This window comes from Eubalaena glacialis, chromosome 5 (assembly GCF_028564815.1).
Source record: "Eubalaena glacialis isolate mEubGla1 chromosome 5, mEubGla1.1.hap2.+ XY, whole genome shotgun sequence".
Classification (NCBI taxonomy): Eukaryota; Metazoa; Chordata; class Mammalia; order Artiodactyla; family Balaenidae; genus Eubalaena; species Eubalaena glacialis.
In genome coordinates, this window is record NC_083720.1 from 5060463 (window position 1) to 5204641 (window position 144179).

At 39.7% G+C, this 144179-nt stretch overlaps 2 protein-coding genes and 1 pseudogene across 12 annotated transcripts in view; 2 read left to right on the plus strand and 1 right to left on the minus strand.

Moving 5' to 3' along the window:
• Positions 1 to 19702: 19702 nt before the first annotated feature.
• ELF2 (E74 like ETS transcription factor 2) lies at positions 19703 to 115990 on the plus strand. Of its 10 annotated transcripts, none has more exons than XM_061191963.1 (10): positions 19703 to 19883; positions 44032 to 44119; positions 45572 to 45810; positions 65299 to 65464; positions 104812 to 104925; positions 106301 to 106474; positions 109077 to 109163; positions 112093 to 112285; positions 113458 to 113808; positions 114249 to 115990. In XM_061191963.1, exons 3-10 carry the CDS (start codon positions 45739 to 45741, stop codon positions 114874 to 114876), a joined length of 1785 nt encoding a protein of 594 aa, XP_061047946.1. In that variant the 5' UTR covers positions 19703 to 19883; positions 44032 to 44119; positions 45572 to 45738; the 3' UTR covers positions 114877 to 115990. The 10 variants fall into 10 exon arrangements, with proteins under 10 accessions (XP_061047946.1, XP_061047947.1, XP_061047955.1 ...); XM_061191964.1 differs by having other exon boundaries at positions 106337 to 106474; XM_061191972.1 differs by lacking the exons at positions 19703 to 19883; positions 44032 to 44119; positions 45572 to 45810 and adding an exon at positions 72248 to 72350 and having other exon boundaries at positions 65382 to 65464; positions 114249 to 115989.
• LOC133092460 (large ribosomal subunit protein uL4-like) lies at positions 48731 to 52330 on the plus strand (annotated as a pseudogene).
• Positions 115991 to 125886: 9896 nt separating the features above from the next.
• NOCT (nocturnin) overlaps positions 125887 to 144179 on the minus strand; it is a 24857-nt gene continuing 6564 nt past the window's right edge. The window contains exons 1-3 of one of the 2 annotated variants that reach the window (XM_061191081.1): positions 141127 to 141321; positions 128991 to 129263; positions 125887 to 127870 (exon numbers count right to left, since the gene is read on the minus strand). In XM_061191081.1, coding sequence (XP_061047064.1) covers positions 127047 to 127870; positions 128991 to 129255 — 1089 coding nt within the window. In that variant the 5' untranslated portion in view covers positions 129256 to 129263; positions 141127 to 141321 and the 3' untranslated portion in view covers positions 125887 to 127046. Of the gene's footprint in view, positions 127871 to 128990; positions 129264 to 141126; positions 141322 to 144179 lie in introns of those variants that run through there. The other variant, XM_061191080.1, reaches the window with a different exon arrangement.

The window sequence follows — 144179 nt, forward strand, 5'->3', positions numbered from 1 at the left end:
CAGAGAATATCGAGCAGAGTTCCCTGTGCTCTACAGTAGGTCCTTGTTGGCTGTCTATCTTATATATAGTAGCGTGTGTATGTTCCTCCCAAGCTCCTGGTTTATCCCTCCCCCACTGCCCGCCCCGATGTTTCCCCTTTGGTAACCATAAGTTTGTTTGCGATACCTGTAAGCCTGTTTCTGTTTTATAAATAAGTTCGTTTGTGTCATTTTTTCCCCAATTAGATTCCACAGATGAGTGATATCATATGATATTTGCCTTTCTTTGTCTGACTTACTTCACTTAGTATAATCTCCAGGTCCACCCAAATGCTTCTGAACTGGCATTTTTCCCCTTCCTACCCAGTTATAATCAGATTAGAATGGAGAAAGTTATCCTCTGTCCCTCTCTGCCCCTTCAGCAGCTAAAGAAGAAAGCAATGGAACTGTCAAGGACAGGGTATAAATTTAAACAAACATTCCCTTCTGTTAAAACAACTTAAAAAATGTCAACATTAGCGTAGCGAGATAGATATACCCTGTCTAATGAGAAAGCAAGCGAACTTGGTTTTGTTGACTTTTAAAAGAGTGTTGGTGTTCTCTAAATCAGAAGTATTGGGAATTTAAAAGGTATTAGACATAGTTTGGGAAAAGGAAAGTGAGACCAATCTAATTTTCACAAAGTCCTTTCGAATTTGTCTGTTGACCCCGCATTTCTCAGAAGCTTCAGTTTACAAAATTTTCGACCTGCACACAAACCTACTAGATTTGCTCCCAGTAATTTCAAGCTCTTCCAGAGCTGGTTTTCTTTGAGAACGAGGTAAATTGTTTGGATGCGCACTGAAAGTTTTAAACAGAAGAGGGCACTAAGTCAGAGAGCATCCAACACCACGCTCACCAGAAATGTGAGAGAGCCAGAGGGAGGAGGAGAGGGAAGGAGGGGCGCACGTGGAGGAGGGAGAGGGAGAAAACCGAAGCGGAAGGATGGAGGGACATCTGATTGATGGGGATTCATAATCAAAGCCAATTGCAACTGCAAGTCAGGAAGGAAGTGAATATTCATGTGATTTCTCTTTCATGCTAGAAAGCAACAGGGATTTGGTGCAAGGCTTGGGGCTTGAGATTTTGTGCGTGGTACTCTGAAGAGAAGAGGGTGGCTTGAGAGGACTGAAAGAGGTAGATAGCGTGCTGAATCTAAATGCTACCTGTGAACAAAGGAAACAAGTTAGTGAAAAGATCCTGTCTGTGTATTCACTGTGTATATACGGACAAAGGCCAGACTCTGATGAAACACATAGTTTTGGTCTTACTGTCACTTAGCTCTATTTTAAAAAAATTTTTAACAGAAGTGTTTCTGTAAATTTTGTAAAATTCTATCCTAGAAGGAAAAATACTATACTGTTTTTGTCCACACTGGAACATTCCTTTTCAAACATTTTGGGTAAATTATTGGGAGAAGTGTCAGAGGATTTAGCTTTTCTGGTTAAACCTAAAAAGTAAAACTTCATAAAATGATGGCTTTGGAACAGATTTTGGAGTCATACAGTTCAAGACAAATATCCCAGTATCCCATCATAAGAATAATTTCTTGATTTTTAGGTTGGAGGTTTTCCTTTCCTGGGAAAATTGCCCACATTGTCCTTTACGCCCCCTCTCCCCAGGATGTGCAGAAAAGGGTTAACTAAACTCTTCCTGCTGTAAGAAAGTCTGTCCAGAGCAGCACTGATCATCGAAAATATAGTGCCAGTTATGAGTGTAATTTTCAATGTTTTAGTAGCCACATTAAAAAAAAGTAAAAAGAAACAGGTGAAATTAATTGTCCTAGTATATTTTATTTAATTCATTATATCCAAAATATTATCAATATTATCAATTTATATTAGTTTTGTAAATATTGAAATTGTATTTTAGTTATATTGATGATGCTATTATGGATCTTACATTTCTCCATGTCATCAGTAAAAAAACCTATTACTGAGCTATTTTACTTTTTTGGTATAAGTCTTTGAAATCCAGAGTATTTTACACTTACGGCGTATGTCAGTTTGGACGAGCCATAGTGAAAGTGCTCAAAAGCTGCATGTGGCTAGTGGCTACTGTATTGAATAGTGCAGATCTGGAACATATTATTTTTTGGTCATGAAAAAATAAGCAACCAATCAGTGAAGTGGCAAATTTAATAATGTGTCTAAAAGATGCACCGCCAGGACTTCCCTGGGGGCGCAGTGGTTAAGAATCCGGGACACAGGTTTGATCCCTGGTCCGGGAAGATCCCACATGCCGCGGAGCAGCTAAGCCTGTGCGGCACAACTACTGAGCCTGCGCTCTAGAGCCCTCGAGCCACAACTACTGAGCCTGCGTGCCGCAACTACTGAAGCCCGCGCACCTAGAGCCCGTGCTCCACAGCAAGAGAAGCCACCTCAATGAGAAACCCACGCACCGCAACAAAGAGTAGCCCCTGCTCGCTGCAACTAGAGAAAGCCTGCGCGCAGCAACGAAGACCCAACGCAGCCTAAATAAATAAATAAATAATTTTATATTAAAAAAAAAACACGCACTGCCTATCTATCAGTCTAATTCTACCTTAATTTTTTTCAATTGTTTTTATTGTGGTACAATAAACATAGTGTAAAATTTAACTATTTTTAAATGTACAGTCTGCCTCAACTTTTAAAATAATTTGTTGTACAGTTACTAGAATACCAAATATCCTTTTCACTCAGAACATTTACATAGGGAGCTTCCCTGGTGGTCCAGGTGTTAAGACTCCGAGCTTCCCATGCGGGGTGTGGGGTTCGATCCCTGGGGTGCCGCAACCAAAAAAAAAAAAAGATCCCGCATTCCGCAACTAAGACCCCGTGCAGGCAAATAAATAGATATTAAAAAAAAAAAAGAATGTTTACATAATTTCCCCCCTCCTGTGCATATAAGAAAGGAAAGTTTCAATGTGAAAGTAATTTTTTCATTTTCAACAAAATTATTAAACTACTTTTGAAATACAAATTTGGGGAGTCATTTCCCTACTATCTAAGAATCTCATAGACACAAAACTCAAAACCACTAAGGGAAAAGTCTAAGAGACTGGTATCTGAGGAACAATAGCTGCTTTCTGGACTAAAAACAGACGTTAAGGGAAAAATTTATATTAGTTTTGTAAATATTGAAATTGTATTTTAGTTATATTGATGATGCTATTATGGATCTTACATTTCTCCATAAAGGTCAACATTTCTTTCACTGATATGGTTTCCTCTATTCTTCTTAAGTAATTAAATACAAATGGAACTAGAATATTCAGAATAGTATAACTCAAACGATCCAGTAAACACATTTTTTAAATTCTATTTTTCATTTCATCTACAATTTTACGTTCAGAACGGAGTGAATTGTGTATGAATAATGTGGTATTAACCCTTATTGGAAAAACTTAACTTTTATATTTTCTGAGTTGTATGAACTTAACTTTCCTAAAACTTTTGTATTTTTGAACCCTCTCTCTGTAATTTTTGCTACCTCATGTTGCTCTGTACAGATGACTACGGTTTTTATGGATTCTTTGAACTCAGAATGGTGAAGCAGAACAAGAAATTATTGAACATGCTTGTCTGCTGAGGACACTTTGGTGGTTGCTCCCCCGCTCCCACCCCAGTCCTTTACTCTGGGCACACCTAGAAGTCAGGTCGCATCAGATTCTTCTCCCCTAGTTACTCCGCAGCCGGGATCGCTGGGTTAAATATGTTCTCCCGTTATCTCAGCTGGCTTGAAATAACCTACTGAACTTACACCTAAATACCAGAAAAGTCAGTCTAGAACCAAATAATTTCCTGTACGTTTGTGCATCTGCTTGTCTTTGCTGCCAAGTTACCATGTCTCCTTTTTTTCTAAGATGATCTTTAGATACTGGCCATTTCATGGATTTGCTCTCTTTGTCAACATTTATACTTACCAGTGAGTTTTTATATTTGTTACTTCATAAAAATAAAGATTTTTAAAATTTTGACTAAAGATTTACCTCAGTAAAGAGAGGGGTATCCTACTCTCCCTTTAGGAGTTTCTTTACCCTCTACTCAGATCTGCCTAAAAGCCTGCATTCAGTAAAACAATAAGGTGTAAATGCCTATTGTAAAAGATAGCAAGTGCTTCTTTCCTCTTGCAGGTCCTTCTTCCCTTCCTCCCTCCCTCCCTTCCTCTCCTTTCTCTTCTTTTTTAAAATTTATTTTTAATTTTATTTTTTCCAGCTTTATTGAAATATAATTGACATATAACATTGTATAATCTTAAGGTGTACTACATAATGATTTGATATATGTATATATTGCATCTTTCTTTTTCTACTCTCCATTCAATTTAAATGCCACTGAGTTCAATAATGTCCAAGCAGCCCTGGCAAAATTTTGGGCTCAGAAAGTTACCACGTGGAAACAGCAGCAGTTGTACCCTATCTATAAACTTACGATTCTGCCCATTCGACTAGGATATTTGTAGACACATAGAGCCTTAGTAGTATCCTCTACAAAGCACCCTCCAAGGTTCAATGCTTTAAGTCTACAGACTGGCTATCCCTGCCCAGGAAGAAGTGGTCTGTGCTCTGAGTGTTGTTTTCTCAGTTTTCCCTCTTTTGAACATTCCTTTTGAAAAAACGTTTATCTTATTTTTTCCCCTACCATTGTATATTTAGGTGCATTGAGGATATTTAGGTTTATTGTTTATTTATAAGTTATAAGGAAACGAGGCCCCCTCATCCATCCTGATGGTGAATTGACATAACATAAAGATCCTGGAGCTGGGGCAAGGATATGCGTGGCTACATAGTGGCTAGAAAAGGACATTTTGGAATTGTATGTATGGGAAGAAAAGTATGTGTATTAGTGTATGTGGTAGGGAAGGCAGCAAAGGATATACTGAAAAATGTTTTTCTTCCAATATTTTTCCATTCTTCTGGAAATAGCACTGGTGTTATTGGTAAGAATTGGTCCACTCTCTATCTATGAGGCCCATGCACACGGTGAAGATGTGAGCCTGAAGGCCACAGTATCTCTCATGCAGCAGCTGGCTTGAGAGAATAAACTGAAGCTGGCAAGAGAAGCAGAGAAGAAAGATGGAGAGGGAGCATCCTGAAAGTAAGAGGTTTTGATACAGTTGTCCTTCCCTGTCCTACAGTTCGACATGTGAGCCAATAAACTTATTGCCATATTTGGCTAAGCTGGCTCAAGTCAGCTTCTGTCGTGTGCCACCAGGAGTCCAGCTAATTCAATGTGTAAAGTGAAAAGTTCTTTCTTCTTTTATCTTTTTTCCCGAAGCTACAATGACAGTTCTATAACCATCACCTCTAACTCACCCTCAGCATACGCTATTCCTACCATACTGAGAATGATCTTTGCATTTCATGGAGGCTGGAGATCAATTTACTTTATAATTTTAAAAAGGCGTGGACTTCCCTGGTGGTGCAGTGGTTAAGAATCCGCCTGCCAATGCAGGGGACACGGGTTCGAGCCCTGGCCTAGGAAGATCCCACATGCCACGGAGCAACTAAGCCCGTGTGCCACAGCTACTGAAGCCCGTGCACCTAGAGCCCGTGCTCCGCAACAAGAGAAGCGCACCGCAACGAAGAGCAGCCCCTGCTCGCCGCGAATGGAGAAAGCCCACGCGCAGCAACGAAGACCCAACACAGCCAAAAACAAACAAACAAATAACTAAATAATAAACAAATAAATAAAAACTCTTCCCTGAAAACCATGAGGGACTTCGGGGTTTTTTTGTGTTTTTTAAAATAAAATTTATTTATTTATGGCTGCGTTGGGTCTTCATCGTTGGGTCTTTGTTGATGTGCGCGGGCTTTCTCTAGTTGTGGCCCGCAGGGGCTACTCTTCGTTGTGGTGCGCGGGCTTCTCATTGAGGTGGCTTGTCTTCGTTGTGGAGCACGGGCTCTAGGCGCACGGGCTTCAGTAGTTGTGGCACGTGGGCTCAGTAGTTGTGGCTCGAGGGCTCTAGAGCGCAGGCTCAGTAGTTGTGGCGCATGGGCTTAGTTGCTCCGCGGCATGTGGGATCTTCCCCGACCAGGGATCAAACCCGTGTCCCCTGCGTTGGCAGGTGGATTCTTAACCACTGCGCCACCAGGGAAGTCCCAGGAGTTCGGGTTTTAAAAAAAATAATAACAGGGCTTCCCTGGTGGCGCGGTGGTTGGGAGTCCGCCTGCCAATGCAGGGGACATGGGTTCGTGCCGCGGTCCGGGAAGATCCCACATGCCGCGGAGCGGCTAGGCCCGTGAGCCACAACTACTGAGCCTGCGTGTCTGGAGCCTGTGCTCCGCGGCGGGAGAGGCCGCGGCAGTGAGAGGCCCGCGCACCGCGATGAAGAGTGGCCCCCGCTCACCGCAACTAGAGAAAGCCCTTGCACAGAGACGAAGCCAAAAATAAATAAATAAATAAATTAAAAAAAAATAATAACAATAATTTTAAAAGGTGTGGATTCATCCTCCTGTGTTTTAAAACTTTAAAAATAGCCATGTGTTATTTTTGTAATAAGAAAAAAGCTAACTTTATTCTAAAAAACTAAATCTTCAGATAAGAAAGGATAAAATTCAAATATCTGTTTGAGGACCCTTGATTTCTGGATAGGTGTTACAATAAAGTAAGACAATCTCTGTTTTAAAGTATTTTCCCACACTTTGCTCAAAATTGTTAACACAGCAAGGAAGTTCCCTTCTTATCATTTATGTCTGCTCTCATAGTAAAAGTGGTCTGCCTGGCTTTGTAGGCAAAATGCTCTACTGTTTGACTTAAAAGTACTTAAAAATGTTTTTTTCTTATTTTCCCTCCATTTTGTTTAAAGATGCATAGTTTTGTAAATAAGCTACCTTTATCTTACTATTACTACTAATGTAAACCAGATGGGATTGGGGCCTTCCCACCCTTCAGAGACTTAGGAAAACTGGGTGCTGGGACTGTGTGAGTCCAGATCCTGCTTTGAGATCTCTGTGAATCCCTGGAAGCTTGCTTCCTCAGGGCCCCCTGTGCTGCTGCCTTAGGCAAAGATGGACGTTAGAAGCACTCACTCCACTGTTTCCACTGAGTTCCTTATCTGCCAAGTACTGTGTGAGGTTAATCACTTTGCCAAGGGTTTGTGAGGTCGCTGGACGGATGCATCTCACAGGGCACAGCCAGCTTTCTGTCATCTCAACAGCTCCACCTCCCCAAAGCCCTCTCCAGGGCAATCAACAAATCCCTCTCCTTGTTCTAGGCTGGACAGTGCTTCCTCACACTTAGGTCTCAGCTTCCAAGCAGGCTCACCATGGAATTTTCCCAACAGAGGTGGGTCTCATTCCTAAGAGAAAAGATCACACCAGTTGCTAGGAGAATAATGTTTTCCCATTTGTTAAACTAAGACAGAGGAGTATTTGACACCTACCTGGGTCAACAGAGCTCTATCTGGCTGACACCTCTGTCATCTCATTCACTGGAAAGGTTATTTCAGAGATGCTGCTGTCTGAGAGTCTCCCTTTCTCTCTCTCCATGTGGTCCCTTTGAAAGATGTGAGCTGTGAAAAGGGAAAAATCTTCCTAAGTACACATATGGAAAGAATTATCTCTGATAATGGAGTCTTTTATTTTTATTTTTAAATTAATTTTTACTGGAATATAGTTGATTTACAATGTTGTGTTAGTTTCTGCTGTAGAGCAAAGTGAATCAGCTACACATAAACACATATTGACAATGGAGTCTTTTAACTAATAGACTCTAGTCCTCTCGTCACGTTAACTTCCTAAGCGTCATGTTTATTATTCGTCACCAAGGTTTTGAGGTCAGTTGGTATTATTATCTTTATTTAAAAGACAGGAGACCTAAGATAGAAAAAAAAAATTGTAATCAGTTACGAATCTAGGATTATATATTTCTTGGTGTCCTGGAATCATTTCCAAGGTGGTTTCAAACCACAGATCATGAATTACTAGTTTTAAAGATCAGTTTTTATGGTACAAATGTCCTCAGTAAAACTCAGAGAAGCCAAAGTCAACATTTACCCCCAAGTAATTCACATTCCAACTCTGGTACGTGAATAAGTCCTTATTCAGGAAGTTCTTCAGCGCCCCCTGGGGGAGTTCTTGCGATGAAGCGTTGTGCCCAAGATGGTAAAGACGGTTTCAGAGGGTAGGAGAGCCATTCAGGTATTCATGAATACACACTTCGTTTATTTCTTTATGAACTTGTAAAAATTAAATCAATGTAACAGTAATTTGGAGGGGGGAAACATTATCTGATTTTCGACTATCTTTTGAGTGACATATACACCAGACACTGTTTTGAGTCACTGCAAGGACACAAAGTTGTGAAAGATAATGTCCCTGCCCCCAAGAAACTTGCAATAGGGAGGACACAGTAGTGAAATGATAATAATGATAATAATAATACCTAACCCTTACAGAGTACTTGCTCTGCGATGGTAAGTGCTTCTCATCTAATCTTTTACAAGCAGCAGAAGAAAGTAAGACAGAGAGATAAGTAATAATAACAGGTAATATTTATAGAGAACAGACTTGTGGTTGCCAAAGGGGAGGAGATTGGGGGACGGAAGGACCGGGAGATTGGGATTAGCAAATACAAACTAGTATATAGAGGATGGATGAACAACAAGGTCCCACTGTATAGCACAGGGAACTATAGTCAATATCCTGTGATAAACCATAATGGAAAAGAATATGAAAAAGAATACATATATACGTATAACTGAGTCACTTTGTTGTACATCAGAAATTAAACACAACATTGTAAGTCAACTGTACTTCAATAAGATTATTAAAAAAATTTTTAAAATAGGTAATATTTATTGAGCCCTAACATATGCCAAGACACTTTTCTAAGTGCTTTATATATGTAAGCTCATCTAATTTTCATTGAAAACCTAGAAGGTAAATAGTATTATTTTACAGATTAACTATCAATAATTTAACCCTTACAACAAGCTTATTAATTGGGCCGTATTACTGTTCCTTTTTGCAGATGTAAACGGAGGGGTAGAGAAAATAAGTGATTAAATAACTTGGCCATGGTTACCTATCTAGTAAGTGGTGGAACCAGAAATCAAAATCCTATCACCGGTGCATTTAATTTACAGGAAGTCAACCATATGCACTGAGACTCAGAGAAGAATTTAAATGGGGAGTCACACGCTTCTCAGCTGTCACACGCTTTGGAGGGATTGTGTTATGGGAGACGAAGAGCTGCCCTGGGAATCCCCTGGCGCTCCAGTGGTTAAGACTCAGCGCTTTCACTGCTGTGGGCCTGGCTTGGGGAACTAAGATCCCACAAGCCTCGTGGCACGGCCAAAAAAAAAAAAAAAAAACTGTCCTGCTCAGTTCCTTTCACAGCTTGGACATTTCGCCAAGCCACGGGTGACTTTAGCTTTGTAGTGCTGAAGGAGAGTGCCGTTGACCTAGGGAGAGCAGTAACTGCTCTCTAAATTGGCACCTTTTTAGGAAATTTCGAGAGATTTTTTGCACTACAACATTTTTTGTCCTTGCTCGCTGACTTTGGAGCCTAATTCCTGTGTAAGATGTAAGGCTGCTGTATACAATGATGATAAACTGAGGACAAATATAGCATCACTGAGGACGTAAGAACCAAAAGCTATGGTGAGTCAAAGCGGGGCAAAAATCGCACTTTGTTTGGGGGATGGAGGTTTGTTGGGAACTCAGGAAAAACTTCATGGAGGAGAGGATATTTGAGCCAGACCCTGAAGGATCTGTAGCTTTGACAGCCAGAGCAAGAGAGCAGTTTCGTGTAGGAGGAGCATCCTGAACGAAGGCAGAGGGGTGGGAAAGTTCAGGGCGTGATCCTGAGCAGCCCGCTGTGGCTGGTGTGAGGCCTCCCTCAAGGAAGGCGGTGGGAAGTAAGCCTGAGAGCCGCTGTGGGTCCTTGCACAGAGGCTTCTGTAGGGGAGGGAAAAGTTTTCCTCTGCCCTCTTAGGCTCCCTGGCTGGGTCTGAAAAGGAAACTGACAAGGACAGATTAACAGGGGAAAGGTATACGCATTTATTTAATATAACTTTTACAGTACACGAGAGCTTTCATACAGAAATGAAGACCCAAAGAAACAGACCCGAGTGCTTTTAGGCTGTGTGGGATGAGGAGTGGACAGTTGTGGAGCCGGATGACTGGGTAAGGAATGGAAGGTAATTGTAAGAAACTAGGGGAAACTTAGCAAGGCCTCTGGTTATTATTCCTCTTGGTGTCCCTTTGTCATTGGAGATAAGGATGCTCCTTTCCGAGGGACACAGAGAGGGTACCTCTCACAGGAGGGTTTTACGGCCTGTTTCAGGAAAGAAGGGGTGGGAGAGAGTCAGAGTGACCATCTTGCTTCTGCTATTTAATCAGACTCCTTCGGCTTACAATATTCAATACCATATTGAATATTTTGGTGCCGTATTTTGGGGCAGTGTGTCCTGAACCCCACCACCTTCAATGCCAAGTTGATGAGTCTATCCTCAGAGGTTCTGAGCAATGACATCAGGGCTCTGCTACAGGGAGATTAATCTGGCAGGGATGTGTGAAACCAACTGGAATTGGGAATAGCATTTAGCAGACTAGTTACAGGTCTAGTGTGGTAATAGGGGAAAAACGGAATAGAGACTTGTAGGAGATAACTTTGGTTTGCAAAAAATGGGAACCAACTTGATGTAGCCTAAGCTGAAGAGGAGACTATGTTATAAAGGAACTGAGTGATTCAGAGAACCTTGGGGCAGGTGGGCAGCTGGGCCTCAGGTTAACAGCATAAGCTCAGGGCCTCTCACTTAAACTGACTGCTATGGGCCCCGGGAACATACTCACATGGTCAAGTGTTTTGTAAAATCTGTTGAAGTAAGACATTTCAACCACAGTTGGTTAAGATCACTGTCTTCTCTACTCACTCACTCCTGGATTCTGCACCAGCCCCTGCTGGCTGTTTTTTCTCTTGGGAGAGGGTTGGAGGCAGGGAAAGCTGCCTCACCTTACCTGAAGCTGTGGACTACTTCAGTGTTTTGCAACAGTACATGTTTCCTTTTTGGGCTCCTGTGTCAGATGAACCATCTCTAATCCTTAGATGGAGCATTTAAACACACCTGCCAACTTGGATTTCTCTTTAGGCTCTCCGTATAACAAGACAGTCTGTCCACTGTAAAACTGTTCAAGCCTTGCAGCCTGGGTACAATGACAAGATATAAAACATATTTTTTGAAGATTCGGAAGAGAAACTCATATACAAACAAGCTGTAAAATATTTATTCAAAAGGTTCATAAAGTTTGAGTGTGCATTTTAACTGTAATTTGAAAAGACATTTTGGAACATTTCAAGAGAACAAATAAGAACTAGATTCCTGAATTGAACAGATATGAAGGGTACCTTTTTATCATTTTAAAATTTATGTATTGAATTTGTCTATTTGTTTTTGAATATATATTTTTTACTTAGAGAAAAATTAAAGGACTATGAGACAAAAGTGATAAAGATGATGGCTACATCAAAAATAGAAATTCAAGATCATAATTTCAGATCATACCAAAGCAAACATTCAAAGGAAAAGATAAATTTGAAAATAAGTAATGAGGAAGCTTTGGATTATACCAGAGTTGACAGAGAAGGATGAATTATAGGAATACATTGGCAAAGTATGTAAATACATGGCTGGTATTACCTTAAACAGTGACATCCATAGAGAAAACATAAGACTCATCATCACTACTCACTGAACATCAAACAGCAACTAATTTTTTTTTTTTGAGGTCCAAGAGGCTTTTAAAAAATTTTTATTGAAGTATATTTCATTTACAATGTTGTGTTAATGTCTGCTGTACAGCAAAGTGACTAAGTTATACATATATATTCTTTTCCATTATGGTTTATCAAAGGATATGAAATATAGTTCCCTGTGCTATACAGTAGGACCTTGTTGTTTATCCATCCTATATATACTAGTTTTCAAATAGCAACTAATTAATGAGTGTTTTCAAGTCAAAGACAATCTAAGATTAGTCACTGCATAAGAAAACTGGAATAAGCTGCAATCTTACATCTATATGAAAGAAATGTGATAGAAGTTCCTGCAAATTGAAAACTATCCTAAAACTTATATGACATTATCAACAACAAGATATGAGGCTAATAGAAACTTTTCTAAAGTATCAGTAATAAAAACCAAATTTTAATATTCTAAGCTAGAGGAGAAAATTAATTCTTTCTATTCTCTCCGTAAAATAATACTGCAAAATCATCACAGGAAGAAACGAGAGCGTATGTGGCCAACGAATGTAAGAAAATTATTTTAGAGGCATGTCAGGCAGTTGATTAATTAAAAATAGTACAGTATGTTTTAATTTTCTTTCTCCACTCAGGCAACCATATAAAAATGCAGACTTTGTAAGTGGGCTCTGGAATTCTCTAGCAGAATATAAGCCACTTTGGGGCTTGTTGAATTGCGAACTGTGCTCCCTCGCCGACCTCGAATCACAGGAGAGCACAGAATAGGGAGAAGCCAGTCCGACCTCGCCTTCGGCCTTGGAGATGCTGTGGAGGAGAAGGTACTATTTGTGAAAGCCAGCCTTCCTCCTTGAAAGGCGGACAGCAGTCCCTACTGCAAGGCCCAGACTGGGGGTTTCACGTGAGGGAGAGTTCATCCGGGCAGGCTGGGGAAGCCAAGCAGAGTGTCGAGAGCAGGGAGCCTGGAGCCAGCCTGCTTAGGTTTCCTGCCTGGCTCCACTACTCACCTGCTGGTGGTCTTGGAAAAGTTGTTCTACCCCTTCAGTTGCCTCAGTTTCATAATCTGCAAAATGATGATAATCCCTTCCTGATTGGGTTGTTAGGAGGATTAAAAAGAAAAGATTAAGAGAAAATACACGTTTGATCAACCCTACCTATTAAAATGGTGCCAGATTTCCAAAGCATTTTGTTGGTATTTAGGACTCTGATCACGTGTAAGTACAGATATTATCAATTACTGTACTTATTCATAGACTCTTGAATATTAATTTGAACCACAGAACTATTTTTATTTCCCTCTCTCCTTTACGTTATGGGAGTTTCCAGTCTTTCCTATAGGTTCGCAGTATTTTAAAACTCTCAATTCCTCTTCCCATTTATTCCATTCTTTTCTGTCTGGGATTCACATTTTAATCACGGTTCTCCTGTGACCTTTTATCCTCCATATTGATTGGCTTCTTATCCTGGCCTTAAATTTCCCTCTTTCTTTTTGCTTAGCAGTCAGTGTCATCAGCAGATATGGAAAGCCTACTCAGACACAATGCGGCAGACAGGAAGAACAGGATACAGGAGCCACAGGGCGGAGTAGAGGGAACATGTTGGCCACCAGCGGAAAAGGGAGTGTCTGGAGAGGGAGAGGGAGATAGGGAATGCGGCCAGAAACACTCAGCCATCTGCGCAGTGCCTGCTGTTAGGCAGAACAGGGATGCCAAACAGAGGTGAACAGGGCTGCAAGGTGGCAGCAGTACCCGATGAATCTGGGGGGGAATGGGACACGAAGCTGGTGTCAAGGCTGAATCAGAGGGCAATACTTTTCATCCGTGATGTTTGGACATGAACAGTTGAAACAAGGCTGCATTTTAGATGTACGTGGTCAAGAGCACAGGCTCTGGAGAATTCAATCTCCAACTCCACTGTCTACTGTGTAACTTTGAACAAGTGGCTTAATCTCTCATAACTTCAGCATGAACTGTAGGATGGGATACTTATACAGAATTCAGAAGATTTTTTTTTTAACATTTATTTATTTGGTTGTGCCGGGTCTTAGTTGCAGCTTGCAGGCTCCTTAGTTGTGGCAGGTGGGCTCCTTCGTTGTGGCACGTGAACTCTTAGGTGCGGCGTGCATGTGGGATCTAGTTCCCTGACCAGGGATCGAACCCGGGCCCCCTACATTGGGAGCTCGGGGTCTTAACCACTGCACCACCAGGGAAGTCCCAGAATTCATAAGATAAATGAACACAAAGTATCCAGTGGTATACTAATAGGGGCCAATATTATAGTTATTATTGCTGTTATTGTTTACTACTACTAAAATAATGCTACCCACTCTGATTAGCTGACCAGTAGGAAAAATCCCCAGAGAGGAAAGCAAATAAATAATGGGAAAAGCAAGGCTTTTGGTGTGCTTTTCTAATCTTTAGGGTGATCCAGGAAATGAATGGAAAGAAAAATTTCTATTAACTCATTTTGACTTAGCAGCATGGAAGAAACAGCTTCAATGTCCTTGAAAACTAGTCAGCCTGCAGATACGGAAATTTATTTCAGATTTTTCTCCATGGAAGATATTTATCTTTGTGTTTTAATTAACTACTATAGCATTTATCCTGAATTTTATTAAGAAACCAATTTCATTCAGAAATTTTAAAGATTAATGTAATCCTAAATCACTAATAAAATGTCATCATGTACATTTCATTTGGACTTTTAATTTTATAACAAAGATAATGAGGCAAAATCGGCTTACAAAAACTGGTTTTAACATGGAAAATATTAGAAATCCTAACTAGAATAAAGTGTAATCCATCTTAAACACTTCAAATATTTTTAAAAAGCAATAAAATGTTCTTTTTTTAAAAAAATATTTTTGGCTGCGCCGTGTGGCATGTGGGATTCTAGTTCCCCAACCAGGGATGGAAACTGCGCCCCCAGCATTCGAAGTACGGTGTCCTAACCACTGGACCGCCAGGGCAGTCCCAAAATGTTCTTTAAAAGTAATTTATTTGTGGATGGAATTAATACAATGCTTCCAACTAAAGCACTATTCTAAAGAGACGACTGCTTTCTAAATATATCAAGAACTTAAATTATGAAATGACATTAAGTACTTATTTTACTAGAAAACATTACATGGTAAAATTACACCTGCAACTCATGATGATTTGGCTTCCCTTCTATATTAAAAACTTTATACTTTCTGCTTGTTTTACCTGATTGCATTTGACGGTACAAATGTCATTCTCAAGAATTGTTTCATTGGATTCTGGAAACTGAACATGTTCCTCCCAAATTATTTTGGTTTTCATCATTCTCTCAGGCGGGCCTCTTATAACTTGTTTAATATACAGTGTTTAAGAGATTCTGACTCATAAAAGGCAAGATGGTACCTAAAACAGAACGTGAGTTTGGAGACTGGGTTCTTTTGCAGACCCAGAATATGGGAGAGTTATGAGTGATTATCTTTGGAGACACCCAGAAAGGGGCGGTGAGAGGTGTGGATACAGTGGCTCACAAATAAGGTAGGTTAACACCATAATATAACTGGATAGTTGCCCAGAACCGCTTATTCTTTAAAGAGAGACAAAAGAAGAGATTTTTTTCTGGCTGTCCTTATAAAGTCTACATGGTTGTTGGTAATCTGGGATTTGCCCACCTGCAGTGAGGGAATCCAACAAGTTTAAAGACTGTGTCAGTCACTCAAAATTCACAGCTGTGGCAGGGCCTTGTGACACACGGCTTCCAACACGGCCCTACTGATACTCATCTTCTGGTGTTAATGTCTTTGTGTAGTGCCCTCCCACGCTGAGTTAGGACTGGTTTGTATGACCAGTAGAACAGGGCATAAGTCGTGGTGTATGACTCCCGAGGCTGGTCAGAAAAGACAGCATGGCATTTCTTTGTTCTCTTGGGTTACTCACTTTGAAATGTTATAAGGGAATAGAGCCTTATTTAATCAGCTATAACTCAAAGTGCTCAAGGATTTGCCCAGAAAGAGAATTTCCAGTTTGGGAGGGACAAATGATTTATTGGCTACCACTCAGAGAATTTAGTCTTCTCCTTCATTCCTCGTGTTGAGTATCACTCCCACCCTTAAGGCAGGTGCTAAGGGGTCCTTCTCCCACTTAACGTTCTGATACAAAAGTGGGGACAACCTCTTCCCTTGGTTAGCCTATCATACTGAAGACAGGCTGAGTAGTCCTAGAAAGATCTTAAAAAGAGACTTTCTTAGATAATTAGAGAAAACAAAAGGGAAATAAACAGAGAAAAGTACAAAATTACTCTACTTAGTACATATATTATATAATCTTACTAATATTTGGTCTCTCTCTCTATATATGCACGTATATGTACATAAATGCATAGAAAAAAGTCTGGAAGCTTAAATGCTGAACTATCATTTATGGTTACCCGTGGAACAGTGGAGGTATGGGATGGCTGGGTATGTGTGGAGGGTAAGGCATGGAAAGAAAAGCAGAGAAGGAAAGGAGACTTGGCTTTTTTAAAAGTCTATTTTGTATTATCTGAAAATTGATGATGGGAATGTATCAATGAATCACTTGTATAATTAAAAAATGAACTGTGTAATATAAAAAAACAGAAGCAAAAGCAATCTAGTTACCACATAGAGCTCTCCTATTCTGTGATTATTCTAGGACTACTGGCCACATCAGCCCTTTCCTCCTGAATTCTTTAGAATGCTTTGCTACAAACTTTCTGGGTTTCTTTCTTCACTGGCTTCCACAAGGGATGTGTCTTCCAAGACCCACTGTCAAAGAGCTACCTCAGAGACATCATGTTTGGCACCTTCAAGGTCAAGAGAGCGGATTGTGGGACTTCCCTGGAGGCGTAGTGGTTAAGAATCCGCCTGCTAATGCAGGGGACATGGGTTCGAGCCCTGGTCCGGGAAGATCCCACATGCCGCAGAGCGACTAAGCCTGTGCGCCACAACTACTGAGCCTGTGCTCTAGAGTCCGCGAGCCACAAGTACTGAGCCCGCACCTGGAGCCCATGCTCCGCAACAAGAGAAGCCACCGCAATGAGAAGCCGGCGCACTGCAACAGAGTAGCCCCAGCTCGCCGCAACTAGAGAAAGCCTGTGCGCAGCAACTAAGACCCAACGCAGCCAAAAATAAATTAAAAAAAAAAAAAAAAAAAAAAAGCAGATTGCTCCATTTCCTATTGCACCAGTCAATGAGAGTAACACTAATTCCGGGTAGCAAACCACCCCAAAACACAGTGCTTAAAACAACAATCTTTTTTTTTTTTTTTTTTTTTTTTGGCAGGTCACTGGCTTCAAGCTGGGGATGGTTCTAGACCAGCCCCATGTCTCTCATTCTTCTTGTACTAGCAGACTTCCCAGGCATGTTCTTCATATTGTGAAAGGCAGGTGTGAGAGAGGCAAGCAGCAACATGCAATACCTCCTAAGGCCACGCTCAGAACTGTCACACTACCACCCATATTCCTTTGGACAAAAGCAAGTGGAACGATCTAAGCCCAACGTCTGTGGAGTGGAGAAACAGTCTGTCTCTAATGCGAGGAACTACAAAACCACATTTCAAAGGGCGCGCATGGAGCAGTGAAAAATCGGAACACTAATGTTATTTACCACTGTTTCTTCCTGGGACTTTCCAGCTTACTTCCAATTGACGGTAGAGGAGATACATTTCTTCTCATGTTAGCTGCAAACAGGAATGATTTGACCCAGCAGGTGAGATCTGTTCCTAACTATAGAAATCAGGCGTTGTTGTTGCATGCTCCTTAATATACCGTGCTAGGGTCATGGAGATGCAGTAGTACTGATTATTAAGTCCTTACAAATATCAAAGTGGACAATGGTTCCCCTAAGTGATAGGTTTTTTGTTTGTTTTGTTTAACAGGAAATAGGGGATTAGGAATACTGCCTTAGAAAGGGTGCTGTTTGTAGTATCCTGTTTAATGTGCATAAAAGGTTTCAACGTTATAAGGCTTTATAAATTCTTTAGTTCAAAAGAGTGGCAAGAGTCGCTATGTTTTACAACTCAGGAATCCATAAAACTTTATCAGAGTTCAGGGGATCTCTCTGACTAACCCTATTTGCTATCCAGATTTCCCCTACGTTTAAAAGTAAAAATCTCTTACGAAAAGAAGTACCCAGAGTTGCTTTTTAGGATAGGAAAGAAAGAATCCCCCTCCCCCCCCACCCCGCCTCCGCTCCCCGGTAAATAAACAGGCATTATTAGCTTTAAAAAAGAAAGAGAAGATCATTAAATTCTTCGGCTCTTCAGAGACTTCAATCAGTAGGGCCTTTGACGTCTGAGCCCTACTCTAGGGTTATCTCCATGGTTCCCACGTCACTTTCAAGAACAGATACTACTTGTATTCCTCAGGGTTTCTTCTTCGCTCAGGACAGGCTGTGGAGCCGCAAAAAGAGTGAGTCTGGAGCCGGGAAACGAACCTGGCGAATACTGCGCCAGGTCCACCGGAGGGCGGCTGCAGGAGCCCGAGAGGGGACCAGAGTCGGTCCCCACGCGCACCGGGACAGTCACTGCTCTTTGTTAAACAAATACAAGCCAGTGCGGCGGCGGCCAAGTGTAGTGGTGGGGGAAGAGATTGAGGCGTTTGTGTGCAGAACTGGGCGTAAGAAAGATCATTAATGAGGCGCTCCAAATGCAGGACAACCCCGGGCACCGTGTCATTGGCTTTTGTGCACTTGAAGGCGCGTGACTGCCCTGCTCAGAGGTTCCCCTTTGTGTGAAAGTGGGGAAACGAGAAGCGTGCGGCTACAGCTGGGTTTTCATTTTCGAATTCGCAGGCACCAAAATCCTCCCGCGCTCACCCACTCCCTCATTCTCGCACCGACGGTCCTCGGACTTGAGGTACTTCTCCGTCCGTCGCCGACCGAGCGAGCAGCGACAATGGCCCGGGGCGGGCGCCCGCAGCTCTCGGGGCAGAGCCAAGGGACCGCCCGCCGCGCTCCGCAGCTGCGCGCTGAGCCCCGCCGCCCGCCCGTCAGCAAACGCGGGCACCAACCGCCGCGCGGCCCGGCCGTTGGGCGGGTGGTAATTTCTGGGAACGGGGCGGGGTCCGCGGGGGTACAAGGCCGGGCGTTTGCAAGGGAGCAGGAGGAGGAGGAGGAGGAGGAAAGGGCGGCGCGGAGGGGCGCGAGGCGGCCGGGGCGGGGCTCCACGAGCGTCACGAGCCGGGGGCGGGGCCGGGGGCGCGCTCCGGCCCGCCCGCGGCCCCACCTTCTACTTAGCCCAGGCTTTGGAGTCGAGACAGGAGGGACCCGGGCTAGGAGTTTCAACGACCTCCGGCCCCCAGTGACTGTCAGGCTGCCCAAGTGCAGAGCCGTCCCTTGAGGAGAAGGGCGGGAGTCCGGAGCTGGGGATGGGGTGACAGCCGCGGCGCCCGCGGGGGACCTCAGAGAGTGGCGAGGGTGTGTGCGTGCGCTTCGGGCCGGCGGCCGCTGCAGGTGCACGCGCGCCCCTACACGCCTGCCCGCGCTCGGGAGCCCCCGCGCCAGTCCCGGGCCGGGGCCGGAGTCGGGAGCGGGATGGGGGAGCCCCGAGCAGGGAGCGGGACAAGTGGCGAGAGTCTTTACCTGAGAAGGCGGGCTTGGGAGAAGTTGGGGGCTACAGGGCGGGCGAGATTCGAGAGAGCCATCGAGGCCTGGTGGGCGGGCTGGTGGGGGCCGAGGGCGGCGGGGCCCCGCGGGGTATAAATAGCCGGCCCGGGTTTGACAGGCGCGGCGGTGACTGGCGGTGCCGCCCCCCCTCGCCGCGTGGGGAGGGGAGGAGCGCTCGGAGCGGGCGGGGTTGGGGAGGCGGACTCGACTGTCCTGTTGGCGGCGGCGGCTGGAGGCCGAGGGGGAGGAGCCGAGGCGGGGGGTGGAGGGAGGGGGCCGGGAGCGGGGCGAGGGCGGGGGCCATCATTGCTCCCCGCGCCGGGCTCAGTGTCGCCGCCGTCGCCTCGGCGGTTGGTGGGGTGGGGGATCGGTGGGGCGGCGCGGGCGGGGGGCTCTGCGCGGGGCGGCGCGCCGCTGTTTTGTCTCCTCCTCTCCCAGTGGAGCGGCTCGGGCAGCCGGGGAGGCCCCGGCTCCCTCCGGACGCCCGGCCAACGGCGGCGGCGGCGGCGGCTAGTCCGCGGCCCTGCCGGGAGGGAAGGCGACGCGGCGGTCTTCCCGGGCGACGCGGAGAACAGGTAAGAGCGCGCGGGCCGCCGAGGCTGGTGCGAGGGAGCGCGGAGGGTGCGGCGAGAAACCCTCGCCGTCCCGAGTGCCACCGCCTCCTTCCGCGCCCCCGCCCCGCGCCTGTGTTGTTGGCTCCGGGGTTTGCGGAGGGTTTTCCGGAGGCTGTGGCGGTGACACCGGCCGGGAGCTGGGGAAGGAGGCTGAGTGCCCCCGGGCAGCGGTCGGGGAGCGGGACTTGGAGAAAGGGGAAGGCGGGCGGTGCGCCCGCCCGCGGAGAGCGCGGGGCGCCGGGCAGGGCTGCGCGAAGAGGTTACGGACCCCGGCGGGGGGGATGGGCCGCGCGCAGCTGGTCTCGCAGTGTTTACACCGCCGCGCGAGTCACCTCTGCCGAGAAGCGGACTGAACTGACCCGCCTTATCCCGCGAGGAGGCCAGGGCGGGGGTCCGGCTCCGGAGGAAGCGCGTCCTGGGAGGGTCGGGGAGGGCGGGAGGCTGCGGCCGGCGCCGGGGCAGGGCGGCGAGCCCGGGGCGGGACCTGGGAGGCTCCGGCCGCGTGGGGTGGCGTGGAGGGCTGGAGACCAGTTTCCTTCCCGTCGGGCCTCATCGCCGCCTCTTACCTTTCCTGCCCTCCGCTGTTAGCTGGCACGGCAGGTTGTACGCGGTCGTTCTTTTATTCTCGCTCTGCACGCCGTCCCCCTGCTGCCACTTCCCCCTATCCCTCCGGGAGTGGGGAGGCTGGGCTCTGATAGGAATCTGCTTTTTAAACAAAACAAAAACGGGCTCTGTAACACGCGCGTTCAGTGACCGCCTTCTGGATCCTCTCTTCGCGAAGCTGGCCCTCAGGGACCTTGCTCCTGGATGTTGGCGGGGCGGCGGGGTGGGGGGGGGGACGCGGGAGGAGGACGGTGAGGGCTCGGCCAGGGCTGGTACTGACCGCCCGAGCAGCTTTGCGAGCTTTGCGAGCAGGGCAGCCGAGTCCCCTCTTGCTCTACTTGGGCATTTTTATTCCATGTCAATAAAGGAAAATATTCCACTACCCCAGGAGTAATCCAGATTGCATAGTTTCTAGTGTTTCCCATGTGCCAGCATCCCGGGCTCTCTTTTTTCTAGGAGCTGGCTACGGTGCAGAATAGCCTTTCTTTACGTTCTTAGTACTTCATTAAAGGAGTAAGAAGGGAACACTTTATCGTAAAACTGAATTTCACCCCCTTTTTTGTCTTCATGAACATTTATTTCAGCCGTGTGGTTTAAATTTTAATCCGGTGACGATAGAACAGTAATCTGGTGTTTGGTAATCAGATTTGCCTTTTCTTTTTATCTGTGGGTCTGTATCGAGAGATAAATGATGTACTTTGTCTAGTGCCATAATCACAGGATAGTGACAGAATGCACAGAAGAATGTATGCTTTACTAAGATAGGTTTGGATATTTGAGCTTCAGAGTTTCTTCCTTTCTTCCAAAGGTAGAATGACTTTATATAAGACTGGAAACTATTGAATTACATTTAAAGGGGTTTAGGAGTAAAGTTTAAATATGATGTAATACAGTTTGCACAGTGAGCTCATATGAATATTATTGAGGTATCTCCTAGTAAACACACGAAGTAGAAAACTGATATATCTGGGGCATTTGAAATTTGAAAATTTAATATCAATCTGTTTTTTAAGCTTAGTGACTGAACTAATTGCTTTGATAAATCATTGCTTTTCATTTCAGACACATAAACTCATTTACGAAATAATCACAGTAGGTTGGAAAGAATTTGTAACTTTGAGATTTTTCTGTCCTAAGTAGATAGGTGGGTAACTGCAGCTGTGGTAGGGCCTTACCAGCGCTGATGGCTTCACCTGCAAACAGATCGTACATCGAGGTTTATTGCTGTTGTTGTTGGTAACAGCTTTATTGAGATATAATTCACCTACCATTCGATTCACCAATTTAAAGTGTACAGTTCAGTGGTTTTTAATATATTCACAGAATTGTGAAACTATCACCATCATCAGTTTTAAAACATTTTCATCACCCCCCGAAAAGGAACCTCATACCCATTAGCTGTCACTCTCAATTTCCCCCCAGAACCCCCAGCCCTAGGCAGCCGCTAACTACTTTCTCTCTATAGATTTGCCTACTCTGGACATTTTCTATAAATGGAATCATACAACGCGTGATCTTCCATAATTGCATTCCTTGATTTAGCATAATGTTTTCAGAGTTCATCCACATTGTAACGTGTCATTATTTCATTTCTTTTTACTGCTGAGTAATATTCCATTGTATGGATATACTACATATTATGTGTCCATTAATTAGTTGATGGACATTTGAGTTTCTACTTTTTAGCTATTACAAGTAATGCTGCTATGCACACTTGTGTACAAGTTTTTGTGTGGATATGTTTTCATTTCCCTTGGATATATACACTTTTTTAAAAAATTAGCTTTTTGAGTTATTATTTAATACCAAAAATTAATCCTGAGTGAAAATTCAGTGATTTTTTAAATAAATATATTGAGTTCTTAAATTATCACCACAAGCCAATTTTAGAACGTGTTATCACTTCTGAAAATTCTCTCTAGCCTGTTTGCCGTTAACCCTTATTCTCACTCCTGGCCCCAGGCAACCACTGATTTGTGTTTCGTTTCTGTAGATTTTCCTTTATCTTTCATATAAATGGAAACGTACAATATGTAGTCTTTTGCATTTGGCTTCTTTCACTTAGCATAGTGTTTTGGAGAGTCATCCATATTGTAGCATGTGTCAGTATTTTGTTCCTTTTTATTACTGAATATTTTAATGTGTGGTTATACCATATTTTGTTTATCTGTTGACCAGTTGATGGGCATTTGGATTGTTTCCAGTTTTTGATTGTTGCAAATAATGAAGCTTGAAAGTTTGAGTGCGAGTCTTTATGTGGACATATGGTTTCATTCTCTTGGGTAGATGCCTAGGAATAGAATTGCTGGGTCATCTGTTTAACTTTTTAAGAAGCTGCCAAACTGTTTTTGAAAGTGGCCTTACATTTTATATTCCTAACAGCGATGTGTGAGAGTTACAGTTTTTTCACACCTTTGTCAACACTTGTTATTGTCTGTCTGTTTTATTTTAGCCATTGTACTGGGTGTGAAGTGTTTAAGTCATTGTGATTTTAATTTGCACTTTTCCTAAAGATGTAAGGTGTTAAGCATTTTTTCATATGCTATTCATTCATATATCCTTTTGGGTGAAATAGCTATTCAAATCTTTTGCCGGTTGTCTTATTATAATTGAGTTATAAGAGTTTTTTATACATTCTGGATGTAAGTCCTTCCTTAAATACATGATTTACAAATATTTTCTCCCAGTCTGTGGCTTTTTTCTTTTCTTCATTTTTACTGGAGTCTTTTGAAGCACAAAAGTTTTAATTTTGATGGAGCTTAATTTCCCAGTTTTTCTTTTATGGATCATGCTTTTGTTGTTTTAAGAACTCTCCCTCGTCCAAGATCTTGAGGATTTTCTCCTTTGTTTTCTTCTAGATGTTTATAGATTTTGCTATTATATGTAGGTTTGTGATCTATTTTGAGTTAATTTTTGTGTATGGTGTGAAATAAGGGTCTAAATTCACCTGGTATATATGGGTTGTCTTAGCACCATTTGTTGAAAAGACTGTCATTTCTCCATTGATTGTAATTGTAAGTATTTAATTCTGGACTTTCAATTCTGTTTCATTATCTGTATGTCTGTCCTTTGGCTAGTACCACCCTGTCTTGATTACTGTGCATTATGGTAATTTATGAAACCAGGTAGTGTAAGCTCTTAAATTTTGTTCTTACTTTTGAAAATTGCGGCTATTGTGGGTTATATATAGAAATTTTAAAATCGACTTGTCAGTGTCTGTGAAAAAAGTTTTGGAATTTTGATGGGGAATGCATTGAATCTGTAGATCAGTTTGGGATGAATTACCATCCTACAATATTGAGTTTTCTAATACATGAACATGAAATTTTTTTTTTAGTTTATTGATCTTTAATTTTTCTGAGTGATGTTTTAAAATTTTCAGTGTACAAATCTTTTACTTAAAAATTTAAAAAAATGTTATTGTGGTAAGAAAACTTAACATGAGATCTACCCTCTTAACTTTTTAAGAATACAGTGCAGTGTTGCTAACTATAAACAGAGTGTTGTATAGCAGATTTCTATACGTGGTAGAAGTTTCCTTTTTAATTCTATTTTGTTCAGAGTTTTTATCATGAATGGGTATTGGATTTTATCAGATGCTTTTTCTGCATCTCTTAGCAAGACCAGCTGTCGCGGTTTGCTCACGACTATCCTGGTTTTAGTGCTGGAAGACCTGCATCTTGGGAAACCCTTCAGTCCCAGACAAACCAGAATGGTTGGTCACCTTAATGTCTGAGATGATCATGTGGTTTCTGTCCTTTATTCCACTAATATAGTGTATAATATTAATTGATTTTTTAGCAACTAAACCAGCCTTATATTCCTGGGATAAATCCCACTTGGTCATGGTATATAATTCTTATTATATGTTGCTGGATTTAGTTTGCTAATGTTTAATTGAACATTTTTGTGTCTATATTTATGGAAGATACTGGTCTGTAGTTTTCTTGTGATGTCTTTGGATTTTGTAACATAGTAATACATATTAATCCCAGAAAAAATTCGGAAGTGTTCCCTCTTCTGTTTTCTATAAGAGTTTGTGAAGGATTGGTATTGCTACCTCCTTGAATATATTTGATAGAAGTTGCCAGTAAGGCATCTGGGCCTAGATTTTTCTTTTTGGGAAATTTTTAAACTACTAATTCAGTTTCTTTACTTGTTATAGATCTATTCAGATTTTTTGCTAAGTTTTGAATTATTAGTTTTGGTAATTGTGTTTCTAGGGATTTGTCTATTTCATCTAAGCTATTTAATATGTTTGGCACACACTTTATAGTATTCCTATATATGCTTTTAATTTTGCAAGCATAGGTAGTGTTGTTGCTCTTTCATTCCTAATTTTGGCAGCATGTGTCTTCTCTCTTTTTTACTTGGTCATTTTAGCTAAAGGTTTGTCAGTTTTGTTGCTCTTTTCAAAGTAAGAAGTTTTGGTGTAATTGTTTTTTTCCCAGTTGTTTTTCTGTTTTCTACTTCACTGATTTCCATTTTAATCTTTATAATTTCCTCCCTTCTGCTTGCTTTAGATTTTGTTTGCTTTTCTCTTTCTGGTTTCTTAAGGTAGAAGCTTAGGTTATTGATTTGAGATCTTTCTTCTTTTCTGATATAGGCCTACATTTCCTTCTAAACATTGTTAGCTGCCATATGTTTTTATATGTTCTGCTTTTTAAAATTTTCGTTCATATTTCCTAATTTCCTCTGTGATTTCTTCTTTGACCCATGGGTTATTTAGAAACGTATTGTTTAATTTCCAATTATTTGGGGATTCCCTAAATTTCATTGTTGCTAATTTCTAGTTTAATTCCCCTGTAGTAAGAAAATATACTTTGTATTTTTCTCATTTTAAATTTATTGAGACATTCATACAGCCTAGTATGTAATCTATTATGAAGAATGTTCGGGACTTCTCTGGTAGTCCAGTGGTAAAGAATCCACCTTCCAATGCAGGGGATACGGGTTCAATCCCTGGTCGTGGAACTAAGATCCCACGTGCCGTGGGGCAACTAAGCCCCCGCGCCTCAACAAGAGAGCCTGTGTGCCGCAAACTACGGAGCCCATGCGCCCTGGAGCCCACGCACCACAACTAGAGAGAGAAAAAAACCCACATGCCACAGCTACAGAGAAACCCACGCACCACAGCTAAAGAAGCCTGTGCGCGGCAACGAAAGATCCCTCATGCTGCAGCTAAGACCCGACACAGCCAAAAAAATAAATAAATAAATAAAATGAGAAGAAAAAAAAAAGAATGTTCTATGTGTGCTAGAAAGGTTTTGTTGGGTGGAATGTTTTATAGGTGTCAGGTCAAGTTGGTTCTTTGTGCTTATTTTCTGTCTAGCTATTCTATTAATTATTGAGAGTGAGATTCTAAAATTTCTATTATTATTGAAGTGTCTATTTTTCCTTTCAGTTCTGTCAAATTTTTTTTTTTTATAAAGTTATTTATTTTATTTATTTATTTTTGGCTGCATTGGGTCTTCGTTGCTGCGTGCGGGGTTTCTCTAGTTGTGGTGAGCGGGGACTACTCTTCCTTGTAGTGCGTGGGCTTCTCATTGCAGTGGCTTCTCTTATTGTGGAGCATGGGCTCTAGGCGTGCGGGCTTCAGTAGTTGCAGCACGCAGGCTCAGTAGTTGTGGCTCACGGGCTCTAGAGCGCAGGCTCAGTAGTTGTAGTGCATGGGGCTTAGTTGCTCCGTGGCATGTGGGATCTTCCTGGACCAGGGCTCGAACCCGTGTCCCCTGCATTGGCAGGCGGATTCTCAACCACTGCACCACCAGGGAAGGCCAGTTCTGTCAATTTTTGCTTCATATTTTTGGGGCACTGGTGTTAGGTATGATATACATATACAATAATACACATACATACATCTTATAGTAGTAGTTTGTCTGGTGTTAGTGTAGCTACTCCAGCTCTCTTGTGCTTGCTGTTTGCATTCTATATCTTTTTCTGTCTTTTTGCTTTCAACTTATTTGTTTTTGAATCTAAAGTGCATCTTACAGTATATAGTTAAAATGCGTATTTAAAAAAAAATAGTTTGACCACTTCTGCCTTTTGATTGGAAGGTTTAATCTGTTCACGTTTAATGTAATAGTTGATATTCAGATTTATGCAATTTTGCTAGTTACTTTCCATACGTCTCATTTCTTTTTTATTTCTTTGATTGCCTTCTACTCCCTGTTCTGGAGTTAGTAGATATTTTCCAGGGTATCATTTTAATTCCTTTGTTAGTTTCTTAACTGGATTTTTTAGTTATTTTCTTAGGTTGCTTAAGGGATTACAGTGTGTGTCTTAATTTATTACAGTTTACTTCAGAATTGACTAATTTAATTGTAGTAAAATATAGAAAATTTGCTCCATTTTCTCCCTCATCCTGTGTGTTAGTATTGTCACGCATATTAAATTTTTATGTTCTAGAAGCCCAACAATACAGTTTTATAATATTTTAATGCAACTGTATGTCTTTAAAGATAGTTAAGGGAAGAACAAGTATTTTTAAAGTTTTTTTTTTTTTAATATTTACCATGTATTTACTGTTTATGTGATCTTTATTTCTTTTTATGTATTTGAGTTATGGGCTGGTCATTCCTTTCAGTCTGGTGGACTTCCTTTTGGATTTCTTGTAAGGAAAGTCTGTTATTAATGAATTATCTCAGTTTTTGTTTCTTGGGATTGTTTTTATTTTGCCTTTATTTTTGAAGAATAGTTTTGCTGGATATAGAATTCTTTGTTACATTTGTTTCCTTTTAGCATTTTGAATATGTCATCTCCTGCTTTCTGGCCTTCATTGTTTCTGATGAGTTATTTTTCTTTTTGTGCGTTCAAGATTTCCTGTCTTTAGTCAACAATTTTACTGTGGTATGTCTAGGTGTGGATCTCTATGTGTTAATCCTACTTTGGATTCTGTAAACTTAAATGTAGAGATTACCATATTTTAAACATTTGGTAAGTTTTAACTATAGTTTCTTCAAGTATTTTTTCTATCCTTTTCTCTCTTTCCTTTTCTTCTGGGACTCTCATTACATGTATGTTGGCATGCTTGATGGTATTCCTAAGTCTCTGAGGCTCTGTTCATTAAAAGATTTTTTTAAAAAATTCTTTTCTGTTCTTCAGAATTGGTAATTTCTATTGATATATCTTCAAGTGCATTGGCTCTTTCTTCTGTCATCTCCAATCTGCTTTTTGAACTCTGCTAGTGAATTTAAAATTTTGGTTCTTAATACTTTTCAACTCTAGAATTGTTATACTTTTTGACTCCAGGATTTCCATTTTATTCTTTTTTAAAATAATATCTGTATCTTTATTGATATGAGTTATATGAGTTACAGTTGTCATACTTTCCTTTAATTCTTTAAATGTGGTTTGTTTATTTGGAGATAAAATTAAATTTTAGATAGAAGATGATATCTAAACTATGTGTTAAATCCTAAAATGGAGTTTGCTTTATTTCTAAATTATATTCAATATTTTCATCTGTATTTCATGATATGCATGAAAGTATATTGCTCATAAATGCTAAATTTTATCTGATAGTTTCTTTTCAAACGTAATTAACAGTTTACTTATAATTACTAGTGTTTATTGATAAGTAGGATCAGTGTACAATTTGAAAGACATGCCATTAATTCTGAAACCTTAGTTCATTCCCTGAACTGATCATACAGTATAAAGTCTACTTGTTTGTCCATATTTCTTTCTGTTTAATTCTCTCATGGTAGGTGCTAATGGGTAGGAAAAAATGGAAGAAGCCTAAGAGAGCCATATAATGAGTTAGAATGGTTATAAGATATCAAAATCTTCATATGAGCCTGTACATTCAGTAGTATAGTATTATTCATTTTAGGTCCTTGAGAGATTGTAGTAAATAAGATAAATGCAGTACTTGTTCTCATGGAACCTTATATTCTGTTAGAGGAGACATGCATTAAACATATAAACAAGATAATTTTAGAGAATGTTAAATATAGTGAACAAATAGGGTAATGCGATCTCAAATAGAGAATGATGGGGCAGCTACCTGGAAATGTGATATTATTTGGGGGAGGGGAGCCATGAAGGAAATGTCTCTCTGAAGAGGTGGTATTTGAAGTGAGATCTGCATGATGTGTGAGGAGGATTCAGTCTGTGGATGATCTGGAAGACCCTTGTAGCCTAGAGAACAGGAGGTGCAGAATAAGCTTGGTGTGTTGTAGGAATAGGGCCAGTGTGGCTGGAGCTCAGCAAGCCAGTGAAAGAGAAATGAGGGATGAATGAGATCAGAGAGGAGGGGTGGGCTACCCCTGGGTTGATCTTTATAAAGACCATGTTAAAGAGTTTAGATTTTTTTCTAAGTGTGGTGGGAAAACAGTGGAAAAATATTTCAGTGACCTTCATTCTTGACGAAAGAGTTAATTTATAGCCCAGTATATAATTTTATTCTTAGTTTTGGCTGCGTTGGGTCTTCGTTGCTGCGTGTAGGCTTTCTCTAGTTGCGGCGAGCGGGGGCTACTCTTTGTTGTGGTGCGCAGGCTTCTCATTGTGGTGGCTTCTCATGTTGCGGAGCATGGGCTCTAGGCACGCAGGCTTTAGTAGTTGCAGCACGCAGGCTCAGTAGTTGCAGCATGCGGGCTCTAGTGTGCAGGCTCAGTAGTCGTGGTGCACGGGCTTAGTTGCTCTGTGACATGTGGGATCTTCTCGGACCAGGGATCGAACCCGTGTCCCCTGCATTGGCAGACGGATTCTTAAGCACTGCGCCACCAGGGAAGTCCTATAATTTTATTGTTTAACAGCTTCTGAGTGTGAAGAAATATTTCTAGGATTTTCTGTGAATGATTTTAGCTTTATAAAGAATAGAAGGGAAAGTAACTTTTTCCTGATGTTTCTACCTTGAAATTTAACTATCTAAAAATAAAATAAAAACCCAATATCTGTAAAACTTTTAATTTGTAGTGCAGTTATAGCAATGGCAGAGATTCTTTTTTTTTTTTTTTTTTTTAATTAAAAAAAATTTTTTTTTATACTGTTCATAACAAGTGAACCAATAAGATTATCATACATTTAAGGGGAGGGGATTACACAAGAGCATGAATACAAAAATGTGGGGGGTCATTGGGAACCATCTTGGAGCATATCTGCCATAAAGAGGGTCAACAATACATTTCACTTTCAAGGAACAATTTGCATTATGAAATGATTTGTAATAGTTCATATCAAATTATAGAGTAAAATTTAGGAAGATTCTCAAGACCAAGCATTTCCTCTCACTCCAATTTCCATCTGTGACTGGCAGATGAGTTCATCACATAGATGTATCTTAGAAAGAAGGAAAGGAGTGAAAGCTAAGACAGAGGAAATCTGGTTTTGAGCAATAATGGCAGAGATTCTTGCCCAGTGATTAGAGTCGCAGGTACAATGGAGAAGATGATATTTAGTCCTTCAAATAAGAATAAGCATGCATTTGTTCATTGATCTATTCATTATACATTCTACAGGCCCTGTAAGGACCCATGATCCAGGGCCTGTGGGGGAGGTATAAACCTTGGCTTAATTAGGTAAAGGGAGATAATCTTGTAAATAGTTAGGGTTTAGGCTTCAGAGTGAGAGACTGGGTGCACATTTTCTCCTAGTTGCTTCTGCAGGGGCCTTTTTATTTAACATTATGAGAAAGTTTATATTTTGGTTCCAGGTAAACATGGGTAAATCTTAATTAGCATATAAAGTCTATACCTGAGAATCTTTGTTTCTTGCTAATACAGAATTGCAGGCCAACATTTCTTTCTAAAAAACAAATAAAAAATAAGCTCTGAAGTAAGTCAAAAACAAATAAAAAATAAGCTCTGAAGTAAGTCAGAAAGAGAAAAACAAATGCCATATGCTAACACATATATATGGAATCTAAAAAAAAAAAATGGTTCTGAAGAACCTAGGGGCAGGACAGGAATAAAGACACAGGCGTAGAGAATGAACTTGAGGACACGGGGAGGGGGAAGAGTAAGCTGGGATGAAGTGAGAGAGTGGCATGGACATATATACACTGCCAAACGTAAAATAGATAGTGGGAAGCAGCCGCATAGCACAGGGAGATCAGCTCGGTGCTTTGTGACCACCTAGAGGGGTGGGATAGGGAGGGTGGGAGGGAGGGAGACACAAGAGGGAGGAGATATAGGGATATATGTATATGTATAGCTGATTCACTTTGTTATAAAGCAGAAACTAACACACCATTGTAAAGCAATTATACTCCAATAAAGATGTTAAAAAAAAAAAAGCTCAACCCTAAAGCCAAAGGAGAAAGAATTTCTGATACTGTCACTTTCTCCCTAAGGCCTACAGAACTTATATGAGAGAATTTGTGAGTTAAATAATTAATTCCCTCCTCCCGCCACCCCCTTTTTTGGAAAGGGAAAAAAAATGTGTATGCTTATGTAGATAAGGTAGATGTAATTCCCATTTAGCATATTTTAAGCCTTCTAATCAGCTCATGTTATGAGTCAATAAAGGAAGTAGGTAGAAAAATCTCCCAGGGGTGGGGTGGGAGAGGTTCTATATGATTCGTTCACAGTTTCAATGTTAAAAACACCTGTATAATCATGAGGCAGAAAAACTTTAAGAGCACAGAGTCTGGAGCCAGACAGCTTAGGTTGAAATTCTTACTTAAAAATCGCCCGGTGCCTCAGTTTCCCCAAATGTAAAATGGGGAATTATACCTGTTTTGTAGGATTGTGTAGATTAAATAGATTAATACATGTAGTGAGTTTAGAATAATGCTGGCATAGAGTAAATGCTCTGTAAATGTTAACTACTGTTATCCCTTCATTGTTTGGAAGAAGAAGAAAATATACTCTAAGCTAAGCTAGTTATCGAGTTACCTCTAGGATAAATTCACATTAATGAATTCATATCCTGTCAAACCAGAATATTAAAAAAGGTTGTTGTGAAGAGCAGTTCTTTGCTTCCTTTTAAGTCACGGTAGTGAAGAAGTTGGCGAAGGTTTTAATTTTTTTTTTTTTTTTTTAATGCTATTCTTGTTTGCTTACATTCTTTTTATGTATGTATGTATGTATGTATGTATGGCTGTGTTGGGTCTTCGTTTCCGCGCGAGGGCTTTCTCTAGTTGCGGCAAGCGGGGGCCACTCTTCATCGCGGTGCGCGGGCTTCTCACTATCGCAGCCTCTCTTGTTGCGGAGCACAGGCTCCAGACGCGCAGGCTCAGCAGTTGTGGCTCACGGGCCGAGTTGCTCCGCGGCATGTGGGATCCTCCCAGACCAGGGCTCGAACCCGCGTCCCCTGCATTGGCAGGCAGACTCTCAACCACTGCGCCACCAGGGAAGCCCTTGGCGAAGGTTTTAGAATTATCTGCACTAGGGTCTTTTTTTTTTTTTTTAAATAAATAAATAAATTTATTTATTTATGGCTGCGTTGGGTCTTCGTTGCTGCGCGCAGGCTTTCTCTGGTTGCAGCGAGCGGGGGCTGCTCTTTGTTGCGGTGCGCAGGCTTCTCATTGCAGTGGCTTCTCTTGTTGCGGAGCACGGGCTCTGGGCGCACGGGCTCAGTAGTTGTGGCACGTGCGCTCAGTAGTTGTAGCTCGCGGGCTCTAGAGCGCAGGCTCAGTAGTTGTGGCACATGGGCTTAGTTGCTCCACAGCATGCGGCACCTTCCCGGACCAGGGCTCGAACCCATGTCCCCTGCATTGGCCAGCGGATTCTTAACCACTGCGCCACCAGGGAAGTCCTGCACTAGGGTCTTGAGGATGGCAGTTGCTGGATTGGCAATTTATCTCTCCTTCAAAAAGAAAACTTTTCCCAGTTTGCTTTGTTGAATAGAACCTAAGTAGATTTTAGGCTTCTTGATGACTGGGAATCTGCCACATACCCTGATCACCTCTAGCTTCAGCTTCCTGTAAAGCAGTTGCTTGACTACCTTAAGCCATTTGAAACAAGTCTTTTAAGTCTTTTATGTGTCTCTCTTTGGATGTACAAGAGGCTATTGTGACCATATTTGAGACTTCTTAAACGTCTGTGCAATGGTCAGGGGATAAGCTGGTGACTTTGATTGCTACTTTTTCCCTAACCAAACCTCCTAGTACATATTCTCCTGTCTGGTTCTTACTTGATTTGGAAGTGTGCTTATTCACAGAATATACATGGCTAAACATTTATTTCCACCATTTAGTATTTCTTACAGATAGTTCATAGAATAAGTCTAGAAATGAATATTCATATAAGTTTAGGGTTACTGATTAATAATGAGACCTTTGGGGACTTCCCCGGTGGTCCAGTAGTTAAGGCTCTGCTTCCGCTACAGGGGGCACGGGTTTGATGCATGCTGTGCAGTGTGGCCAAAAAAAAAAAAAAAAAAAAAAAATCAGACCTTTGTTGCTTATCTTCATCCTCAAGATAGGTTGGATTCTAAGATGTGCTTAATATGATCTCTTCCTCCATATACTTATTATGGCCTTTATTATTACTGCCCTACAATTTGAGCATATGTGAAACGGTAACAGAGATTAGGAGGATAAAAATATTTAAGGAGTATAGCTAGGCAGCAGTATCATTTTTAGCTCCAGTGGTAATTGTGGGTAGCGCAGTCAGGTTGATTTTGTCTTGCCATCTCTTTGCTCATCAGTTCTTTAAATAACTCTAATGTTTGATTATTCAGAGTATTTTAGGATGATAATTCCCTCTTAGATTTTCACCATCACAAAATAAATTGAACAAACCAGCATTTGTTAGGTTATGCCCAGGAACCTGGCCATTGTAGTTCTTTGGATGATGAAGAAAACAACCAAAACATGCCTGGCAAGAAAAGCATCAAAATGCCGTAAACAGAACTTAGATGAAATCACAGATTATCTAAGTTCATTTCTTATCTATGTGTTATTCTATGACTTTGTGTGTCAAAACTCAGGGCCGTGAGTAAATAAGGATTTTAAGATATTATTATCTATGGTATGGGACTCTTGAAATGCAGAATTGTTTTATGGTTGGCAAGTTATCGATATTTTACTTAATTTTCCAATTAGCCTCTTCAATCTATTTCTTCTATAAAATGAGCTCTAAGATCTCTTCCAGTAATTTCATGTAATTTCTCTTATACTGTAAATTTCTAGCATGCAGTTTAAAATATCTAGATCAATCACCTTGCCCTAAAGTAAGTCCCATGACATGACCACTTTCTGCCCAAATAATTTCCAGCCCTGACTTGTGGGCCCAAATATTTGTCAACTGTATACTGCTTAGACTTAGTTCCATTTTCAGAGGGGGATTCTTCTTTCTTTAAAAGATTCATTAGTTTACTTTTTATCCCTTTAAAATGTACTAATTTTTGTTTTAACAAGTTAGAAGAATGAACATCTCAGTTTTGCATGAGGAGCAGTTAGGTTTTAGGTATAATCATCTGTTACTGCTTTATTCTTAATACGAAGCTTTGGCAATATGATACAGCTCTGATTGATGCTATCAAAGACATAATAGTAATAAAGTTACATTCATTCAATACTCATAGTGTGCCAGGCACTTTATGTAAAGGATTAAAAGAACTAAACACACCGACTTCCCAGAGTTGTTTTACTATCTTATTTTGAATGAGGATATTGAAGTTTAAAGAGATAAATAACTGCCCAGGATTATGTAGTCACAGGTAAAGCCAACATTCAACAAATATTTATTGAGTACCTACTGTATTCTGGGGATACAGTGGTCAGTAGGCTCTTAACTGTTAGTCGTACTAGCTCTTAAATATAAAGCATACTGTTAAAATAGTCCTCATGTAATAGGGGGAATAATTATACCTATTTCACAGTGTTATTGCAAGGATGAAAGGACAATGCATAAAAATGCTTGATTCAGTAACATAGAAATAGAAGAATACATAGTTGAGACTATTGAGGCTATTATTATATTAGCATTATAAACTACATATATAATTCCTGTCAGACTTGGTAGATAATTAAAAAAATAGAACAATGAAAATATGAACCGGAAGTATTTCAGGAATTGAGTTCCAAATTTAAAAGGTTTAATTTTACCAATAAAGTGGCTAAGAATAATAAGGTTTTTTAGGGGGAGAATTTTCTGATTCCATAGGCAGGTACTAGTTGTGAGTCAAACTGTACATAAGTTTAGATTACAAACTACAGTTCTTCTTAGTATGATGATAATGTTAATATTGAATAAGAATCTCTTTAATAGGTTAAATTCTCATTTGTAGCATTGTCCTCTCCTTTTAAAGTCAAGTTTATTGAAGTTTAGTTTACATGTAGTGAAATTCATCCTTACATTTCCATGATTTTGACAAATTCATATCATTATGCAGTCACCACCACGGTCAAGATATAGAACATTGCTGTCACCCACCCCCCAAAAGTTCCTTGTGCCCTTTGAGATAACGTCTTCCCACTGATCTGTTTTCTGTTCCTATAGTTTTACTTTTTCTTGAAATGTCCTGTAAATGGAATTGCCGTTCCTCTTTCTGATCCATTAGGTTGTTTAGATATATTTGCTGCAATAGCAGATAAGGTAACTGTGACCCCCTATGCTGACACAGCTTTCTTACAAATTAAGAATTGCATTAAGAAGCAATTAAGTCAGAAAAAATGAACACAACCTGTTGGAAAATTGTAAATTAGAGAGTTTGTCAAAAGATTAGTAAATATTATTCAATTTACACAACACATTTAAAAAGAACCAATTCATGTGAATGGATTTCACACTTTAGATGGGAAGCTAATAAAATCAGTTTTCAACCTCTCCTTGGACCCCAGTTGTACAAAATTAGATGAATCATAATCCTTGATTCATGACACAAATAATTTGCCCAGTAATGGCTGTTGTTTGTTTATTTTTAATAATATGATAAACACACATGAGTGCATCATTCAGCATGAGAACTAGAGCATTTTTTTTTTTTTTTTGGCTGCGCCTCTCGGCTTGCAGGAGGGATCTTAGTTCCCTAACCAGGGATTGAACTCTGGCCCAGGCAGTGAAAGCGCTGAGTCCTAACTACTGGACCACCAGGGAACTCCCGAGAACTAGAACCTTGACAAGAATTTATATCACTTTTAGCCATGCATGCCTTAATATAATTTATTTTAAAATCTTCAATAGATTTTGGTTGTGTATATTTCTTATTAATTAGTAGGAGTTCTTTTTTTCCCCTTTTTTTGGAGGGAGGGGAATTACTTTTCCTAGTGTCTTGTCTTTTGGTTTTGTTTTTAGTTTCCATTGTTATGAATTTTTTTAAAAAATTGGTGTAGTCACATTTAGTAATTCTTTGTTTTTTGCTTTCCATGTATTTAGTAATTTTTCCTTAACTATGAGTTCATGAAGATATTCTATATTTCCTTCTAATTTTGAAAAAAGTTTGTATATTTAGGTCTTTAGTACACCTGTAATTTATTTTGTGAATGGTGAGAGGTGGTGATTTAATTTTTGTCTTGTATGGATAATCACTTGTCTCAGCATCATTTAATAGTCTTTTTTCCCCATTGATTTTAACACTTCCTCTTCCTATATTAAGTTTCCAATATGCGTGGGTCTTTTTCTGGCCTCTATGTTCTGTTCCATTGGTATATTTGGTTATGTCTACACCACTACTTATTGTCTAATTACCATAGACTAGACTAGGTAGGGCAGTTCTTCTCCAGAGGGTTTTGGCTCACTTTTGCCCTTTGTTCTTGTACATCCCCCCCCCTTTTTTTTTCTTAACTATCTTTGTCAAGGTTTTTGTAAAACCGTCTTGGGATTTTTGACTGGAAATATATTGAATTTGTTAGATGAATTTGTTGATCATTGACATCTTTAAGATATTGAGCTTTCCTATCCAAGACTCCCAGGGAATTCCCAAGATTTCTTTAATTTCTTTCAATACATTTATTTATTTTCTCTGTAGAGGTCTTTGTTAGATTGAGTCTTAGGTATCTTCATGTGGCTTGCGGGATTTTTGTTCCCTGACCAGGGATTGAACCCAGGCCACGGCAGTGAAAGCGCTGAGTCCTCACCACTGCAGTTCCCTAACTGCTGGGGAGTTCCCAAGTCTTAGGAGTCTTATATTTTTGTGGTTATTGTAAACGATATCCTTTTTAAAAATTACATTTTCTGTTTGTTGCGGGTACATAGAGAAACAGTTGATTTTTGTATATGGTAAGTCCCCTACATACGAATGAGTTCCGTTCCGAGTGCGCGTTCGTAAGTCCAGTTTGTTCGTTAGTCCAGCAAAGTTAGCCTAGGAACTCAACTAACACAATTGGCTATACAGTACTGTACTGTAATAGGTTTATAATACTTTTCACACAAATAATACATTAAAAAACAAGCACAAAAGATAAAACATTTTTAATCTTACAGTACAGTACCTTGAAAAGTACAGTAGTACAGTACAGTAGCTGGCATCCAGGGGCTGGCATCGACTGAACAGGCCAGGAGAGTTCCTAACTGGAGGAGGGAGAGGAGGTGGGAGATGGTAGAGCTGAATCAGGATTGTCCGCAATAGGAGATGGAGGGCAAGCTGCAATTTCACTCACGCCTGATGTTGATGGCCCAGGTTCTGGTTCATTGCTAGATTCAATTCTATCTACCCTCTTGAAAAAATGATCCAGTGATGTCTGGGTGGTAGCTCTTTTTTTCTCGTCATAGATGACACGGTAGCACTGGATTGCATTCTGAACGGCTGCTGCAACCTTTGTGTACCATTCTACATTTGGGTCCTGGGCTTGAAATAAAGATACCGTACTACTGTACTCTGTACAATACTGTACAGTAAAGTACACAAAAGCACAACCACTTGTAGAGGATGCACGCACGTGACAATGTACGCCAGACGTGTGAACTAACTTACGTGATTGGACATGTGAATGCACGTTCTCATCTTTGAAAGTTCACAGCTTGAAGTTTCGTATGTAGGGGACTTACTGCATTGATCTGTATCCATACATCTTGCAAACCCTCTTCTTCTAATATCTGAAGGTTCTTTTGGGTTTTCTATGTAGAGAGTCTTACCGTCTACAAACAATGGTAGCTTCATTTCTTCCTTTCCATTTCTTTTTTCTTTTTAAATGTTATTTATTTTTTGGCTGCGTTGGGTCTTCGTTGCTGTGCGTGGGCTTTCTCTAGTTGCGGCGAGCAGGGGCTGCTCTTCGTCGCGGTGCGCGGGCTTCTCACTGCGGTGGCTTCTCTTGTTGCGGAGCACGGGCTCTAGGTGCGTGGGCTTCAGTAGTTGCAGCACGTGGGCTCAGTAGTTGTGGCGTGTGAGCCCTAGAGAGCGTGGGCTTCAGTAGTTGCAGAGCATGGGTTCAGTAGTTGTGGCTCGCGGGCTCTAGAGCACAGGCTCAGTAGTTGTGGTGCACGGGCTTAGCTGCTCCGTGGCATGTGGGAATCTTCCCGGACCAGAGATCGAACCCCTGTCCCCTGCATTGGCAGGCGGATTCTTAAGCACTGCGCTGCCAGAGAAGTCCCTCTTCCTTTCCATTTCTTATGCCTTTTAATTTTTCCTTATCAAACTCTGCTGGTCAGGATTGCCAGTGTGGTTTTGAATTAAAGTGGCAATTGTAGGTATATTTGTTCTGTTCCCAGTATTGGGGAAAAGTTTTAAATATTTTGCCATTGAGTCTTGGCTGCTTTTTTCTTTTAATTATAAAATTTATCAAGTGATTTTTATTGCATCTACCAAGATGATGTGTTAATAATTATCTATTGCTGCATTACAGATTACCTACAACATGGGTTGATGGGGATGTCGAGAAATTAGAACCTTCACACACTGCTGATGACAATGTACAATGATGTAGTTTGGCATTTTCTCAAAATATTAAGCACAGAGTTACTGTGTGTTCTAGCAGTTCCATTCCTAGGTATATACTAAGAGAAAAGAAAACATATGTCTACACAAAAACTTGTACATGAATTTTTATAGCAGCATCATTTTATAATAGGCAAAAAGTGGAAACAACTTTGCACCAACTGATGAATGGATAAATAAAATGTGATATATCTATGCAATGGACTATTATTCAGCAACAAAAGAATTGAAATACTAATACACGTTACACATAGATGAATACTGAAAACGTACTAAGTGAAAGATACCAGTCACAAAAGTCCACATATTTAAAATTCTATTTATATGAAATGGCCAGAACAAGCAAATCTCTAGAGATAGGAAGTAGATTAGTACTGCCAAGGACGTGAGGTTGGGGGAGGATGGGGAGTGACTGCTGATGGATATGAGGGTTTTTTTTGGGGGGGGCGTGCTGAGAATGTTCTAAAATTAGATTGTGGTGATGATGGCACTTCATTCATATACTAAAAACCTTTAAATTATATGCTTTAAGTTGATGAACTGTGTGATATGTGAATTATATCTCAATAAAGCTGTTTTAAAAGGTAAGTACATATGTAGTTTTGTTAGATATTGCCAAATTCTCCTCCCAAAGTGTTGTGTCACCTTGCTTCCCACCAGCAGTGTATAAATGTACACAGTTTTACCAACAGAATATAATGTTACATACATTTTAATTTTCACCAATCTGATAGATGAGAGAAATGGTATTTCAATTTTTAAAAACTTGCCTTTCTCTATGAGTGAATTTGAACATCTTTTCTTATGTTTAAGGGCTATTTTTGTATCTGGTTTTGTGAATTGTGTGTTTGTGTTTTTCATATTTTCATATTTTTTATACCACAGTTGTTTTTTATACCACAGTTTTTCATATTTTTCTCTTGTTTTTTTTTTTTGGTCCTTTATTCTCTATTTTAAGCATTCCTTATATATTAGTGATAGTAGCCTTTTGTAATATAGTATCATATTTCTAATATCGTAGATTGAGTTTTCCTTGTTTTTGTACTTATGTAAATAAAATCATACACATAAACTGTTTTTGATGAGAGTGTGATCTGTATTCTAAGCAACTAAATTATAGTCTGAGCTGCATTTACTTCTGAGTGATACTTAGGTTTGCTATCATTTCTTACGGTTTTTTTCAGTCCTGACAGTTCACTTAGTATTCATGATTCAGAATTGTTTCTCTTATTGTTATGCCAGTTTCCACCCCTTCTTCTAACCCCAGACCAAGTGGTGGCTCCTTTCTGAAGTCTTTTCTGGAATCTTCCCATCCCCTCTCCCCCTCCCCCGCCCCAGGGCCGACTGGGTGTTCTCTTTTTTAATGTTTCCACTGTACATTGTAGTTTCCTTTATGGCGTTTACATTATGGTAATTGCTTCGAGTGCTTCTCCTTACTAGACTCTAAGCTGTTTGCAGGCTGAGTCCTAACTTTGTTTTTGTGTTCTTGGCCTAGTGCTGTATTTGGTATACAGTTAAGTGCTTAATAAATGTTATTGAAAGAACTGGTATAGTAAGAGAGAGGAAAGAGGTGATGTTATTATAGGGGAAAAGTTGTCCACGAGGGGCAGGTAGAATCTGAATAATCAAAGCAGAGGGCATTCCTGATGAGAGAAGGGAACCAGCGAAGGGATAGGGATGGGAATGAGCATGGTCTGTGTACTGAACAGTGAAGACGTTTGTCTGATTGGAACATGTTTGTTTACCCTCGTATTCGTCACATCTTTACTGTTTATCTGCTATATGAAAGGCAGTGGTTTAGGTGGTATCAACCACAGATGTTTAAAACCTGGATACACAGATGTTTAAAACGTGATGCTTTGAGAAAGTGGTAAGAAGGTAAGAATATGAAGAAGGTAAAGAGAAGCAGGATTTTAGGGAGCACTCAAGAAAGGCATAGATGTTGGGCTTGCTGTGGTTGATGGGAGGTGGCAACTGGAAGCTGTTACTTCCCTGATGTTCTTGTGAGGGAGGTATATAATGTGGATTGGGGGAAGAGAATTACAGAAAATGATCTTGAGCCCTTCAGTGATGAGGTTGCTTGAGAGCTGAGGCCTGTAAGACAGCTAGGAATTGGCCAAATGGGCCAACAGGGGAAGGGTGTCAAGACAGGAGAGAGAAGAATGTAGAGAACTGTAAACAGCTGTGGTGTAAACAACCAAGGTGGAGGGAGTAAAGGAAAATGAGGCTGGACCAGTGAGCATGGATTAGATTTGTGACTTCCATACCGGAGCATATCAGAATGAACATTTCGTAACTTCTGAAAAAGAGACCTAGACCCCTTGCTCGTTTCTACTAAATCAGTATGCTTGCAAAGAGGTTGAAATTTCGTCTTGCAGGTGATGATGAACTGCTGAAGAGTTTTGAGAGGGGCCTGACGTTATTCCGTCTTGGATCACCCTGACAGTGCAGTTAGATGGGCTGGAAGGAAGGGAAGGTTAGAGGCCAAGAGGCCAAATCTGAGGCTCTTACAGCTATAGAAAAATGATAACAAGGACCTCAACTAGGGCACAGGTTGTGAGATTATAGAGCAAGAGTCAGGAGTGAGAGAGGATGATGGTGTTGCTGGGGAAAGGAGTCACAGATGACTTCAGCCTCTGTTGTTTTAGGCAACTCGTGTAGGTGACAGGGTAGCTTATGGGGCTAACTAAGCACAGTAGGTGAGCTCATACCTTGGGGGAGGTAGCAGAGAAAAAGTTGAGTTTGGGACGTACTGGACTTGTTTCACAGCGTCGTTCATCCCGTTTCATGGCTAGGCCAGGTGCTCTGACTGACTTCTCTGGATTCAGTCTTGACTCTTCTCTTTCATTCACACCCCGCATCCAGTTTGCTATCAAATTTTGTCCATTTTACCTACAAAAATTTCTAAAAGTTGACCACTGTTCGCTCTCTCCAGAACCTACCACTCAGTCCTAGCCACTGTCATTTCTCACCTAGTTATTAGAGTAGCTTCCAAATTGATCTCCCTGCTTCTGGCCTTGTCCCCTTGTCTGTTCTCAACCCAGCAGCTGAATGACCGTTAGAATAATCAGGTCATCTCTCTGCGTAAAACCCTCCTTCTCCCTGGGTCAAAGGCAGAGTCCTCATAGAGGGCTTACATGACCCCTTCCCTTACCTCTTGGTCATCATCATCTATTCTTCCTTCCTCTTGCTCACTTCACTCCAGCCGTATTGGCCTCCTTGCTGATCTTTGAACTTTCAGGCTTTTTCCCTCTTGAAGATCTTGAATGTTCTCTTTCCTTTCACGAGGGAGCTCTCCCCATACCCCCTGTCACTGGCACAACTCCTTCCTACTTCTGAGTTTTCACTCATATGTCACTTTTCCAGTGAATTCTTCTCTGATTACCCAGTTTGAAATTGCAGCCCTCTTCCTTGCTGAATATTTTCTCCTTTTGGTTCATTTGCCTCCTTAGCCTTTATCACCGTCTACATGGGTGCTAAACATATTTTGCTTTTTTCATCTTTCCCCACTGGAATTTAAGATACATAAGAACAAGGACTTCTGCTTTTTTCACCACTGTACCTCTAGCGACTGAAAACTATTCGTATATAAAAGGTGCTCAATTAGTGTTTGTTGAATGACTTAATTAATTAATGGAGTCCTTGGGATATCCTGGAATAGATGCTTGCTATTTATTTATACCCTATTTAATTTCACAGGGAAGTACAGGCAAGAAAGTATCTAGCAGACAAACTGGAGCCCATAAAGTGGTTTAGACTGGAAGAGAGATTTGAGTGAAGCCGTGGCAGTGCATGAGATGGTTTAGAGAGAGTGAAGAACCAGAAGAGGACTGGGGATGGGATCCTGGAAACACCTACCAGGATTGACCAGAGAGTTGCACTGTCCTTAGAGTTATCCAGGCGGGAACCCTGCTCTGGGTCTTGTGCTTTAGAGGTCCTCCTCTGGCCTTCCTGCAGCTAACCCCTGCTGATAGGATGAGGATTTTGAGGGGCCAAGGGAACTAATTCATCTGGTACCCATTTCTAGATCAAGCTAAGAGTATTTGAATCCCAGAATTCCCTGCCCATGTAACCCTTCACAGGTCTCTTCCCTGATTCTCTCCTCTGTTAACTATACCACATGTATGGGCTTCCCTAGGCCTAAGGGATGGCCAAGTGGCAGCTGTCTGCAGGCATGTGGCCAGAGCTTAGACATGTTGTCGGGAATGTCCACATGTATGTATATGCGGCTCCTTGTAGTCTGGAGTGGAGCCAAAGGTGGGATGAGAAGAAGGGGCAGGCTGCAGGGAGATGGGGCAGTACGGGCCTCCCATCCCCTCCCCCCACCCCGCCGCCATAGATGTTGAGTCTGAGAATGCCAAATCAGAACTTAGCCTTGTAGGTTGTTATAAAAGTGTATATGTCAAGATAGGAGAGTAGAATAAAATTTACTAGCTTGTTAGTTTGGTTTATAACTTTAAAATACTTAGGCATGTGGTATATGGGCTTACATTTGTACTCTTCAAGCTCCTTGAAAACTAGGGGTGGGCCTGCAAGAGGGAATTGAAAAGGAATAGCTAGAGAGGGAGAAGATAAATTCAAGATAGAGTTCCAAGGAGGGAATGATCAACAGTGTCAGATGCTTCAGAGACATTAAGTCCTATGAAGACAGAAATGTATCCATTGGATTTGATAACCAGAATTTAGTAAAAATTTCAGTTGGTGGTGATGGCTGCCAAACTTCCATAGGAGTACCTGAGAAATCCGGAAGTGGAGACAGGCTATAAAAGATTTTTTTAGGTAGAACCTTATCTGAGAAAGGAAGGAACTAGAGTGGTAGCTGGAGGGGTATGCAGGGTCATGGAGGAGTCATGTTTAAGATGAGAGAGTCTTGGGGCTTCCCTGGTGGTCCAGTGGTTAAGACTCCACGTTTCCACTGCAGGGGGCACGGGTTCCATCCCTGGTCCGGGAATTAGGATCCTTCGTGCTGCACGCAGCACGGGCAAGAAATTATTAAAAAAAAAAAAAAAAAAAGTTGAGAGAGTCTTGTAAATGTTTAGATGTTGAGGGAAAGAACCCAATGTTCAGAAAGAGGAGGTTAAGGAAAAAGAGGGAATAATTGATGGGACAAGGCCTAAGATCCAGTGCATAGATGAGCTTTAGAAAGGAGGAGGAAGGCTATTTGAGGAGGCTTGAGGTGTTTAGATTTGTATAGGTGCTAAGTTTGGAGGGTGAGACATCAAGAAAGTGAATAGCAGGAAAGTTAACAGGCAATAATATATCATTAGCGTCGTTCAATAGTAGTTTTCTGGGTTAGTCTTTTTTTCTAATTTTTAAAATTTTTTAGGTTTTTAAAATTAACTAACTTATTTATTTTTTATTGAAGTATAGTTGATTGGGTTAGTCTTCTTAAACTTGATTTTATACTCCTGGGGATCTGGGGTTATACCTGCAGCCATGTGTTGAAATCCTGTTGGTTGATTGAAGTATAGCCCATAATGTGGGGTATAGGCTATGTATGTTGGAATCTGTCGTTACTCGATACTTGGTATTTAGTGGTGACTTAAAATTTTAAGTTTGATAAAAACTTTTGATTCCTCAATAGTCGAGGAGTAATTTCTTTATTATGTTTATTATAAAATGTGTGCCATCAGGCTTTGGAGATGGTTTGTTGTAATAAGTACCTACTGTCAGAATCACACCTATTTTGGGCAAAATATTTTTTAATAGAATTATACTAATACTGTCTTTTTCCCCCCACTAGTAGTTCCAGAGAACTGCTGGTTTATATTTTAACTCTTGCCAAGTTGTGAAAATAGTGAAGGATGCTTAGACTACTTAACATTCAAATTGTAAGTAAAAGTTATTTCTGCTATTACTATCTATATGATTAGAAAACAGAAATTGAAAATAGTTGTTACCTTGTATGATAATAGTAAGCTGTAGTGTGATGGGATTGTGGATTTTTCTTAATTTTTATTCTTAAGATACAAATACTTTCTATCCCATTTTCTGTTGATAAGATCAAAAAGGAGACTAATAGTACTGAATGGGTCTTAAGTAGTGAGGTGAAATTTCTGCTTTTTTTTCAGGTATTTTTATTGTAGAAGTTTATGGAAATTCTTTAATATTTTATTTCCATATCTGTATGATACCAGTGTTCAAATTTCATATAGGACACAATATTAATGGAATGATTAATTAGAAACGGTTATTCTTTTCTCTTTAAATATGCTTAATTTTTCTGCATTCTTAAATTTTTATGGGAAAAATAATCCTGTCAGAAAGAAATCTCTGTAATTTCTCTATGAAATATTTAACATACACAAAATCAAATAAAATGTAACTTTTTAGAATTATTAGAATAATCTAATGCATAAATCTAGATGATGTACATACTGATATTCATCTCTAGTAGGGGAAAAAAGCTTTAATTATGTCTTCTTGAAACCCTTTGCTATACTGCATTTTGAACCAATAGCAAAAAAATTATTGAGGAAAGAATGATAAAGTATATTAAAGTCATTCCAAGTCATTTCACTACCTTATTTTCAAACTACTTTGAAAGTATAAGTTACTCAAATTAATCTATTTTATAGACCTTGTAGAGTATTCAGAATGTGGACACAAAATGAGATTGCTACCATAAGCAAAAGATAATTCTAATTAATTATTCATATAAACAAACCAAATGAGCCAAAGAAGAATGAAACATTTACAAACCAGGGACTTCCCTGGTGGTCCAGTGGTTCAGACTCCGTGCTTCCACTGCTGGGGGTGGGGGGTTGGGGGTGGGGAGGGGCACGGATTCGATCCCTGGTCGGGGAACTAAGATCCTACATTCTGCGCGGTGCGCGGTGCGGTCAGAAAAAAGAAATAGTTACAAACCAATAAATCTTTTAATTTGTTAAATAGGTGAATAATTTTGGAAGTTGTCTCGGTACAGCACATTTTATGTTTTCAGTGCGTAAAATTTTTTTTTTAATTTCAGGAATTTTTACCAAAATATTTCAGGAATAATAGTACATCTTCATAAGGGGAGAAAGTTATAACATTTTATCTCTTAGAATGTAAATGTCATAAGGTCACCAATGTGCAATAGCTTGGTAAGAACTTACTTCAGATTGTTCACGAACTTGACAACTCTAAGCAAGAACGCTCATTACTGCCCTCTTTTGACACAGGGCTGTATAAGCCTATCTCCTTTTAGTTTACAAAAATGTTAAAAATTAGATGCAAAATAGGTTGTGCTTTATATCCATCTTGTATATTTTTAATAATTTTTCAATTCTTCCTCTTTTTAGGCTCTCTGGTTATTCATCTTTAGAAGACTGGATTTCTGGATATCTACTGCACTCCTTCTCTGTTGACTTTTAAAACATGATAGTGCAAACCTGTAACACTGGCAATCATCCATGAATCTTTAATTACGTCGACTGATTGCGTTTGAAGCTTCCTCAGGGAATAAACAATGACATCAGCAGTAGTTGACAGTGGAGGTTCTGTTTTGGAGCTTTCCAGCAGTGGAGTAGAAAATCAAGAGGTTAGGCATCCAATGTATTACATTTCTGTTTTGTTCCTAGAAATCAATGCATGAATTAATTTTGAATTTAATGGGGAACAGGTATTTGAGAGTAGAAATGTACAATGCATGAGACTATGTGTATGTCATGTGTCCTCATGTAATTAGGCAGTAGAAGGCTGAGGAAGGGACTGCTGGGCCTGAGTTGCCTGAGTTGTTGGAACATTGCATATATTGGAATGAACTGGGAGGAAAAAATTGAAAGAAAGAACACTGTAGTACTAGTCGAGAGATTTAAATTCCTAACAAAATCCATTGTTTTGGATTTGAGAGTGTATAGGCGTATACTGTACCTAAATACCTAAGTTAGATTCATCTTAATTTAGAATTTTGTATCTCCTTTAGCTGTTACCTTTGTCTTTTGGTTATTACATCTAATTCAGTGTGGGAATCCATCATATTTTAATCATATGTTATTTATACTTAAGAATTTAGATAATTTGTAAATCAGAAAGGAAATTCAGTTTTTGAAATTTTATACTTGAAGAATTTTGCAGCTTTGGCATACTTGGTTATTTTTTGTTGTTGTTGATAACATTAAAGAATAAGAGATGGGAGTAGAAAAATAACAGTACCAGAAATATATGGACTTCCAGGGCCTGGCTTCTGTTCCCACCATTCAGTGAAGACTGACTATTGGGAAGTATCTAAATTAAAATGGAATAATGCCGTCACAATACTGTCACAATAATGGACAAATATTTGGTCAGAGTTAAGATGGGAAAATGGAGAGTTTACTGTATTTAAAAAAATCTGTTTTTTCTGTATTCTGTGAAAGATACTGCTCTTACTGGTACTTAATACCATGACTGAGAAACAAGTTAGGATGTCAGGCTGTGTGTTCTGGAATCTGGATTTTTCTTCTAGCTTGCTTGGTGTCTGTGCAGTCTTCCAAGATAGCTATGGGCAAATTCAGTGGGTTTGTTTTCAGAGGACTTGGTAACTGAAATGTTCCTGTTGTATTTGAATCTAAAACTGGTTCAAAGTCTTTAGCCACAGCTAAAGAACATGTTTTATTCTCGTAATCAATTTCTACTTCTTTCTTAAAGATTCACTTTCTGTATGATCACTTCCAGGTATGATTCTCCAAAGAAATGAGGGACTCGGGATTTCTATCCCCTCCTATATCACCCAGACTAATTATTGCTTCTTCAAGTACTTTCTCTTTGCCCCATAGTTTTACTCCGTTGGTATTTAATTCTATGGGGGGAGCTGCTAAGAACGGTAGGCAGAATATATTTACCATATGCTGACTGGGTACTGCTATTGTGAGAAAAAGAGTACAAGCTTGTTTCTGGAAGACTCTATGCTTTTCTTCATTTACATGGAACCCCAGGTGTTCAAGGCTTGAGGAACTGATTATTATGAAAGAAAGAATCTGATAAATGAAACAATTTTACCAGGGCATTATTAATTAATGATTTATACGGTAGCCTTATAAGGTTGTCATAGCGGTATTTTAATTAGGTGGACAAGGAAGCCTTCTCTGAAGAGGTGGCATTTTAGTTTAGACCTAAATAGCATAAGGGATTGGGCTGTAGAAACACCTGGGGGAGAGAATTCCTGCAAGAAAGAAAAGCCACTAGTATCTAAAATGTCTCCTGATTTTACAAAGTGAGTTTTGGGGATAGTGGTATTTGAAAGATAGAATTTTGTCTTATAAGCAGCTATTCAGGAATGTATATATAATATATATCTATACTATCTATACTCTAAAGTGTAGGGTGGGGTGGAAAAATGACCTGTCAAGATTTTATTACGATAGCCCCAGAATCTGAAGAAAAAATAAATGTTTAAAAAGTGGTGGGCAACACATTTTAAATCAACTATATTCCATTAAAAAAAAATTTTTTTTTTAATTAAAAAAGAAGTGGTAGGCATTTGGAGAGTTGTTAGTGATTTCTAGGCTTTATTTTTTATAACTTTATTACTGTTTATAAAAGTAATACATTTTATTAAATTAGGATAATTCTGTTTCTGACAAGGATAGCAAAAGAAAGTAAACTATAATCTTACTAATGAGCATAGGTACAAAAATCATAAATAAAATCATAATAAATTTATAAAATGCAGTCATATATTAAAAAATCCAATTACCAAATAGGATTTAGATACATGGGGATAATTCAATTTTAAGAAAACCATTAATATAATATATACGCCTACTAATATGACATATGGTATGTTAGGATAAAATACTTGATGAAATAGGATTTTATGAAATTCAGTATTCATCCTGATAAAGACTGTTAATAATATAGATGTATATTTCCTTAACATTATAAAAAAAACTTAAAATCAAGAGCTAGAATCCTATTTAATGGTGAAGTACTGGAGTATTTTCTCTAAAATTGGAGAGAAAGTCAGTATGTGCACTACCATTACTATTACTTAATATTTTCCTGTAATCAGACAAGATAATGAAAAAAAAATGTAAATATTATAAAGGAGACCAAATTATTATTTGCAGATAATATGATTTGCCACCTGGGAAAACCAAAGGGAATCCACGAAAACACATTAGAACTAATAAGAGTGCCTAGTAGTTTGGTGGGTACAAAATTAACATAAAAATATCTAGCTTTCTTTTGTAAGAACTGTAATTAGTTAGAAGAGATCATGGAAAGTAAGATCCCTTTCAGAAAATAAACAAAAATAATGTAAAATGTTGAGGAATAAATGTAAAAGATATATGGGACTTGTTTGAAGAAAACTAATTAATGATAAGTAGACTTTAGTAAACAAAGAGATATACTTCGTATTTGGGTAAGAGAAACGAGAAGGGTCAATATTAGGCAGGATGTCAATTTCCTCCAATTAATCTATATATTTAATTCCATCTCTATCAGATGCTAGGACAAGTTTGGGGGAAGTTGGACATATGGACCTAAAGATCGTATGGAAGAGCAAACATAAAGGAGTAGCCAGAGCAGTTTTTGCAAAGGAAATACATAGCAGGTAGGGCTCATAGAAATGGGGAATTAATGCAGAAAAAATACAAAAGGATTTAAGTATATTTTAAAAAACACAATGAGTGCAAGTTTTAGAGGGTATCTGCTTCCAGACAAACAAGATTGGGAGTTCTTCCACTTCACACTGTGATGGAATAACTGAGACCAGATTTATACTCCCACCATAAACAACTAGGAAAATGAACAAAACATATGAAACCACAGTGCTGAGACATTCGTGCTACGGTCTGATTGTTTGTGACCCCCACGAAATTCATAGGTTGAATCCAAACTTCCAAAGATGATTATCATTAGGAAGGTATTCGGAAGTAGGGCTTTAGGGAGGTGATTAGGTCATGAGGGGGGAACCCTTATGAATGGGGTTAGAGCTTTTATAAAAGGCTCCAGAGAGATCTTTTGCCCCTTCTGTCATGTGAGGGTACACCAAGAAGTCTACGACCTGGAAGAAGGCCCCGACCCGGTCACGCTGCTACCCTGATCTCGGCCTCCCAGCTTCCAGAACCGTGAGCAATAAGTTTCTGCTGTTTTTCAGCCACCTCGTCCGGCCTTTTGTTATCGTAGCACGAACGGCCTAAGGCACTTGGACGCCAGGCAGTGCCAGGCTGTGCCTCCTGAGAAGAGAGAAGTGGCTGCGCTGCTTACTGCTTGGAGCCGCTTTCTGGACCACAGCGTGGGAAGGAGGAGTCCAGGCAGAGTGTGGCGGCGTCGCTGAGTTGAGGAAACAGAATTTGGAATTTGGAGCGGCTAATGCAACTAATTTGAGGGGGTGGGAGTATCTGAGAGGAAGAAGCTGCCCAGGGGAAGAATGTCGGAACTCAGCCTTGGGTTCCCCTAGTCTTTAGCTGAATGAGCCCCCAGGTGTAGAGTGTGAAACTCTGTGAAGCCAGGCAAAGAATGATCAGAATGGTGTAAGCTCAGTAATTTACTGAAAACACCTACAGAATTCACTCAGGGCTGGGAGATCCTAGAGTTCCAGTCAGCTGGAGTGGAGGGTCCTCGTTAACTGCCCAGGGCATTCATTGGAGACTCTGGAAGAGTCATGCCTTACAGTAGAGCTGAACTAGCCCTAGAATAAAGGGGAGTCCAGACTTGCCCTAAAAAGGGTTAAAAACAGGCCTTGAAAGTTGATCCATAAGTAATGTAACTATCTGTCATAGTAAACGTTATTAAAATAAAACAATGTGTAAATTATACCCAACAATGTAAATTTTACATATGAAATACCCAATCATGTTAAATGCAAGGAAGCAGGAATAATATAACTTGGAGAAAAAATTGTCAATGAAAACAGAAATACAAATGGTAGATATGATGAAATTAGCAGGTAAGATTTCAAAACAACTATTATAAATACACTCAAGAAATGTAAAGAAAACATGAATCTCAGAGGAGAGCTGTAAATGACATAAAAGAACCAAATGAAACTTGTAGAAATGAAATATATACTATATGAAAAGAAAAATTCACTGTATAAGATTAAAAATAAATTTGGTACTGTGTAAGAAAAGACCAGTGAATTTGAAGAGGGCAATAGAAACTACTTTATGAAGCACAGAGAGAAAAACTGAAAAAAGAAAAAAAAAAAAATGAACAGTTTGGCTTCCCTGGTGGCGCAGTGGTTGAGAGTCTGCCTGCCAATGCAGGGGACACGGGTTCGAGCCCTGGTCTGGGAAGATCCCACGTGCTGCGGAGCAACTAAGCCCGTGAGCCACAACTACTGAGCCTGCGCGTCTGGAGCCTGTGCTCCGCAACAAGAGAGGCCGCGATAGTGAGAGGCCCACGCACCGCGATGAAGAGTGGCCCCCGCTTGCCACGACTAGAGAAAGCCCTCACACAGAAACGAAGACCCAACACAGCCAAAAAATAAAATAATTAATTAATTAAAAAAAGAAAAAAAAAATGAACAGTGACTTGGTTACCTGTGGGACAATATCAAGTTGTCTAACATAATGTAATTGGAGTACCAGAATGAGAGAACAGAAAAAACGTGAAGAAATAATGGCTATAAAAATTTCCAAGTTTGATGAAAAATATAAACCCATAGATCTGAGAAACTTAAACCCTAAACAGGATAAAGCAGAGAGCAAATAGACTGGTACATCTGTACCAAATAGACTGGTACATTATTAGGTACATCATAATGAAACTGCTGAAGGCCAGTTTCAGAAAGAAAATCTTAAAAGCTTCCAGAGAGCTTTTCCTCTGGGAGCCGCTGGGTTGAGAGGAGCGTGGCCTTCTCCTCTCCCCGCCGTGGCGTGTGCTCACCCACTGATATCAGTGTACTCCGAAACGGGGAGTCATCTGGCAGAAATGTCACTTTGCCTGCTGTGTTCAAGCTCTGATTTGACCAGATATTGTGAACTTTGTTCACACCAACTTGTGCAAAAACAGCACAGCCCTGTGCTGTCAGTGAATTAGCAGGTCACCAAACCAGTGCTGAATCTTGGGATACTGGCAGAGCTGTGGCTCGAATTCCTAGAGTCCGAAGTGGCGGGACTCACCACTCTGGCCAGGGTGCTTTTGAAAATATGTGTCGTGGAGGCCACATGTTTGCGCCCGCCAAGACCTGGCGACGCTGGCACCGCAGAGTGAACGTAATGCAGAAGCGATACGCCGTCTGCTCTGCACTGGCTGCCTCGGCGTTACCAGCCCTGGTCGTGTCTGAAGGTCATCGTATTGAAGAAGTTCCTCCATTTCCTTTGGTGGTTGAAGACAAAGTTGAAGGCTACAAGAAGACCATGCAGGCTGTTTTGCTTCTGAAGAAACTTAAGGCTTGGAATGATATCAGAAAGGTCTACGCCTCTCAGAGAATGAGAGCTGGCAAAAGCAAAATGGGAAACTGTCGCCGTATCCAGTGCAGGGGACCCTGCATCATCTGTAATGAGCACATCATCAAGGCCTTCAGAAACATCCCTGGAATTACTCTGCCTAATGTGAGCAAACCTAACCTTTTGAAACTTGCTCCTGGTGGGCATGTGCTACGTTCCTGCATTTGGACTGAAAGTGCTTTCCGCAAGTTAGATGAGCTGTGTGGCACTTGGCGTAAAGCTGCTCCCCTCAAGAGTAGCTACAACCTCCCCATGCACAAGATGCTCAGTACAGACCTTAGCAGAATCTTGAAAAGCCCAGAGATCCAAAGAGCCCTCCGAGCACCATGCGAGAAGATTCATCACAGAGTCCCGAAGAAGAGTCCACTGAAAAACCTGAGAATCACGTTGAAGCTAAACCCGTATGCAAAGACCATGCGCCGGAACACCATTCTTCGCCAGGCCGAGAACCACAAAATCCGGATGGATAGGGCAGCAGCAGCACTAGAAGCCAAATCAGATGAGAAGGGGGTTCCAGGCAAGACGCCTGTGGTGGGGAAGGAAGGAAAGAAAGCTGTTGGCATCAAGAAGCAGAAGAAGCCTTTGGTGGGAAAAAAGGCTGCAGTGACCAAGAAACCAGCAGCTGAAAAGAAGCCTGCAGAAAAGAAACCCACCACAGAAGAAAAGAAGGCTGCTGCATAAACTTAAATTTGTTTAATCTGTAATGGTCATATCATTTTGGACAGCTGATTTTGAATAAAGACCTGATCAAAGAGGCAGTGAGAAATATGGGGGGGGGAAGAAAAAAGCTTCCAGAGGAAAAAATTAATTACATACAGAAGAACAAAGATAATGACTACAGACATCTTTATTAAAACTATGCAAGTCAGAAGATAATGACTTCCTTAAATTGCTGAAAAAATAAAACTTGTCAACCTACAATTATACATCCAGTGAAAATATCCTTCAAAGTGAAGCTTTTCTCAGACCCAAAGCTGAATTTATCACCAGCAGACGTGTGTTATGAGAAATGTTCAAAGAAGTTCTTTAGGCAGAAGGTAAATGATACCAAATTAAAACATATATACATAAAGCAGTGAAAAGTGCTGGAGAAATGGTTAATGTGTGGGTAAATATAAAATACTTTTTAAAATCAGTTTTAAAATTTTTAAAAAGATAATTGTTTAAGACAAAAATAATAACATTGAATTGGGTTTACAATGTGAAGAAGTAAAAGAAGTAAATGGATGACAGCAGTAGAACAAAGGATGGGAGGCAGGACATGACAGAATCCTGCTGTAAACTTTTTACATTAAACATAAAGCAACATTATTTGAATATAAACTGTGATACGTTAAGAAACATATTGTAAGATCTAGAGTACCACTAAAAAATAAAACCAAGAAGTATAGATAGTAAGCCATTAATATCTATAAATTAAATGGAATTAAAATGGTTACTAAAAAATACTCAATTCAAAAGAAGACTGAGAGTAAAAGGAACAAGGAATAAATGAAACAAATAACAAAGAGCAGTTTGGTAGATTTAAACCCTGTTTTAGTGATAATATTAAATATATATTGTATTTTATTATATTATATATATATTATATATTAAATATAAATATTCCAAACAGTCCAATTAAAAGGCAGATATTGTTTAAAATGCAGATTGGGTTTTAAAAAAAAAGCCAAACCTATTTATGTTTCATACAAGAAATTCATTGTAAGTGTAACCACAGTTTAAAAGTGAAAGTATAGATACAGATAATACCATGCAAATATTAATCATAAAAAAAGTTGAAGTGGTTTTAGGACAAGACTGTTACCAGGGATAAAGGTAGACATTTCATAAATGATAGAAGGACCATCTTCTCAAGAAGACTTAACAACCCTAAATGTGTATGCGCTCAACATTAGAGCTTCAAAATACATAAAGCATAAAGTGACAGAACTGAAAGAAGAAATAGATAAATCCACAGTATTAGAGTTTGCAGCATTCCTCTTTCAGTAATTGATAGATCAGTTAGAAGATCAATGAGGATATCGAAAACTTGAATAACATTATCAACTAACTTCACCTAATGGACATTTATGGAACACTGTGCCTAATGGCATTAGAATATGTATTCATTTCAAGTGCACATGGACAGTAAGCCAAGATCATATGCTGGGCTACACATCTCAGTAATTTAACAAACTTTTAAAGGATTGAAATCATATAGAGAAAGTTGTGTGACCAAAGCAGGAATATATTAGAAATTAACAAAAATATGCTTGCAGTGTTTCTTTTTTTTGGCCGTACCACGCAGCATGCGGGATCTCAGTTCCCTGACCAGCGATCAAACCTTGGCGCCTTGTGGTGGAAGCACAGAGTCTTAACCACTGGACCACCAGGGAAGTCCCTGCTTGCAAAATTTGTGAATATTTGCGTATTAAACAGCCCACTTTTATATAACCCATGGATTAAAGAATAAATCACAAGAGAAATTAGAAAATATTCAAACTGAATGAAAATGAAAACGCAATATATCAGATTTGAGGAATGCAGCTAAAGCAGTGCTTAGAGGGAAATTTGTAGCTTCAAATATTTATATTAGAAAAGGAATATCAATCTTAAGGTTTCACCTCAGCAAGCTAGAATATGAAGATAAAATCAAACCCAAAGTAAGTAGAAAGAAGAGAAAAATAAAAATAAAAACAAATCAATGAAGTAGAAAGTGGACAGACAATAGAGAAATTAAACCAGAAGCTCATCCTTTGAAAAGATCAATAAAATTAATAAATCTCTAAGTAGACTGCACAAGAAAAAAAACAGCAAAATTTACTAATATCAGGAATGAAAGATACATTACTATAGATACTAGATATTATGAACAACTTTATGCCAGTAAGTTGCCAACTTAGATGATATGGTGCAATTCCTCAAAAGTCATTCCAAAAGGAAAAGCAAGCCTGAATAGCCCTCTATCCTTTTTTTATTTTGTTTTGTTTTGTTTTTGGTGGCCATGCCAGTGCAGCATGCGGGATCTTAGTTCCCTGACCAGGGATCAAACCTGTGCCCCCTGCATTGGGAGCATGGAGTCTTAACCACTGGACTACCAGGGAAGTCCTAGCCCTCTGTCTTTTAAATAAGTTGAATTTCTAGTCAAGATCTTTCCTGCAAAGAAAATTACAGAGCTAAATGGCTTTCTTGATCTGCCAAGTGTTTAGGGAAGAAATAATACTAATTCTACACAACTCTTTCAGAAAATAGAGGACTAGAGAGTATTTCCTAACTCATTTTATGAGGTCAGCATTACCCTGATACCAAGATCAGAGATTTTATGGGAAAAGAAAACTACAAACCAATATTCTTCACGAACATAGAAACACACATTCTTGATAAAATACGAGCAATCAAATCCAGCAGCATATAGAAGGGATCATATGTCTCAAAAGGGGTTTATCCCAGGGAGGTAGCTTTAACCAATCAATGTAATTCACCATGTTAACAAAGGAAAAAGGAAAATCATGATCATATCAGTAGCCACAGAAAGCCCATTTGCCAAAATCCAATATTACACAAATTCCCTTAACTAGTAATAAAGGGCAGCTTCTTCAATCTGATAAGTACATCTGTGAAAAACCCACAGTGAACATCACACTTAATGGTGACAGAATGTTTTCCTTTTAAGGTTGAGAGCAAGGAAAGGATGTCTGCTCTAACCACTTCTATTCAACATTGCACTAGCAACATTGGTACAGGGCAAGAAAAATAAAGGACTTACAGATTGGAAAGAAGAAATAAAACTGTCTTGGACTTCCCTGGTGGTTCAGTGGTTAAGAATCCACCTGCCAACGCAGGGGACACGGGTTTGAGCCCTGGTCCAGGAAGATCCCACATGCCGTGGAGCAACTAAGCCCATGCGCCACAACTACTGAGCCTGTGCTCTAGAGCCCGCGAGCCACAACTACTGAAGCCCACGTGCCTAGAGCCCGTGTTCCGCAACAAGAGAAGCCACCGCAATGAGAAACCCGCGCACCGCAAGGAAGAGTAGCCCCCGCTCGCCGCAATTAGAGAAAGCCCGCTTGCAGCAGCAAAGACCCAACGCAGCCAGAAATAAATTAATTTAAAAAAACACTGTCTTTATTGCTAAATGATATAATCATGTACATAGAAATTCCTAAGAAATCTATGCAACTCTTGGAACTAATAAATACATGTAGGTGAATATGTAAAAATCAATTGTATTTATATATTCTAACAAAATGCAATTGGAAGTGAGATTTAAAAAGCAGTACTATTTAACAGCAGCAAAATAAGAAAGGGTTAAGTTTAATGAAATAAGCAAAAAATCCGTACATAGAAAACTACAAAATACTGTTGAGAGAAATCAAAGACCTGAATAAATAGAGAGATATACCATATGTGTGGATTGGAATATTTATGGTTTAAGAACAAAGTTGAAGGGCTTGCACACCTGATTTAAATACTTACCGTGAAGCTCCAGTAATTGAGACAGTGTGGTATTGGTATACTGACAGACATGTAGATCAGTGGAACATCACATAGACCCGTATAAGGCTGATTGATGTTCAGTAATGGTGCTAATGTAATTCAGTGGAGAAAGGATAGTCTTTTTTTTTTTTTAAGATTATTTTTTTTTGATGTGGACCATTTTTAAAGTCTTTATTGAATTTGTTACAATATTGCTTCTGTTTTTTGTTTTGGAGGGTTTTTTTGGCCCCAGGCATGTGGGATCTTATCTCCCCGACCAGGGATCGAACCCACACCCCCTGCATTGGAAAGCGAAGTCTTAACCACTGGACCGCCAGGGAAGTCCCAGGATAGTCTTTTTAACAGATGAGGTGGAACAACTGGATATTCATACGCAAATAAATGAACTACAGTCCTTTCTTGCATCGTACACAATGACTGACTCAAAATCGATTTAGAATTAAATGTTTAAGCTGTAAAAAAAAAAAAAAAAAAGAAACAGAGAAGAAAGTTTTCTCAGCTTTGAAACAGGCAATAATTCCTTAGATTGAACACAAAAAACATGAACCTTAAAAGAAAAAAAATGATGACTTGAACTTCATTTAAATGAAAAGCTTCTACTCCTTAAAATCCCATTAATAAAATGAAAAGATGGGAATTCCCTGGCGGTCCAGCGGGAATTCCGTGCTTCCACTGCAGGGGGCACAGGTTCAATCCCTGGTGGGGGAACTAAGATCCCGCATGCCACGTGGCTTGGCGGGCGGGTGGGATGGGGGGAAGGCAAGCAAAAGATTGGGAAAAAAATTACAATATATATATACCTATATTCAGAATATATAAAAGGACATATTCAGATTATATAATATATAATAATAAGTTGGAGATAATACATTAAACTGGGGAAAAGATTTGAACAGATAATTATATGAATGGCTAATAAGCACACTTTATTTTATTTATTTATTTTTAAAATATTTATTTATTTATTTATTTTATTTTGGCTACGTTGGGTCTTAGTTGCGACTTGCGGTCTCCAGAGCATGTGGGCTCTGTAGTTGCGGTGTGTGGGCTTAGTTGCCCAGCAGCATGTGGGATCTTAGTTCCCCGACCAGGGATCGAACCCACATCCCCTGCATTGGAAGCTGGATTCTTAACTACTGGACCACCAAGGAAGTCCCAAGCATGCTTTAAAATGTCCAGTATTATTAGCCATCAGGGAAACACAAAGTGAAAACACAAGGAGATACTACTACATGCTTATCATAGAGCGGTGAAAATTCCGGAGCGATAGCACGTTTGGAGAGGATGTAGAGCAGCTGGAACTCTCATACACTGCTAGTGGGGATGTAAAACAATATACATGCTTTGGAAAATAATTCGACAGTCATTTAAAAACTAAATGTACCATCACCATATGATCTGGTAATTTGATTTGTAAGTAGATATGGAATGGAAAGGAAGGGAGGGGGACAGCAAGGCATTAATAGGAGCATTACAGCCATATGAAGAGAGGTCTGTCAATACAGTGGGATTCTCAGCAATAAAAAGAAATGATCTACTGATATATGCAATGACATGTATAAATCTTAGCATTATGCTAATTTAAAGAACTCAGATACAAAAGAGCCCAAACTGTTGATTCCATACATATGAAATTATAAAAAAGGAAAATTTATAGGGATAGAAAGATTGGCGGTTGCCCGTGTGGGCGGGTGGTTGGATAGGGGAGTAGGTGGTGGGTGGTGGTAGTTGTGAGAGTTTGACTGGTACGGGGGATGCAAGGGAGCCTTCTGGCATGATAGAAGTATTCTGTTTCTTGATTGTGTTGGTAGTTACAGGGATGTCTACATTTATGGAAATCCATAGAACTGTATACTTAAAATGGCTGCAGTTTATTTACATAAAAATACCTAAGAATTTTTGATTAAAAATAGGTGAAGTTGATTGAAAATAAATGACTTATTAGTTGAGATAGACTATCCTGCAAGTTTTATATTATGCAAATGGTATTTCTTTTTAAATTACCTGTATAGACTTTAAGGTTTTTTTTTTTTTGGTCATTGTTATTTTTGTTTGTTTTTTTTTTTTCATTTATTCTCTTTTTTGTCATTGTTATTTTTAAAAAAAGTATTTTGATTTTTCTTCTTAGTTATACAGGAATATAGTACAAAACAATAAACTCAGACATACTGAGAAAATGAAAATTCCTCTTTTATCTGCTCACCTCTCTTACTAGGTTATTAGTAGTTTGAGATATGTTCAGATTTTTTAATGCATTTGTAAAACAAACGTGTATAAATAGAATCATACAACAGTACTGTTCTGTTAACCATTTTCCCCCCACTTATTTGTATCATGGATACTTTTCCATGATGATACGTGGATATCTGTTTAACCTTTTAATTGACGTGGAAGAGTCTCTCAGTATGTGGACATGCAAGAGTTACTCAGTCCATTTCTGATGAATGTGCTTTCTTTCTCTTTCTTGTCTTTTTTTTGCATCATGAACATCTTGGTTAGGGGACTTGTCTTAAAACTGTGTTTGCTTAGCAAGCACACTTTTTATTTTAGTGACATATTTATTTGAAATGGCTTCTGGGGGTAAACACTGGGGAGGAGATCGGTCCCCCAGAGCTGCCACACTGCATATTTCATTTTAGATAAGGCTTTGAAGGTGACCACGGAAGAAAAAATGTGAAACAAATGTATGTATTTTTTTAATATACTCCTGAATTTCATGTCTTTCGATGTATCTCTAACATATAGTGATAAAAGGATTACACCACCACTGCCTTCAGCCATTTTACGAATATTTGTCTTTGGAAACTTTTGATGCCTGGAGAGCGATGACTTGAGTGCATTATAAAAGCACTTCATAAGTGAACACTGCAGTATTGCCCTTGTCCTGGCTCTTTACACTAAGAATCTCTCTCCTTGAATGGAAGTTTCTGAGCACTGTAAGTTGGTAGGATTGCCAGATAAAATATAGGCTGTCCAGTTAAACTTGAATTTCAGATATACAACAAATAACTTTTTACTTTAAGTATGTTCCAAATATTGCATGGGGCATTCTTGACGTATTATTTGTTTATCCGAAATTCACATTTAAAGGGGTGTCTTGTGTCTGTATTTGCTAATTCTGACAGTCTTAGCTTATGGAGAGCTATGTAAGCTGTGCCAACACCTGCTGAAGCAGCGTTCACGCATTTTAATCATTGCATATTTTGGTGACTTGAGCAAGAGTGTGGTGACCCTAAATAAAATAACCTGGTGGATATGTAAGTTTTTAGTATATTATTGTAATACAAAGACTTGTTTGTTTGTTTTGTTTCTTTTCCACCCTTCTTCCCCAGTAAAAATAGCTAACTCCGCCCTGCAGTGCAAAGCAGTAATTACCTGCACATCTCTGTGCACTGGCCATTGGCCCCTATCATTTGGCAGAAAAAAGCTTATGAAGTTACTCGCCATCATAGATTAGCAAATGTTGAATTTATGAGTAACTGTTAATATTAAAATTTATTGAGCTTTATCTTTCTTTGAACCAAGCTACAAATACTTAAATGCCAGTTTAGTTTATATGAGGTGTGTATTGTTGAGGAGGATATAGAAATTGACTTGATATAAAAATGGATTTGATATAAAAATGGACTCTTGCTCTCAATCATCTTATTATCTTGTCAAGGAGTTGGATATGTAAACAGGTAATTATAATACAGGGTAATGCAGAGTGGTAATAATAGATAAACGACTTGTCATGGAAGTACTTGGTGTGGAAAAATTGATTCAGATTAGGGGATTGTAGAAGACTCCCTGGAACTGTGTGCTGAGTGGATGAAAAGGAGTTGGACAGATAATGGGAGGTAATTTCAGCAAAAATCATGGACACTTTCACTTTTGGGAACAGTAGATATTTACTGTCTCGCAGTTCTGGAGGCTAGAAGTTTGAAAACAGGGTTTGGCAGAGTTGGTTCTTTCTGAGGGCTGTGAGAGAGACTCGCTTCCATGCCTCTCTCCTAGCTTTTGGTAGCTCCAGGTGTTCGTTGGTTTGTAGATGATGTTCTCCCTGTGACATTGTCTCCCCTCTGTATGTATCTCTCTGTGTCCAAATTTCCCCTTGTTATAAAGACACAGTCATATTGGATTAGGGCTCATCCTAATGATCCCATCTTAACTGGATCATCTGCAAAGACCCCATTTTCAAATCAGCTCAGATTCACTGATTGAATCAGTGAATCAGTGAATCAGTATTTGGGGGTTAGGATTTCAGCATCTTTTAGGAGACACAGATCAACCGTTAACAGGTAGGTGGAGGGTTATATTTCACAGAATGTTAAAAACCGTTGTTTAGTATGTTCAACTTTCCTTTTAGACAAAAGGGTATTCATGAAAACTTTTTGTATAAAGAATACAAAAAATTCTGATTGTAATGTGAAAAGATGCCCTCCAAAGTTGAGAGCAAGTAGTAGGTTTAAATACTATTACTATGGTTACAGTGTAATGATGGATATCACTAATTGAGTACTTACTTTGTGCTAGACACTGTGCTGAGTACTTTGTGATATTTAATTTTCAAGGGACTTCGTGAGGTATGAGTTATTACTGTAACCTCTTTTTTTAAATATGAAGAAACTGAGGTTTAGAGAAGAACACAGGGTGGGGGAACAGGGAGAGATGTTGATAATTTGTTCCATTTAGACATGTTAAGTTTGAAGTGTTGGCTGAACATTCCTATAATGATGTTAAGTTGGTAGTTTAAAATTTGGTTCTGGAGTTCAGGAGATGGGCCAGAGTAGAAGACAGATATTTAGTAATTGTTAGTACAGACGTGCTATTTGAAACCGTAAGAACGGGTGGACTTGCCTGGCAAGATAGTATAGAGTAAAGAGAAAGGAGGTGCTGAGGACAGAACCTTGGTAATGTGGCTACATTTGAGTCACTGGGAATGGAAGAAGAGTCAAGAGGAGATGCTTAAAAGCAGCGTGGTAGAAAGAGAACAAAAACGACGCAAGAAAGAATTTTTAAAATGAGGTGCTGGTTGGACCTTCCCTGGTGGCGCAGCGGTTAAGAATCCGCCTGCCAATGCAGGGGACACGGGTTCGAGCACTGGTCCAGGAAGATCCCACATGCCGCGGAGCAACTAAGCCCGTGCGCCACAACTACCGAGCCTGTGCTCTAGAGCCCGCGAGCCACAACTACTGAAGCCCACACACCTGGAGCCCATGCTCCGCAACAAGAGAAGCCACTGCAATGAGAAGCCCGTGCACCGCCACGAAGAGTAGCCCCTGCTCGCCGCAACTAGAGAAAGCCCGTGCGCAGCAACGAAGACCCAACACAGCCCAAAATAAAATTAATTAATTAATTAATTTTTAAAAAATGAGCTGGTCAGTGTATAAGAGTCTGCAGAAAAAGGTAAAGGAGGATGAAAACTGAAATAGAATTTGGTCCTTACTGACATTTTGAGAGAGTAGTTTCAATGAGGTGGTAGAATCTAGAATACAAGGTATATGTAGATAAGGAGTCAAGGAGTTAGACTATTTTTTTGAGAGGTGTGTACAGGTAAGAAGCAAAGATCTGGAGTTCATTTAAAAGAGAGAAGAGTTGAACTTTTTTAATAAAGATTTTTGCTTTTTTTATGGTTAAAGGCAAGGAACCATAGAAATATTGAAACAAGACAAAACCCAACTAAGGAATGGGTCCACAATCCTAGTTGGTGGGGAAGAGAGTATAGAGGGATTGGCCTGTACAGAATTCTAGGCCTCAAGTATTTCACAGTTTAGAAAATTTATTTCCTACCGGTTGGGTATGGGTGGGGGAGTTCACAGTAGAAGATAATCTGAGATTAATGTTACTATTAAAAATACTGTTAGATTTTAGAAGAATGAAAGAAGTTATAAGTCCCTTGGACTATATATAAATATTCATTGCTTGGGTCAATACTAGTTTAAATGCTGCTTATGATATTGCTTTCTGAGTTTCTAATGAGTGGAGACCTCATCAGTTTTGACCTATCCCATGCTTCTCTTTAATAGCTGTTGTTTAGCTGGGTGGTACTGACTGTGGGCTGTGATTATAAAGCTGATCCAGGAGCATGAATGAAGATTCAACTGTCAGTGTACCCCATTTGTGAAAAAGAATTTTTTTCTAATGTTAGCAAGTTGGACTCGTCTTTTGCCTTATACAGAGTAGGAAATTTAAGGTTAATATTCAGTGTGTACTGTCTTTTTTAAAAGTCACTGTATCTTTGTAGTTTATTTAAAAATTTTGTGCAATGTTTTATACAAAACAAGAGTATATAAAATATATATGTTTCAACTTAAGAATAACAGAAAGAGGACATATTACCTATTGCTCAGGTTAAAAAGTAGAAATTATTAGTATTTTAGAATACTAAGTGTGCCCCACCTCCTATCCCCATCCCTGTTCCCAGAGGTGCCATTATCCTGACTTAATGTGTTTACATTCTTTTACTTGTCTTTACAGTTTTATTGTCTGTGGATATTTCCTAAGCAACATATCATTTACTTTGAAAAAATGAATAGTGTACTAAGCTAACTGAGTTAGGAAGGGGCAGCATTACCATAGTTAGATGAAAGCTTCCAGGAAACAAGCTGACTAGTCAGGCATCAGGTTCACTGAGCTTGGAGAGTTTGTACTCAGGTAGTCATTAAGCAGTGTAATGAGTTACGTTTGGAAACATAGGGCGCCGTGTTGGTCAGGTTTCTGTCATTGCTGTAGTGTGGGCCGGGTATTGCAGGTGTGTTCAGCACGTATATGGTCACATGGAGAGAGTGCTGTTCTTTATTTTTGGTTTCTGAGCTCTTTGTGGTCTTCCAACACTTAGGAATAGATGAAAGCAGAATCTTTACCTCATCTGGGAGGTGAAAATGAGAGGTCTCAGCTGATCCAGGTAGCAAGGCAAGGTGGAGTGAGTAGATACATCAAGACAAGCCAGATATAAATAAAAATCTGGAATAGGCCTATCTGGGCATCCTGTCCTTAGGAACAATGTCAGTCGTTATCTTGGTGATGACAGTTTCAGGAGTCACGTCACTACAGCTGAACTAGTTGCCCTTTAAATCCAGTGCACAGCTGGCATCCTGGAACTTCTCTTCACAATCCAGTCCTCCTAAAGATTACTATTGTCTCTCTCCCAGATTGGATCTTCTATATTCTGTATCCTAAGTTATCGTCTTTGCTAAAAATTTACTTTTTTGGTGGAATACTCTCTCCAGTTGCTTCTTGAGAAAAGATGCATGGAAGGTAAACATTTTGAGGTCTTTTATGTCTGAGAAAATATCTTTATGCTACTTTCATAAGATGGTTTGGGTGAAGAATTCTAGGTTGGAAATAATTTTCCTTTATAATTTTGAAGAAATGTCTCCATTGTCATCTTCCTTCCAATATGACTGTTGAGAAGACTGAAGTCTGAGTCCTGATTCTTTGTATGTGACCTGTATTTTCTTTCAAGAATCTTATAGAATCTTCTTTTTGTTCCCTGATGGTGATATTTCACAATGGTGTGCCTCAGTGTAGGTCTCATTCTTTATTTGTTTATACTAAACACTTGGTAGGCCCTTTCAAATGGGCAGCTCATATCCTTCAGCTCTAGGAAAATTTCTGAAATTCTTTCATTTCCTTCCAACCTCCCCCGTCCCCATCTCTGGAACTCCTGTTACTCAGATATTGGTCCTCCTGGACTGGTCCTCTAATAGTGTTCCTGTTTTTCTCCCTGTGACTTTTTGGGTTTTTTTGCCCCGAGGCATGTGGGATCCTAGTTCCCTCACCAGGGATCGAACCGACACCCCCTGCATTGGAAGAGCAGTCTTTTTTTTTTTATTGTATGTATTTATTTATTTATTCTTGGCTGCGTCAGGTCTTAGTTGAGGCACGCGGGATCTTTCACTGTGGGGCGCAGGCTCTTCACTGTGCCGTGTGGGCTTCTCTCTAGTTGTGGCACACGGGCTCAGTAGTTGAACTCTGAGTGTGGGCTCTCTCCTTGTGGTGCGTGGGCTCAGTAGTTGCGGCGCGGGCTTAGTTGCCCCGTGGCATGTGGGATCTTAGTTCCCCAACCAGGGATCGAGCCTGCGTCCCTGGCATGGGAAGGCAGATTCTTAACCACTGGACTGCCAGGGAAGCCCCCCGCTTCTCTCCTATATCTTTTTTTCTCTGGTTCCTGGAAGACTTGCCTCAATTTTATTCTCCATGCCTCTTTTTTCATTTCAGCTATTGTGTTTTTAATTTCTAAGAACTCTTTATTTTTTTAATGTTCTTTATTAAGTTGTATTCTGTTCCTGTTTTATGGATATAGCTTCTCTTATCTCTGTGAAAAATATGAATATATAAATGTATAAGTGTGTAAATGATATGTTTTGTGTTAGAGGTGTTTCCTTGGGTGACTGTAATACTTGGCTGTCTGCTCATGATTAAAGGTGGAGGACGAAAAAGCTGACTGGGAACTCTATTTTTGGTACAGCACTGATACTAGCAAATGTGCCTTTATACCTCAAAGACGCTCTTGTTTTTCTCTCTCCAGAAAGTAACTCTCCAATCTTCTGCTGAGGTGGGGAAGGGCCCGTTGCCTAGCATCATGGAGGAGGGAGCAGGTCTAGGAATAAAAGTGCTTTTCAAACAACTTTCATGGGATCTTCCTTGTTTTAACCCCCCTCTTCTTTGTCCGTCACCTCCTGCTCCTCTGTTTCCAGAAGTCATTGGTATTGCCTTCTGTGGCTTCTCCGGTGTAAAGTGTGTTGTGTCTCATTTATTGTTTGCTGCCAGGCTATGATTTGGCTTTCCTGGGTCTGCTAAGCCACTTAATAATATTCATCCATCCACTGTCAGTCTTTCAAGATTTTGTTGCTCTTATCTCTTCTTACGAGTTTATGTCTAAAAAAGTCTTTTATAGCATTTTAGTGGGCTTTCATGAGAGAGTGAAATTATATGCATGTTATTAATTTGCCATCTTAATCCTAAAGCCCTGATTATTTAAAATGTTTAATATATGTCTCACCTCTTGAGACGTGAAAAGATTATTAAAATTAGCCCTTTTCATCTCTCGCTTTGGTTTTTACATTCATATTTATAATACATGACACTCGTTTGAACTCCTTGAGACGATATGAACTCAAGGATTTATAAGTGAATCCGGAATTGTGAATAAAGAGGTTGATTGTTTTTTAAATTTGCTCTTGTAGGAAAGTGGAAAGGTTTCTGAATATCCAGCAGTGATTGTGGAGCCAGTTCCAAGTGCCAGATTAGAGCAGGGCTATGCAGCCCAGGTTCTGGTTTATGATGATGAGACTTATATGATGCAAGATGTGGCAGAAGAACAAGAAGTTGAGACCGAGAATGTGGAAACAGGTAGACATCTCATTAACTGTTCATTATTTATAACGTTCTCATTTTGTAAGTGTCAACATTACTATTGCCAATTGAATAATATACCGAAAAACCTCTTTTTAATGCTATTTAGTATAGCTTGGAAACAAGTGAAATATCTCTTGTTTAAGGGAATTTATAAAGTTCTACATTATAATTCTTTGAAGTCCAACAGAGTCTCATATCATGGACCCTAAGGACAAAATTACAGACCCATAATAATAAAACTAATTTTGTCATTTTTTTTTCTGGGAGTGGAAATATTGACTAGTTGTTATTTATTTGTAGAAGTCAATAGACTAGTATACTAGATTTTTTTAAATTCAAAAAATAAATACAGTATTCTCATTCCATAGTAGATGAGAGTCTCTTCTAACCAATACCGGAGCAGTGTGATTTCTTTTTTCCTAGGTCAGAAGCATCTTTGTAGTAGTCTATCGGATTCCTCTTCCCTTTTTGTCTTCTTAGAAATTTTGGTATTTCAGTATGTCTGTGGTGAGATAACTGTATGTTTAATTGGGCATTAGTATGTATAATTCTTGGAGAAACCTTTTCATTTTTGCCATTGACCATAAAGAGAAAAGAGTTTTTTACCAGAAGGATTATAGTGACAATTTTATAATAATAAACATTAAATTTATCTGTATCAGTTAATAGAGAAAAAGAATCCTTATATTTGGTTTACAATCCTAACAAAAATTCTTAATACTTCAGATAAATTTCTTTAAATGTAGCAAAGTCTCATGATTAAAAATTTTGTGTATTTGATGTCTTTCTGCTTGTTGAGGCCCAGTAGCACTCCCTAGTTCTTTTTTTTTTTTTTTTGGTTGAGCTGAGGGGTTGGAAGTTACCTTGCTCTTTGGAGCAGTGATGACAACAGTGCCAGCAAACCCCACGTGCAGTAGTAATCAAGTCATTTTATCGAAACAGGTAGCTAAACACTTCATAAAGTCTTTGTGACTGTAGTCTGGAGTGGTACTTGATTTACAGTGCAAGTGGCAGGAAGATACGTAGGTTTTCTTTTGAGAGTTTGGAGAGCTTTCCAGCCCGAAGCTAGAAGGTTAGTGGTAGAGATGAATTTTCTTCTTGAGGAAAAGAATAAGAAGAACTTACAAAAGTATTATGCAGGACGATATCTTGAAGTAGATATTGAACTGATTTTATTATAGGAGCATAACTAAATAGAAAACTAATAGGACAAGAAAAAAGTATGATAGCTTAAGTTGAATGAAAAAAAGTAGAACTGATTGAAATTTCTGGAAAATGTTTTGATCAAAAAAAAAAAAATAAGGGAAGACTGATTTTGGTAGCAAATTGGAAACTTTGAAAAATGAAAACTACAGTGCCAAATTTGTGTCAGTAGAAATTTAAATTCACGTTAAAATACCAGAGCATGTTGACCGAATCTTATTCGTTGTACACTTGATGGTCAGCAGTTCATTAATTTAAATTAATCTGGTAAAAACAATTCCAAATAGGAAGCGAATATAATCCATTTAAGGGATTTTATTTTCTTCGTCTTCTTGAACTCTCTGAGGGTGATGATATCATTTGCAGGGCAAAGATACGAGTGATTATAATATTGAAAAAGAGGATGTACAAAGTTCGGATAAAAGAACAATTTTGTGGTATTTTAAAAGTAGTTTTTGAATACTTGATAATGTTTTTTAGGTTTATTTTTTCTTCAACACTAAAAGGAAATTTTGGTAAATAACTTACCTTATTCTAAAATAGTCTAAAAGTAACCTGAGAAGTTCATCTTACATTTTCTTTTTAATTCCATTCTGGCTCATGGATTTTTTAAAACCCACTTTACCTCTAAAATCCATATTACTTCTAAAAATAAGACTAGTATAGTGTAGCTATTCTTGGCTCTCCTTATAGAAGAACACTGTAAAATGCAGAATTCAGATACAGCTCTTTTAAAGGCAATGCCAAACTCAGACTGAAAACTACTTGCTCGTACATGCGTAATCAGAACAGTTTAATACACTCACATTTATTCATCATAAGGCCTGCAGAACTTGGAGATTACAATATACTAATTTATTTAAAAATAGCATGGCTCATAGTAACTTAGTAAGATTGTTAATATATATAGTTTAGTTTAGAATCAGTTAATCGGAGCTTAATTTTGTTTCTACTGAAAGACTAAAATGCATTTTTAAATGAGTCGAAATCTAAATAAATTTTCATTCTCCTGATATCTAGAACCTATGTAGAGGAAGAAGGGTTGTTATGACTTAATGTAATGCATATTTCCTTTTAGGTAGTGGATTAGGATTGGGTTCATTTCTTGTGGTGATAATAAATTTTTAACTTAAATCCCAGATATATGTAGGTTTTGGAGAGGAAGATGACTGGGAAGGAAAGGAAAGGAATATTTATAAGATGGCTACAGCCGTTTCTGTTTGGTGAATTGGTGGAAATGAGATCTGTAGAGAATAAGATTTCCTTTTGTACGTCTAGGAAATACTTCCTGGAATGCTTCTACATTATAATTTAGATTATATTAGTCTAAAAAGTGTTCATAATTATATTTATTGATCTGTTATATCAGTTCTCTGCATGTTCTCATTGAAGTTTTTTTTCTTTTATTCCTGTATACCCATGCATATGTGTCCATACCAGAAACAGTATTCATGGTGTCATCCAGGCAGGAGTACTAAAGTCATATAATGATGTACATTTAGCTGTCTTCATTATTTTGTGTATAAAATGATTTCTTATTTTGTTAGTAGTAGTTATAGGCTATCTTGCTTCACTTTTTTATAGACTGAACATCTACATTTCCCTCACAGAGCTTGTGTGTAATAGTAATCCTCTCTTAAATTATATAGGAAAAACCAAGTATATTTTAAAACTTTAAAAATAGACATATTCATCTAAACCTGTAAATTGCTTTTTGATAATAACTGAAGTTTAGTAATCATAAAGAGCCTTTGAGGAGTAGTAATGAAGTATGCATGAAGGGTGGTCTCGACTCTGGCAGGCCGAAATACCTCTGCCAGTGGCTGCAGAGTCCAGCAGTTTCTGGAGGCCTCTGGAGAGTGATGTGGTGAGTCGGGGGTGAAGAGGAGTCTCTTGGATTCCCTACTGAGATGTGGAAATTCAGTTTTTATGTTCACTCCTTAAATATATATATATATATATAATATTATATTTATATTTTATATATATATATAAATTTTAATAGGTTATTACAGATTACCATGTAAAAAGTAACAAGTTTATACCAATGCAATCAATAATAGATAAGTTTTGCTGGAAATCTTTTAAGACTTGGCTGCAAAGATTGAGCTGTTGAGAATCTGCTTCTTCATCTTGCACCTTAACTTAAACTATATTTATCCTCATAACCTTCCACTTTAGTTTATGAGAATATATCAGTAAATACTTTGTATTTGTTATGTGCTGGGGCACTGTGTTCAACACTTTTTTTCCCTCAAGGTGGTAGTAATTTATATTTTGTGGAGATAAAATATATATATTATAATCAAAATATAAAGCAGTGTAGAATCAGTTGAGCACTATTTACAAATTCAGAGAAATTTTCAGAAGAGGAAAGTTCAAGTTAGAGCATTAGGGAGTGTTTTAGAGAAAGGAGGAGGACAAATGGTAGGATTTGGTTGGGCAGAGAGCAGGTAGGCGAAAGGCACGTAGACGGAGGGAAATACAGTTAACAAATGGGTGGGGTGTAGAAATTTGAGGTATGTTTAGAAGATACTGAGTAAATAAGATATTAATAGGAGGTTCCGTTAAGAACTGTGGCTAGATTGTGATTTGAACCTAAGAGTTAGTAATCAGCCATATACGAGACAAAGATTTGGAAGGTTTTGAGTAGAAAGTACTAAGTGATTAGTGTCTCAGTAGATAGAGAATGGATTGTAGGGAAAAGATGAGGCAGAGAGACTAGCTCTTGTAGTATGTATGACTCAGGGATGGCTTGAGAAGTATTAAAACAAGGTAGAAGCAATAGGAACAGAAGGGGCTTATATAAGCACTTCTACTATGTGAGATCTAATAAGACTAGGCATGATAGATTAGGGGGAGAATCATAGATAGGTAAGGTATTACTCAGTTTTTTGACCCTAATAATGGCGAAAGTATCATAAAGAGTTTTGAGGAAGGCAAGACTGTTTGGGGAAGCAGTTAAGTTTGATAATAAGCATGTTGATTTTGATTTGAAGCAGAGCATCTAAGGGGAAATAATTAGGTATTTAAAGATGTGCAAATGTATGGTCAGTGTCCCATTACAAAAGAGAGGGCATATTCAAATTAGGATAATTTACGGAATGTTTTAATAAATGGCTAGTTACAAGTGTGTCGGCAAGTGTAGGGTAACCGTAAGTGATGGGGTGGTACTCCAGAGCTAGCAGGAGCAGAGCTGTTTCTGTCCTTTGGCCCAAGGGCCAAACAGAGGGAAGGGTTCCTGGAACCCAGAAGGAGAGCCCTGGAGAGAGGGTTACCTTGAGAGAATCTGGGACCTTTGGTCAAAGGACGTAGCTGACTTGAGGGCAGTGCCACAGAGAGGGAGCCAGGGAGGTCAGCCTCCTGGGACAGAGTGAAGGGTGGAGTATAGATCCGTAGGGGCAAATGGAAGGTTATCTAGTACAACTGAAGCTTAGTACAGAAAGGTCAAGCAGAGACCAACTTGGGATCATCCTCACTGAAGCCATGGAAATAAATGAAAACTCCAAGGGGAAGGGAATTTGAGAGATTTCCCCAAGGGGAAGATTTTTAAATTCTGTATTTGTCACTCTGTGATAGAGAACAAAGGACACAGAATTAAGAAATTAACTTTAGGGAATGTTTACATTTTGAAGACAAGAAGAAGAGCCAAAGAGTAGTCAAATATAATAAAAAATCCTGGGTGACTAATCCGGAGCTTAAATTTTTTGTTTTTTTCTTTTAAGCCTTTTAAGTGGCTCTCTTTAGTAGGAAAGAGAAGAATATTGATTGGGTTAGTTAGTCCTGGTTTCAGGTTTCCCCTTTATCACTTACTTGGCAATATTTAACCGTTTCAGAGTCTATCTCACTGTCGTAAAATAGGAATTCAGTGTTGTGAGGATTATATAAAATAAACCTATAAAGCACAGCGCTTGTGATGTAAGTGTTCTGTAAGTGTTCCTTAACTTCATTAAAGCCTTTCCTTGTGCCTTCGGATATGGAGAAGGTCTTTTATACATTAAAACAACATTTGTTTAATACTTCTCTGTTGTAGTTTTCTCTTTCCATTCATTTTGACTTTTTAAAACGACAAATGTTTTATACCTTAAGTCTGTACTTTTTCCTCCTCATTCCTTCCTTAACTTACTGTGCTCTGGCATCTACATTTATCATTCTCCTGAAGCTCTTTGTTTATCAGATTTCAAAGTCCACTCCTCTATCAAATTCATTGACTCACGGAATCATCCAGAAGTAGAGCCTTTTAAATCTGGCCTTCTTATCTACAGAAACACTGTATTCCAGCAGTTTTCCTTTCTGCCCTTCTCATGGCTGTGCTATTTATGCTTCTGAGCTTTTGCTCAAATATAGTTTTCTATCAAGAATGTCTTTAAGTATTATCCATTCCTTCAGGCCCAACCACATGAAGCTGTCCACAGCAATTGTGGCCTACGTTAAACACTCCCTTTCCTGATCTTCTGTGAGACCATCTGGATTTAGACACATGATCACTGACTTTCTTACACTGTTCTTGTGTGTATACTCCTTTTGTTTTCAAAGTGAGCATACAAGCCCCTGAGTACAGAGCCCATATTTTAATTTTGTTGAATATAGCATATAATGCAGAGTTTAACACATAGCTGTTAAGAAATACAGACTGAAGCAAATTGAGTTTTGACTTAGAATTGCAGTATAATGAAGAACCATCTATGTAAAATCTTAAGTATGTTTTCTTTTTTGTTTATATGCTGAATATTGAATACCGTAGGGTTATTTAAAATATAAAAAGGTAGTCATCCAAAAAACATAAATATGGTCATCCAAAATATATCAAAGCCATAATGTTGTCATACTTAGATTAACTTCATCTTAAAATCACAGTTAGTTTTAGTCATTCTTGCTTACACCTAAATTTGATTTTTTTTTAATAATAAAAGCAATACGTGTTCATTGGAAAAACTGGAAAGTATTACAAAGAACAAACAGTGAAAATCACCCGTAATCTTACCCGTGAGGGGGCAGTAACTACCACGTTTCTAAATTTCCCGCTGGTCTTTTTTTATGTATGTTTTAAGCATAATTAGCATCATGTTATGTAATACACGTAGACTTATTTATTAATCTTTACTAACACACATTGGCTCAAAGGGATCTGGTAGCTTCCTACTTCTCTCTTCTGCTCATTGGAAACAGGACTTTGGTTTTTAACCAAGTATCAAAACATAAAAGGTTGGTCTTATTAGTTAAAGTAATTATCAATAGAACTTAGAAAACTTTTTTTTTTTTTTTTTGTGATCAACAAAATTGTGTTTAGAGGTTAGTTGAAAAGATAGATGAATGATAAGAATTTTTATGTACTTCAGCAAGAAAGTAGTGCTTTTTTTTTAATAAAGTTCAGGTTTTTGAAATGCAGTTTTAAAAAATAAAACCAGATTTCTATTGAAAAATAAGATAAGGAACCACATTTCTTTCTTGAACACTCTCAAGACTAGGTTGACCTCATGATGAGCCATGATAACTTTTGTATGTGTTATACCATCAGAAATCCTCCCTGTGGCACAAAAGGACTCTTTTAATTAGAAAATATTGTTGCCACAGGGAGGTAGAAGATCGACATGAAAAACTGGGGATCTGAAAAGGAGCCCCTACCCTAGGATTACCTGAAGGTGAAACAGATTGAGCCAGAAGGAAGACAATGCTGGTAGGTTGGTCTTTAATTTATTAAGAATGTTTGCAATTTTACATTTAACTACAATGATTTCAGCTATGTTTCCGTATTTTTGTTTAAAGGGTGACAACGATCCCTCCTTGTGGAGGGAGAAAGATTATAATAGTATTTTTTCCCCCTAAGGAATCTGCTGTCTAAGTTAATCCCCTGCCGTGTCCCTAATATCTGTTTCTTCTATAGACAAAACTCTAGGTCTGTCTCCCGCCTTCACTTCCTTCGAAGTTACCACTGACTGAACATCTTCAAGTCTTTTTTTTTTGTTTGTTTGTTTGTGTTATTTCTGCTTCTAATCTATACTTTTTCCTCAAATAATTTTTTAAGAAGTGTTTTCTTTCAATTATCTATTTTCTTGAATTTAGCCTGGTCACTAGTTTTCTAAAAAGGTAAAATGTGAATCTTAAGTTTATTTAGTTTTGATTCCAGAATTGTGTGAATTATAATTATACTATTATTTAGATTAGTTAGAAAGCCTTATTAGAGAGAAGTTTTTAATATTTTATTAACAGTATTTCATTTAAGATGCCATCAATTGTAAGAAACGTTATTTTTAGACCACTAAAAGAAAAACCTGCTGGCAGTTACAAATTTTAGGATATCGTCAATTGTAAAATACATCCTGATTTCAGAGATGTCAAAATGTGCAAAAATGTATGTCTTAGAATTAATGAAATATGTTATCATGCAATTCTGAATCGTCCTGAAATTCCCATTATCTGGGAATTGGATATTAAAATATCAGGTTCATGAAAAATGGAGGTGAGTTGCAGTTGTGGAAGTCCCTGCATGTGCTGAGTATGATCTCTAAATTCTTTACTGTCATTTAAGAGAGGGTATTTAAAAAACCATTTAACTATACTGTTTAACAGTATACAAAGTAACCATATAAGGTATTAAATTACGGAGGGTATAGAAGATGAAAAAGTATTTTAATAAGATGCTTTTACTGAATCAGTAGGTAGAGCTTGGGAATTCCCTGGTGGTCCAGTGGTTAGGACTCGGTGCTTTCTCGGGCCCTGGTCAGGGAACTAAGATCCCACAAGCAGCATGGCCAAAAAAAAAAAAAAAAGTAGAGTTTTATCATAATTGTCAGTTTTTAATTGGATTTTGTGATCTAGAAAGAAAATGAAATGAAGCTTCTTCTGCTTTCTAAACTATCATTTTAAAACAGGATCCTTCAAGGGCTCTTTAAAGTAGCCACTGATTTTTAGTGCACCTTGAATATATGTTTTACAGATTATTAATTATGTGAAGGAGAGTGGCCAAAAGCAAAGAACTACCCTGTCAATTAATAAAACAAATGAAAAGGAATGATTTTAAATGGTATTTGTATGCTTTTCAGGAAACATCTATTTTATATAAAAGGAAAGATAAGTATATCCAGACAGTCGATCATTAGAGGATATTTGTTTAATTTGGGAAACTAGTAGCATTCATTCCTTTGCACTCAGACTTGTTTTTTTAAACACTAATTAACTTCCAATTTTATATATAACAAACAATGTGTCTAAGTAATACAGTTTTGTTAATTCAGACTGAGGAGAGGGCTAAATACAGATTATATGGAATTTTAAATGAGTAGCACACAAGGTTATAAGTGTTGCCAAGTCGGGATAGCTCAGACTTCTTAGATATACACACAGGAATGCTTTAAAACATGTCTCTAGGCAGATCCACGCATTCATTCCTCAACCAGCTCTTACTGAGGGCCAGCAGCATGTCAGGCCCAGCTGAATACCTTGTGGTGAACCCTGTCTTTGCCCTCACCAGGCTTTCAGCTTTGTGGCGAAGATGAACAGTTAAACACGTTGTTACAATAAAATGTGATGAGTTAACGTTGTGATAGGATTAATGAAAGGTTTAGAGGGTATACAGTAGGGGAATGGCTAGGAGGTCACAGAACGCCTCCCTGAGGAAGTGACATTTAAACAAGTTTGAAGGGTCTGAAGCAATTAGCCAAGCAGAGAATAATAGCATGTCTGAAAGTCTGGAGGAAGGAGACCATGGCCTATTTGATTTGCAGAAAGGAATTCAACATGGCTAGAATATGGATTATGAGAAGGAAAGGGGATGAAAGTGAGGCTACAGAGGTAAAATCTTAACGGGTGAGGACTCTGAAAGCTTTGTACCTGTTTTTTGGGCCTTATCTAAAGGGCAATGGGAAGCCTTTTAAGAGTTTTAAACAAAGTATGTTTTTTATACAAATTGAGTTGTTTCCAAAATACTGAGTACTGTGAAATGAAAAGTAAAGGAAGACAGTCGAAGCATTACCTAAAATAAAGACTGATCTCCGTAGCTCCTCATTCACAGTTCCCTGGTTTTAAGCTAGTTGACTATTCTTATTCACTTTCCACTAAATTGTCTGCCTCTGCAGATGTGGGCTATAGATGTGCTCATTGCCGATACTAAGCTACAAGTTACAGAGATTAAGGTATTTGCACAACTAGCGTTTCTTTCTGGAATCAAAAGGTGGGTGCTTTGGTATAATGCTGTTTCAGGAGAAGGAATCATTGTCCCTTATGCATCCCCCATGCCCCTTTGTAAACTTGGAAAAGGGTCTGTGCGTTTTCTCAGATTTGTGAAGGGGCCCATAACTTAGAGGAGGTCAGGAACACTTTTAACACGGCTATTAACTGTTAACTTTTGTGTGTTTTTAAAATCTTTTTATATTGTGGGCCTCTTTGGCCATATGGTGAAGCCTGTGGACCTTGTCTCAGAACAATGTTTTTAAATATATGAAATACCTAGGATTGCCAAGGAACCAAATATATTGAAATGTAGCTTTCAGACTATTTTTAATTGTGACATATTAATACATACATTTCTTTAATAATGCGTTAAATAATGAGACCTAGTGGCAGATCTAATTTACTGCTGTAATTTCAAAGTAGTGACCGTAAAGTATATTTTGAGATATATGTAACAACTGTAATATGATATGAAAATATTTTATGATTTCTGTTGGTCGTGAGTCACAGATACTGGGAAAACTACTGTGGTTTGTACTTTTATTTAAAATTAAAGTGCTAAATTTCAGTTGGAATCTAAAAAACAGTTTTCCCAGATCTCATCCATGTCTTATTTTACCTGTCCTCCATATTCTGCCTTATTTCTGCTTTCTTTCCTTAATAACTGATAGTAGGGATCTGAGTACAGTTTTATGATCTCTGATAAGGAAAAAAAACCTCTCAACTATATACTGGTAGTTTTTCATGTCACTTAACGGATTGACTTAATTTAACTTCTTCTAAAAACATTCTAATGTTTGAACATTAAGTACATTTCTTTAAAGCCTCATCTAGTATTCTATGACCTTTTTGTTGGCTTGAGATCCCTTCTATTTCCATGAGAAAAATTTCTGTGGCCAATGGCTCTCAGACTTGAGCATACGTCAGAATCATCTGGAGTGCTTGTTAAAAACACAGATCGTTAGCCCCACCTCCAGGATTTGTGACTTAGTGAGCTGGAATTCAAGAATTTGCATTTTTTTAAATATAAATTTATTTATTTATTTATTTTTGTCTGCGTTGGGTCTTTGTTGCTGCACACGGGCTTTCTCTAGTTGCAGCGAGCGGGGGCTACTCTTCGCTGCGGTGCGCGGGCTTCTCATTGCAGTGGCTTCTCTTGTTGTGGAGCACGGGCTCTAGGCGCGCGGGCTTCAGTAGTTGTGGCACGTGGTCTTAGTAGTTGTGGCTCATGGGCTTAGTTGCTCCGCGGCATGTGGGATCTTCCCGGACCAGGGCTCGAACCTGTGTCCCCTGCATTGGCAGGTGGATTCTTAACCACGGCGCCACCAGGGAAGTCCCGAGAATTTGCGTTTTTAACAAGTCCCCAGGTGATGCTGATGTTGATACTGCTGGCCCAGGGATCATACTTTGAGAACCATTACCTCGGCTGTTGGGAATGATAGCACCAAAAGAGAGCTTCTGCCATCGTGAGAACTCAGTTAATCCTGTAGTTTCTTACTGTGTATAGGATACCCATCACAAAGATTGCTGTTGCGGGTGAAGAGATACTAAAGCTCTTTCAGGCTTATATGAGGTGATGTAATGCATTGCTGCTGTTAATTAATTCACCAGTAAACATTCATTGAGCATCTACTATATACCAGGCACTATTTAGAGCATGGGACTAGAGCAATAGACAAGAGGGGCAATGTCTGCATTCATGCAATACTTAGACTCTAGTGAAGAAAACATGTAAATTCACCATAGTGTAAAATTGCTTTGTCACAAATCAGAATACATAAATTAACAACTCCTGAGATTGTTGTTTAGAGTTAATATTAGCAATTAAGTTAAAATAATAAATTCGTGAATCATTTCTTTTCAAGCAGTTGAAGCAGCAGATAAATTCTCCCTTCTCCTCCTCCATATGTCAGTCTTTAAGTACAGTTGAGATAATGGTAAACTTAATATTTATCATGTACAAAGTACCTATTCTATGCACAGTACTGCTCCTAGGGAGTAAGTGATTCATAGTTGAATAAAACATGGTGGCTGGACTCAAAGAAGGTTACCAACTAAGTTGAGAAAAACAAGTATTTGAGGAAATAATAGTATGAAGTAGATAGGGTTGGGGAAAGGTGAGGAAAGACAAAGAATTGCCAGGTATAGTAGTTAGTCTGTAAGTTCCAGATTGCATTATTGCTATTGTAATGGGTCATATTTAAATTTTATCATAAAGGCATAGTTGACTGTTAAGGCAGAGGGGTTTAGGGACAGAGAAGCAAGTCAAATGGAATTAAGCATTCCTAAATCTCACCTTTTTTTTTTTTTTTTAATGTGTGTACAGTACCATCAAAAACATGAGTGACTTTCCTAGTCACAAAAAATAAGGGGACAGTGCTAAGAACTAACCGTGTTTGCAGTGGTTAGTTACAATTTGGGAGTGGGATTAGGAGATGAGGTAGGACTAATTTTTATTTAAAAATTTTTCTACATTTCTGTAATTTTTTTTCCATTGAGTATATCAAGGGAAGAAGGAATGTAGCCGGTTTCCTCTCTTTCCATTAGACATTATTAAGGTGTAGAGTACCAGTTTTTATAATAGATATCCCATATTCTCCAAGTTTACGTTCAGCATTTGGTCATAACTGGATGTTTGATTTCTTTTTACTTTGTAGATCAGCCAAAATACATATATTACTTAAAAGGAATGAACAATTAAATCTTTACATTTAATGAAAAATGCTTTTCATATGTTTTCTATAAGACTGAGTCATGATAGTAAGTACTTATCCTCCAGGACTTACTTAAGAATATATTTGAACAATATGAATTATTTGTTAGCTAGAACTTAGAGACTTTCTTATCACTAGATGAGCTTGCAAAAGATGACCCTAGAAAGTTTTACATCAAAAAGAAAGGAGTTAGGTCTCTAAACTGGTTAGCAAAATGGGACTTCTTGGTGTGCATGGTGTTTGACAAGACTTTTAGGAGAATCTGAATCCTGGTTTTTTGTTTTTTGTTTTTTTTTTAATATATATCACCTTTTTTTCCCCCTGCAACTTAATCCTCATAAAATAAAGACTTAGAATAATAACTTACAATGAAAAAATTCTTTTGAAGAGGGAATCAAGGATTTGGTTCAAGAGGAGAAAAGAACTCAAACAGGTAGCATCTATTACTATTTGGATTTACAACAGTAAGCTTTAGCCGTTTGGTTTGGAAAAAACAAGGCTGGCAGAATCACAATTGTTTTTAATTCCATTGCTACATTACAGGCCTGCTTAGGAGGCCCTCAGAAGTGCCAGTTATCTATTTGAGGTAAGAAGACACCGATTATTATGTCTAGGCTTCATCTGTAGGCTATGTTCTGGGAAGAGAGGCCTCCACACACAAAAAAGGAAGAACTTTCGGTGAACCTCATCCATGGGAATAAAAGTTAGGGGCAGAAGCCAGTGCATTCAGTTTACCGACTCACAAAAGGAGTCAGGAGGTTTTCAGTAGAACTAGTAGCAAAAGCACTTGAACAAAAAGAATCCCTATATACTTGTCTTCGGCGGCTGCAAGAAATGGGGAGGCTAATGAAAGACTAGTTAATTCTACAGTTAATCTTAGGGGAAACAGAATCCCCAGAGATAGAATAGTTGAAAGGAGAAGAAAGCAGACTGAATTTCCTTCCGAGGAAAGAAAAGAGCTTGAGGAGCTGCCCTGGCTTTGAGGCCATTTGCGAGGTTATCCGAGGCTGCCCTTGGTGCGTGTAGCACTTTTTGTGTGTGGGCTAGAACAAGAAATTAGATATAGCCTTGACTGTAAAGGAGCTTGTCTCTATTGGGGAAAACATATAAGAAAACAACTCTTTATAACCTAAAGACTGTTGTAAGAGTGAGGAGGAGAGAGCTATTAGCTCCTGTAATGGAAAGTTCATATTTTAGCTGAGCCTGGAAAGATAAACTTTCATTTGGGAAGTGTTAAAGAAAAAAAATTCAGTGACAGTCATTAAAGTACAGTAAGGAAGACTTTATTCAAGGTTGGGGGGGGGGCGCGGGTATTGTGAGACGTCGTCATTTCCACCCTTTCGTCTCTTACCTCCTAGTTCATTACCAAATCATGTCCGTTTTACCTTCAAATGTATCGTAAGTCTACCAATTTCTTTCCAACTTTATTGCTACTAGCCTAGTCCAACCTGTAGTTATTTTTTGTATGAGCTACTGCTTTGGCCTTTGGCCTTCTAATAGGTCTTGTGTTCATTCCTGCCCACCACCCCCCGGAGCCCCAAGCAATCCATTCTTCACATTGTAGGCCAGGTGATTGAAAAAATATATTGGGTTGGCCAAAAATTTCCTTTGGTTTTTAAGTAAAAAGACATTTTTCGTTTTCACCAAGAACTTTATTGAACAATGTGTTCACCTCCACTACCTTCTGCCATTTTTCAGGTAACTTCATAATTCCATCTTCCCAAAACTTTTTATCTTTTTGAGCAAAGAACTGTTCCAGGTGCCTTTTACAGTCTTCCAGGGAATCAAAATTTTTTCCATTAAGAGAATTTTCTGAAGACCGAAATAAATGGAAATCCGTAGGTGCAATGTCTAGTGACTATGGCGGATGCATCAGGACTTCCCAGCCAAGCTGTAACAGTTTTTGCCTGGTCATCAAAGAAACATGCGGTCTTGCATTATCCTGATGGAAGATTATGGGTTTTCTGTTGACTAATTCCGGACGCTTTTCGTAGAGTGCTGCTTTCAGTTGGTGTAATTGGGAGCAGTACTTGTTGGAATGAATCGTTTGGTTTTGTGGAAGGAGCTCATAGTAGAGGACTTCCTTCCAGTCCCACCATATACACAACATCACCTTCTTTGGATGAAGACCGGCCTTTGGTGTGGTTGGTGGTGGTTCATTTCGCTTGCCCCACGATCTCTTCCGTTCCACATTATTGTACATTATCCACTTTTCATCGCCCATCACAATTTGTTTTAAAAACGGAACGTTTTCGTTACGTTATCGCATGCGGCAAGATGGTCAAGAAGGTTTTTTCCGCTTAACTTATGTGGAACCCAAACATCAAAGCGATTAACATAAGCAAGCTGGTGCAAATGATTTTCAACGCTTGATTTGGATATTTTGAGTATGTCAGCCATCTCCCGCGTGGTATAATGTTGGTTGTTCTCAGTGTCTCGATTTGATCGCTGTCAACTTCAACTGGTCTACCCGACCATGGAGCATCGTCCAGCGAGAAATCTCCAGCACGAAACTTCGCAAACCACTTTTGACACGTTCCATCAACCACGGCACCTTCTCCATACACCGCACAAATCTTTTTTTTTTTGCGTTTCAGTTGCGTTTTTACCTTTCTTGAAATAATAAAGCATAATATGCTGAAAATGTTGCTTTTTTTCCTTCCATCTTCAGTATTAAAATCGCTACACAAAAATTCACCAGTTTTGATAATTTTTTTTTTAAATGCATGCTGATATGAGAGCTGTCACAATACAGTCTTAACAGAATTGTTTTGAATGAAGTTAAAGACAACTAAGCGCTACTAGAGCCATCTTACGGAAAAAACCGAACGAACTTTTTGACCAACCCAATATTTATAAATTGAATCATGATATTCCCTTCCATAAAACCTTCTAGTGGTTCTAATTGCACACAGGATACTAGTAAGGATTTTTAACATGGCTTTCAAGACAATAATTGGGCTCTCCTCTCATCCATCTAGAAACAGTAACAACAATAATAGCAACAAAAAACAGAACCCTAACATTAATATTTCTTTACTGTATTGCCAGGAGTAGTTCTTAGAGCTTTATACAATAATAGATTTAATACTTTCAGCAACCCTAGGCTGAATAGCCTTTCTAAGGCTAGACATCTATTTAAGTGGTGGAGCAAGGACTTCAAGTCAGCTAGTACGTCAGCTAGGGCTCCAGAGCCCAAGCTCTTAAGCATTATACTCTGATGAATTACACAATACCCTCACCCCAGGCATACACACACACTGTTGTCTTTTCGCCTTTCCATTAATCCAGACTTCACCTTCCCAGGGTGCTCTTGTATGCTGTTTTCTTTCCAGAACGTACTGCTTTTCATTTTTCAGCTTTTCGTTCCTGGTCATCTTTTGGATATCAGTTTGAAAGTCACTCTCTCGGAGGGAGATAGGGGCTTTAGCTGATACTCTTCAGTCTCAACTAGGGCTGTTCTGTTATTTTCGTCAGAGACTCGTATTCCCTTTTCTTTTTTGGTTAGCACCTACAACTTGTGATACAGTAAACTCCCATGATGAAGTAGTAAGTAATTCTAAAAAATTCAAATCACATAAAAACTGGCATTCTTGTGAGTTTAATAAAACGACCCGAGTCAAGTCTTTGTGGAGGAGGAAGTGCGTGTGTGGAATGGGTTCCAGGATTCAGAATAAGGTATCCAAGTCAGTCTGAGGTCAGACTTTGGTGGTTTGGTGCCACCTGCTGGTAGCTGTGTAGTCCAGTGACTGCTGTGGGAGATGGGAGCCAATTCCCAGTTAAAATTTATCTGAATTCATGTATTCATGAAGTTTTACTTTATTCTATTTGTGTTTATTGTTTAGTCTTTCCACTCAATGCTTCATAAGTCCAGAGACCATATGCCCTGTGTTTACTGGTATTGCTCAAAGCCAGGCACCAAGTAGGTTTTGAATAACGTATTTGTTGAGTGACTGAGTGAATCAGAAAACATCATGAACCAGAACAGAATTTCAGAAATTTTGTATTTTATTTAGAAACTGACAAGTAATGTAGTTTAACTAGAGATTAGGCTTTGTAGAGGCATATGGTTGAGAAAAGTGAGCCTAGAAAGATAGAGTGGAACCAGATTTTGGTGGCCTTTGAATTAAATAGTTAGGAACTGTGTGAAACATGATCTGGAGAGGATGAGAAGTGAAAAGAAAGACATTTATTTTAAGCAACTAGAGCATACTAAAATAATAGAAATAGGAGGTCTGGCTTCCAAAATACTAAGTTGGGGGGTAGGTTAGGGAGTAAACTAAACTTTTAACCCATCTAACAGAAAGGCAACAAAGAGCAGAAAAAAACTATGGAAATACAAATCATAAATCAAGACAGTAGGGACTTCCCTGGTGGCTCGGTGGTTAAGAATCCGCCTGCCAATGCAGGGGACGCAGGTTCGAGCCCTGGTCCGGGAAGATCCCACATGCCGAGGAGCAACTAAGCCCGTGCGCCACAACTACTGAGCCTGTGCTCTAGAGCCCGTGAGCCACAACTGCTGAGCCCGCGAGCCACAACTACTGAAGCCCATGCACCTAGAGCCCGTGCTCTGCAACAGGAGAAGCCACCGCAATGAGAAGCCCGTGCACCGCAACGAAGAGTAGCCCCCGCTTGCCGCAACTAGAGAAAGCCCGCGTGCAGCAGTGAAGACCCAATGCAGCCATAAATAAACAAACAAACAAATAAATAAAACATTTATTTAAAAAATCAAGACTGTAGAAATAGTCCAAAACATCAATTATATGAAAATTACCAATTGTGACCTTAACACGAGTCTGTGCTATTTTTAACAGATACACAAAACAAAATTAAAAGAAAGGAAAAATATATTTATCAGAGAAATACCAAATAAATCTGCTGTAATAAAATAGAATTCAGGGTGCAGATCTTTAATTGGGACAAAGAGAGGCTCTTCAAACTGCTAAAAGGAACAGTCCCGAAAATATAATCATCATAAACTTATATGCATCTAACAACATAGCCTTGAAATATCATTTAAAGTAAAAACTTTCAGGAATTCCCTGGCTGTCCAGTGGTTAGGACTCTGCGCTTCCACTGCAGGAAGATCCACTAAGATACCGTAAGCCACGTGGTGTGGCAAAATAAATAAATAAATAGAAACTTTCAGAGTTGCAAGGCAAAGTGGACATGTCTACAAAACTGGGACTTTAAAACACCTTTGTCGGGAAACACTAGTCTGCCATCTCCGTGGTCTGCTGGCTTTCTGAATAAAGTCGTATTCCTTGCCTCAAAACAAAAAAACAAAAAAAACAAAAAAACTCTGTCAAAATTGAAAAATCAGGCAGACACAAAATTTAAAATGACATCAAGGAATTAAACCACAGGATTAACAAATTTTATAAGCTGGAGATCTATATAGAACATTGTAGTTAACTGAATAAAATACAACTTCGTACATTTTCTTTTTCCAGTTATATACAGGTCAGCTTTTAACTGTGTACTACGTCATAGAAGAATCTCAACAATGTCTGGAAAACCAGTGTCATTCAAAATATACTATTTCATCATAATGCAATAAAGTTAGAAATCAACAATGAAAAGACAACCAAAATACTTATAATATTGGCAACTAAAAACTCACAAATTGGAAATTCCCTGGTGGTCCAGTGGTTAGGACTCGGTGATTTCACTGCCGTGGGCCGTGGGCCTGGGTTCAATCCCTGGTCAGGGAACTAAGATCCTGCAAGCCGTGCAGTGTGGCCAAAATAAAATAATAAAAACTCATTAATTAATGAATGAAAGAGGAAATGAAATTTATGAAATATTTGTAGCTAAATAACAAAGCATTGCATGCAAAAATTTAGATATGACTTAAGCAGAACTCACTGAGAAATTTAATAGCTCTAAGTGGGTTAATTGGAAAATAAGAAAGGTTGATAAAATGAGCATCTGCTCAACTCTAGATGTTAATAAAGGACCAACAGAATAAATCCAAATTGAGTAGAAGAAATACTAAGTCTATATTAATTAAATAGAAAATAGAACAGATTATTAATACCGTAAAATTAATAAAAATGGATGAATCTCTATAAAGACAGATCAAGGAAAAATGAGTACTATTAAAAACAAAAATATGACCAACAAAATAGTTTAAAAACCATAAGAAAATACTATAAACAACCTATTGCCAGAAAATTTGAAAACCTACAAAGTGAGCAACTAAAAAAAAAAATATATATATATATATGTATATATATATAAATTACAGCTGACTCGAGGAAATAGAAAACCTAGGCAAATCAATAACCATTTAAGGTCTTTAATTTTACATATGCATCCCCTCATTCAAATAAAATTTATCAGACCCAGTTCTATTTCTGAAATTTCAAGGGATGCATAATCCCTATCATGTACAAACTGTCATAGAAAACAGTAAAAGAGGGAAAGCTTTTCAACTCATTTTATGAAGCTAGTATAACCTTAACCTTAACACTGATCTAGTATAAAAAAAGAAAATTTCTTGCTGAATTTACGTATGATCATAGCTACAAATGTTCTAAATTAAGAATAGCAAATTAGGACTTCCCTGGTGGTGCAGTGGTTACGAATCTGCCTGGCAATGCAGGGGACACGGGTTCGAGCCCTGTTCCGGGAAGATCCCACATGCCACGGAGCAGCTAAGCCTGTGTGCCACAACTACTGAGCGTGCGCTCTAGAGCCTGCGAGCCAGAACTACTGAGCCCACGTGCCGCAGCTAGTGAGGCCCGCGCGCCTAGGGCCCGTGCTCCGCAACGAGAGAAGCCACCACAATGAGAAGTCCGCGCACCGCAACGAAGAGTAGCCCCTACTCACCGCAACTAGAGAGAACCTGCGCACAGCAACGAAGACCCAATGCAGCCAAAAAATAAATATATTTTTTAAAAATTCGAAAAATAAAGTAAGTTATTTCATGGATGGAAAAGCGTTAAAAAAAAGGAAGAGCAAATCAAATCCAGCACTCATCAAAAAATACGTAATGACTAAATGCATACTAGAAAGGCAAGGAAGGCTAAATATTAGAAAATTTATTAATGTAATTTACCATATGAATAGATTAAAGGAGAAAGCCCATATTATCATCTCAGTAGATGCAAAGGCATTTGCTAAAATTCATCATCTTCTGAAGATAAAGACTCTTAATCTGGGCTTCCCTGGTGGCTCAGTGGTTAAGAATCCGCCTGCCAGTGCAGGGGACACGGGTTCGAGCCCTGGTCCGGGAAGATCCCACATGCCGCGGAGCAACTAAGCCCGTGCGCCACGACTACTGAGCCTGCGCTCTAGAGCCCGCGAGCCACAACTACTGAGCCCACGTGCCACGACTACTGAAGCCCGCGCGCCTAGAGTCTGTGCTCCACAACAAGAGAAGCCACTGCAATGAGCAGCCTGCGCAGCGCAACAAAGAGTAGCCCCTGATCGCCGCAACTAGAGGAAGCCCGCGCGCAGCAACGAAAACCCAAGGCAGCCCCCCCGAAAAAAAAAGACTCAATCTGGATTGGGACTTGATAAGGGATATATATTAAAAATCTATAGCAAATTTCATAATTAATGGGGAAACGATTCCATTTACCATATTTGTTAACTAGTGTTATACTGGCAGGCCTAGCAAATGCAAATAAGGCAAGAAAAATAAATAAAAGACAAAGATCAGAAGGGAAGAAACAACAGAAACACTGTTATTTGTGAGGTTTACACACAAAATTTAAAAGTGTATAGACTTTAAAACTACTTAGAAGGTTCATCAATGTTGCTGTATACAAGACTAGTAATCAGAAAATGAAAAAGATCCCATTCATAATAGTTTTTAAAACTTAATTAGGTATCTGGGAATAAATCTAACAATAATATGCAATACCTATAAAAATAAGAATTTTGCTTTACGGAGGGACATAAATAAATGAAGAGATACACAACTTCCTTAAGAGGAAATAGAAAACCTAAAGAGACCAAAACCATTTCATTGACTTTATTCTTTAACCCACAAACACATGGAAAACTGGACATGGTAAAGCTGTTAATTCTTCCCCTTTTAATCTGTAAATTCAATACAGTTCCAGTCAAAATTCCAAGAGGACTATTTTTTGGTGGAATTTGACAAACTCTTAGGTAGAGGTCCAAAAATAGTCTAGATAATTCTGCAAAAGAACAAAGTGTGTGGTACTTGCCCTCCTATTCATAAAGAATGATTCTAAAACTATACAGTATTTTTAAATGTGTGATTGGCCCACAGATGAATAGTTGAGTAGGATAGACTAGAGAGCCCAGAAAGAGTAAGCGTTTATTTATGCCTAGTATATAATAGACACGGATTTATAGAAAGGAAGGACTATTTGGTAGATTATATTAGGATAGCTAGTTTTTTATAAAGAGAAAAGTAAAGCTAGAGCCCTGTTTCATACCCTCTTTTATTTATTTTTTCAATTGATTTATTCCTCTTTATCGTTTTTATTTATATAAAAATCCAGTCTCCCTCCCTCATAAGCATCAAATTTAATTTAATAGGTATTTTTTTAGTGTATTAAGTGTATATATTTTGTTGTATAAATTTAAAGTTTATAGAAATGGTACTATGTATCTTACTCTGTTTCCTACTTTTTTTTTAGTAAATACTATTCTTAATATCCATGCATGTTGCTTTGTATGTATATAATCTGTTGCTTCTGACTGCTGCATAATTCTCCCTGATTGACATCCACCACATTTTACTCTCCTGTTTGTGGTTGTCTGTGGATCAGCTGGGAGCTTACTGGTCTAGGATGGCCTCATCTGAGGCACCTCAGCCCTCCTTCTCTCCAGTCTCCAGTCTTCTTCTTTCTTTTTTATTCCTTATGATGTTCGTCAAGAACTCCAGTATGTTTAAGAATAGTTATATTAATTGGCATTCCTGGTTATTTTTTTTTTGGTAGTGGATTTTCTCTTAAATTTTTTTTTTAATTAGAAAATTTTTTTAATGAGGTATAGTTGATTTATAATATTATATGTTTCAGTTGTACAACATAGTGATTCACAATTTTTTTTTTTTTTTTGGCTGCATTGGGTCTTCGTTGCTGTGCTTGGGCTTTAGTTGCGGTGAGGGGGGCTACTCTTCGTTGTGATGCACAGGCTTCTTATTGCGGTGGCTTCTCTTGTTGTGGAGCATGGGCTCTAGGCACGTGGGCTTCAGTAGTTGCGGCACACGGGCTCAGTAGTTGCAGCACACGGGCTCAGTAGTTGCAGCATGCGGGCTCAGTAGTTGCAGCACGTGGGCTCAGTAGTTGTGGCTTGCCAGCTCAGTAGTTGTGGCACACGGGCTTAGTTGCTCCGTGGCATGTGGGATCTTCCCAGACCAGGGATTGAACCCGCGTCCCCTGCATTGGCAGGTGGATTCTTAACTACTGTGCCACCAGGGAAGTCCCGTGATTCACAGTTATTAAAGGTTATACTCTTATTTATAGTCATTATAAATGATTGGCTTTATTTCCTATGCTTTATAATATATCCTTGTAGCTTATTTATCTTATACATAGTAGTTTGTACCTGTTAATCCCCTACTCCTGTCTTGCTCCTCCCCCTTCCCACTCCCCACTGGTATGTTTTCTGTATCTGTGAGTCTGTTTCTTTTTTGTTATATTCACTAGTTTAATTTTTTTAGATTCCTTATATAAGTGATATCATATAGTATTTTTCTTTCTCTGTCTGACTTATTCCACCAAGTATAATACCCTCCAAGTCCATCCATGTTGTTGCAAATGGCAAAATTTCATTCTTTTTTTATGGCTGAGTAGTATTCCATTGTGTATGTGTGTGTGTGTGTGTGTGTGTGTGTGTGCATAAACACACCACATCTTCTTTATCCATTCATCTGTTAATGGACACTTTGGCTGCTTCTATATCTTGGGTGTTGTAAATCATGCTGCTATGAACATTGGGGAGTATATATCTTTTTTAATTAATGTTTTTGTTTTCTTTGAATATATACTCAAGAGTGGGATTGCTGGATCATACGGTAGTTCTATTTTTAGTTTTTTGAGGAACCTCCATACTATTTTCCACAGTGGCTGCACCAATTTACATTCCCATTGGCAGTCCTGTTTTTTTCCTAATCTTGAAGGGAGTGTATCTGAAGTTTCAACTTGAAGTTTAATGTTTGTTGTAGGTTTTAGTATATAACATGTACCAGGTTAAGGAATTTCCGTGTAGTCCTTTGGTTTTGTTTTTGTGTTAGTTATACATGGAATCCTGTCAGATGCTTTTTCAGCATTCTTTGATGAGTCATGATTTTTCTTCTGGAATATATTAATGTGATCAATTAATTAATGAATTCTCAGGCATTGAATTCTCCTTGCATTTGAGGATACATGTTACTCATCATTTTGCTCTGTTTTGCTTTAAGTTAAGGACCTTTTATAAGTACTATGGAACTATAATTTCTTTTCTTGTATTGTCCTTATCTAATCTTGGAATCAAGATTACACTAGGCTCATAAAATAACCTAGGTTGCTTTCACTTTTTTTTTCTCCTATTTTCTGTAACAATTTCTGTAAGATAAGAATTAATTTAAAAATTTGCTAGAATTTGCCTAAAAGGACATTTAAGCCTGTAATTTTTTTTTTTTTGTAGAGAGGAGGTTTTGGGCTACATTTTCATTTCTTTGCTACTTACTATTCTATTCAGGTTTTTCTTTACATAGTTTATACAGCTTGTTTATACATTTCATCCAGATTTCAACTTTATTAGTGTATAATTGTTCATAATACTGCTTTATTATTTTTATATGTATTGTATCTGTGGTTATTTCTCCCCTTTTGTTCTGTATCTCATTTGTACCTTCTTTTCTTGGTTATCCTTGCAGAGGTCTATCTATTTTATTAATCTTTCCAAAATCAACTTTTGGTTTTGTGAATCTTTTCTATTTTTTAAAATTATTGCTATTTCATTTTTCCTGCTCTTTATTATTTCCTTCCTTCTTTTTTCTTTGGGTTTGTTCTGTTGATTTTTCCATCTTTATCAACTGAATGTTTAGCTTATATATTTTTAAACCTTTTCATTTCCTGGCATCTGAGTACTGTTTTAGCTGTGTCACATATAGTTTGACATGTTGTATTTTTATTGTAATTCATTTCTAAATATTTCTCAATTCCTTTATGATTTCCTTTTTATTCCATGGGCTATTTAACATACACTGTAAGGGAAAGCACATATTAATTTGGCTGGATCAAAACTTAAGATTTTTGTAGGATAGAGGATACCGTAGACCAACCAAAGTAAAAGTCAAACAGCAGGCTGACAGAAGATAGTTGGAACACATATCTGAATTATTGTCTAGTGTATGTTAACATTCTACAGATAAGTAAGACAAAAAAAGTGTCATAGAAAAATGACAAAGGATATGAATAGGAAATTCATAGGGGAAATGTTAATGGCCAATAAGTATATGAAAAAAATGTTTATCCTCAGTACTTACTAAGTACATGGAAATTAATACAACAGTGAAAAATTTCCTGCCATCCAACAGATGGCAAACATTTTTAAAGTTTGATTATATCTTGTATTGACAAGAATGTAAGAAAAATGGGAGCACTAACACGTCACTAGTGGGATTTTAGACCTACATAGCCACTTTGGAAAGAGTAACATATAAATTTAAAATGCACTTATTCTGTGACCTAAAAATTCTCTCTGTAGGTGTATACTGTGGACAGACTCTAGCATACATGCTTAAGAAAAAATAGATAACTTTATTTGCCTATCAGTAGATAAGTTTTTGAACAAAATGGGGTGTATGTATGCACTGGGATAATTTGAAGTAAAAAGCATAGCTGTATTTACTTATACCAACATGGATAGAATATGAATCTTGAATGAAAAAAATAAATTTTAGAATGGCATATATAGTATAATGTCATTTATGTACCCAAAGCATGCAAAGTAATACTGTATGTCATTCTGGGATACATGCACACACACACATGCATAAATGTACACACATGTGAAAACATAAAAGTGTAAAACAGACTGGAAGAATATACACAAAACTCATGATAGTGGTTTCTTTGGAGAGATGGAATGGTGAATGAGGACTGGGGGTAGTTCTCAAAGATGTTATTATCTCCACATGTAATGTGTTATTTCTTAGGGAAAAACAGCATCTTCAAGTATAGATGACAAAATGATAACAGTTGTTTGTTCTGGATGCAGGGGTCGTGACTGTTTGTTATTATTTTTTTTTTTTTTGGTAATTTCACGTACATTTAAAATCCTCCTCAAAAATTGTACAAGATATGACTTCCTAAACAAGGAACACAGATGACTCAAGATTTCTAGCTTGGGATGAAGGTGATGTTATTGATAGAGGAAACAAAGGAGATTTGTAGATAAAAGACCTTTAGGTACCAGTGAGTTATCCAAATAAAGACATTTACCGTACAATTGGAAATTAGAACGTAGCACTAAAAAAAAAAATAATAAGCCTAGAGATGCTGATTTATTGTAGAAGGGAAGAAATTAGTTAATTTGAATATTCCTTTTAGAATCAATCAAAATAGAATTTGACTTACTGTTGCAATATGTTTTAGTTAAGAACTCCATTGTAAATCTTTTCATAAACATGCTAAATAAGAATCATGCATTCGCCCTTGTAAAGTTTCACAGGAATTGAAAAAAATTTCCAGAATATTCAAGATACTGTACATTCCCTAATGATAATAAAGAACCCAAGCCCTTGAAATCAGTTGTTATAAATGTTATTTAAAATAGAGAGATCATTAACCATTTTAATTCACTTTGTATGGTGTCATAAACATATGGTACTTAATAAATGCTTTTTGAAAGCAATTATTTGTCTAACATCCATTAGAAAAGACTAGCTGCAAGACTCAGTTGACAGATAGTCTTCTAGGAGTGGCTGCTTTTGCTTAGTGTAAACCATAAAGTGAAGAATCAACAAGCTCAAGGAGAATTTGGCCCAGGGATAAGTTAAGTAAAATGCAGAAAACATGGGAAGCTAATCCAAACGATCAGTTTCGGAAATGGTACATGCTGGATCCTTGCTCATCATAGGGTTTTTATGGTCGATAAATGCATATGGCTAGATAATTTATGATAAAATAACTTTTGGGAGTCATAGAGCTCTTTGAGAATCTGAAAATCGTCATGATCCTCTTCCTCAGAAAAAATGCACATTTTGCTAACAAAATTTTGCCTTTGTGAACCCCCTATTTAAAATCCATGCCTTATGAAGGCTTTTATACATGTAAATATTTAACTCTGCTGGGTGGTGGTCCAAAATGTAGCACATACCCACTACTACTCTAATTTCATGTATAAGCAATTTTGTATATCATACTAAGAATTTCACACTTGGTGTGGGTTCTGTCTGAATTGAGAAGGCTTAATTTTTTCCCTTTGTTACGTAGTTCAGTGCCACCACGTGTAGTAATAGGTGCCTACAACAGAAACTTGCTCAAAGTAAGTGCTGGGTAATTATTTATGGAATAAATGAATGAATATGTGACCATGGATTCAAACATCTTCACTTTAATAATATTTTATAAAACCTAACTATTAAGTAAAATGAATCAGTAGTATAAAAAACTGAAAATAGTGAATTAAACATATAGTAGTATAAAACATATGAAATAGTCCATCTTTTCTCTTTGTAAAGCTGTAGACTTGCACTCCTGTATCTGTCGTCTGTCTTCCAGTATTGATGAACCAAGCTTTACTTAATGGTCCTAAATCTCTTGATTCCAGCTTGTTGTCCTTGATAGACATATTTTTTCTTAGACCTTAGTTTTCCTACCTTTTTTTTTCTTCTAAACATGCCCAACACACCATACCCCAGCTTTGAGTTTCATTGTTAGTTCAGCTGCATCAGACTGTTTGACCCCCTCTTATTGTTCTCCTACCATTCACTGCTCAAAGTTTTTTTTCCATTTTTTTCTTAATTTCTCAGAAAGACTCTTGACCATTGCTCTAGCTTTGACATTAAAAAGCAAAACATCAACCACTTTATAATTTATATAAATATAATAATAGTAAAATGGATTTAAGTTTTCATCCATTTTGTAACTTCTAAGTTTTATAGAAGATTGTTTTGTAGAATTTTTAACCTTGAAAGAGTGAGATATATACCATGTGACTTTGGTTAAATTATTTAACTTCTTGGAGCCTCAGTTTCCTGATGTGTAAAATTAGGGCATTGGATTAAATCGGTGATTCTCAAATAACTCTACCATTGGTGGTTAAAGAGTTGTCATTACTCAAATAGGAAATTGGCATCCTTCTCCCAAATTACAGGAAAATAACATTAAATGGGTAGAATGTCTCCTCCCTTTGATTCCTACCTGTGATTTTTTTTTAAACTTTGAAGCCTGTTGACCTTGGTACTTGTATCTGATAGAGCACACAGTTATATATTTGGTTTTAAAGTTTAATATATGTCATTCATGGTAGTCAGGAAAAGAGATGATGATGTTCAGGTCCTTCCTTAATTTTTTGAAAACCTCTAGGTGACCTTGTCTCGAGGCATCTCTTCAACCATAACCTTCTGTGATTCTGTTTACTAGATAAAGGAAAAATACAAAGGAAATAACCAGAACAAGCTATAAGTCAAAACATTTAAAACCTATATGGTGTTGGAAACAATTGGATATTTACATATCTCTCAAAATTTTTTTCCATCTTGGTTACTACAGGACCATAAAATCATTCAAATAGCCAAGGGTATCTAATTATTTTTGGTTATATTAGACTTTAATGATAATGATTATATTTTGAAGACTTACTTATTTTTAAAACGGAGAGGCTGGAGGATGAAAGAATTGATGCTCAGACTATGAAGAAAGACATGGAAAGAACTGCTCCGGACTTTGTAGTTGAAAGAGGTCATTTTTAAACTCTACCCTTCTTTCTTTATCTAAGCTGTGAAATGTGACAAGTTGGGAGTTTAAACTGCTCCTTTCTTCTGTATTAATTATCTTTTGCTGATTAACAAATATTCCCAAATTTAGCAGTTTAAGACAATAAACATTATATCAATATTATAGTTTTTGAGATTAAGGATTGGGGATTGGCTTATTACTTGCATGGTTTGTAACTCAGGATCTTTCATGAAGCTGGAATCATCTGAAGGCTTGATTAGGGCTGGAGGGTTTGTGTCCTAGAGAGTTCAGTCGCATGACTGTTGGCAGGATGCCATTGTTCCTTGCCTAATGGGCAGTTGGCTTCCTCTGAGTGACCCAAAGCAAGGGATCAAGCAGACAGTTTCTGAAGTCACACACCATCACTTCAGCTCTATTCTCTTTGTTAGAAGTGAGTCATTAAGTTCAGCCTACACTCAAAGGGAGAGGGGGGAATTAGATTCCACCTCTTGAAGGGAGGAATATAAAAGAATTTTCAGAAAAGAAAATCAGTAGGTACTAAATGCATCATAGCAGATACACACGCCTTGTTACGTTGGTGCTTGGGGAGTGTTTGCGAAGAAGGGCTCTAGAGTTAGAGTTCGTGGGTTCAAATCCTGGCTCTGCTTCTCCTGAACACTATGACCTTCGTCAAGATTCCTCATCTATAAAATGAGCACAATAGTAATATCTATTACAGGAATGTAGAGAGGAATAAGTGAAAAAAATGAAGGTAAAGCACTTATCTTGGTGGCTTTTATTTCAATAAGAGTTAGCTGTTATTTACCTACTAGATCACAGCAATAACTTTGATGTAGAGTCTGCCTTTCTGTAATGTTATTAGCAGAATATGCTCTAAGGTATCCACCAGGCTAACCTACCTAGTTGTATTCAATTTTTAAAATTCTGCTTATTAATACTTGAGAAAATTCTGCTTAACCTTGAAGACTTGAGAAATGCCGATGTGTGTGTGTGAATGTGTGTATATATACACACATACACATGTTATGTACACATATATTCACATATACTACATGGCTTGAGTCATACTGTGTGGAAGAAATGCATATACAGTAAGTCCCCTACATACGAACCTTCAAGTTGCGAACTTTCAAAAATGCGAACATGCGTTGCATCAGTGTCAGACGTGAGTGAAATTGCAGCTTGCCCTCTGATTGTGTTAGTTGGGTACCTAGGCTAACTTTGTTGGACTTACAAACAAATTGGACTTACAAACGCGCTTTTGGAACGGAACTCATCTGTATGTAGGGGACATACTGTATATTTTAATCCTGCCACATTTATATTTTTAATATTTTACCATGTTGTTAAAAATTCTTCAAACATGTTTTTATTAAAACAATCCATTGCATTTTTTGATTATTTCCTCAGGCTAGGCCCCGGAAATGAAATTCCTAGATCAGTATATATTGATATTTACCTCTTTAAGACTCTTGATATATAATGCTCATTGCTTTCTTGAAAGTTTGTACCAGTTTATATTTCCAGCAGCAGCCTCACTTTGCTTGCTAGTCCTAGTATAGTATTACTGGTCTCTGAAAAGTATTGGTGGCTTTTGAAAGCCTAGTTGTAGTAGCAAGACAGAATTGCATTAAACCCCAGGGAATTGTGTTTTTATAAGAGCTTTAAATATATAGGAATATTTTCCAGCCTTTCTGCATTAATTTCTATTAATATATATATATTCACACATATGCATAAATACTATATATGTGTATATACTAACTGTGAAGTATGATGCAGGAATAGATACAGCTTCTGTTCGCTTGGAACTTAAAATATAAGGCTGATATGAGTCCATATACTTAAGATGTACTGAGAGTGAAATACACAGACACACACCGTTATCTTTCTTTAAAAGCTAACCCTCAAGAAGCAAAGAGTGAGGTAAAAGTTATGTGTCAGGCTTCAAACTGACTCCCACAGTAAGAAGAGTGTTTCTTTTTGAGCCAAGTCAAGCTGTCGCCTCCAGAAGAAACACACCTTTGGCTTACGTTACTCTCTTCCTTTCTAAATACACGAATATCTATGATTGCTAAGAGTGGAAATTCAGATTTGCTATCAATTTCAGTGTTCTGCCTCAAGCTAGCAATTAGCCCCTTCGCGTGCCGTATCATCCTCTCACCTGGAAACTGTCTCAGTTTATGATGCTGCCGGTCAATGGATGATCCTTATTTTAAATTGACTAGAGATAAAAAATAAAAGCTACCAGTCATACAGTTTCTTTTGTCTAATAGGTGGCAAGTTTACCTAACACAAGGAAGAGATCCCTGTTTGGTTTCAGGGGGGCTGTACTTTGGAAATGGCGTATGGGTTCTTCTTTGGGAAGGTGGGGATCATGGTGGTAGGGCTAGGGGAAAGGCCCACAAGAATAAATGAGTATTCAGAAGAAATGGAAAAAGCAAAGTCATGGGCTGTGGAATCAACTCTGAAGTTGCACCTGTTGGGCAAACATTTGTAAAACGATATAGTATTAGTATTACGACTGGAAAAAAATGTTTTCTCTAGTCATCATCACAGTTCATTCAATTTAAGTCATAAAAATTACACCTTGTTATTTAAAATTTGTAACGACCAAATCTTTTTTGTGTTTCTTCAGCAAATAACTTTTTGAACACTTATTCTGTAGGAGGCACTGTTTTATGTTTTGTGGAGAAAGAACTATAGGCAACCTTTTGTTTGTTTTTTTCATATTTTGAAATTTTGAACCCAGGGAAGCATTTTTTGTGTTTGTTTTAATGAAGCTTCATCTGGGTCATTTTAGAGGCTTGGTTTCCTGTGTTGTCAGTAAGTCTGTAGTCACTAAACGGCAATCTAGCTCCCGCGTCTACTGTATTTAATATGTACGTTATTTGTAATAAGGTTAGTTTTATCAAAAAGATCTTTAAAAGTAGATGATGATATAAGTGAATACGTTCGTTTGCTTCCGAGCGAACCAGATAGAAATGTAAGAGGGTACATAAATTTCATGGCTAGCCAACTGGGGGAGGATAATCTAATCTCTCAGAGGTTGGCATGTTCTGTTTGCTAATAAACACCTGTCTCGTGTGCTCTTCCGTACCCCTGTAGAGGGAAGAGGGCGACGTCGGTCCCTGAGCGTGGCTGGAAGCCCCTTACTTTGTCCCAGGAAAGCCGTGGTAATATTTTGTAGGTATGACTTTTGGGGTTGGTATGCCTGTTTTTCAGCGCAGCGTTTTCAAGTGAACGGCTTGCACGCAGCCTACGCTTTGACACGGCCCAACAAGTTAATTAATTAGCCACCTTTCCGTCCAGCTGCGGGACTGGGCATTAGAGCTCTTCCAGAAAGAAAATTTGATTCATGGCTCTCTTCTAGCGTGGGGACGACTGCAGACTTCTCTTCCGCAGAGCGTGAAACGTGCGTCTTCCTGCCGAGGGGCCTCGTCCCAGCCGCGGCCCCCGGGACGACTCCCTGCCTCAGGTGTCCCCCGCGCCGCGGGCCGCGGCCGCTCTCCGGGGCGGGCGTCCGGGACTTCCTGTCTGGGCGCGGGGCGGAAGGATCGCGTTGCCAGCCGAGGCGGCCGCCGCCGCCGCCGCCCCTGCCGTTAGGTGGTGGGGTTTCTCAGCCCGGCGGCGGGAGGCGGGCCGGCCTCGGCTTCCTGTCGGAGGACGCGCAAGGATCCGGGCGTCGGAGTGTGTGCGAGTGCGTGAGTGTGTGTCGGCCGCACGGCGTGTGTCTCCGGCCGCGGGTTCCGCCTCCTCCCCTGCCGCCGCTGCTCACGGTGTAAGTCAATGTGAAGCAGCAGCTCCAGCCCCGGGATAAACATGGCGACGTCTCTGCATGAGGGACCCACGAACCAGCTGGATCTGCTCATCCGGGCTGGTAAGGACAGGGGAACTTTCCTCCCGTGCATCGGTGCAGCAGGAGAGGGGGTGCACAGGGGGCGGGGTGGCTCCCCTGTGGCGGTCAGTGCAGGGGGTCCGGTGTCCCCTTCGGTCACCGGGGTGGCCGGGGGAAAGGGGGGTTGTGAATGAAGTAATGGAGGCGACGAATCAGGAAGTGATCACCTTGCAGAGTAACCTGCCTCGAATCCGGCGCTGTCGCTTCAGGGTGGGTTTGTGGAGCAGCGGCGGTGGCTGCCGGGCGGAGCGCTGGCAGCGGGTGCCGGGCAGCCGAGCCGCAGTTAAGTTGGGGACTCGGGGGCGGACGAGTTGTGCGCTTCACCCCAGTTGCCGAGGAACCAGGAAGTGAGTGAGGCTGTTGTCTCCCGGCTGCGCCTGCCACGCTGTCTGGCCGCAGAGGCCGCTGCTGCCCGCGGTCGGGGGCGGCGGGCTTCTCCGGTGGACGCTCGCCACCCCCGCCCCGTTCTCCTTTCAGACTTGGTCCGCAAGTCCTGGACTTCCGCGCGGACGAGGCAGCGCCGGGCCACGTCCGGTAGACCGATACCCGCCAAAAAATTGCTCTGACCCTCCTCCTCACATCCCCACCTTGTGCGGGCTCGGGAGTAACGGTTCTCGAGAGGGTCCCTTAATAACGTGGAGCGGCCTGGGGGGGGTGTTTCTCTCGGGGGCGCGCCTCCCTTTCCTGGTTCAGTGGGCGGCTGTGGAGAAGTAGGCTTATGCCCCTTGCCTCGTGGGTGGGTTTTTCAGGGGGGAGGGTGGGAAAGACACGGAGTATGTTTTGTACCCCTGCGCTGGAGCGCTGGGGCGTCAGAGAAGAACGTTTATTTTTGTAAACAGCGGGTGAAGGTGGAGGAGCGGGGCGGGCGGGCGGGCGGGCGGGAGGGAGGGAGTCTTGGCCCCAGGGAAGTCTCCTCACGGAATTGCCCCCTTTCCCCCTCCCCCCCAAGCCTCCCACCACAGCGGAAGCGCCTCGGAGAGGACAGAACGGCCGGGATTGACAGGCCTCGGGTTCCAATCCGCTCGCTGCGATGTTCCGAATAAGAGCGTTGGTTTCTGGGGGCGGGACTCCTGGCCCGCGCTGGGCCAATGAAGATTGGGCGGGAGTGAAGCTGACAATGTACGCATGGAATTGGAGGGAAGAGGAGTGTAAACACGGAAGTGGCCGCGGCGGTGGGGGATGTGCGGCGCCACTGCTGCAGCGGAAGGGCACGGACTTAAGTTACATAGAGAAAGCGGCTTTACTTAATAGCAGACAGCGCAGCGAGGGCCCTGAGTCGGCGTAAGCGGAGCTTGAGTACGGTTTACCTACTGCAGTGAGCGTCAGTGTTCCTTTCCCTGGCTTCTCTTTCATATCGCCATCGATGGGAATTGGAAGATGGGGAAGAGTCACCGACGAGGACTGCTGTAAAGGATCTTACCGGCTGTTTTCCATCCACTGTTTTTAGGTTGGGGAGTTAGTCGTTTGGTTGGTGAAACTCTTGTGATTCAGTTCGTTTGGGAGAAATCATAAACTTACATGTACCTTTAACAGAACTTAATCTGTAAAATAGAACGCTACACGGTCCCAAAGAAAAAAATCACAGTTTACTGAGTAGTGATTAAAATGCATTTGACCGTTATTTTCTGATTAGAACAAGAACTTAAATATTAGGGAAAAGGAGGCAGAACACAATGAGAACTTGGTCTCTTTGTGTACGTTCAGTCCGTTAATACTGTATGAATTAAGGGATGGAATTTTTGGCTTTATATTATTGGTACTAACAATACTTTATGGATTGTTTGGGTCAGTAGTGCTGAACATGGACCTTTCCGGAAATGTTCCCAGTGGTTGTGAGAACCTTAGAATACTCCACGCAGTTAGGATTTTGTAAAGGTAAGGGTAAGAGGGCTTAATTTTGCCAAGAGAAGGTATTTTTGTCACGAGCTTTTGGAATTATCGTCACAACTGAACGTTACCTGTAGATATTTTGCTTGGAGTGGATACATATACACAGTTTAACATATAGACAGTCTACAGTTTAAAAATACAAAAGTTTTATCTTCTTTCGATCAGGGTTTTTTTTTAAGTTAAATGTTGTTTTCCAGTTCTACTGCATTTCCTTAATACATAGAAACCTTACAGTTGAAATTTCCTTTGTGATTATAATGTTCTGTAAAGAATACATATTACATATAATTGTTTTCAAATTATTTTCTCAGTCATATTCGTGTAATCTGAAGTTCCTTTATAAACCCTATTTTAGAAGGAAATTTGAGACAGGTTTGCTGATTTATCCAAGGTTTATTCAGTGAATTAAAAGTGGAGGAGGAAAGGTGGCCCAGAAAATGAAGAATCATGGATCTAAATTTTTATTGCTGCCAATTTCCAGTGATGTTGGGAGGGTAATGTTTGTAAGGTTTGTATTTGTATATGAACTTAATGGTATCTTTTCATTCCCTTGAGGGAAGTCATCAAGTGTTAAAGGTAATTCTTGCTCACAAAGATTTAGTCTAATTGAGGAGATGGATGAAAATCTGTAGAATATATAAATGTTAATACAACTACAGGGATTGCTGTATGGGTTCCTGGTAAGTGTAGAATGCTATTAAGGAAAACTTCTAGAGGAGATAAGCTTTAAATTGAATATTGTTAGCATAACTGTTGTTTCTAAGTAAGTATAAAGCACTTAGAATTACCATTACTGTTAGACGTTAAGATGCTAGAGGATATAGTTTTGCTTTTATTTTCCTCCCTTCAGAGACTTTTAACTATCAGCTTTAGTTATCAGCTTTCGCTTTAGTTATCAACATGTATGCTGTCAGAGGCATTTGAATAAAGAATGAAATACATAAGCTTATTTACTAAAAATCACTTTCATTTTCACATACAAAATATTTTTTGTGGTAAAGACTTGACATACGTTATAAAACTTTCACTGGCAACATGGTGTCTGAGAAAGAGCCTTGACCCTGAAGTCAGGAGACAACGATCTTCATCTACCTGTCACTAAACTAGCTCTTTAAGGCTTCGTTTTCTGTAAGAGAACAGCATTGACTAGGTGATCCCTAATAACTTTTAAAGCTCTGAAACTATATATAGGTGGCTCACAAATATTTAATGGAAAGCGAAGGTTCTCTTTTTGCTTGGATTTCTCTACATTACACTCTATGAGTGAATTTGTCTGTAAGGTCGTTATGTAATGGGGAGGGGTTAATTTCTTTTGCCAATCTTTGGACCAAATTGGAGCTTGAGGCCATGTCTGTATGTTGAATAAGACTATGATATAGTTTACTTAGTAAATTAAGCTTATTTCTAGTCTCTAGGAAAATATGAATGTTACTTTATTAATATTTATGTGAAAGCATTGTGTACATGTGGTCTGACTTTTCTGGAAGATTTTCAATTTAAAATATTCTGCCTTCTTATTCTCAAGTGTACATTCCTTGACTTTTTTCTTCCTTTTTTTGAGAAACTGAAAATTGAGAAAGTGGAGAATTTGAGAATTGAGAAATAGGGTAACTCTTAGGAAAGAAGTATTGTTCTACTTTAACACAGTTATTGAATGGAAGGGGGAAATTCTTCTGGAAATGCAGCCTTAAGTATTTTTATGGACAGAACAAATCTGTCTAGTTTGTCAAAATTCATCATGAAATTTGAACTTGAAAATCTTCTAGTTTACTGTAAACGGGAATATCTAGTATCAATCTTGAAAAGAACATCAATTTGAAAAAATAATTTATCGGGCTATGAAAAGATGAAGCATATGTTGAAATAAAATTGGAAGAATGGCATAAATTTTTAAAAAATTTATTTGAAAATGTGTTTAAGAAATTACTCTTTAGAATTCATTGCAGCATTAGTACTAAAATTCATACAGAAATTGAGTTACAGAGTAACAGTGTGTAAATAGTCATTCAGGGTAATCCAACATCAGTTTCCTTTAGGGACAAATTTAATTGGTAGAGAGGCAGGCAGGAGAGTGTTTTTGATTTATGAAGAGTTTAAAAAAAATCCTTCATGTGTAAGTCGACAAAGTACTGTTGTACTTATGGAAATGGAATCATAATTGTTCATCTACACACTGATTTTATGTTTAGAAGCTAAAACTTACAGAAACATGAGGATGGAATTTGGGTGTTGTTGATTACATTTGATAATAAATTACAGCTGCAGTTCTTTAATACTAAAATCTCTGGTATGGGGGATTCTGGGAGTTCCCCAGACTCTTTCAGGGGGTCCGTGAAGTCAGATTGTTTTCATGGTAACGCTAAGACATTATTTGCCTTTTCACTTTCACAAGTGTTCACAGAAGTTTTCTAGAGGCTACATGCCTTGATAGAACAGATCGGATGAAGAAACAAGTATGAGAATCCAACGGTTTTCTACCATGTGTTAAAAAGATTTGCAAAAATGTAAAATAAAGCTACTCTCTAAATTTTTCTTTGTTTTAGAACAGTTATTTTTCATAAACATATTGAAGTTTTCTTAGCTTTAATTTCAAATAGGATAAGTATCTAAACATAGGACTTACATAAGCAAAATCTCTTCGTGGTCCTCAGTAATCTGAGTGTAAAAGGGTCCTTAGACCAGAAAAGTTTGAGAATAGCTGAATTACAGTTTTATTTAGTCTATACTTTTCAGTACCATAGCCACTAGCCTCATGTGGCGATTGAGTATTTGAAATGTGGCTGATTAACCAAATTTTTAATTTAATTTAAACATAAAAACTGAAGCAGTGGAAAACTTCTTTACATGTTGTTTACATGTAAACCTCTTTTACATGTTGAAATGCCAGTGTTTTGGATATACTGGGTTAAATGAAAGGTATTAATTTCCCCTTCTGCTTATTTTCTTAACGTGGCTACTGGACCTTTAAAAATTACACGTGGCTCTCGTTATATTTTTATCAGACAGCGCTACTGTAGAAAATGATTTTATTCTCTTTCCCTTTTTAACCTTATAATGCAGCTGTATAGATTAGAAAAGTCGAAGGGGAACAGATAAAGATGGAGTGCCCCAGACCTTTACCTTTCCGTTCGTTCGTTTGTGTTCTTCGCTCGCTTGTTACTGGTACAGTCCTGGGATGTTAGAGAATAAGCTGTGGTGAGTCAGGTGTGGTAGCTGAGTGATGCCCTTGTAAATATCAGTTTATGGTCTTGCTTGTAGGGGAATACCACTATCACCTAATGAAGTGTTTTCTAATTTTTTCCTATTGCTCTCAAATTAAATTGCTGTTAATTTTTATTTTTGACTTTTAAGAACGTTGTTATGAACTAGATGCATTGCCAGCATTCTCTTCTGCAAAGCTAAGAGGTATGTCTCTTGTCAGACTTAATTACCAAGTTTGGTATTTAGTAACAGCTGTCGAGTGAGTCTGGAATAGTCTCCATACAAACACCAGTTGATTAGAAAGCTAGAAATGGAACAATAAGACTCTTAACCAATGGTAAAGGAGGGCATAAGCAAATTTAATTTTTGACCCTGATTAAAATTAAAATAGTTTGGAAATTTATTTGGTATATTTATTTCTTCAAGGAATATTGACCAGCAGTGCCACCCACTAGGGGCAGCTAGAAGATGATAACCTGCCAGATTACTTTCAGCTGCATTGTTTCTATTTTTTAAATGAGTTGGTTATTTTTTTAAACTCCCATAAATTTCATACGCAGGCCTAGAAAGACACCAGAAAATCAAGTTTTAAGTAAGAGATAAATAAGGAATTTTCAGCCTTCACTTGTAAGTTTGCTTACTTTAATGGCACAACAATGTTATATTCATATTTATCCTTAGGAATTGTGCAGAATTTTAGTTTAAATTGTATTTGAGTTATTGATCTGAATAAAATAGTATTGAAAAGTTTTTAGAAATTATGGAAACTTGAATAAGAAAAATATTTCTTAAATTTCTGTTACCAAAAACTGCTTGTTGACTTATGTCAACAAAAGAAAAGTAAAAAGAGATAGAGCTTACTTTTAACAAATTGGTTTAAGTATTCTTGGAAACTGTCAAATTATTTTGCATCTTTATTTTGTTTTGAAATATTTTACTTCCATTTATGTTTTTGATACTCTGAACTATTCGTATAAGCTTCACGAGGCCAGAGATCTGTTCACACTTGTATCTCAGGTTTATAGCACAGGGTAAAACCCTTAACAATCCTTTGTTGACTGTACATAAGTATTAGATCTGATTGATAGTTCATAGAGAATTTATGCATTTTTTTAATATTCTCATCCTAAATTTAAAGTACAAATGAGTTAATTTGCTGCTTAAATTTGTATGGATTCTATTTGTTTTACTCTGTGAATATAAAATATTTCAGGGAAACAGTATTTTGAACTTAGGGAGAAAGGGGAGGTTGAGGTCGGAAATAATAGCAAGAAAATTTTCACTGACATAACTAACATGAAATCATGGTTTTGAAAACATACCTCAAACTGCATAAGAGCTCAGGGCGGCATAATATATAGCTGTTGGCAAATTTCATTTTGTTTATAACCTAAAACATTAAAATATCTGGTAAAATTGTATTGCTGTATTATTAAATACTCAAAGCTCTTACTTTAATATGGTAGAGTCTTTAGGGTGTGTCTTAATACAATTACATAAGGAATTAGTTTACCCAGGATGGTTTATTAATAGCACCTAAGACAACAGCTAAATTGCAACACAAGCAGACTTTAAAGAGAATGAAGTTCCTAGAATAAACTTTTAAAAACCTGAGAGTCTGCTTCCCAAGGTTCTTTAGTGCACATGAGTACTGCAGGGGGAGGTACTTTGAAAAAAATACTTGAGAATGGTAATATATTTTATACTTACTAATAGTAAATTTCTTAAAGTTGAGCTAGGAGGACTGATTGAATCCTGTGCTTCAGTGAAGCTGCAGATAAGAGTAAGCAGGGTCACCTAAAGATAGATTTACTTAGAGGTTTGGCTGCCTCTCTGGAACTGTTTAGCTTTGAGCAGATTTCCATAAATGGAAAGAGCAACTGGAGAGAGCCGGTACCTTGGTTGAGAGTGTGGATGACGTGCAGCAGGTGGTGAAGCAGTCACTGGATTTTTTGTGAATGCTCTCCAAATGACTGGTGTGTAAGGCCGAGGCCTTAGCACTCGGTGAATTTTGAGACTAAGCGAAAAAGTTGTTTTCAATTACAAGTTTACTGGAAACAGTTTTAAAAGATTCATATCTTTAGTGTTGTAGAACTTGTGAATTTATAATATGGTTTTATGAAATTTGTATAAATATTTTCTTTTAGTCCTTTAGAGGACATCTTGAGAAAAATTTATCAAATTAGAGACTGTTAACATATTCATGTTCCAGAACCTCTTACCAAGTAGAATATTTCAAGTCAGGATGTGAAATTAATTATATCATTAGGATAATGAGTTTGTGCTTGAATTGCTATTTTTCCTGTAAGGTCTGTGGGTTGTCCTTAACTTCAAAACATGAAAGAAATACTTGCATGCCTCCTATGTGAAAGGTCTGTGTTAGGAACCATAACAGATGTAAAGATGAATTAAGATAGCCCTCCCTGATCTCACGGAGCTTAAATGGTGATAAGAAATTACCACCATTTATTGAATTCTTATCTATATGTGAGATATTGTACGTGTTTTTTAAGGGAATCACTGCATTTAATTCTCACAACTGTATGAGGTAAGTAATATTCCTGTTTGGTGAAAGAGGAAACTGAGCCTTACAAGAAATTAAATTGCTGGCCTAAGGTAACAGAAATTGTAAGTGGCAGAGACTAGAGCCCAAGCTTTCGGGCCTGGAAAACCAAACCACTGCTGTACGCTTTACTGTTTCACAATAATTTAATCAGCAAAGCATAAAGTAAGTGTTAGAAGAGAGTTACAAGAGGTGGTAGAATTAGAAAAGGCTTCATGGAGAGGAAAAAAAAAAATAGGCGCTCTCTCTCTCTCTCTTTTTTTTTTTCTTTCTTTCTTTCTAAATTTCTTGGGTAAAACCCAGCAAAGTCCAGAGAGATCTTGAAGAAGAAAGCAGTTACTGTGAAGAAAATTCCCAAGTTCTCTGGTGCACTCACCAGGAGGGTCTGTAGGAATTGAACTAATTGATTAAACCAATTTAGAAATGCGAGTTTCTGACTGATTCTGCTAGGTGTTTACTTAGTAGCAGTATATTAAAATTACAGTTGACCTCATAGGACTGTTAATCTACAACCATTCTCCCTCCCCTACCCCGCAAGTTAGTTTTGGCCTAAAATTGATACAGGGTTCAAATTTCAAGGGTCTGTCTTTGTTTTCCTTTGGATAAGATTCAGAAATTTCTAATCAATCTCAATAGTTGCTTTGTAATCAACATTCATTTTACAAAGTATAGATACTAGGTTGTTTTGGTTTTAAAATTATTTCTGTAAGTAATTTATATGGGCTAATGTGTATTAATGACTCATTTAGAATTATTAACGTGAGAGTTTAATTTAATAACGTGTCCAGTGCATTTTAATTGAGTAGAACTTATTTTCCCCCCAGTGGAAGCATCAGTTCATAGCAGTAATGCACACTGTACAGATAAGACAATTGAAGCTGCTGAAGCCCTGCTTCATATGGAATCTCCTACCTGCTTGAGAGATTCAAGAAGTCCTGGTATGTGAACTGTTCTTTTTTATATTAAACATATCACATCACTTTATGTATCTAGAAAGAAAGTTTTTGTTTTTGGTAATCCAAGGGGATTGTTGGTGTTCTCAAAGTCTATAATACATAAATACCTGTGACAGCAGTAATTGATTTTTATTTGTCAATGTTCCCAAATCTTAAATACTTTAAATACTTAATTTTCAAAATAAATGAAACAGAAACGCCCACTATAGACAGATAGATGGCTGTTACATTGCTGTTTATACCATCATGTCTTATTTCCTTAACTCTGGGTAAATTATAAACCTTAAGAGAATGGCAGATGGGAGCATTTGCCACCTGTGACCACGTTCAATCCTTCATTCAGTGATAAATGGGCAGTAGCTCCAGGGAGCATTCCCTGAGGGAGAGCGGAGGTAGCTTCCAGTGTTTCCTCACACTCCCTTCAGGCTGCAAGTTCTCCTTTTTTTTTTGGCCCCCCTTTTAAAGACTGCCTTTGAGAGTCTTTTTGTCCTAATTTTAATTTGTCCTAATTTTAATGCCCAAATGTTAATTTGAGTTAATACAGTTAAGATTGGCCCTTCTTTTAGGGATTTACAACATATGTTAAGATCAACCGTACTTTTTAGTTAGAGTAGGAATCCTGTGTATTATTCAGGGATATGAGAAGAAGATTAGGGCATATTGGTCAGTATATTAATCCATGATAGTATGTATTAATTGAAATGGAAATGTCATATCCTGGTTATTCATGCACATTGAAAGGAAGCCAGAGCAACATTATTGTATGTAATAGAAAATCTGTATGGACCATTTTAGTGATCCAAAGTATCAGGGACTGTTCCAGTAAATAAAATTTTAAATGTTGAAAGACGATATTCATTTGGCTGTAACGAGCAGGTTTTCTTTTCATATTTTGAAATGAACTGTGCTTACTTTTCCCTAAACGTACGTTTATTACTTTAATGTTATACCAGGTGCATGTTTTTCCTAGTTAGAGAATAATGATGAGTGAGTGGAAGGAAAGTAATTATTAACTCACTATTATATTTTTTTATTTTCAAATGTTTTCCCAATTGTCAAAATAATCCAAAGTCTTCTACAGTGAACTTGAAAGTATCTAAAAGTGTGAAGCACAGGGGTTGACTACTTATGATCTCCCCCTTTACCCAGAAGATTAACATTTCCTTCAAGTCGATTTTCTTTGCATTTATTTACTTACATACGTTAGACCATGTTGTATATTCAACAAATTAACTTCAAGTTTTTATCCTGCTTTGATGAATTCTTAATAACCTCACCTCTACTAAATATTGAATTGTCCGTATTGAGAGGCATTAATGGGGGTGGGAAATTTTAATTTTTCAACTTTTTTTTATAGTGGAAGTGTTTGTCCCTCCTTGTGTATCAACTCCAGAATTTATCCATGCTGCTATGAGGCCAGATGTCATTACAGAAACTGTAGTGGAGGTGTCAACTGAAGAATCTGAACCAATGGATACCTCTCCTCTTCCTACATCACCGGATAGCCATGAACCAATGAAAAAGAAGAAAGGTAGAGTGTATTTATAAATTTCTGGGAAATTGGGTGAAATTTTTTCTGGTATCTTTTTCCCCCCATCACAGGACATAGGAAATATATGCTGTAGATTTATGATTGATGTTATCTTAATTAGATATTCTCAAAAAATTAAGATTTTTGTCTTTTAACATGTTCATACTGTTTAAAGGAGTTAGTATTTGAGCCCTAAAAGTAGTTGCCTGCAGAATGAGATTATAATAGGTGCTTGATACACAGAAGGAAGATCAGAGATTCACTGCCCATTTTTCTACTTTCTGATCCTTTTAGGTACTTGGTTACTTTAAAAAAAAAAAAATTATTCTTGACTTTCTCTATTTTTCATAATCTTATCTTCCTCCTCTTTTTGTGGGCATTAAAGTAAAAAGCCCAATTTTCTTCCCCTTGTCTTTGGCCTTAAAACCCCAAGATTGCCCGCAGGGACTCCTGCAGGGAATCAGCTCACCTTTGGGTAAAGAGCATTTCCACTTGTTATTTGACTCCGCTGAAACCTGTGCTCATCTGATCCCAGTGGGTGAGGCACAGAGGCTCCAGTCCATCTCCTGCATCCTGAGTGGGTTCTTTTTCTGTTTGAATCAAAGGTAAAACTTGAAAGAAATGAAATTCTGTATAAATGGTTACTCATCTAATTCCACTTTCTTCCCTATCTCTTTCTTCACATTTTAGAATGGGGGAAAAGAAAAATCAAAGGCAGAAATAAGGGAAAACTTGTTTTAGAAATAATGGTATTATCTTTGATTTATTAGGTAGCAGTGTTTCAGATTGCTGTGATGGTCACGGGTCTGTGCCTCATTTGCTGTGAGGTACACAGTGGAGAATAAGACAGAGCACCTTCCCTCTTACAATATAGATAACATGTATTTGAGAAAGGCATGAATGAGAGAGCTTAGAAGGAAGAATTACTTCCTGCTGTAAATGTTTAAAAACAAAAGGAATACATATAAATAGCCCTGTTTACCCACTGCCCTCTATAGCCTTCGGCTGGTTGTATCTTATGGAAGCTATTACAAAATACTTAAGAAATTTTTAGATTTAAATGAAGAGGGAAAAGACTATGAAAAGCTGAGATCATTTAGGGAACCAAGACCTCTAGGTAAGCAGGTTGATCTGCCGATGTGGTGGTGTGGTATAAACCAGGAAATAATTTGCCAATTTAATACTAATCTTATTATGTATTTGAAAATAGGTGGTCTTAATGAATGACCATTTAAAATTACATGCAACATCGTTAATTATTCATTTGTGGTTAAGTACCTTTGGGACATACAAAGTTAGGTAGGTATTTTTTAATAGTAGAGGCTTCTTTTTTATTTCCAGAGCCTTTAATATACTAATGTGCATTGTAAATCTCCAAGAGAAGATAGCATGCAGTTCTAAAAGTTAACTTGACTGTAGAACCGTTTTTCCTACTGATGAATAACCGATTTCTCACGTAATACGATTTGGGAAATGCTGCTTTATAAGAAAATAAGCCTTTTGGGGCTAACCTTTCCATTAAGGAAGTTGGGCTTTTGTGATTGAATTTAGGAGACAGTGAAGACGTCAGTCTTATTACTGACTGATTCGTACATATAAATATTATTTAAATTGAGAAATTAAGCTCTGTTTTAACAAGGGAGACCAGTAAACTTTCTGTTTTAATTTTTGCCAAAGCATACGTCTTAATGAAATCCTAGAATATGGTAACTATGCTTTTTGACATATAAATTAAGGCACTTTAATTTAGCTCTAGATAATCCTTGCTAATGAAGAGTAGAGACATCAGAAATCCCAGATGTTAGGACAAATCACCAAATCAGTAATAGTGTATGTAATATTCCCAGTGTCTTTCTTCAGGCTTCCCCTCACCTGCCAGCATTCATCCATCAGGGCTGAGGGTTGAATACAACACATTTCAGGCTTAAGCTTTCTTTCCTGTAGAGAAGTATAGCTCTTGCTTTTCTGTTCATTGTGGATGCTAGTCTCTCTGAGAGAGCCTTATGGCGGAAGTGAGGGGAGACAAAAGGAAGGGCGCAAACATCTACTAGACCTACGAAGTAATCGCTTGGAAGATTTTTTTACCCTTAAAATGTACCTGCACGTTGAGGTGGGGAAATTTATGCTGAAATTCTGGTGAATTGATTGGCTCAGAGCAGTAGAGAGTGTTTAAAATAATATTTTTTACTTTTCCTCATTTGAGCTCAAAGGGCTTCGCAGATTATCAGATCCTCTGCAATCGGTAGGTAAAGCTTTTTCTAACAGTTCTGTAGAACAGAAAACAAAAGTTTGTACTAGAATTTGTTTCCATTGCTACATTATTGGAAAAGGTTAGCAAATTGAGGCTCTGACCATGTAAATAATGGGTTAGTAGTGCCTGACTTGCCATGTACATTGACATTACTATCCACTAACTGCTGTCATCTAAAATTGCAGAAGTGCTTTTCATGTTCTTTTAAAGGCAACTTTTATATACACTGAATATATTAATCCATAGATTAGTATCCAGTTTCATGAATAATGTGTTATCGAAAAGCCTGCTATCATGCTTCTGTTATTTTTCCTGTTTTCAACGTGTGGTTTCAATATCTTTTATTTCCAGTTGGCCGTAAACCAAAGACCCAGCAATCGCCGATTTCCAATGGGTCTCCTGAGTTAGGTATAAAGAAGAAACCCAGAGAAGGAAAAGGTAATTTGGGGAGGGCTGTTTTGTAGATGAGATGGTTTTTTTTTTAGTCAAGTACATTTGTAGGAAAATTACTTCTAGTACATGCACATGTGAGAGTACTGTCTTTGGTAGCAGTTCTTAATCAGGGCTGTATGAGCATCGCAGGCGGAGCTTTTTCAGACTATCTGTGCCTGGTCCTTACCCCACTGAGATGGGGGGTGGAGGGGAGTGGAGGCCTAGATAAACTGCAGGGAGTGGAGGTGGGCAAGCGTTTGAATTTGGAAAAGGCCCTAAGTGCAATCTGATACACAGCTGTATTAAGAGCTGTTGTTCTGGAGGACGTGTGTATGTATAACGGCAGGCATCCTCATGGAGAGTCACTTAGAATTGAAAAAGGTTTACAAAACTAAGACTTCATTTCTCCATACTCTCGTAACTGATAGAAGCAAGGTGAATTTAGCTTTTCTTAACTGATTCAGTGCAAGGTGAATTTAGTTTTCCAACCAACAGATTTCAGACAAGTCAGTAAGGATCTTGGAACAAAAATTTAACATGTTTGCTTTAGAGTTTGTATATTCTCATTAAGCACAAAAATAGCAATAAGCCTTCTACAGTCTCTGCTTTCGTAATTTGTTGCGTAAGTTGATTTCAAGTGATCTTAGTAAGGGTTTTAGGTGTGTTCTGATAATCTGATAACCAAAATTTTATCACTTCCATGAATGTTTTCAATAGTTGGATACATTTTGGATTCGTATATTCAAATTTATTCCATCCTCAACGGGTAGTCTGATATATCTCATTTTAAATAATTAAAGCAAAAATTAAATCTCTAGTAAAAAAAAAAATGAAGTCTAGTAAGCCTACCAAGAAATATAGACAAAAAAAAAAAAAATCCAGTTACAGTAAACCCTTATTTATTTAGGAACTGTTTATTCAATTTGGGACAGATTTAGGATACTTTTATTTTCTTCTGTGTCTTTGGTTGTTTTACATTTCTAGTGTCTTAGGTTTTATCTTTTAATTTATATTGAAAACTTTAAAACTTACATAATAGTAGTATTACAAAGTTGAACTGTAAATATACAATTATTACTTTAAAAAAATTATTTTATTTATTTTTGGCTGCGTTGGGTCTTCGTTGCTGTGCGCGGGCTTTCTCTAATTGCGGCAGGCAGGCTTCTCGTTGCCGTGGCTTCTCTTGTTACGGAGCACCGGCTCTAGGTGTGCAGGCCTCAGTAGTTGTGGCTCGCGGGCTCTAGGGTGCAGGCTCAGTAGTTGTGGCGCACGGGCTTAGTTGCTCCGCGGCGTGTGGGATCTTCCCGGACCAGGGCTCGAACCCGTGTCCCCTGCATTGGCAGGTGGATTCTTAACCACTGTGCCACCAGGGAAGTCCCAGTTATTACTTTTTAAAAAATTATTCCCATCATCAGTGGTGTCTCTTATATTCAAAGACCTTATGTTTAAAACTGGAAAAAAATTTTGTGATAACCTATTTTTACCAGTCAAAATCACCTTTCATTAAAATACCAGTTTTGTATTATTAAACTTGAGGCAACCTGTTGAAATGCGAAGATTAAAGTGATTACAGTCACCCCTGGATTAAAAATCCAGTCAGTGTTTCCTCTTCTGCAAAATTATGATGATAATGTCTCCATAGACTTAGTGAACTACCTTGTCTGATAAAGAAGGCTTCCCTTTTGAATTCTGTTTTCCTTAAAACCAGAAATAGAATTGTTAATTTTAACTTGGGGATGGGAACTGGGGCAAAGCATTTAAAGACAACCTAAAGAAGGTTGATGAGTCTGATTAATTCAGTAGACACAGAAGCATTCAAATCCCTACTGTGTGCAAGGCATTGTCTGTTGTACAAAAATTTCTTCCAGAATAAGTTCTTATAATCTCTAGGTCATAAAATAAAAACGCCCCAGCTACATATCTTGATTCAGTTGAGAGTGACGTAGTTGAAAGTTATGCACGGTTTAATACGAAGAGTTTTTAGGTATTGATGCTGATGTACAAATGTAACATAGTAAAGTTGAAGAGATACAAATAACATTGTAAAGTTGAAGGTTAATTTTTTGAAGTCAGGAGATGCACACGGGGCTCAACTATGGGTTAATGGATTGACTGAATTTTCAGGGAAATACAGGATGAAAATGAAATGCTAGAGGAGAAAAACATCAGCGTTTCGATTGAGTAGTAGCAGTGGCTTGATGTGGAAGCCTCCCACCCTCAAGGTTCTTCTCATGTAGCCCGTAACTTGGCTCTGGATTTGAGGATAGTAAAGGGTTATTGAGTAGGAGCCTGGAGATGACCTGGTGGCTCACTGGTGGCATATGTATTCTAATCTTCTTCTCGGGACTCTCTTCTGTTCTTTCATCAATTTAAGAACCTCTGCACCTAGAGGCTTACAAAGGGAATAAAAGAAAAACAGCAGCCTGTTTTTAGTCGTCTCGTCTTCTCATAACCACTGCCCACTACTCTTCCCCAACCTTCCAAGAAAAGAAAAGAAAAGAAAAGAGTGATGCTCTCTTCCCTTTGGGACTAAGTTTCTTATTTTACCTACCCAGAGTCCTTCCTTTCCTTCTATGCAAATCTTAGCCATCTTCCAGGACTTGATAATGTCTTACCAATCCACTTTATTTTTACTCCTGAAATCTCAGACATTATTTTCTATCATTCATTTGAAATATAATTGTGCCTGGCCTTATGTTATAGCTTATATTGTTTCAAACTATTGTTTATTTCTTGAATTGTTGTTATGTACTAGACGACACAATTTGACGCTGTACGAATGATCGCCGACCTAGTCAAGTGTTTCATGACAGACTCTCAGTGCATTTGTGCTTCACCAGTGGGAAATTAATTGATTTTTTATCCAGCATAAGTAAATATTTGCTTTTAATTATGTTAATGAATCTTTAATCAATGTCTATGATTGTTTTCAAAGGAAACACAACCTATTTGTGGGAGTTTCTTTTAGATCTACTTCAAGACAAAAATACTTGTCCCCGGTATATTAAGTGGACTCAGAGAGAAAAAGGCATATTCAAGCTTGTGGATTCAAAGGCTGTCTCTAAGCTTTGGGGAAAGCATAAGAACAAGCCAGACATGAACTACGAAACTATGGGACGAGCTCTGAGGTAAGAACCCAGAAGAAAGAGTTTTCAAACAAAACTTACATGTCTCTTAATATTGTCTATTAACTATTTAAAGAGAAGTTGTTAAAATCCCTTATTTGTTACAGCTTGTAATTTGGGGGGGATTTTCTAGAGGAGCTTCTTTCTTGTATTTGGAGGCAGGTGGGGAGAGAGGAGTTTGGTCTAGACGGCTAAAATTTCAACACCATTGGAAAATCCATTTTCGTGGGAAATGTGCACCTTTCAGAAAATTAAACCCAAACAAAATACAGTTTCCAAATTGTGAATTTGCTCTTTAGTTCCTGCAAATTTATTATAATGGATTTATCTTGATATGAAACTTTCTCGTAAGTTTTGTCAGTTGGAGGAACCCACATAACTTTGTAATGCACGTGGCTTATTCTAATTAAGGGTATTTTGTAAATGAACATAGTTTAGTGACAGTATTCATATATACCACAGATTCACTTCTGCTAAGCATGGCTTAGGTAATTTTTCCACCTAACATCAGATTGTTTTTATAACCTATGTAAGTCAGAACTAAATTTTTACCAGTGTCTGTAAAATACAGTCGTCCCTCAGTATCTATGGGGGGATTGGTTCCAGGACCCCCCGCAGATACCAAACTCCATGGATGCTCAAATCCCTTCTATAAAGTGGGGTAGTGTTTGCCTATAACCCACCTCCATCCCCTGTATACTTGAAATCATCTCTAGAGTACATGTAATACCTAACACAGGGTAAATGCTGTGTAAATAGTTGCTATCACATGGCAAATTCAAGTTTTGCTGTTTTGTGGAATTCTTTTTTCCCCGAGTATTTTCGATCTGTGGTTAGTTAAATCCATGGATGAGGAACCCAGGGACATGGAGGGCCAGCTGTACAGTAATATATTCTGTATTTAGGTTAAATTACTTCCTTTAAGAATGAGCTTTTAGCTACTTTACAGATCTCAAGGTTATATAAGACCGGTGGCACCAGGTTCTAATTTCATTCCTACTTCAAATTCTTAGCCTTTTGAACAATCCGGGCAGTGTGAGTTCCTCCTTATCTCTTACTAGAATCAGTGAATGTTTCTGTTAGCATCTCTTCTATATGGTGTTTTTGTTGGGGGGTAGGGAGGTGGGGAGAACAAATGTAATATACTTGATTTATTTAGTACTTTTTCCTGACAGATATTATTACCAAAGAGGTATTCTTGCAAAGGTTGAAGGACAGAGGCTTGTGTATCAGTTCAAGGATATGCCCAAGAACATAGTGGTCATAGATGATGACAAAAGTGAAACCTGTAATGAAGATTTAGCAGCAGCTGCTGATGAAAAATCATTAGAACGAGTGTCACTGTCTGCAGAAAGTCTCTTGAAAGCAGCAACTTCTGTGCGTGGTGGGAAAAACTCATCTCCTCTAAACTGCTCCAAAGCAGAGAAGGGTGTAGCTAGAGTTGTGAACATCACTCCCCCTGGTCATGATGCTTCGTCCAGGTCTCCTCCTACTACCGCATCTGTATCAGCAACAGCAGCTCCAAGGTAAGTGAGGGAAACCATTAGTTGTAACGGGTTTAATTTTTAGAAAACTCTTTGGCAGAAATGATATGTTCCCTTTTTAATATTTGCATTCTAAGAACTCACTGTTGTCAGGACTTTGAAAAGTGCTTGGCATTTTTAAATGTATTTTGTTGTTTGTTTTGTTGTTGTTGTATTTTGTTGTTGTTGTTAAAGTAGACGTCTCCTGTAACCTGAATGGATTTTTAGGGTCTTACGGATGGAATTTAACGTAGGCTTTAGTTTTTAAAATATATTCATCTCATGGTATTTCATACTCTAAACTTAAGGGGTTTTCGGTACATTTGTAAAATTTGGGAGCACAAGTTTTATATGTTTTGGATTTGCATTCATCTTTTTGCTCAAGAGACCTATTTTATAGTTTACCATGAAACATAATCAACTGTATTTTTTACCTCTACTAGGACAGTTCGTGTGGCAATGCAAGTGCCTGTTGTAATGACATCGTTGGGGCAGAAAATTTCAACCGTGGCCGTTCAGTCAGTTAACGCAGGCGCCCCACTGATAACCAGCACCAGCCCAACAACGGCGGCCTCCCCGAAGGTAGTGATTCAGACAATCCCTACTGTGATGCCAGCCTCCACTGAAAATGGAGACAAAATCACCATGCAGCCTGCCAAAATCATTACCATCCCAGCTACACAGCTCGCACAGTGTCAGCTGCAGACAAAATCAAACCTGCCTGGATCAGGAAGCATTAACATTGTTGGAACGCCCCTGGCGGTGAGAGCGCTCACCCCGGTTTCAATAGCCCACGGCGCGCCTGTCATGAGGCTGGCAGTGCCTCCTCAACAGGCCTCTGGCCAGACTCCTCCCCGAGTTATCAGCGCCGTCATAAAAGGGCCAGAGATTAAATCGGAAGCAGCGGCCAAAAAGCAGGAACATGATGTGAAAACTTTGCAGCTGGTACAGGAAGAAAAACCGGCAGATGGAAATAAGACAGTGACCCACGTAGTGGTTGTCAGTGCGCCTTCAGCTCTTGCCCTTCCTGTAGCTATGAAAACGGAAGGACTGGTGACGTGTGAGAAATAAAAGAGCAGCTCTCCCATGGACGTAAGGATGTTAGTGATAGTCCTGACATGAAGCATTTGCAAGGGTGGCATCAAGCGAAGTCAAAAGACTTTAAAACATTTTTAATGCATATAAGAAAACAATCAAACTTACTGGAAATAAATTACCTATCCCATGTTTCAGTGGGAAATGAACTACATGTTGAGACGCTGACAGAAAACTGCCTCTTACAGTAGGAAACAACTGAACCCGTCAATAAGAAGGATTGAAAGGGACCAAGCAACTCACTACAATATCAAGTTACACTAAGACTTGGAACACTAACATTCTGTAAGAGGTTATATAGTTTTCAGTGGGGAGGGATTGGGATGGGTGATCTCATTGTTACATATAGCAATTTTTGATGCATTTTATATGCATACCAGCAATTATTACTGTGTTCACACAGAACTCACTTAACTGGTGCTATGTGAAGACTGCTAATATAGGTATTTTAGAATGTGAATTGAAGAATGGATCCAAAAGCTTCAGAAAGAGGATAGCAAAAAAGATCTAGTGCGATTTTTTTTTTTTTTTTTTTTTTTTTATCATATAGCTTAAGCTGAAAACAAAGGCCTTAGACTAATTTTCGGTTTTCTTTATTGAAATAAGCTAATGGCTTGTTTGTGTAAAGCTTTTTTATTAAAAGAAAAATTTTAAAAATCTTGTACCTAGCACAGTATTGTTATAGAATATACATGTAACATTTTATATGGTAGTTTAAGTCTGTCAGTTTCTTAATTGTGGACAAATTAACAGTTGGCTCTGGCCTTCCTTTTGCTGTAAACGTGCCTGTGTCACTCACTTCGCCCTGGCATCTGCGCAGACATAATCCGTTTCAGATCTACTGTCACTTGGAAGTTAAGGCTCAGCATGAATTTTTGTCAGGTAGATCTCATGCCTGGCGTTTTCTTTCTTCTTTTTTTTTTTTTTTTTTTTTTTTTTTTAGTTGAAGTTTAAGAGGAAAGTACCAGTGTTCAGATTTGAACTATAATAGTTTGTATATTCAACATTTGAAGTATATTCTATTTTGTTGTACTCTTGTTTCAAAGTGTATTCAAGTAGGTTTTCTGAAATATAGAAGTGAAATTTATCTTGTCTGTGGTGATATTTATAACAATATTCAAAAGCTACTATAAACATACTGTTTTAGCTAAGAAGTAACAGAAGTCCTATTTCTCCTTCCCAACTACTGCGTGAAGAAATTCTACTTGTTTTGTTCCATTACATTAATATTTAGCAAGTAATCTGCATGTTTCCACTTCCTTTCTAATTACTATCATGTAATTATTATAATGTTCTGCTTACCATAATGAATTTACTATTTTAATGTTGGCCACACTTAAATAATTTATATTTCAGATCAGACCATTTGTTTCTCATTCAGACCTTTTGAGGGTGAGGAAGAACGAATAATACTCGAGCCCTTGTACAAATTAGGAAGTGGAGGGACCAGAGGAACGTAATTTCACATCAAACTAGGTCCTGTGGACTCCACACTTTAATGCTCTTTCTACTACAAAGAAAAGTTGTCTATTTTTACATCTTTTAGAAATTTAAATAAACTGATACTTAATATTTTGTGGCCTTTAATTGCACTTTTGGTCAGACACTACTTAGGTCGACAGAGATTTTTATAACAGCTTCCTTTGTAACCTTTTATCTTTTCCATAAACATACTTGATGGTACCTTTTAATAAAAGCTCAGAGAAGAACTCACTTGATTCTTATCCCATCTGGGGGTTAATCTCAAATTCTACCTCCTTTAAAAACATTTCCTAAATATTTCAGCTTTCAAAATCTGTATCATATGCCTTGACGCTTAACTGTATTGTCTTTATTGCACTGAAGTTTCATTGAGTTATGTCTCCCATAATCCTCTTCTAGGGCAAAGGTTGTGACTTGTGTCATGCCTACACGCCTCCCCAAATGCTGAGCATTTTAGGCACTTGGACATTTATGGATTTTGGTAATAACGTATTTGCTACGAATCTAAATCACATGGAGGATAAGTAATGAAACATTTTAAATGAGCAGCTCTTTCTGCCTGTGCTGTACTACTGATTGGTTTTAATTAGGTTAAGCCAAGGCTACTTGCTTACCTCCACCACTCTAACCTGAACATTTTTGTGTGTCTCGAAATAATTCAGCATAAGTTCACCTAAGCTCTAGATTTAGAAACACATGTTGACAGTATCTACCGATCAGAGTGTTTCTTCTGATTGGACTTAGCAGCGGTATGGCATTTAATCGCAGCCCTTCCAACTGTTAGTCACTATAACTTACATTTGCCTTTTGTGTCCAGTGTATCAGGGAAGAACCACATAACAATGACTTGATGCGGCTACATTTTCCAGTCTGGCCAGGCTTTTGAACAGTGATAGCAGTCGGCCCATTTATTCCTTGGGTCGTCTTCCAGCAGCAGTCCCAGCCTTTTCGCCACCACCCTGCTTAGCAAATGGCCAGTATACCTCTTTAGAGAGAACACTGAGGTTATGAGCTGTGAACTCCGTTTCTGGACCCCTTGCTGCAAGAGCATCTACGTATTCCAGCCTCCATCCTGAATGAACAAACAGCCGTCTCGGGAAGGAGGCAGGTGTGCCTCCCTCCTGCACTCACCATCTTCTCCCCTTTCACACCTCCTTGGTTGCCTTGTTCCAACAGCCCATATTCTTCAGAAGCTTGCAGTCAGTTCTGCTTAGAAACAGTTCGCACTGGGGTCTCCAGCAACCCAACAGTCAAATCAAACAATGCTTCATTTTTTCATGTGATCAGCCTACTTCTTAAAAATTCCCCTTCGATTTCCCGTGACACCCCTCTTCTGGTTTACTTCCTGCCTGACCAACTCTACTTTCTTTTTTTTTTTTAATAAATTTATTTATTTATTTATTATTTATTTTTGGCTGTGTTGGGTCTTTGTTTCTGTGCGAGGGCTTCCTCCAGTTGTGGCGAGTGGGGGCCACTCTTCATCGCAGTGCGTGGGCCTCTCACTGTCACAGCTTCTCCCGTTGCGGAGCACAGGCTCCAGACGCGCAGGCTCAGTAGTTGTGGCTCACGGGCTTAGTTGCTCCACGGCATGTGGGATCTTCCCAGACCAGGGCTCGAACCCGTGTCCCCTGCACTGGCAGGCGGACTCTTAACCACTGCGCCACCAGGGAAGCCCCAACTCTACTTTCTTAGCCTACTTCGTTTTCCTTCAGCTTTCCCATTTAAAGGTAGTACTTACCATGGGGCTCTTTTCCTTGTAGAGTAGTTACATTTACTGTTACGATTTTGCTTCAACATAACTGTTAGATAACCTCATCCACGCATGTGGTTTTTACTACCATATCTGTTGTTCTAGGCTAGACTGAAAGTCTTAGATGGGTTTAATTCCCTGCCGGCTGTTTCCTCCTGAGTGTCCAGTGGAACTCTCCTCTCTCGGAAATCTGTTCCTCTTAGCTCAACAAATGACACTGCGTGAAGGCCATTCTAGACCCCTTACTTCCTATATCCAGTCTTTTACCAAGTCCTGTTGATGGTACCTTCTAAACAGCTTCCTTTCCCATCCTCCCTACCTTACTGCTTTGTCTTCTCAAGCCTCCCTCAAGTTCGTCTCCCGTGCTACCAGATGAGAGCTTTCTAAAATGTGTACTTCCATCACTTCCTTGCGACTGCTTTAAATTCTTCAACGGCATCTCTTGCTAAAAAGATAAATATCCAAAGCATAAAACTCTTATTAAAGTCCTTTGACCTAGCACCTGCCTACGTTCCCAAGCCTTACTCTCTGGCCACCCCCGTTTTAGGCATCTCCGGGCTACAGACATACTGACACGTATTTTTCCCAAATATTTTATGCACCCATACCTCATTGGGCCATGCCACTGATGGCTTCTCTCTGGACCACTCTTCCTTCCTTCACCTAGATTTGCATTGGAGGTGACAGACATCAGAATATTTCTGAAATAAATAGGCTTGGAAACCATTCAGGGTGGGGAGTGGTCTTAACTCTGAGTGAATTCTGAGTAAAAGATTGAAAAGCATCAAGTATATAAAGACAACAAGGGCTACGGGAGAGGAAGAGTAACCCAGCAATGGAGATCAAGGACTATTCATGGTTAACAGGACAGTTGAGGTCAAGATAATGGTGGGCAACAGTATCAAGTGTACCAGGAAGGGCCAAGCAAATAAGAAGCCACCAACATTGATACAGTGACAAGAGAGGGGCAGTTCCAGTAAGGGGTTGGCCGTGAAACCAGAATGTAAGGGACAACGGCACCTGGTTCGTTACCAGCCACTCGCCTCTGACACCTGGCACGCTTCAGAGAGTGCGTCTCTGATCACTGTATACGAACAAGTCATGTTTAACGATAACAAAAACAAAGTTTGGGCTTTTACGTACAAAGCATCCCATGATCCTTTAAGCCCCCTGGTCCATCTTATGGGAGGGCATTACAGAGCACATTTTTGGGAGGCAAGAGGAACCCTACTTTTAGTTCCACAGCCAGCACAGCAAGTTCACAGTGCAGGTCCTCTGTGGCTGTGGTTCATCTGTCCTTCAGCCCCTTGGTTATATCGTTGTTCTCCACAGTTGTAACCTGTTCTGTGCGGACTCGGTGCACAGTGCCGCCATTCCTCATGAGAATAAGATACTCTCCCCCCTTTGCAAGGGCACTGACTCGCCTCCTGCATCACACCAAGAAACCTCTGAAAAACAAGTGCAGCAGGGAGACTCACGGGCGTACTTCCTTTTACTGTGCTGCACTCTGCAGATGCTTTGTTTTATACCAACTGAAGGTCTGCGGCAACACTGCTGTCAAGCAAATCTATCGGCGCCCTTACTCCAACAGCGTTTGCTCACTTCGTGTCTTGTGTCTTTGGTAACGTTCACGGTATTTCAAACCCTCCAAAAAAGATTATGGCTTACTGAAGGGTCAGATGATGGCTAGACTTTTTTAGCAATAAAGTATTTTTCAATTACGGTATATACACTGCTTTTTTTTGGACATAATGTTATCGCACACTTAGTAGACTATAGTATCGTCACTTTTATATGCACTGGGACACCAAAAACTCATGTCTTGCTTTATTGCGATACTCATTCTGGTGGTCTGGAGCTGAACCCTCAGTGTCTCTGAGGTATGCTGTATTTGATTGGACACGAATCTACTTCACTTTTTACGCATCCATAACTATCTTTTTTAACACTGCACCTCAGCAGTTATGCTGTGGGTTCAGGACTTATAAATGATATATTACAACTTCCCAAGTGAGAACGTACAAACAAAACATGAGTATTTAATGCAAAATACTCCATGTCAAAACCAAACTATAAATAGACTGTAAACTTAAGAGCAGAGTTGTCTTCTCCCAGAAAATCGTTTCCTCCCATCCCATTGTATGTTTAACTTTTGGAAAATTTTGTCTGAAAGATTTTAATGACGTGATACTGTCGTAAAAGGTGGATACTAAACTGTTTTACAGAATGTGCAAATTATTTGGATTGTAGGACATGAAATCACTGAAATACTGTGGTAACTTTGCTGCACATTAGATCACCTGGGAAGATTTTAAAATCCTGTTGCACAGGTCACATCCCATACCAGTTAAATTACAACGTGTGGGACTTCCCTGGTGGCACTGTGGTTAAGAATCCGCCTGCCAATGCAGGGGACACGGGTTCGAGCCCTGGTCGGGGAAGATCCCACATGCCGCGGAGCAACTAAGCCCCTGCACCACAACTACTGAGCCTGCGCTCTAGAGCCTGGGAGCCACAACTACTGAGCCTGCGTGCCACAACTACTGAAGCCCATGCGCCTAGAGCCCATGCTCCACAACAAGAGAACCCACCGCAATGGAAAGCCCGCGCACCGCAACGAAGAGTAGCCCCCGCTCGCCACAACTGGAGAAAGCTCACGCGTAGCAACGAAGACCCAACGCAGCCATAAATACATAAATAAATAAATAAATAAATAAATAAATAAATAAAATTACAGTGTGTGGGAATGGGAGCCGGGCATCAGTATTTAAAAAATATCTCAGTGTGATTTCACCACACAGCCAGGTTTGGGAACCACTGCCATCCAGATGCAGTAAGGAAAGTTTTACATTTAGAGATCTGTCTTAATCTAAGCTTTTCTAAAATGTTCAACAGAAAAAGGTAGTTTGAGATATACCTATTAACTATTACACGTGGCTTTTAAAAAACCTACATACTGTATATTTCATTGATTCTAAAGCCTTTTTCTCATATTTAATATCTCTTTAATTAGGATGAACCTTTTAAAGTCTTACGAAACAGTACACTGTGTTAATGTGCCTTGTCCCTTAAAAAAAATTACTTTCGGGAAGCTATATGTTAATGCCACCAATGCTACCATCGTTCAAAAAATACTTTTGAATTGCTTCTTGGAGCAGAACCTAAAATTGTAAAACATGCTTAATAGAGACAGGTTTCCTGCCAAGGAAGATTTTAGTTTTAGAAATAGCCAAGTCACTTGAGGTTAAGAAAACTGACACGAATTAAGCTAGGTACTGCCATATCTGTTTCAAAATGAAATGTGGCTCTGAAGTTCACACTTTTTTTTTTTTTCTTGAAACGTTCATAAAACTGGATAGGGAAGCTGTTCCCCAAAGTTTCAAAAACATTTTTGAGTAGTGGCAGCAGTAACTCAAATTGTTTTGAAGTGCAAACCAGTTTTAAGAGATTTCCTGGTCTATTCCCTGTATTATAAATAAACTAAGGTTCAGAAAAACTTGACTCATCAGTTTCAGTTCAGCTTGTCAGTGGCAGACCTAGAGACAGAACTTCTTCTCTGGCCTCAACCTCCTTTCCCTCCCATCCAAAAAAAGGCAGGGGGGCTTCCCTGGTGGCACAGTGGTTAAGAATCCACCTGCCAACACAGGGGACACGGGTTCGAGCCCTGGTCCGGGAAGATCCCACATGCCGCAGAGCAGCTAAGCCCGTGCACCACAACTATGGAGCCTGCGCTCTAGAGCCCGCGAGCCACAACTACTGAGCCCACGTGCCACAACTACTGAAGCCCGCGCGCCTAGAGCCCATGCTCCGCAACAAGAGAAGCCACCGCAATGAGAAGCCCGCGCACCGCAACAAAGAGTGGCCCCCGCTCGCCGCAACTAGAGAAAGCCCGTGTGCAGCAACGAAGACCCAACGCAGCCAAAAATAAACAAACAACAAAAAAAGGCAGGGCTTGGGGTAGAACAAGGTTAGTGTCTGAATAAGTCTATCCCACCATGCAACAATCTTACTTTCTCACAAAGTAAATTGTGAAATGTTGCAGAATTTTGCTGGGTGTTCCCTTCAGGTTTACCAATGTAAGGCAGATGTCAGGGGTATCCCGTGTCCAACTTCCCATCATCTCTCCTGACTGGTGTTTCCTCCCTATGCTTCAGGACTCTGTAACCATATTTCAATACATATGCAAGTGGTCTACATCTAGAAGCCTGAATCTGTTCAGTGTGGCAATTTAACTTATACTCTGCTTTATTAACAAAAGAATTTCAGATAGCTTACATATTGTAAGAATAAATGAAAGTTAACAAAAACAAGCAGGTACGAGACAATGACTCAAAGGAAAAAAAGGCAGGATGGCAAAAGAAAATAGAATACATGCTATATAATGTTACACAGCAATTAAAATTCAGCTATAAGGTTTGGTTTTGAATGTCTCAGCAGCCAAAGCAAAAAAGAATTCAACGTACCGAGATTCATATCTCAGTTTACCAGCTGCTTAGAAGAAGCAAAGCTTTCCCTAACGTTCTGTCAAGAGGAATGGGTCTATCTACATGCCTAATAAATATTTTCTTAGAAGTGAGCTTTCCACAGAAATCTGGGGAGCTAGGGCCCCAAAGGCAGATATTTCTATTTTACAAATCAAAGTAGGGTTGAAATCCTCTCCTGAAATTAAAGAACCGAATCACCAACCAACAAACAGCCTCACAACTTCCTGGAGGAAGAGTTAGGGAAAAAAAATCTTGCCATTCTATCAGCCCCTCACCTATTTGGGGCTTAATTTTCTTTTTTTAAAAAATTTATTTATTTATTTATTTTTGGCTGTGTTCGGTCTTTGTTGCTGCGCGTGGGCTTTCTCTAGTTGTGGCGAGCGGGGGCTACTCTTCATTGTGGTGCGCGGGCTTCTCATTGCGGTGGCTTCTCTTGTTGCGGAGCATGGGCTCTAGGCGCGCGGGCTTCAGTAGTTGCAGCACGCGGGCTCAGTAGTTGTGGCTCGCGGGCTCTAGAGCGCAGGCTCAGTTGTTGTGGCGCACGGGCTTAGTTGCTCCGCGGCATGTGGGATCTTCCCGGACCAGGGATCGAACCCGTGTCCCCTGCGTTGGCAGGCGGACTCTTAACCACTGTGCCACCAGGGAAGTCCCTTAATTTTCCATTAACACTATTAGTTCTGCCCTTTAAAATTGAAGGATTATTCCCCTTGGAATGATCTGAAGAGTGGCTTGTTAGGACATCCATGAATATGTTAGGACATCCAGAACAGTGCCCTTCCTTTTCTTGCTCTGAATCTTAAGCATTGTTTACTCAACGACTTACATATGTATTACAATTTACAATATCGTTTTACAAACACCTCACAAATCTATGAGGTTGACAGGGCAGGTATGATGCTATATTCTCTGGATGAGAAAACTGAGGCCCTAGAGATAGAACCACAGTGGTCATAGCTAAGTCTTTTTACTTAATAGCCCATGCCTTTGTACATGATTTGCTTTTATAAGCCCAGCTCCAGACCTCTGCCATTCTGGTATCCATCCACTCTAGATAAAGGCCTGCCTGTGCCAAATTTTTCTACCTGTCATTTTAAAAAGTTCATCAGAGCTCCTTATGCAAACACGTTCATTTTTTTGGATGCCTTTCCTTTTTTAAAATTGAAATCAATTATGATTATGAGCATGTGTTTTTATCTCTTTTCGGAATTTAAATCTTGGAAATCTCTCAAGCCTAAGACACATCGTGTAATTAGATGCAACATTCCCTTCATTATAAAATTTTGCATGTTTTAAAAGAATGATTCAAATACAGAATATTTGCATCAATTTCCTTTAGTTTGAAACACTACTACAGCTCTTACTGCTTCCTTTAAAAAAAGCCACCATCAAACTATGCAAATGGTATCAGATGTTCTAATTTTGGCAGTACTGCTTTACTATTATACCAGAATAAATGAAATCCGCTCTATAGCCACTATTCAGCCTCTGTATCTTGCTTCTAACTCTATACTGTATGTGTACTACAAAAGTATGACTTACGTGTTTGAACATTTTGCATTCAACAAATCTCTTCCTCCCCCCAGAATATTACTTTTCTCCCCATTTGTACTCACTCAAGGCCAAGGGCACATGGTGGTGGGGAAGGAAGTGAGCCCTTTGGGGTCATGACAGACCTGAGGGTGAATCCTGTCTCTACCTATTAGCTGAGACTTTGGTCAAATTATTTGGACCTTTTAAGCCCCATTTTAAATTAAGAGTAATTTTAAGATCATATGTAAAGCTCTCAGAACCAAAGATAAGGAACTCAAAGGTTATACAGATATACACCATTATGCTTTACTTAAGTGAATGAGGCGGCCATTCCTACCACCTCGTAGAATGGAATCTACTGAAATATGGCATGGAGGAAGAAAAAAAAAATCCACTATCACTCTGTCATCAAGAATCTGGGGGCTTCCCTGGTGGCACAGTGGTTGAGAATCCGCCTGCCAATGCAGGGAACACGGGTTCGAGCCCTGGTCCGGGAAGATCCCACATGCCGCGGAGCAACAAAGCCCGTGCGCCACAACTACTGAGCCTGCGCTCTAGAGCCCGTGAGCCACAACTACTGAGCCCACATGCTGCAACTACTGAAGCCCACGCGCCTAGAGCCCGTGCTCTGCAGCAAGAGAAGCCACCGCAATGAGAAGTCCGTGCACTGCAATGAAGAGTAGCCCCCGCTTGCCGCAATTAGAGTAAGCCCGCGCGCAGCAACCAAGACCCAACACAGCCAAAATAAATAAATAAAATAAATAAATTAAAAAAAAAGAATCTGCACAATTTCTAAGACTCTAATTACAACCACAATCAAAATATTATGGGATATAAAAGCTGGATCAAAAGGTACATAGGGATGGAACAACAGAAACTCAGTATTTGTTACTGTTATGCCTTCAGGTTACCCTGATGGTCCACAAGGCAGAGCTGCCTGCAAAGAAAGACTAGAGGGGAAGTAAAAATAAAATATAAAAGTGCCACCTATTAAGATTTATATACTACTAAAAACCTGTTTACATAAAATGCTCACGTGATTACATTTTAAATGAAGACAAATACAAACAACAACAGCATACTGGTAAGTGCTTAGGCCTGAGGCCGTGGTCATGCTGAAGGATGACTTGTTGGTATTCCAGAAGCCCTTCTGGCTCAGTGGCATTCCCACCCACCCCCAGTCCCACCCCCAAACCACAGCCTGTTAACTTGTATACTGGTGGACATTTGAAATTCAAACACTCTTTTGGCTTTCATCCAGATTTGCTTATGATACGGGTATGATCATTTCTCTTCAGGTTGGCATGTTTTGCGGTAGGTAAACAATATTCAATGCCTGCTGTACGAATCAGTATTCTGCTTCTCAACAACATATGGATTAGTCATGCTAAGACCTGAACCAGATGACAATTGGTACAGATGTTCTTCCCAGCTGCCATTCCTTCCAGGTAGCCCCAAGATTTCGTGTATACAATATACTGCAAACCTCATTTGTCTCAAAAGTGGTTCCAATGCAGAAATGTCTGGAGGAACGACTTTGGGGACTCCAACCCTGTCACCGAGCGATACCTCATAAGCATAGCACAGATGCCTTCAACGTGCAACTACAGATCCACCTTTGTCCAGTTTAAAAATGAAGGTGTGAGTGGAAAGGACGGTGTGGGCACCGCATTAACAGGATTAAAAGATCCAGTCTATTCTCAGATTCTCTTTGCAATGAAAAGACAAGATATGAAAACATTAGCTTTAAAAGACCATTTATTTATTGATCTTAAATATTTACAACTCACGGGTTAAAATATCTATCCATTTATTACCAATGGGCTATTTTTTGGGATTTTTGTTAGGAAGGGGTTTCACCTGTTATCTTTACCACTTTTATTTCTGAGGGAAGAGAATTCCAGGTTATCTTTCTAACTCTATACTCTGCTTTCTAGTTGTTTTAAACCAGTCACCTGGCTATTTCAGTAAATCTCAACGACAGCCTCATTAACAGGCTAGAAATAGTTTCCCATCTCTGAAAAGAAGGTCCCACTGACTTAGCCACTGCCACATATCAGCTGCTAAACAACCTATTGTGCAAAGCATATTGAATACATATAATGACACTTTTGAGTGACCGTAAATGTACACTGATAGCATTCCGATGGAAAACCAGAAATGGAATTTCTTCAAGAAACATAATAATGGGGGACACGGAGGCACAGCAAGGATTTGTGAAGAATGTATCAAGGAGAACTGATATTTCCACTTAAATAGCAAACAAAAACCCCTCCAGCCTAAACAGTTCCTTTGTACACTACTATTTTATTAGAACCCAAGTAAGAACATCTTTAACGCTTTAAGAAGATTACTATAAATTACTCTATAACTTATGTTTTGCATGTTTTTTAAATGTTCATAATGCTATAATTTATTTACTTAATTTTACACGAAGATATAAAAAAAATAAATATTGCCATGCATAACTTGTTGATATTTTTAAAAAACCACAAATAAATAACTTGAAATGTTGTCTAGAGAAATTGTTCCTGCATACTTGTTAATTACAGGGTACTCGAGCAAGTCTATTTTAACATAGGATCCTCAAACTGAAAAAGCTTCCAAACAAAGCCAAACATAATGCCCTTAAATGATCAAAATGTAATTAATGCTAAGGGAAAGAAAACAATACAAACCAAAACTGGAGTGCAAACACCTTTTTCGCTGTAGGTTTTAATGGAAAAGGTTTGTGAGCAAATGGGGTTCCTTCCCAAAGGCATGCTGGAAACATGGAAAGTGAAGTGAGAGGAACTGGGGAGCCTTCCTCAGTCAACCTCTTATCTTATTTCAGCTTCCTGAAACGTCCCTGGTTAAGACCTGTGATTAAAGAGACACAGACAAGCATTTATAAATGTCCATCAAGGTTCCTCGTTAAAGCTAAAGTCACACACTAGGGACAGGTGGTCTGAAGGGTAATTGAAGGACGGTAGTCGGTTGGGTCCAATCTGTTCCTCGGTGAGCAGAGCCAGGGCTGACCTCACGCTGAGCGCATGCTTGGAATACCAGATATAATCCAGAGTGTGCCGGCTCTCGCCCGAGGTCCGGATCTTCCAGGTTGTGTACGGAGGTTCCGACTGCCCGTCCGCGCTCAGCAGCTTGTAGGCGCTGTTCAGGTTGAGGCTGGAGGACGCGAAGTGTCTGTAGACCTCCTCTGTTGGCTCTGCGTTGAAGTCCCCACAAACGATAAGGGGAATCTTGGCTCCCTGGGTGATGTTCTGCAGGTTCTGGAGAAGGTCACAGCCTTGAGCTGATCGAAATCGCTCCCAGCCCGTGCGAGCCTTCAGGTGGGTGACGGCGATGCAGAACTGCCGGCTGGACTCCTTGCACTCTAGGGTCTGGGCAATGGCCACCTGGTTGGTTTTCAACGTCATGGCTGTCAGCCTGATGTTGGCACTGTTGACGAGCTTGAATCGGTTTTGGAGAAAAAACAAGGCACAGCCATCTGGTCCGTTGTTGTGTTCCACGTCCAGACAAGGTGACCAGGGCTTGGGGAAAAACGTGCCCTGATAGCCCAGTCTACCGAGGAGGGGGCGGAAGGTGTCAAAGTAGTGGTCCACCTCTTGCAGGCATAGTATGTCGGGCTGGTAGGCTAGGATTTCTTCCAGGATGAGACATTTCCTCTCTTCCCACTTGAGTGCTTCAAGAGGGCACTGTACAAAGTTGTCTTTGCCTTCTCCAAGAGCTGAAAGAAAAAAGGCGGTCAGTGGTCAGCTACTAAGAACCGCTACTAAGTACCTGCGAGTCTCCTTAGGTTTGACGCTACCCAAGACCTTCAGAGTGCTTCCCCTGCTTCAGATGCTCTGGGTGGTTCTTCTCTTACCGCACCGACCTACCAAACTGAATAACCTCTTACCATCCAGATGAAGCAAGCAACTAACTGATCCTTTCGTATTAAAACTATTTCTTGTCACTATATTCTAGGACATAAGATCTTAAGTTTTAGCTTTAGACAGTGTTCTCTGGCGTCCAAGAGCGTCCAAGAGATCTAAACTACGCCAGATGAAGTAAATACATTTAACTCTATAGAGTGATTTCAACACTGACTTATAATAAATAAGCCATACCAGGCCTTTATAGACACCACTTAGAATAAATGACACCCATTTAAAATGGGCAGCTTTTTCCTACACCTGGAAAAAACAAATGAATCAAAGACTGGAAAGTCAGGGAGTATGCCCTTCTTTTCCAGAAAAAATGGTGACCCTGGTTTCTTCTTAAAATTTCAACTGCGACATGATCGGCAATAAAGTTGACTGACACACCTGTTTTTTAACTGAGCAGACCCAGGAAAGGAGTCCTTTCTACCGTACCAAGTGACATCTTAAAGCACAGAGAACTGAAGCAACATCTCTGGCCTCAAGTTACGAAGAGGCGTCTGGATGAGAACCCGGCCTCAGGAGTACCCCGACTCAGCACCACCCCTACACAGCCCCCACTCCCCGCAGAAGGCTCAGGGTCACCCGTTCGGTAGACTCAGTTTCCCCCTTCCAGGTGCTATCTTAGTGCTGTGGACTCAAAGTGGGAGACAACTGATGAAAGCTTATGGGCTAACAAGAGACAGGAAGCATGTGCCGGGAAGCAGACACTTTCCCCGAACGCGGAAAGTCTGCACACGTGGAAGGTAAGGAGTACGTCTCGAGCTGCTGGACTGGGCAGTGAAAGCCAGGCGACTCCCCTTCCTAACCTCCCCGCGCGGGAGCTCCCCCGGCCGCCCCAGCGCCCCGGCCCGCCCGCCCCTCTCCCTGCGCACAGGCGGCGGGGCAGGCGGAGCGGGAAGGCGGTCACGGCGCAGGCAGGCGTACCTTGGGCGAGGATGTTCCACTGCATGACCCGGATAGGCGTGTGGCTACTACTGGGGCCGTCGGCCCTCAGATCCACGAAACCCCTCTGGAAGCGGGGAGGCCGGGTGTGCAGGACGGCCCTGCACTCCTCAAGGAGCTCTTTAGGGTCAATGGGCTCCAGATGTTCCGGGTCGGGCGCCACCAGATACTCCGGGTGCTGGGCGGCGGGGCTGCCGTCGAGGGTCTTGGTGAGAGCGCTGTAGAGCCTGCTCGTGCCGTTGCCCATGGGACACGCTGTGGGGAAGGAAAGCACAGTCACTCGCCCGGCTCGTCTTCCGTTCCCGTTCGGCTCACTCGGCTCAGCCGGAAGGTAAGGCACTTAACTGTCCATAGAAGCCGGGAGCTCAGTTTAGGGCGATGTCGCCACGTTCGCGTTCTACAGGGCGGATTAAAGGAGCTTCCGGGTTCTAGCTTTCTCTTAGGGCAGGTACTTGAAATACCGCTGTTGAGATACCTCGATCTTTACGGCTTATTCTAACCTAGGATCTGTCTTTGTAATTTATAGACACAGTCTTATGAAAGCATGGCTAAACAAAATCCATATTCCTTTTTCTGTGCATTTTAAGTGAGAACGTGAAGACCAGTGTGTACAGAGCCAGATATCAGAAAGCCCAGTTAATCCTGGAGAACAGGTTCGGTTAGAGCAGGCTGTTGCCCCAGCCACGTCACCTATACAGATCCCTCTGCTATGGCGAGAAACGGCTGGATTCAATCCATATCCCGCTTCTCGTACATGTTAACTGCACACCAGGGACCTGGCTTTCTGTGGGACACTGAACATCACTGAGCAGTACGGTCTGTAATCTAATATCGATTGCCAGATTTTTAACAAATCAGAAAAGGGGCTGGGAGCAGAGGCAGTTGCCCACATTTTCTGGGATCCTGGGAGGAGAAAGGGCGAGGAGAGGTGCAGGAAGCACCGTCAGTGCACTTCCTAGGGCTTCCTATTTTTATCTAACTCGACAATAACTCACTAAGGAGACTAGAGCACAACCTTCGACAAGTCAGCCTGAGGACAGTTGTGGCCGTCACCTCACTTGTAAGTAGCTGATTGCTCTTTTAAAGGTCAGCCTTGTTTCCTCTTCATTATAGTGTGAATCAGGGGCAGGTTTTACCTGGAACCACCTGATTCCGTGCGGGGTTCCTGGTATGGAGGAACCTGGATTTCCCTACCCCGTCCAAGTCCTTGCCTCCTCTTGAAGGACACAAAGTTTCCTTCATAAAACGTATTATTTGGCAAGCTGATTGCATCTGAAACTAGCAGTTGATCGAACTTGCTGTAGCAGGTCACAAAAGCAGATTCAAGTGTTCACCACCAAGGGTCAACAAGCATGCAAGCATGCTTTCTATCGTTCCTTTTCATCAACTCAAAAGTAGTTCCCCAAGAAGAAAGCTAGATTAAGGCAAAGAAACACACCAGTTTTCCCAACATACATTTCTGTGCACGTGCAACTGCCAGCAAGCCTGTTCTTCTCACAAACGCACATGCATGAACACACGCAAACACCTGTTCCGAAACTGTTTGATTTGAGTATTTTAAATTCCTTTTAATAAATTTGTTTGCCTATCTGAGTACATGGGTCCACAGGAATTTTCTTCTTGGCTGGCAGTACAACTCTGAAAATCTTTCTTCTGTACTTCTAGATTTTTGGGTTTTTTTTAAGGCAGTAAAAATATTACTCAGCCATAAAAGGAAACGAAATTGAGTTATCTGTAGTGAGGTGGATGGACCTAGAGTCTGTCATACAGAGTGAAGTAAGTCAGAAAGAGAAAAACAAATACCGTATGCTAACACATATATATGGAATCTAAAAAAAAAAAAGATTCTGATGAACCTAGGGGCAGGACAGGAATAAAGACGCAGACGTAGAGAATGTACTTGAGGACACGGGGAGTGGGAAGGGTAAGCTGGGACGAAGTGAGAGAGTGGCATGGACATATATACACTACCAAATGTAAAACAGATAGCTAGTGGGAAGCAGCTGCGTAGCTCAGCTATGGGAGATCGGGAGATCAGCTCGGTGATTTGTGACCACCTAGAGGGGTGGGGTGGGGTAGGGAGGGTGGGAGGGAGATGCAAGAGGGAGGGGATATGGGGATATATGTATGTGTATAGCCGAACCACTTTGTTATAAAGCAGAAACTAACACACACAAATTTTTAAAATTAAATAAATAAATAAAAGGCAGTAAACAGTCCTACTGGGGGACTTCCCTGGTGGCACAGTGGTTAAGAATCCACCTGCCAATGCAGGGGACAGGGGTTCGAGTCCTGGTCTGGGAAGATCCCACATGCTGCGGAGCAACTAAGCCTGTGCGCCACAACTGCTGAGCCTGTGAGACACAACTACTGAGCCCACATGCTGCAACTACTGAAGCCCACACGCCTAGAGCCCGTGCTCTGCAGCAAGAGAAGCCACCGCAATGAGAAGCCCGAGCACCGCAATGGAGAATAGCTCCCACTCGCCGCAACTAGAGAGAGCCCGCGAGCATCACGGAAGACCCAACACAGCCAAAAAATAAAATAAATTAAAAAGAAAAGTCCTACTGGTTTCTCAAGTGTGGTTTCCAGATCAGCAGCGTCAGCATCACCCTAACGGTAGACCAAACTGTCACAGGGCATCACAGCAAATTCACAGGGGCTCCAGTATGTGACATTCGTCAGGCTCTAGGCAAATGACCAGCTTGATGCAGTTCACTTTCAACAGGACTGCTCTACATCCTTTTAATGACATCATATCCTTGCCAAGCTGAGTTCTGGGGTAGTTGCTGTGATAAAAAGCAAGTACCATGTGAAAATGAATGTGAAAAAGAGGGTAACAGTGTCCAACAGGAGTCGAAGGTTTGAGGAGTTACGTGAAGCCAGAAAAACTATGCTGAGTCACACTTCTTTCTAAAAACTTAGAAAAACCTTCACATGAAGTGAATAAGGAACAGGTTAACGTCTGTTCAGACAATAAAAGTGTGCCAGAAAGATATGGCGAGAAAGCCAATCAAAATTATATCCTATTGCAAAATGAGCTAAAAGATAAGACAATGACAGAATAGCCTAAATTAGAAAACTCAGAAGTGAGGCAACACAAAGAATTAGTAACAAAAAACATAACAAAAAGAAATGAGGAGATAAAGCATTTAAGAGACAGTGGCAAACACTATGTACTAATTTTAAGCGAAGATGCAACATATGGGTAAACAGGGGTTCTTGTAGCAGGAAAACCAATGCCAGGAAATGAAACAAATACTAAAAACTATAAATCGAGAAAACTTTTAGGAGTACAAAGTTTCAATCATGCAGGATGAATTAAGTTCTGGAGGTTTAATGTACAGCATGGTGACTACAGTTAACAATAGTGTATTCCATACTTGAAATCCTCTAAGAGAGGAGATCTAAAGTGATCTCACATCCCCACTCCCTCAACCACACAGGGTAACTATGTGAGTGAGATATGTTAATTAGCTTGACTGAGGTAATTATTTCACAACGTTTACAAATATCAAAATATCATGTGGTTTACCTTAAATACATACAATTTTTATTTGTTAATTATACCTCAATAAAGCTGGAAAAAAATAAAGTGAATGGTTTAAAAGGAAAAAATTATGAGGTTAAAAAAACATGTATCATGGACACACATACCTGAGAATATCAACCCAGAATGACCAACACCAACTGGGCTGTAAAGAAAAAGAAAAAATCCCTTGGGCTCTAGGCAAAAACAGCAAGTAACTTCCAAGGACAATTAGAGTATCACCGGACTTCAACTGCAATGTTTTATACCAGAAGAAAATGAAGTTACACATTTGAAATATATGTCAAACTTTATATATATGGCTCATCAGTATACGAGGATACAAGGATTTTATATCCAGCAAAACTGGAATACTGATGCCAGGAGCACTTCTTCCAGAAACTACTAGAGTAGGGGATGGCAAACTGCAGCCAGATATATTTTAGTACAGTCCTCAAGCAAAGAATGGTTTTAAAGAGATGTTACACACACACACACACACACACACACAGAGTACGTGACAGGATTGTTTTTGGCCCTCAAAGCCTAAATGTTTACTATCCTGCCCTTTTCAGAAAGGTCTTTGCCACCCCTGGAACTAGAGAACAAGATTTACACCAAAATGACCAGAGACACTGATTTAAGAACTGGTGGTACTATAGTAAACATGTAGCTACTTAGAAAATCAAATCTAAATGAGGTTAAAAGACAGAGTACAATATACAATGGCTATGTGATCTGATAATGACCCAATGAAGATTTAGTACACCCAAAAAAAGCATGGGGGTGGGGGGAAGCAGGGACCAGAAAGAAGCAAGCATATTCAATTAAAAACTGTTTAATTGTTTTTAGGGAATTCCCTGGCGGTCCAGTGGTTAGGACTCTGCTCTTCCACTGCAGGGAACATGGGTTCAATCCCTGGTCGGGGAACTAAGATTCCCGTAAGCCGTGCATGGTGCGGCAAAAAAAAAAAAAAAAAAAAAAAAAAAAAAAACTCCAAAAAACACAATCCACAACACAAAACATTGATAATTTGGACTTTTATCAAAATAAAAAACTTAAAAAAACATTCTTGTTAAAGCTGGCTCATTTTGGACCAATAGTGGATTATTAAATCTTGTTATTCACCTTATTTGTGACTTTTGGTGGTTTTCAAAAATTAAATTTACCATCAAAGGACAAAGCTTTGCAGCAAAAAAGAGGAAGGATGTACTGCATCGTGGGTATCAAAGCATCAGTTCCAGTCCCAGCTCTACCACCATTCATTCAGCTGTGCCACTCTCCAGAGCTGCTGACAAGGCTTGTTAAGTGACCATGATTTCTTTAAGATTATTTGGAAAATGCATCTAGGTTAGAACAGGTACCAATTTCAAAATAGCATTTCTACTAGAGGGCACACACATCTCTATTAAGAAAACTTGCGTATGTTATTCAGAATGACTTTTATTCCCCTCAAATTTGAGTCCCCAAATGGGCAATTTCTGTTGGGTGTAATAACAGTACTCTGGAATGCATTAAAGGTTGTCTTTTCAAAAGTTTTACTGACATAGACCTTTTGCTCTTGTTTCACTAGATTCATCTACCCAAGAAAGAGAATCGGGCAAAATTTCAACTAAGAGACTGGGCAGAGGGGAATTTCAGGGCATATTTACTATAGTCCTGTCTCTCCTCCTTAGATCTTACAGGAAACCCTAAGACGGTCCCCCTGATGGACAGATGCAAGCCTGAATACCCTGTTTAATAACGAAGCCAGCCTAGGACATGCCTTCTGATACCAAAGTACCTGGGAAGCTGATTAACCAATCAGCTGCTCGCATAGAGAGCAAGGCGTCAGGACAGAGACACATGGTCCTGGAAGATGGTTCCACCCTCCGCCTAGACAGCAAGGCTCTGCTCCCGCTGGGCACTCTACATTCTGTCCACCCCTGCAGGTCACTCTCTCGGCCAGTGGGCACTGGCAAAACTAATCTCCACAATCTAATCTAACCCTGCAGTCCCCAGGAACCATCTGTCTGCAGTATGCTGATTTTACATTCTTATTTCTCTGTTCTCTGAACTTCGGGAAGAGCATTCCATACCTATAAAATATGAGCTGATCTTTTCTCTCAAGAAGTGTTTGGTTAAAGATTAATATATACATAAATTAACGAGAAAAAGTGAATGCATACTATGTGGAATGGGCTAGGGTACAGTAAGGGCTAAAACCATCAGGATGGATAAGAGTAATCAAAGACTTCAAAAAAGGACTCAAGATATTCAGCTCTCATTCCTGACTACACCACTTCCTTGGTAGGTGGCCACCATAATCCCCTGCCTCGCTCTCTCACACAGACACCACTCTGGTCCATAGGAAATAGACACATCATTGAACAGACTAAAAGCTCTCTCCTTATTGGCTATGGGGCTTATTTTGTACGGGGGAGAGACAAACAAGGCGATAGACATTTTGTCATATGGTGAAAAGTGCTTTGGAGCAAAATAAAAAGGAGAAAGGGGAGACAGGGAATGCTAGGGAAGGGAAGTTGCTAATCTATACAGGATGCTCAAGGGAGTCTCACTAAAGGGTACAGAGATCTAACTGTCACAAGGAAACCCGTCTTAGAGAAATCCAAGAACATTCTGGGCAGAGGGAACGGTGAATGCAAAAGCCCCGAGGAAGGAACATGCTTGGCAAGGCTGCTGAACAGCAAGAGGGTTAGAGTGACTTAGAGAATGAACAGAAGATGAGGTCCATGAGGCAGTAAGGACAGGGGAGCAGACTGTGTAGGCCCTGGGAGGCCATTCTATGGACTTGAGCCTTTATCCGAGATAGGAAGCCACTGGAGAATTCAAAGCAGGCGAGAGACTCTGATTCATATTAAAAAAAATCTCACTGGCTGATTATTAAAAATATACCACACTGTAGGGAAAGAAGGGCAGACATAGGAAACCCATTAGGGGACAGTTACAATAATCCAGGCAAGACAGTGGTAGCTAGGAGAAGTGGTAGCAGTTAAAGTGGTTGGATTCTGAATACATCCAAAGTTGAAGCCGACAAGTTTTGCTGATGACTTAGATGTGGCTTGTGAAAGAGTAGTCAAAAGTTTCCAATCGGACTTCCCTGGTGGCGCAGTGGTTAAGAATCTGCCTGCCAATGCAGGGGACACGGGTTCGAGCCCTGGTCTGGGAAGATCCCACATGCCGCGGAGCAACTAAGCCCGTGCCCCACAACTACTGGGCCCGCGAGCCATAACTACTGAAGCCCATGCACCTAGAGCCCGTGCTCCGCAACAAGAGAAGCCGCCGCAATGAGAAGTCCGCGCACCGCAACGAAGAGTAGCCCCCGCTCGCCGCGACTAGAGAAAGCCTGCGCGCAGCAACGAAGACCCAACGCAGCCAAAAATAAATGAATAAATAAATAAATTTATATAAAAAAAAAAGTTTCCAAGGCGGCTGGCGGAGCAACCAGAAGGGTGAAGCTGCCAATACAGGTTAGGAAGACGGGGTGGGATCTGCTGCAAGACATGACTAATGCTCAGGAAGAGAGGTGCAAACTGGAAATGAACACGTGCAAGACGTTCGTGCACAGACGAGGACTCAGGCTCTGGGAGGGTGTGGTGAAAATGTGCAAAGAAGGCAAAGGCCAGGGGCAGGACAGTCAGGAGAGCAAAGTAGAGAAAGCGTTTCGTCCATGAGGGAGCCGTGTCCTGTGTCAAATGCTACTGATAGTTCAAGGAAGATGAAGACAGAACACAGCTCAGATCTGGATTTGGCGACATGGGAAACGGTGATGAATTTAATGACAGCGATTTTTGATTTTTGGTGGAGGTGTGGGGAGAATAGGGAACAGGACAGAGAGTAGAGATGTATTTTGAGAAAATCTTGCCCCCCTCCCCCAAAAAAGGAGAAATGGAATGGTGGCTGGAGATGGAGGCATGAGAATTTGGGGAAGCTGCTGTATCATGTTTGTTTGCTAACGGGGGTGACACAGTAAAGGGAGAAACCCACGAAGCAGGAGACTTCAGGCATGACAACGTGAGGAAGCCGACAAGTCCTCCCCCAAAACAATTATCAACCCGGACGAGAGTGTCAAAACCAGCCATTTCAGTGCTCTGGCTGTAGACCAAAGGCATACAACGAACTGAGAAGCTTTTATTCACAAAAGCTATTGAACTTCAGTTAAGGACAGTGCTAGCCTGTGCCGGGTCCTGCCGGGGCTGGTCCCACCCCTCCCCCTCAGCTCCATGGAAGTATTCAACTAGGGAGGCAAAGGTACTAAATTAAGATAAAATCTGCCCAAAAGAAAGGCTCAGGCCCTGATGGCTTCGCTGGTGAGTCTACCAAATATTTAAGTAAGAAGTAGCAATCCTTCACAAACTCCCACTTACTGCTTCCCACGTATAGCCACTCTGGAAGACAGTTTGGCAGTTTTTAAAATACACATAGAATTCATGCCCCTAGGTATTTACCTAAATGAACTTAAGTTCATTCAGGAATATGTATGCAGGGACTTCCCTGGTGGCGCAGTGGTTAAGAATCCGCCTGCCAATGCAGGGGACACAGGTTTGAGCCCTGGTCCTTGGCATGTGGAAGATCCCACATGCCGCAGAGCAACTAAGCCCGTGCGCCACAACTACTGAGCCCACAAGCCACAACTACTGAGCCCGCGTGCCACAACTACTGAAGCCCGCACGCCTAGAGCCCGTGCTCGGCAACAAGAGAAGCCACCGCAATGAGAAGCCCGTGCACTAAAACGAAGAGTAGCCCCCGTTCACCACAACTAGAGAAAACCCGTGTGCAGCTACGAAGACCCAACGCAGCCAAAAATAAAAAAAAGAAGGAATCCCATGGTACTGAGCTGGAGTCAGAGACATCAGCCTGAATTCATGTTTCACTTACTATACATATAGATGTGTAGATACAGAGATAATTAGCGATGTGGACGGCTCTGTATTTCCACTTGCTGTCTGCCATGAGCTAATCATTTATTTAGTTAATGCTACCATCCACCTGCTTTTTTCCCATGCTACAAATGTCTATTTTATATCTTTATATGTCCCGGGTTATTGTGAGTATAGAAACATAAATCTAAAACATTTTGGTAAAATATAACATTACTTCTTAAGGAATTTTGTTTGATTTTTTTGTGGGACCCTAGGAGGTCCTGATGCCTTGTCAGGCCCCAGCAGATAAGGTACTTCTGTGGCAATGAACGCTTTCAGTTAAAACTGTCATTTTTACATGATGCTAGGTAAACATATATAATAAATACACATGAATATTTATATATTTACATCTATAAGATAAGCTATATTTAGCCAATAAGTATAAAAATTGAAACGGACACATTCTACACTCACAACTCAGCGCGCACACATGGCATACATAGATATCTAAAAGGAGGTTCACAGAACGGCTTTTTTCTGCATGACATCTGGGCCATTTTCTGGTGTATTCCATGTCTTTTTTAGCCGTGACCCGACTACGTCTGGTTTCCGACCCACTGATGAGGCACTGCTCCAGCAGCAGCTCAGGGCGTGGTTCACGGGCCACTGGGGTGTCTGAGACTCTTGGAGCCACGCACGGCCAAGGTTTTCATGACCCCGGGCTCCACTAGTGGCCACTGTGCTCTTCCCCATCACTCAGGGTTTTAATTTAAAAGTGGCTGTTTTACTTTAAAATGTCCCTTAGTGAGGCAGTAGTAAGTATCTCTGTTAAATGTGCAGCCTCGATGACATATCTTTAACATGTGACAAAATGGAGAGTCCACAGAAACACTTATGCTGCACACAAAATACGCTGCCTTAGCGCTCGGGTGAGCGTCTGAGCTGCAAAATGAACCCGTCCCAGTCTTCATGGAACACCATTTCACCTCGAAGAACCGACAAACTATAGTTCATCACATATGGACACTAGGCAGACACTTATCCACTAAAATGTAAGAAGAAGTCAGCCTGTCCCTTTAAGGAAAACAACTGACAGCGGTTTTTGCCCGCGAGGAAGATTTCCCAGAGGCAGTTCTGGAAAACATATCTGCCATCAGGAGCCTGACAAGTCCCCAATACTTAAAAAACATTTCTGACGAGATTGGTGGTGATAGTAACTACAATTATTTCTATATTGTATAACACTTGGAAGATCTGCATAACCCAGTTAAACAACATTTGCCAAATAACCAATACCAAAAGTTCACTGACATATATGGTATCAGATTCCATGTCACAAATAACTACGTATTAACATGAAGACTACCACAAAAAAAAGCCTATCCACAATTATCTTATAAGGCTATTAAAATACTTTTTCCCAATTATATTATCTGTGAGAGACGGAATTTTCTTCATATATTTTAACCAAACTATATCACAATAGATTGAATGGAGAAGCAGATACAAGAATACGGCTGTCTCCTATTAAGCCAGACTTTAAAGAGATTTCCAAAAATGTCAAACAATGCCACTCTTTCACTAACTTTCTTTTTGTCTTGGAAAACAGTTCAAAAGTGTTACTTACGTTAACACTGATTTTACTATTAAATGACTTGATAAACATTTAAAAATTCTCGTCTTACTTTCTAACATGATATATAAACATAGGTCATATTAATTATGTTATATATTAACCCACATAAAACAAAATTCTGGGGGACCCTCCGTATTTTTTAAGAATGCAAAGGGGTCCAGAGAACAAAAGGTAGAACAAAAGGTGAACCAACCATCACCTGAGTGTAGACATCCCGTTTCAGGGGATACGAGCAAAGCAATCCCTGGGGAGAAAATGAGAACTAAAAAAGGTGAAAGGAAATAACAGAAAGTAGACATGTCTGTCATTCACACAGAGCACGTATCTGAATTTTTCTCAAACTGACAGAGCATCTGATCACGAAAGGTGGGAGAGGTCGCTGCTGCTAGGCTGTCTCCACGGCACTCCAGAGACCAGTACTGTCTCCAAATCACGGACAAGCTTCTCTGACCTCTGTCCTCATATTTCTAAGTTCCAACCTAGATTTTCCATAACTCAAAAATATTCTTCTCATCAAGTCAGGTTACTGAACCAAATCAGAAGGGATTTAGGGAAGTCCCAATTCATTTCTTCCTGTCTTCAGTTATTCTTTTTGGCTTTTATCCTAAGAACATACGGGCTTATTCAGTTATTTTTCAAGGCTTTATATCCTAAAACTTTCTGGTAACATACAGACATCAATTCAAAGGAAGTGCTAGGGAATTAATAACTCAAAGTGGACACCATGGAGACTTCACATGCTATTTTTGCACTTGTAACACCGTCGTAGCAAGGCTCAGAGCCACCCAAGAACTGCAAGGTGGTAAGGCAAGTTATTTAAATTTGAGAACAAAGGAAAGCTGAAGAGCATGCGACACCCTTCTGCCCCTCCCCCATCCTGAGAATGATGCCCATGACAGCTAATGACTGCTGAATGCTTACTATATACACCACTCGCAAATTAAGTAATTCTCACTACATTCCTAGGAGGTAGCCACTCTGATTATGCCCCTTTTACAAGGAGGGATAACTTAGTAACAATTCTCTCACCTGTTTTAAAAAAGTCATTTTTTCTTTTAGAGTATCGACCATTTAAAAAATTTTTTCACACATAAATACAAGTCCAATTCCAAAATTGCTTGCCTTTCTGCTGAAGTTTTATACCTTAATAGGGGTTGCCATTCAGGGCTTTAAAACGATCGTCAAAGGTTCTGAACAGCAACATGGAAAGCCACTTTCCTGAGGCAAGGCAGCACAAACAATTCATCCAGGTGGTTGCTAAGATACTGGAGAGCATGAAATCTTGACAAAACCTCTACTGAACTTTTATGTGGCACTCATACTGGCTTCTGGGTCCAATTTTACATGTGTTTGGAGTGTTATTTATTTGACCCCATATTATATCGCTTTTTGCCCCAAATTCATTTTTTTTCCAGCCACTTTACTAGAGAAAGTATCAGCCATCATTTCAATGTAATGCACAAGATGTAATTTATACAGGCAAAAGGCAGGTGACAACAGCTTTACTTCTCATGCCTTTATTTCTCATTTAGCTGCACCACTCCCATCTCTTGCCATTTCCCAATCCTATAAGCATATTTCCATGTACACCGAGAACTGGATGCCTGCATTCTGTGATGATATGATGACGATGAATAAAGACGTCACTGCTATTTTACTTTATAGGAATAACTCTTCTTACCCTTGTAATAGCCTTTAAAGGTCTGCCAGAGAATTCAGATTATTTAGGTTCCAGAAATACAGCAGTGGTATGTAAACTTCCCCCATTTTGTCATCCCTTTATTTTCCTAATAAAGCAAAAGTGGGCGAATTACTAAAATACAGAATACATTTACTCTTTTCACTACTGATTACTAAAGCAACTCTAAAGCAACAGGCAGACCACCATATAAGTTCCTAAGAGTGCCAGCCATCAGAGGGAAATGATCAGGGTTTAATGACAACACCTTCAATCAGTAACTAGAAGGCTGGATGAGAGCCCAAACAGTTGAGACCTAAACTGACTGGGCTGACCACCCCAAGCAGTCCTAACGGCACTGAGAAATCACAGCAGAAAGACCTCTCTCCACGTAACATTTCTCTACTTACCCAGCAATTGCGTCTTCTAGAGTCTGCCCAAACCATTCAGTCTGTTAATAATTTCTCACAACTAGTCTGGGCTTAGTCTCCTGAAACGATGGCTTGGCAAAAATGTTGGTTAAAAAGCAAAAACTGAAGAAAAGCCAGGATTCTCTGGGTCCACGCCTGAGAATCTGCTGGAGCTGACCAGCCTTGGGCCCTCGGAAACCTCCAAGCGTAAAGTACCCAGAAGTGTAAAAGCACAGACGTCACGGGAAGGCATCGCTGAACAGCGAGCCTGTGCTGCCACCTACTGGCCGTGTGCTGAACCACCTCGGAAAGTTTAGACGGCTAACTCAGCAGCTAGCTTTCCCTGGGCTCCTTAGAGCAGCTTCCTGAACACACGCGGCCACCTTCAAAACAGTCACAAGATAACCATCGACCTAAAACAGCCTGGGTGCTGGATATGTGGTATAGTTCGTATTTACTGAAGAAGTCAAAGATGCACAGCCCCCCACCTCCCAGCTTCATGGAGCAAGCCCCAGTGGCTCCCTTTTTCTTACACGTGGCCTTCTTCTCTTACTTAAATCACCCTTGACATTTGAACTACAATCCCTGTCCTTCACTCATTAGTTCTATGAGGAGTAGGGACTACATCTGCCTTGATTACCACTTCCCCTGGTACCCGGTACCCGGCCTAGCGCTTTAAAAATGTTGATAAAAGAAAGGATGGCAAGTGGCAGCAAAGTGTTACTTAAGGACCCCTGTCGAACACTGGCAGAAGAACCGCGTTACGTTGGTAGAGCACTTAATGGTGCACTAGGCACCTTTACTTGCTGAGACACCTGTTACCCTCTCAAGAACCCCTTGGCTCTTTTATAGATGAGGCTCAGAAGTGACTTGTCCTGAGTCACTATTAAACGTACTCTATCTTTTTGGAATTTTGTGAGGCTGTAGTCAGGGCCCTCTCTTTGTGTTTATGTACCCATCAGCTAGAACACCGAAACTCAAAACAGTGCAACACGTCCCCGGCAGGTCCACCTGGTAAATGCACACAACCACCTTCAAATTGTGGACTTTAGTACATTACACTTCCTGGGTCCTAGAGACCAGACTCTAAGCATGGGAAAGCCTTACGGCGAAAGCTTTCACTTTTCTCAGTGAGGCAAAATGGTCTCGGGTTAGGCTGCCTCGTTTCAAATCCCAGTTCCTCCTTTACTAATCAGATTGTGACCAAGGTATTTACCTCTGTGGCTCAATTTCTTCATCTGGGGATCACTGTGACCTACTTGACTGGCTTACCGGCCGCTGAATTAAACTAGCTGTACCCAGCACCTTCGAAAGGGGAGCTAAATGTTAGCTATTTTGTTACTGTTAGTGAAGCTCACTTTCTGGGTTTAAAGAGAAGCTACTTTTACCACTTGAGAGCCCACCATGTGCCATACTCCTTGCATGTATTTTCATTACTCTTTCCAACCATCCAGCAAAGTAGGTATTGTGTTTGTCTACTTTTATAAACACGGAGACTGAGGTTAAGCGATTACCTGGTTTTCTCAGGATTGCACAACTGGCAAAGGGTCGGGCCCCGGAGAAGGCTGCCTGCACCTTGGACCGCAGCTCATCAGCATCCCTGACAGTGCTGGTCCAGAGTCAGGCCAACTGGCTGGAGGCACGCCAGGGGCGCGCAGGGAATCAAGAGGTCGAATTCCACCTCCTCCCTCTGCCGAGGACGTCACGAGGACGTCACCGCCGTCACGGTGCGGACGCTGGCACAGCACAAAGTGTACAAAGCGGTGTAATGACCCACATGGCATTACTCGAGATATCAAGTGAAGGTCACGGCTCTCAACCTAGCGTGTCTAAAATTACAAGATCCTAGACGCAGTGTGACAATCCCAACGACCTCTGCTAGGCAGAGGTCACAGACAGGAACGCCCAAGTGTCTTCCGGACAAGGCTAAGCTGTACCTTCAGTCACGCCCGATTCATCTAGAAAATATGGCTACGGGAGAAAGAAACCCCTCCACAATGAACGCTGAGGTTAACCTGTTAAAATTGGCGCTCGATTGTTAGTGGGCTGGCCAAGCATTTCCACAAGCCGGGCTTTTCTAGCATAATGCTCTGAAGTGAAACTGAAAAGGCAGAAACGAAAAGAATCTGGTGGGACAGCAGCTCTCCACTAAGACATCAGGTCTGTGTTACTACCTGATGCCCATCACTAACATTCCCGGGATACTCAAGAAGCGGGCCAGGTTTACAGCTATGAATGGAAATATGGAGTGTGGCGCCAAGAGGACTATTTGCCTGATATTTTTCCCTCTAGATCAGAGGTCCACACACTACAGCCCGTGTATAGTATTTCATGATGTGAAAATCATATGAAATTCAAACTTCAATGTCCGTAAATAAGGTTTATGTATTGTCTGCGGCTGCTTCCACACTACAGCAGCAGAGTTGAACAGCTGTAACAGATATTTGGTCTATAAATCCTAAAATATTTACTAGCTGGCTCTCTATAAAAAAATTTGCACACCCCCTGCTCTAGATTATATTGAAATGAATTATACAGTTTGTACATACTTCAGAAAACCAATGAAAGACGCAGTCATTTAAAACAGGGGAAAACAATTCATATATAAATTTCCATAGCCTTGCTTGAATAATTACGACACATGTAGGAAAAGAATCATCTTTTAAAATCTGAAGTGAAACTCTCAGTAGTTTTAAAATCTCTAGTCCATTGAGGACACGCGGAGGGGGAAGGGTAAGCTGGGACAAAGTGAGAGAGTGGCATGGACATATATACACTACCAAATGTAAAATAGATAGCTAGTGGGAAGCAGCTGCATAGCACAGGGAGATCAGCTCGGTGCTTTGTGACCACCTAGAGGGGTGGGAGAGGGAGGGTGGGAGAGGGAGGGTGGGAGGGAGACGCAAGAGGGAGAGGATGTGGGGATATATGTATACGTATAGCTGATTCACTTTGTTATAAAGCAGAAACTAACACACCATTGTAAAGCAATTATACTCCAATAAAGATGTTTTTAAAAAAATTAAAAAAATAAAAATCTCTAGTCCTTTTTA

Coding starts and splice junctions, on each gene's coding strand:
- ELF2 (XM_061191963.1), top strand. CDS start 45,739: ATGACATCAGCAGTAGTTGACAGTGGAGGTTCTGTTTTGGAGCTTTCC. Junction 45,811..65,298: donor GTGGAGTAGAAAATCAAGAG/GTTAGGCATCCA, acceptor TTGCTCTTGTAG/GAAAGTGGAAAGGTTTCTGA. Junction 104,926..106,300: donor GAGAGATTCAAGAAGTCCTG/GTATGTGAACTG, acceptor TTTTTTTTATAG/TGGAAGTGTTTGTCCCTCCT.